The sequence below is a fragment of the Petromyzon marinus genome, unplaced genomic scaffold (genome assembly GCF_048934315.1).
Source record: "Petromyzon marinus isolate PM22_M1 ecotype Great Lakes invasive population unplaced genomic scaffold, UKy_Petmar_22M1.pri1.0 PM_G_Scaffold_17, whole genome shotgun sequence".
Taxonomy (NCBI): Eukaryota; Metazoa; Chordata; class Hyperoartia; order Petromyzontiformes; family Petromyzontidae; genus Petromyzon; species Petromyzon marinus.
The window spans coordinates 3968892-4110012 of record NW_027422728.1 but is presented as its reverse complement, the minus strand read 5'-3'; the positions used below and the strand labels follow the sequence as shown (position 1 = coordinate 4110012).

The following is a 141121-nucleotide window of genomic DNA, read 5'->3' as shown; positions in this document are numbered from 1 at the left end:
GTGCACAGCGTCTCAACAACAGCAGTGGGGTTTGCTTCAACCGATAGGTACGAACATCCAGACGTCAATCAGCAAGGCACATTTCTAGTCCTAGTTAGACAAAATCTACGTCAACACGTAAGACAAAACTACAATTCGTGTTGTAGAGAATGTACCTCCTCCTATACGTGTAACTTTTAAGTGGTATGCCTTGTAACTGATGAATGATCCGAGCGTGACCTATTTCAAAGACAATGAGTTGCTCCAGATGCTTCGTGGAACACAAAAACACCATTTGACCTGTATCACAAGAACAACGGGTCTCACCTGAGTTCTCTGTACAGGTTACTTTCAAACACAAACACACACCTTGTCCTAACATCACTTATTCAATGTTTGACCCTTGCAGATCAAATGTTGCAAGTATGCACAAAATCAGACAAGTATTCATTCTAAATTATTGACAGGCATATTAACAAAATTGGATTACTTCAGTGAAATATCCTGCATCACATTACATCGTATTAACAAGATTTTTTTAAAAAAGCAGTCTGCTTCACAGTGTATGTAAAACATACTATTGTGTCATTCAAAACGAGTAGGCCATTGCATGCTGGCGCCTGAGTGAAAATGTAGCAAATTCTAAACATTACCTACAAACTACACAACTGAGATTACACATCAATCATCGCCCCCTACGGATAGGCTCTTGTCCACATGCAGGCCGGTGCAGGGTCACCACCTTGTGCCACACAGGGGCAGCTGCTACTTGGGGATGCTCATTGAGTGTTTCAGGCGAGGTATGACACAAAACTCCGAGTTGCTGAGGAGATTAAGCAAGCACCATGTAAAAGCAATTATTATGATAACATAGTGAATGCTTGGGAGCTTATTGGCTCTTGCTCCTGGTTAGAGATCTACCCAACCCACGGGCCCACAAAGTGTTCAACTTCACATTCTTGTCATTAAAGGCCTGTGACAAAGGTGCATCTATTGGATAGACATTATATCAAGCTTACACATCTACCGGGTCTCCACTTGACTTTGTATTGTCTAGGAGCAAGTCCACCCACACCTCCACTTCCACAAACTGCTGGGAGTTGCCTCACTCTGACTCACAGTCAGAATTCTCCTCCTGCTTTACGATGTGAAGGTCCCATTTTGGAGTTGAATCTTCATCTTCACATTTTACCTTCACTTCTTCGCTCATCACTTCTTCACATTTCACCTTCACCTCTTCATATTTCACCTTGATACCTTTAAAAGTGTCAAAGCTGAGATTTTCGTCCGGTTCTTGTTTCATGAGGGATGGGCTCATTGCGGCACTTTGACTTTCACAAGCTGATATCAGACTCCGACTCGACTCCTTGTGATGCTTTTGTGTTCTCTGGTGTCTTAGAAGATTTGATGAATCTGCAAACGGCTTCCCGCACAGAGTACACTTGAAGGGTTTCTCTCCTGTGTGTGTTCTCTGGTGTTTCACAAGATCAGATGACTGTGCAAATGCCTTCACGCACACACTGCACTTGAAGGGTTTCTCTCCCGTGTGTGTTCTCTGGTGTTTTACAAGAGCAGATGACTGTGCAAATGCCTTCACGCAGACACTGCACTTGAAGGGTTTCTCTCCCGTGTGTGTTCTCTGGTGTTTTTTAAGAGCAGATGACCATGAAAATGCCTTCCCACAAACACTGCACTTGAAGGGTTTCTCTCCCGTGTGTGTTCTCTGGTGTGTTTTAAGAGCAAATGAACCTGAAAATGCCTTGCCACAAACACTGCACTTGAAGGGTTTCTCTCCTGTGTGTGTTCTCTGGTGTACTTTAAGATTTGATGAATGTGCAAACGCCTTCCCGCACAGAGTGCACCTGAAGGGTTTCTCTCCCGTGTGTGTTCTCTGGTGTGTTACAAGATTATATGAATCTGAAAACGCCTTCCCGCACAGAGTACACTTGAACGGTTTCTCTCCCGTGTGTGTTCTCTGGTGTGTTTTAAGAGCAAATGAATCTGAAAATGTCTTCCCACACACAGTGCATTTGAAGGGTTTCTCTCCTGTGTGTGTTCTCTGGTGTCTTTTAAGATGAGATGAATCTGAAAATGCCTTTCCACACACACTGCACTTGAAGGGTTTCTCTCCTGTGTGTGTTCTCTGGTGTGTTTTAAGAGTAGATGAATCTGAAAATGCCTTTCCACACACAATGCACTTGAAGGGTTTCTCTCCTGTGTGTGTTCTCTGGTATGTTTTAAGAGTAGATGAATCTGAAAATGTCTTCCCACACACTGTGTATTTGAAAGGTTTCTCTCCCGTGTGTGTTCTCTGGTGAATTTTAAGAGCTGATGACTGTGAAAATGCCTTCCCACACACAGTGCACTTGAAGGGTTTACCGTGTGTGTTCTCTGGTGTGTTACAAGATTACATAACTGTGTAAACGCCATCCCGCACATCGTGCACCTGAAGGGTTTCTCTCCTGTGTGTGTTCTCTGGTGGTTCTGAAAAACTGATGGCCATGCAAATGCCTTGTTACACACAGTACATTTGAAGGGTTTCTCTCCTGTGCGAGTTCTCTGGTGCCGTGTCAAATTTCCAGTCCGGTCCGTGCTGTATGCACGCTGGTCGCATTGTTGACTTGTCGTACCGAGCTGCGCTGAGTGCCTTTGCTCCATCAGAACAATTCTGCAGAGGAAGCGTCAGCTGCAAACAGAAAAAAAGAATATCCACACCATCTACACGTCAGGCACAGAGGAATGCACACGTGACTTACACGTCTATACTTATTAATATATTCATGATGTAGTGAAAAAGTTTCCCAAATTAATCAGATTTCATGAACGTGCAAATGCCTTCCAGCACAGAGTGCACCTGAAGGGTTTCTCTCCACGGGCTTATGGCACACAGTGAGAGGGGAAATGTCATGAATATGCCTGGAAGCCCTCGTATCTTCAAGATGAATGTTAACCCAAAACTCTAAGTACACAATTTCGGCTGTCTGACTACAAAAGAAATATTTATGAAAGCTAAATACGGCTGACATAGCAAAGGGTGTTGAAAACAATACTATTTCTGTTATGCAGAAATGCATTAATAAACGTTCAATCGCAACTCAGGTGTGAATCCATGCTATGTCCTTGAATGCTGGGGATGAACAGTTCCGACTTCAGCTGAATGTGTGTGCTGTGTTAACTTCATGTTTCCATTCGTATAAAGAGTTCCAGAGGAAAACTAAAATAAACTATTGTTTTTATATATCCTCGTGTTCAACAGAGTTAATAGACTTTACTGCATACACAAACTTGACACTGTCACACACTGCCATGAGTAAAACAGGTGGTGGTGTGACCAGAACCATGCCTGACCACCTTCATCTGCTCAGCATGAATTCTTCCTCACTCCACCAAGTAATGAATCGAGGATCAATCAACACAGCCGAGGCTATCCGTGTCTCTGTCTCTCTCTCCCCGTGGTGAAGGTGTTCCCCTCCACACATTCAGAGTCAACAGCGGCACGCGCTTAGCGTCTTTGACCGATAGATACATTGACGCACGTATTGTTGGTTCTTTCAGTAAAGTCACGTAGATAGAAAATACAAATAACAGATTAAATTCAATAAGATAAAGACCACTTGTGTTGCGATCGAAACGTCGTGGATTTTTTGCTTCATTTTCATTTTTTTATTTTTCATTTAATTTATTATCTGTTATTTTATTTTCTATCTACGTGACTTTACCGAAAGAACCAAGAATATTAATTCCTGCAGTCACCAAAGTTTTAAGTCAAAACATTCACACACGTTGACAAAGCCTCACCTTGTGTTGTTGTGGGCAGGTCGCTTCTGATAACAAGAGCGGTATAGCAGCTCAAGCGGGCTTGGCCTGGTGAAAAAAATGAAAATAAAACTGCGTGAATATTTACAATAAAACAAAGTTACAAAGTGGCGAGCCGGGTGAAGACAAATTAAACTTAAGCGAGATAATTAAAGTGAATGCAATCAGGCGAGGGCAGGAGGCAAGGCCCCCTCGTTGTAAAGTTCCAACCTGGACATCGATTCCCATGCTCGCTGCTACTCAACTGACATCCCTGAGAGAGAGAGAGGCTCTACCTTGGTAAACAACAACAACAACCACCACCACCACCATGAGAATTTCTCCCCTCGGATTTCAGTGCAAGCGCGGATCGGCAGCCTCCTGTTACCTCGCGAAGTCACGCGAGTAAGCAGGTAACGTGACGTCACTTCCGGGGTAAGAGACACGCCCCTCCCATAAAGAGCAGCTCTGTAATTGAATAAATTATGTTAATGTTACCTGGCCATATGTCGAGGGATGGGGCGTGGCTGCTGAACCCGACGGCTTCTATGAATGCATTATGTTAATGAACCGCAGTCACTGGGCGTAGCTTTGCCCAAATAAGGATTGCCACTAGATTGACATTCAGATATATTATTCAATAACTATAGTAATTTAACGCCACTGCTAGACGAAGCCATTGCCACAGTATGTGTATTATGGTTGTTTGCCCATCTTCGCCACACTACTGGCCAGTGCGGGATTGACGGAGTGAGGCCCAGGACCGGTTCTGATATCACTTGCCACCGATGTTAGCCATGGCCTGGAATGGAACTCGGGTTGACGGGTCTAAACCGCAGTATGTCGACCGCCGTGCCATCAGTCCACCCGCCAATCGTGGAGTACAATTTTAACCCCGTTATTTCAACAAGGTCCATTCTGCATGCATAAATTAAAATATTAAAAAATATATTCAACGGAGTACAGCCTAGGCGTGGCCAAGAGCCTTGGAAGACCAAAGATGGTAGACAGTGGATAGAGGCACCCATACCGGTCGCGTACTCGGCCAGAGGCGAGACAATGTGCTCCCTTATCAATCACCCACCAGCATGGTGAGGTATGGTCAAACAACAACAACAACCACCGTGTGACACTCCTCAACTACAACCCCCGGTACCCAGAAGCTCTGAACCCACCAGCCGTGGCGTTGGTCAGGATGTTGATGGCTCTGCTGGGTGAACGAAAGCTTTGCTGAACCGCGAGCAGAATCGGCAGAAATAAAGTGCGGCGGAGCGGGACTCGGTTCACCTCTCACGCAAGACGGCGTCAAGATCCGTGTTGCTCTGCGGGAAGACAATCCCGTTCACTTGCGTTAAGGCTGCGTGAGGAGGAGTTCAAACAGCCATGAGCGCCTCTGCTCTTGTTTAACCCGGTGAGAACTAAGGCTGCTGCGTGAGGAGTGAAAACCGCTGTTGGCGAGCGTCTCTTTGATGAACCTGCTGAGAACACCAAGCGATCAGGATGAGTCTGCACGGGTGACCTGCGGCAGAAGTCTGCCACTGGAGCGGTGCCCACAACGCGTCATTCCGATTTGAGTAATTTGCCGGCAATTCTCTGATTTGCAGCGTGCGGCGAGCACGCGGCCCTACTCTTGTTTAGAACGACGTCACGGGATCTTTGCCTTCCACTGTGAAGCAGGCGGTGCACATCTATGGTCTATACACCCGCAGTATTAACCAGGGTGGCTGCATGGGGGAGGGGAGGGGCGGGGGTGGTTTAAACGATGGACCTCTGCAACAAAAACAGCAAATGCGTTAGCGCTCGGTCACGCTCGGTAGCGAACGTACCCCTTGCAGAACCAGGAGGCCGCTGGGCTTGAGCAGAACATCAGTATTGCTGAACAGACCCTGGAGGAACACGCAAAGACAAATATTCCCCATGTATTCTACACGGAGTGTTAAGGCAAGCGCTTGCTGGAGAACGGCAATGAAGGTGGGCACGGCGCACGGGGGTGGTGTTGTGGCCAGCGCCGCACACGTGCACACACATGCATGGCACGCGCAGTGCGCACATACACACACGCTTGTGCGTGCATGCACACGCACACATGCATGGCACGCGCAGTGCGCACACACACACGCTTGTGCGTGCACACACGTACGTACACACACATGCACGCAGAGTTTACTTCGTTGAACCAAATGAGAACTCACGAGAGCAGGACACAGTCTGCGTCAAGAAAATTAACAAAAGCTAAAATAAAAAAAACTACAGCTTGGAAACAAATTTAAAAAAATCGGAGAGAAATTTACTCCCACATGAGAAATGGAACAAAAATTGCACGCACATAAATATATAAGTAAAGTCATAAGTTGCAACATCAGATTATCTTCAGACTGATAATTGTAGAATGACGCACAAAGACCCCCCCCCTATAAGGTCTTTAGCAGCCTGTCGGGGCCAAGTGCTGTGAGCCAGCACCTACGGAGGCCAGCACTGTGCACGAGGGAAGAGTTTAGCCAAGACCACGGCCGCCTTTGTCTTCCCAGTGCCGATGCCGACACAAAGGACGGCCAAGGCACCGCGCTCAAGGCCGAGTAGACCCCAGGAGAGGCCTAGGACCACTTCAGGCGTTCCTCACCGATGTTGGCCATAAGCCACAGCCGTGTGTACGTAGGCACGGACACATTCTCCAATAGACACGCAATCAGAGCAGTGAGCAGGGTGGCCATTGCCAAACTAAACACTGGAGCTCCGGGCCACAGGGCAATTAACGTGAAAGGCACGCAAGTGACGAGCTGCTCATTTGGTCAAACCTAGAGTCGCCGTGACCTGGCGATGCTGCGATGTATCGCGACAATATAAGTTCCGTTTTCATGACGGTAGTCATTCGGTGATTATCTTTGCGCGTATATTTTGTTCTAAAACATCGCATTTCCTGACGAAACGTTTATGAAATAACAAACCCAATGGTTAATGAAGCAAGCAAACATTCTATTATCCGTGAAATTAATGCTGTGTAACACGTTTTCATGGGTATATGACGTGGCGATTCTATTATGTAATCAACTTCCGTAGTTAATTTGCCCCTTCTGTTACTGTCCGTGTAACTGTCAGCACGTGTTTGCAGCATTACGGCGGGCACAGGCTGAGCGAACTGTGGCTGAATAACTATTGCGCAATCTCTATTCGCACCGAGACCAAAACAAGTTTTAAAAAGGCGCAAGATAAAAGCGAATCAACGAGTAAAAGTGACGTTGCGAAAAAACCGTCATCGCAAAACGTGTCACGTGGCACTGCCATCTGTCCGCCACATTCAATCCGCAGCTGAATGAAGGCTTCCCTGCGATGTGTCTGCTGCACTCGTCGTGACAAAGAGCTCACAGCGCATTGCGGGCGCAAGGCAGCTTGAGTGTCTTACAGACCTAAATACCTACGTAGTTACTTTAACTTGACGCTTGTTTACCCAGGAGCGTATAACTTGAGCGCGAATACTTTTTCAGGAAAGCCCTGCCAAACTCTTTGGTTCTATTCGGTAAAGTCACGTAGGTAAAAAAATAAAACAACAACAACAAAAAATCACGACGTTTCGGCCACAACACAAGTGGCCTTCATCAGGTGAAGGGACCGTGCTGTCATGAGGAGAGCGTTGTCCTCGTGACAGGACAGGGCTGTCCTCGTGACTTTACCGAAAGAACCAAGAATATAATTCCGTGTTGTTAAAGGCACTGCTCTGCGTGCGGGAGGGAGACGGAGTAACCCAGAGAAAAAAAAACTCGAGCGGACGAGGGGATTTCACTCTTAAGTGGCACGCAGATCGATTCAAGAAGCCAATTTGCTGCACTGCTTTCTCTTGGCCACCTTGCGGTCGGGCAGATTTGGGCATTTAACAAATCTGCGATCCACCAACCGTGCTTCAAAACCACAGGGATGCGCCACAATGCCCGGTTGCTTAACGTGGCCTTAAAGTGCACGTAGCTTGGCACAAGCGTCGTGGTGACATCACCGCCGCGCAGTGGCGAATGGTGGGCGTAGTTGTTGGCTGCTTAATGCCTCAGCACGATTTCAGTTTTTCTTTCCTAACAAACTGTAACAGTGGAATAGGACTGTGGATGTCATTATTGTTTTGAATTCTGCACGTAACAAGCAATTGCTTTTTCACTCATACACACGCCGTGGTGGAGCGGTGGGGCACTGGTTGACGCACTGAATTTTTTACCCGGAGACCTGACTCGGATTCGCTGCCACGGCTAACTGTTCCTCCGCCTTTACCAGCCCTTACTGACCATTGTGGTGAAGTATGGTCAAACACACCCCCAGAACTGTACGTACGTGTGATGAACTTCTTTCGCACCGTACGTAGCCAACCGCACTAATCGAACACGCCATGGGGAGGCTTTCATCCATCAGGGAATTTACAAACGGCTGAAAATTATTATCATGGTTACATACTGCATGTTGTTAGTTCTTGTAAATGATGCAGCCACTGTAAACTCCACATACACCACTGGAGACAACTGAGACTTCAAGGATTACTTCTCATGCGAATTGCTGAACGTGTGAATGGCATCACATCCCAATGCACGGCCTGGCTCTTGAACATATTCTTGAGACTCAAGGAGGTTTTCCTGAATGCATCAACATATTACTGGGGGTGTAAACGATTAATCCATTAACGTGTGTGTGTGAAAATCGATTTTTTCTTTAAATCACATTCTTTGTATGTCAGTTGGTCACGTGACCCCTGCTGCCACTAGAGGCGCGACATTCAGAGGCTTAAAAAAAATGTGTTGAGTGCAATCGCAACCTCGAATCGCAAACAGGGCGAATGTTCATGTTCAAGGTGAATGCCCTGATGATGGCACGATTGTGGTGAGTAAAATCTTCCCCGATCTAAATACGTGCTTCGGATCGAGTAGCAGGAGACCTCGCTGACAAAAAAAACCCCGCAGTTTATTTCTGTTTTGCACTCGATTTATCAAGATTGCAGCTCTTAAGAATGTAAATCTTCGGTTTGACTGCCATGCAACAATCCCATTGCAATGCATAGAAAGTGCGCCCCCTACTGTGTAAGGTAAAAAGGGCACACGAAGGTTTCTTTGGTAAAAGTCCTGTAAAAATATAAATTCTGCAACTATTCTATGACACATGGGGGGTGCACTGCTCTAACATTCTCTTACATGATCACGTGTCTCAAGGCATTGCTGCCAATAGCACACGGGAAGAACGCTAAACTAAACTATTGTTTATTTTACCGGGTGAGTCCCACTGAGCTACGTGGCTCTTTTACAGAAGCAACCTGGCCACACATAACAGCTCGACAAAGTGGCTTCTCAGGTGGGAATTTATAGCGGCCAAATACTCTAAACGCGTGTTTCTAAAGGCGGAGGGGAAAACCGGAGGTCCTGGTGAGAATTTCACACGACCACGGGGAAAACATGCAAATTACAAATATGTAGTGCATCAGGATTGGGATCGAACCCACGACCTCTGACATACCAGGCGAGGGGGTTAACATCTCTCCACCGTGGCAATACTGAGGGAGCAAGACCCAAACTGTGAACAAATAGAAACGTTCTTTGGTTCTATTCGGTAAAGTCATGTAGGTAAAAAAATAAAACAATAAAAAAAATCACGACGTTTCGGCCACAACACAAGTGGCCTTCATCAGGTCCTCTGGACAGTCCGGTCCCTTCACCTGATGAAGGCCGCTTGTGTTGTGGCCGAAACGTCGTGATTTTTTTATCGTTTTATTTTTTTACCCACGTGACTTTACCGAATAGAACCAAAGAGTATGGATCCCTGCAGTCACGAAAGCTTCAAATCTCTTTAAAGAAACGTTGCTTGATTCCATGAGGCTGAACTCGCGTGTGCATTTGGATGCCGTCTCTCAGCGAGTCGGGCAAACACATGTGTGCAGTGCGGCAGGTGCAGTGGGTGAGGCTCGAGCGAGGAGGAGGTGGGGAGGAGTACCGTGGGGAGACCCTCGCATCCATCTCAGCTGACGGTCGTGTCACCCGCTAGGCCGTCCACAGAGGCCTCGACTGCCAGGGTGAGACGCGCACACACACACGCACACGGCGGTAACGTGCGGCGTGTGCGCGTGTGGAATTATCACCGTCAGTTGAGCAACGGTCTTTTCAGTTGTGTTGTAACGCGCAGTTAAACCTAATGTCTAACACGCACACACACGCGCGTCAGATCTGACGAGGCTGGAGCGGACTGGGGAAGGCCGGAATCGACGAACTGCAGGCGTTTAGGGACAGCGGGGAACGTAAGGATAAGGATGAGGCGCTCATTTGGAGGCTAGCTCGTGGAACCTGCATCGACTTCCATCCTCAGGGTACGCATGCCTAATTGAATCCAGTTCAAATACTAAACTATTAATGAATTTTCTTACCACGTAAGGTCCACTGAGTGTGGAAATTTATAGCAGCCAAACACTCTTAAACACGCGGTGACGTTGATCCCAAATGCGGAGGGAAAAACCAGAGGACCCGGAGAAAAATCCACGCAACCACGGGGAGAGAGAGAGAGAGACACCGCAAACTCCAAGCATACAGCAGCAGCAGGCATCGTCAGGGTTGGGGTCCAACCCGCGACCGCTTGTGTACGAGGCGAGGCAGTTAACATCCTAGTGGTCATCATCACCACCACTGAGGCCACCGCGCCTCACCATCACTCTCCTCCTCATGCCGGTTATGCGACCGGACATTTCGTTGACGAGCCCTACCGTCGACGAATGCAAGCGAGGCAAGCGAGCGGCCCCCACATTGAAGCGTCTGCGTGTACGCGTGTACACGCACGGACGCGCTCACCTGCGTGTACACATGTACACGCACGGACGCGCTCACCTGCGTGTCTGTGTGTACGCACAGACGCGCTCACCTGCGCGCGTTCATCTCTGCGTGCGCTCGCGCTCATGAGCGCACGTGCAAGGACGGCGACGTGCACCTGGCCCGGGCACGGAGGAGGGCTCCGTCCACAGGTGCAGGTGCTCCTGCAGCGAGCGGCACCTGCGCAGCGGCTCCGCTCACCAGGTGAGGCATACGCCCCCACAACGCCACGCGCCAGGCTGCGCACGGCCACCATTTGCTGCGTCCGCTGCCATCTCTCACGTTCCAACGCTCTTTCCCTCGTTGCGCATTTCAACTTTTTTTTTGTTATCCGAAATATCCATTGGCTCACGATGTAAGTCACCTACGTGACTTTACCGAATAGAACCAAAGAGTGTGGATCCTTGCGGTCACGAAAGCTTCAAATCTAGAAGAGATGTAAAGCGCTTCAAGATATTTGATCTATTTATCCATTAATTTTAGTTTCGCGGAAAAGTAATCGTCAGTGACATCACGGTGCGCATTTTTGTGCTATCCGACATCGTATTTTATGGTGCGACGTCACAATGGTCATCGTCCTCCGTGCTCATCGTGTGCTATTCTCTACGCCGCGACTGCGCCCTTTGCCACCACATCAGAAACAGTCGAGGCAGAGGGTGCGCGTCACGACTGCTGTGTGTCACATTGCAAGCGAAACACCGATGTCGTTCTGGGTGGTGCCATGGCCCAGCGGTAACACGCTCGCCGCTCGGTGCAGAGGTTCGCGGTTCAAATCCAGCGGGGGCCACCCTGGTTATATTACTGTGGACGTATTATTACTACGCGCCATCGGTTACACCATGTCACGGTCAAATCCCGCGACATCATTCGCAAGAGGAGGCCATTGTGTCCCATTGGCGTCATGGCCCCGCAAATCACTCTGTCGGAATAGACGCAGCGATCATCGCCCCCTACGGCAAGAACTTGGCAAAGGAGGTCTAATGATGTAGATGCTCACCCCGAGCCCTCATTACTTTGATAGCGGCATTGTCTTTGAGCTGTGTGACGTCTTCTGGCGTCATCTGGTCGAGCACCAATTGGGTCGAGGCTCAAAAAGAAAGCCGTCACTTGGTGTGGACCAATCAGTTTCAAGGACAATGCATCATATATTATTATAGTGTGTTTTTGTTTGCATTTTGACTGCAGGTATTGTGGTTAATGCAGTGACATGAATCCTTGTAAAAAGGTTTCAGTTTTGTTGCCAGAAAAAAGGGGAAAAACCCTCTTATTATTACAACTTGGCAGGATCTTCCTATGCAAGTCACACGGCACTCGGTGAACACAAGTGCAGCAGTAGTAGTAACAATAAAATGACGAGCTGAATTTCTACCGGGCCTGAAGCAATCAGACCCACGCCGTGCAGATCCGTTCCTGAGAAGGCCAAGCCCAGCTCAGGTTTCTCCCCCGGGCCACTGGCTCGACCCCTCCCTTCCGCCCCCCTCCTCGCCATCACGGCGGAGAAGTGATCAGAATTGAAGGTTCAATGCATGTTTGGGGTTAGCCGGTGTTACCCCCGCCCCCCCCCCCCCCAAAGCTTTCGTTTTTTTAGCTCTTTCGGTAAAGTCACGTTGAAGGGAAACAATAAAATATATAATATATATAAAACAATAAAAAATTCTCACGATGTTTCGACCATAACACAAACGGTCGTCATCACGTGTGTCGTTTGTGTTATGGTCGAAACGTCGTGAGAATTTTTATTGTTTTATGTATATTTTATTATTTTATTGTTTCCCTTCAACGTGACTTTACCGAAAGAGCTAAGAATATGAATTACTGCAGTACGAAAGCTTTAAATCAAAATTTCGTTTTTTACGTCGCTTTCGAGATTTTTCCGCATTCACTTTTTTGAACGTTGAAAAACGCGGATCCGTGAGTCGACATAACCGACAGACGCCGTTAGCAAACGCGCATCTTTGCCGTGAAGCCACGAGGCTTTCCGAGGGTCGGGCCCCGCTCAGAGTGGCTGGAGCCCCCCGCCGTTGGCGAAGTGGGCCATGCGGCCCACGTGAAATGATGACGCCGAAAATTACTCGGGCAGAGCTCGCGGACTTACGTGGGAATTTGTGATTTGCGACTGTGCGTTCGTGTCTGAACTTGCCTGCATTATCACCAGCTGTGGTCTCAACAGGGGTTTCCCCCCGGGTGTGTAATAAAGTAAACCTGTCAACCTAAAATAACCATTTGTCACGTTAGACGTGGCTTAAAAACGTGCGTTGACGGAGACAAACTTGTACGCACGCACGTTGAACTTCTTTAGCACCGTACGTAGCCAACCGCGCTAACCGGAGGCGCGGTCGGCTAAATCGCCACCCGACGTCCGTGCGGCACAGGGCCCAGTCTACCGCGTGCCGCGGCCTCCCTTCGAGCCGGGAATCTTCCCGAGCGGCTCCTCCGACGGGAGCGTGCGGCTGTGGGAGGGTGGACCACGACGTCCCCCCGTGCCCACCCTGCGGTGCGGCGGTCAGGCTGCGCTGGATGCCGCCTGGTCCCCCCACAGCTCCGCGCTCGCTCGTGGCCGCGCTCGCCGCGGAGGCTTCGCGCGCGCGGGAACTGTCCAGCGGCACGTGCGTCAGGCCGTGTGCACGCCGCAGTGGCCGGGGTGTTAACCACACCTCGCCCGTTATGCAGCTCGCGGTGCGATCCCGAGGCCTGCGTATTTGGAGTTTTGCAGGCCTCTCTCCCCGCGTGGTTGCGTGGATTTTTCCTCCGGCTCCTCCGGTTTTTCCCTCCGCACGTAGGAAACATCGCGTCGGTCAGCTTCACAGTGGAACAGACTTCAGCAGCACGCCGCTATGCCAAGGAGCGTGAAAGGCAGCAGCGGAGAGGCCGGTCGTCGCTGTGCCGGTTTTTTGTCGACGCTAGAAGCTAGCCGCTAGGAGGGCGCTGAAGGCGACGGTCTGTCAGCAGCGGCCACGGCCGGTTCTGGATTCTGGCTCGTTCGGGAGGCAGTTACGGGTTGATGATTGGGGTCAAGTCTAGCGAGCAATGGCACGATCCATCGGCTTGGAGGTGGGCATCAAGCGGGACAGCCATGGCTGACAATTACCTCGATGGATTTAACCCTGTACGGTAATATACTGAACATGCATGGGCATACCAAGTACTTGCACCATATATTGATAGACGTTATGCTGTTTTAAAGCGTGAATTCTTGGGGACTTTTTTATGGGCCATCAGTCATCACGACAATTTCCATCTGCTTATGACAGCGTAACGTGCCGACTTATCCCGAGATCCACAAACAAAAAATATTTTGCGATCCACCCATGAATCACGATCCACGCATTGGCCACCGCTGACCTGCTTGCGCAACAGAATTGTTAACCGGTATAAAGCAGGAGATGTTTTGTGGACCACTCAAAATCCAGGGCCCCGAACGGCAGCCCCGGCTGCCCCTGGCGATTGTTTACGTACAATCCTTTTCACTTCAGTCGTAAAATTAAATATTTTTTGTTAAACAATGGGCAGTGCCACCCGTTCCCAAGTTTGGTGTTTCCCGACTCCAGGGCGGTGCGGAGCGATCCTGAGAGATGCTGACAGATGCTGAGACACGTACCGCGTCGCCCTCTACCCTGTCCGTGCATCAATCCTGAGAGACGCTGGCAGATGCTGAGACACGCACCGCGTCGCCCTCTACCCTGTCTGTGCATCGATCCTGAGAGACGCTGACAGATGCTGAGACACGCACCGCGTCGCCCTCTACCCTGACCGTGCATCGATCCTGAGAGATGCTGACAGATGCTGAGACACGCACCGCGTCGCCCTCTACCCTGTCCGTGCATGTCTCGACATCTTAAGGCGTGAAAATTATTTCTAGCCAAGGGGGGGGGGATGGTTTGGCACACAAAGGACGTAGATTTATTTATCCCACATATGCACAATGTCTTAACAGCTGCAAAAAAACTGTCAATTTGTAATGAACGCCTTTTCAAAGGAGAAGTTTTTCATCAGCAAAGAAATGTCCATAATACAGGTTAACTCTCCAATGAGTGACACTTTTTGACAATACATTCAATGTGTATGTATTATACAGTTTTTCAGTACAAACAATGTTAGAAATAACATTTTTTTTTGGCGTGACATCAAACGTGCAGTGTGCAAATGTGTGACCGTGTGCGTCTATGGATGTCCTTTGTGGTTTCACGTCACGTGGCCTCAACGTGCACATAGCCTGGCACAAGCGCCGTGGTGACGTCAATGCCACTTAGTGGCGAATGGCGGTTGTTGTTGTTGTGTTCTATGTTTGTACGCGTGGCTCTGGTTCTGTGTCTTTTGATGTCCTTGTCTGTGAGTGCAGAAATTGTGGCACTGTCGGATGTCATCGGTACCATAACGACCTCCCACAATGAGCAAACAGCAGCGATGGGGGAAACGTCGTGAACCAACCGCACTGCATCATCATACCTCGTGACGTTATGCCCTGTGGCAGCTTGTCATTACACTTTGGCTGGGGCCTAGACTTTGACTCAAAATTGACAGAAATTATTTACAATGCGTATTTTTATTCTTGGTTCTTTCGATAAAGTCACCACGTAGAAGGGAAACAATAAAATAATAAAAAACAATAAAATGTATCACGACGTTTAGACTGCAACACAAGCAATCATCATCAGGTGTGAAAACCACAGCAAGAAAATTTCAAATTGTTCTTGCTGTGGTTTTCACACCTGATGATGATTGCTTCTTGTGTTGCAGTCGAAACGTCGTGAGAATTGTATTGTTTTATATTTTTATCATTTTATTGTTTCCCTTCTACGTGGTGACTTTACCGAAAGAACCAAGAATATGAATCCCTGCAGTCACGAAAGCTTTAAATCAAAATTTAATGCATATTTTGTTTTTCTGAACAAAAATACGAGCGTGTTGTGTGTTGAATCCTAGGGTCAGAGTCTATGCCACACGTGCAGTCTCAAGTTACCTATTGACAACTTTTACTCAGCCTACCCTGTCAACTCCCATCGTTCACTTTACTGGACTTCACCCAAGCTCGACTGCCAAGGTCTACACAAGTCTCACAATTTATCGATTTAAAGCTTTCGTGACTGCAGGGATTCATCTTCTTGGATTATTTCGGTAAAGTCACCACGTAGAAGGGAAATAATAAAATAATAAAATAATTTTTTATTATGTTTTATTTGTATTACTTATGTTTTATTTGTATTATTGATGTAGTGGAGTAGATAATGCGCATGGGAATTGGCCATGTACAGTACATACAGACAGACAAGGAGAACGGGTCACACGAGGGCGAACAGGTGGTCGAGTCGCAAGTGCCATAACCAAACCCAAGTAATTAAGAGAGTTGTGACACGAGGGCTGTGATTGGTCGAGAGGCTGTTAGCGTTAAGTGGTGGCGTCGGAATGTCTGATGAGGGGGACAGGTGCGGGCTGGCGGGAAACGGCCAGCGAGCCACGTGGCAATTAATTAAGGCTAATGCGAGAGGGGATAAAACGCGAGGTGGTTTGAACAGAGGGGGGTTGCTGTTGGGGAGTTGCGGTTGGAGAGTTGCTGCTGGGAAGTTGTTGCTGGGCAGTTGTTGGCGAGAGGTGAAGAGATACGGAGAAGACAGCTGGAAATGTTCTGGAAGAATAGATAGAGAGCCGGATCCCAAAGACAGTAAATAGCGATAGGGAGAGTCAGCGTTAGCGGAGATAGATAGAGTCACTGTGTGTGGATAGATGGAAGTCACTGCGTGTGAAGAGATAGCAGCGATACTGTGTGTGAGGAGATAGAAGGCGAACCACTGTGTGTGGAAGAGATAGAAGACGAACCACTGTGTGTGGAAGGGAAGACACTGTGTGTGAAGAGATAGGCGAAGAAACACTGTGTGTGGAAGGAGATGCACGGACGATGCTGAAGTAAATCGGAGCGTCCGAGTTGGCAGAGCACGGAGAGAATTACTGTGTGTACGGAACGATGGAATAAAAGTGACGGCGGAAAAAGAGACGGTTGTCGTCCGAGTGAATTCACGGCACTACATTTGGTGTCAGAAAAAGTACGGAACACGCCACAATGTCAGGAAAGCGGCAAAGAAGAGAAATGTGCCAGTGGACTCGAGCGGCGACAGCGACAACAACGATTTGCAGCCCGGCCAGATGGCCGGCAGTACTCTGGACGGTGACAGCGGTTCGGGTGGTGCTGAAGGCCCGGGATCGCCGGAAGATTGGCGAGTCCTCATGACCCAGTGGGAGGCCAGAATGGAGAAGTTGTTGGAAGAATTCCAGAACTTCTTGACGGAGAACCGCATTCAACTACCCGTACCGGGTCCACCGCCGGAGGTTGCCGCTCAGCCGGAGCGGTTGGAAGAATCTGACGACGAAGACGACCCGTCGGAGGGACCGCCACGACGGCTACACATACAACGATTTGAGGCCAAGGTGGGAGATTGGACGGCCCCTGCCGGGGCTGCGAGCACGGTGGCGGTGGTGGTGGACGAGGCGCCGCCGATGGCAGCGGCGGCCGGGGTGTCGACCGGAGACCGACGGCGTCGTCCCGGGGCATATGGAGATGGCGTGCATCGGACATGCTACGAGTGTGGGCGGAGGGGTCATCTCGCCCGCGACTGCTGGAGACGAAGAGGTTGTCCTCCATGGGCGCCGAACTACTACAGCGGGCGGTTCCCCCAAGACCAAGGATCCCGGGTGAGTCGAGATGCATTCAATACAGGGCCGCCCTATCCACATCACTCATCCGCGTCATCTCACCCGTATTCATCGGGTTCGGATAGTACGCATGGCCGGGATACGTGGGGCGCGTTGGTACATCGTGTGTTGGGGGCCGCGCCAGGATCGTTGGATGTGATGGCATGTATTCAAGGTGTTATGGTACGGGTTATTGTGGATACCGGGGCGTCGGCGACTCTCATTTCGTTGCAAACTTTTCGGTCGCTGCCGACGTCGCCTGGCTCGTTAGCGCCAGTGGAAGGGCCATGCGTAGCGGCAATCGGGGGTAGTTTGGGCATTATGGGCTGCGTGGTTGCGACAATTCAAATTGGGGAGGTGATTGTGACGGGAAGTGTTTTGGTTTCAACGGCCTTGGCGGTACCGTGTTTGTTGGGCACAGATTTCTTGCAAAAGATGCCAATTAAGATTTCAGTGGAAAGAGGTTGTTTGGAATTACCGTCGGGGAGATGTATGAAATTTTTGGGGACACCTTCGAAATTTGCGGTGGCGAACGCTGTGGTGCAGGCCGTGGTGAGCCGCACCGTGCGTGTCCCACCTGCATCGCAAATATTGATACCTCTACGGTTAAAGAAGGAATTGCCTTGGGATGAGCTGCAGGAGGGATTGCTGTTAACACCCTCAAATGCTGTATCGAGAATGCCCACCGTGGTAGGGGCTTTGACCATAATACCAACGTATTGCGATCCTTTCATTCAAATTGTAAACACGGGGCACGAAGAGGTTGTTATTCAAGAGGGCACTACATTGGCGCACGCGATGGGTGCGCCGGGTCCAGAAACGAAAACATGCTTACCTAGGGGACAGGATGAAATGTTGTCAAGGGAAGAAGACGATCCGGAATGGTTAAGGGATCTTTACAAACAAAACCCAGAGTTATTGCCTGTGCAGCGGTCGGGTTTGCATGCGTTGCTAGTGGAATTTAAAGATGTGTTCAGTTCAGGGAAATACGACGTGGGTCGAACGACGTTGTTGCAGCATCGTATTGACACGGGGAACGCACCCCCGATCAGGTTAAATTCGCATCGTGTAGGTCCTCTTGAGAAAGAATGTATTCGGCGATCTGTTGATGAAATGCTAGAGCACGATATTATCGCCCCATCGTCCAGCCCCTATTGTCCTCGTTAAAAAACGTGACTGAACCATGCGATTTTGTTTTGACTATCGGAAATTGAATAAAGTTTCGGTGGCGGAAGCGTACCCGCTTCCACGAATTGATGATTCGCTGGACGCCCTGTCCGGCACCAGAATCTTTTCAACCCTCGATTTGTTGTAGGGCTTTTGGCAATTGCCCCTGGATAAAGAGTCAAAACCTAAAACGGCATTTCGGACACCACAAGGATTGTATCAATTTAACGTGCTCCCGATGGGACTCCACTCAGCGCCGGCGACCTTCCAGCGATTAATGGAACTCGTGTTGTCGGGCCTGCAGTGGGAGTCGTGCTTGATATATTTAGATGATGTGATTGTTTTCAGTAGGAATTTCGATGAACATTTGCAACGGCTGCGCGCCGTTTTTGGCAGAGTGCGGCGCGCTGGATTGAAATTTAAACCACAGAAGTGCCAATTGTTGAGAACATCGGTGAAGTATTTGGGGCACGTCGTTAGTGCGTCAGGAGTGGCCACTGATCCGGAAAAGATGAGTTGTGTGCGTACATGGCCAGTGCCGAAAACAGCAGGGGAAGTGCGTAGCTTTGTGGGCTTTGCATCGTATTATCGGCGGTTCGTTAAGGATTTTGCCACGATTGCTCGACCATTGCATACGCTGACCGGGAAAGGTGTGAAGTTTCAATGGGGGATTGCAGAACAAAAATCGTTCGAAGCGTTGCGGGCCGCACTGGCGGACGCACCGCCGTTGGGATACCCGGATTTTACGAAGCGATTTATACTTGACATGGATGCCAGTGATATGGGCATAGGCGCGGTTTTGTCACAAATGGTTGATGGCGTCGAGAGAGTAGTGGCATATGGCAGCCGGGTGTTATCGCCGGTGGAGCAAAAATACTGTGTGACGCGTTGAGAATTGTTAGCGATTGTCCATTTTGTTCGGCAGTACCGACCGTATCTGTATGGCAGGGAATTTTTGATCCGCACTGATCACGCGGCACTACAGTACTCGCTGCGCGTGGATCAGCCATCGGGGCAGATGGCTCGCTGGCTTGAGACCCTCCAGGAGTACTCTTTCACGATCCAACATAGGAAAGGAACGCGCCATGTAAACGCGGATGCTTTGTCGAGGTTGCCGCGACCGGCTGAGACGTGTCGGTGCGCAGAGGGCTCGCTGCGTTGCGGCCTGCCGCTGCAGGAGGTTCCGCAAATGGTCGCTGCAACGGGTTCGGGAGTGCCGGGGATAATCCCTGGAGCAGAAATTGGATTGTTGGGGTTGTCATTGAAACAGTGGAAGCAACTGCAGGTAGAGGATTCCTCGCTGACCAGGATGAGGCTGCGTGCCTCTCGTTCAAGGGGATCGGAGGATCGCCCATTTTTGATGTTGACGGAGGGGTTGCTTGTTCGCTGAAATGTGGAAGCACAAACATTTTGTATTGTTGTCCCAAGGATGTTGTGGGGGAAACTCATTAACGAGATACATGAGAAATTGATGCATTTGGGGGAGAAGAAAACCGCGTTGACAGTGGGGAATGAATTTTACTGGCCGGGAATGTTTAATGATGTGAAACAGTATGTAAAAGCGTGCCAGGAATGTGCGCGGAGGAAAGCGCTGGCACGGCCATATCGTGTCCCATTGCAATCGATTCAAGTTTCGAGAGTGAACGAAATTGTGGCACTAGATATTTTGGGTCCGTTCCCCGTCACCCCCCGAGGGCACAAATATTTTCTCGTCGGGGTGGAATACTTAACTCGTTGGCCGATGGCCTGGCTGCTAGTAGACCAGTCAGCGACATTGATCGCTGAGGCTTTCTTGAAAGGGTACGTCTTGTATAAGGGGGCCCCGGAACAATTGCTTACTGACCAAGGCAGAAATTTTCATCGATATTGATTAAAGACGTGTGTGACTCGCTGGGGACCAAAAAGATCCGGACGTCCCCATACGACCCGCAGACTGATGGGATGGTCGAGCGGCTGCATAGGACACTGACGTCCATGCTTTGTCACCAAGTAAACACCACTCAAGATGTTTGGGACCTGCATGTTGCAGCGACGCTGGCCGCGTATAGATTGGCCCCGCATGCCTCAATGGGGTACTCGCCATTTTTTCTAATGTATGGACGGGAACCAGAAGCGCCGGCTATTGTTAAATTGGGAATTCGGAAGCGAGAGAAATCTACGACGGTGCCTGCTCCAATGCAGGTGGCTTTAGACCGTCTGAGGGAAGCCAGGGAGGCTGCATTGAAAAATACGGCACGACGACAAGCCGCTAACGAACGATTGTACGGCAGGCAGCAGTCACGAGAGCCATGGAGTGTTGGAGATAAAGCCTGGTTGCACTGCCCCATGGTGCCGGTGGGAACGTCCCCGAAATTTCACCGCCCCTGGCAGGGGCCCGTTGATATTGTGGAGGTTTTACGGGATCAGAGTGTGCGAATAAAATTCGGTCGTCGGACACGGTTTGTTCACCCGTCGCGCTTGAAGAAATTTGTGTTACCATATGACGCGTCATCCCCCATCCGAGAGCGGCCTGTATTGGATGTGTCCGACGAACCTGTGGGGAGGTCACAAGTGCGCGTGTCCCAGAGATCTGCCCCCCGTGTGCCTGCAGGATCGCCCTTTTTGGGCAGGGTTACCGACCGGACGCCGATTGAACGGCCGCAAATCCGGACCAATGGCCATCCCTACCATGAACGACGGACAGCCCCGCCAGCGGAGTGTCGCTGGGACAGGGATGGGCGCAGGGTGGAGCCCAGGAGCGCCCCTCGTTGGCGAGACGAGCGAGGCCCTCCCTTACCGCAGGGTGTCGCGTGCAGGGGAGATGGGCCGGCAGCGGGAACCCGTTCCAGGAGGAATACAATACGTTGACTTAGGGGGTTTGGGAATTCTGTATAAAGGTGTTGAGTGCGTGTCGTTGTGTGGTTGTACAAAATGGTTATGTGTTGCGAATGCGTTCTGTATATATGTTGTCATCGTTCCGTCTGCTTCACTCCACTACTCCAATTCGAGTATATCGTAGCCGGGGACGGCTAGGTTCTTTCATCACGGGGGGGGGGGGGGGGGGGTGATGTAGTGGAGTAGATAATGCGCATGGGAATTGGCCATGTACAGTACATACAGACAGACAAGGAGAACGGGTCACACGAGGGCGAACAGGTGGTCGAGTAACAAGTGCCGTAAACAAACCCAAGTAATTAAGGGAGTCGTGGCACGAGGGCTGTGATTGGTCGAGAGGCTGTTAGCGTTAAGTGGTGGCGTCGGAATGTCTGAGGGAGACAGGTGCGGGCTGGCGGGAAACGGCCAGCGAGCCACGTGGCAATTAATTAAGGCTAATGCGAGAGGGGATAAAACGCGATGTGGTTTGAACGGAAGGGGGTGGCTGTTGGTGGTTGCTGTTGGAGAGTTGCTGCTGGGAAGTTGTTGCTGGGCAGTTGTTGGCGAGAGGTGAAGAGATACGGAGAAGAGAGCTGGAAATGTTAGGGAAGAATAGATAGAGAGCCGGACCCCAAAGACAGTAAATAGCGATAGGGAGAGTCAGCGTTAGCGGAGATAGATAGAGTCACTGTGTGTGAATAGATGGAAGTCACTGCGTGTGAAGAGATAGCGGCGATACTGTGTGTGAGGAGATAGAAGACGAACCACTGTGTGTGGAAGAGATAGAAGACGAACCACTGTGTGTGGAAGGGTAGACACTGTGTCAAGAGATAGGCGAAGAAACACTGTGTGTGGAAGGGGATGCACGGACGATGCTGAAGTAAATCAGAGTGTCCGAGTTGGCGGAGCACGGAGAGAATTACTGTGTGTACGGAACGATGGAATAAAAGTGACGGCGGGAAAAGAGACGGTTGTCGTCCGAGTGAATTCACACGGCACTACATATACATCGGTGACATTTCTGAGAAATGGCCCTTTTTTCATGTAAAACTTGTCTATTTTTTTTTCTCTCTCCACGCAATTCATTTCCTAGCAGGGCAGTGTTACGGGCGAATGTTTTGAGATTCCGTGAAGTATATGATCACGTGACTTCAAACTGTTTATTTATTATTATTTTACCAGGTAAAGGCCCACCGAGCTATTTAGCTCTTTCTCAGAGGCGACCTGGTTACAAATGTAGGGGTGCTATGGGGAATAAACACATGGCACGGGAAGGTGTGGTTCACCCACACCTTGGTGGCTACAACAACGTCCGCTAAGGCTCCAGTGGGTATAAAGTGCGGGGAGCCAGGGAGCTCGGGGCAGAGTGTGGGGCCCGAGGCTGAAGCAACCAGTGAAGAAAGAAGGCCAGCTAGGTGAGACCCTGGAACTCCTGTGACCGCTGCCCTTTTCAGGGCCGGCACAGCAAGCCAGTGGTGCGGCCCCAGAGCCCCAGAGTCAGAGTCCTTCTAAGGGCCGGTCTGGTCGGCGGGGTGCCGAGATCTGTGCCTAACCAGGGCCGGATCTGATAGCCTCCCTTAGAGCCCTACCAGGAGGAACTGGGAGCCTAGAGCTTAGGCTAGAGAGCCTGGGGTGTGTTCCTGAGTTATACGGGTGGAGGGGCCGCTACCCCTTCTAGTGTAACCCTTGTTAAGGTTTAAATAAATAGTGCTGCTTCTATTCTGCCGTCTCCGTGTCCTGGAACCCACTACACAAATGACAGCTCAACAAAAGTGGCTTATCACGTGGGCATGTATAGCCGGCAGCAAGCAAAAAAAACTCTAAATGCACGTCGATTCCAAATGCGGAGGGGGAAGACCCCCCCGAGGAACCGGAGAAAAATCTGCTCGGCCACAGGGAATGGAGAGGATGCGCAGACTCCAAATATATACGGGCGTCAGGATCGGGATCGAATCGGTGACCTCCTGCGTACCTGGCGAGGGAGTTGTTGCCGTGGGCAAGACTGTGAGCCTTGACCACGTGTTCACGTCACGTCACAGAGTCTCTCGACTAGAATAGAACCAAAAATTACTCTTTGGTTCTATTCGGTAAAGTCACCACGTAGGTAAAAAAATGAAACAACAAAAATCACGACGTTTCGGCCACAACACAAGCGGCCTTCATCAGGTGAAGGGACGAGACTGTCTGGAGGACAGCGCTGGAGTGAACACAGCTAAGCTCAGACCGCGACCTTTAAGCTGTGTGAGAGGAATCAAGGTGCCTTGACAAAGGAATTAGCATACAAAATTAGCATTGTCAAAAATTATTTGTTGTGGTAATGTAGGACTACTTCACAAATAAGTGACCTGTAAAGAGAAAAAGGATTGTCGAAGTCTACGGTCACAACGTTACCATTTACGATTTAAAATTCACCTTCACGATTCATGAGATGTTACATCGGGAATTTTTCAACATCGTTGTCTTAATCTCATATCAGAAGGCATCCGTTTCGCAACAAATGGATTAGTGTCCATCACATATAAAAAAAAAATCCAATTATTTGGAGTCATAACCAGCATTTTATTTAATGTGAAACACACAAACGTTGTGATTGCCGAGCTCATACGACATGAATCTGCTCGACTTCCATTCGTGTGAACTGCGCAATTTTATTTTCGGGGGACGTGACATGATAGATGACAGTTGTAATTGGGAGCACCCAATAACGATAAAATCCCGCTCCCTCAACGACTTAAATTACAGCACAATTGTGGAGTTCTGACAATGTGCCCCCACGTGCACCACCGTCTAAAGTTACAGATGAATTAATTACCGGCCTGTCTGCTTGCAGGCCAAGGACTGAAATGTAGTGGAAGCCAACGGGTTTTGGCGTGACTGCCTCGCCCAATGGGGGTCATTTAATGGCACGTCAATCAAAACCAAGAGCCACAAGCTGCCGTGCACTTTGTCTCTCGGGATGGATGATCCCGGTGCACACAAAAAACATGGAAATAAACAAAACGAAAGGATCGACGGGGAGACCTGGGAGGGGTCGCGAGGGACACATGAGAGAGAGAGGGGCAAGACGAGCCGGAAGGGTCGAGTCGATGAAGACAGAGGACGAGAGAAGCCGAAGGCGGACCGGCCAAGCTCGCCAGGCTGAGAGTGGCCCTGTGTGGCCCTGCGTAGCTGCCTAGGGTAGGGCCGCTAGGGAGTCGAGTCGATGAAGACAGAGGACGAGAGAAGCCGAAGCCGGACCGGCCAAACTCGCCAGGCTGAGGTTTAGTCCTGTGTGGCCCTGCGTAGCTGCCTAGGATAGGGTCGCTAGGGGGTCGAGTCAATGAAGACAGAGGACGAGAGAAGCCGAAGCCGGACCCGGCCAAGCTCGCCAGGCTGAGAGTGGCCCTGTGTGCCCCTGCGTAGCTGCCTAGGATAGGGTCGCTAGGGGGTCGAGTCGATGAAGACAGAGGACGAGAGAAGCCGAAGCCGGACCGGCCAAGCTCGCCAGGCTGAGAGTGGCCCTGTGTGGCCCTGCGTAGCTGCCTAGGGTAGGGCCGCTAGGGGGTTAAGCGCGGTCCGTACGTCGGCACGCTTGACCCCCCGGGGGCTGCTGAGACACGGCGAGACACGGCAGCTGGGAGGGGTGAAACGGGGAGAGTAGGGAAGGAGAGTAGTGAATAGGATCGGGAAGGAGAGTAGTGAATAGGATCGTGAAGGAGAGTAGTGAATAGGATCGGGAAGGAGGGTAGTGAATAGGATCGTGAAGGAGGGTAGTAATAGGATCGGGAAGGAGAGTAGTAATAGGATCGTGAAGGAGAGTAGTAATAGGATTGGGAAGGAGAGTAGTGAGTAGGATCGTGAAGGAGTGTAGTAATAGGATCGGAAAGGAGTTTAGTAATAGGATCGTGAAGGAGGGTAGTAATAGAATCGGGAAGGAGAGTAGTGAATAGGATCGTGAAGGAGTGTAGTAATAGGATCGGGAAGGAGAGTAGTGAATAGGATCGTGAAGGAGTGTAGTAATAGGATCGGGAAGGAGAGTAGTAATAGGATCGGGAAGGAGAGTAGTGAATAGGATCGTGAAGGAGGGTAGTAATAGGATCGGGAAGGAGTGTAGTAATAGGATCGTGAAGGAGAGTAGTAATATAATCGGGAAGGAGAGTAGTGAATAGGATCGTGAAGGAGTGTAGTAATAGGATCGGGAAGGAGTTTAGTAATAGGATCGTGAAGGAGGGTAGTAATAAGATCATGAAGGAGTGTAGTAATAGGATAAGGACAAGGCGAGTGAGGGAGCGAACGAGCGACGGGCCTAGCAGGCGAGTGTTGTGTAATGAACTGTGATAAAGTGGACAGAAGACAAGAAATCGTCTTTATTTTCCACGCTGCAGGTAAGCACGAAGAGCAGCACGCATCAACTGGTTCAAGGCCAGCGTGCTTTGTCAACAATCTCGGCAAAAGCACCGGCGCTTGTGTCGCCGCAGAGTGTCCCCTATGGGGATGGAAAAATAAAAAAATGAATGCGGTCAAGCAATTGGCTTATTGCACCCCCCCCATCACTTTCGACTCAAGAGCTCACTCAGCATCTGGCTGTGATCGTGCTGCTGCACGCTGAGCGGCTGTCCAAGAGAAGCAAACAGCGGCTTCTTGACACCACCACCACCACCACCGCTACCCCCAGCACCACCACTCTCGGTGTCAGCGTCGGCTGATTGACGTCGTTTGGATGCTCACCGAGGAGCAGCGGCAGCGGCAGCTTGCCGCTCCACATGCTCCAGGTCATGCTCCATCCGCTGGAGCTTGCTGCCACTCCGGATGCTCCAGCCGCTGCTGCCGCTGCTGCTCCCGAAGATCCAGCTGCTCTAGCCGCTGCTGCTCCCGGAGCGCCAGCTGCTGCGGCCGCTGATGCTGCCGGTGCCTCAGCACCAGGTGCAGCTCCAGGTGTGGGTCCAGCTGCTGCTCCTCAAACTCAAACCGCTGCTGCTGCTGCTCCAGCTGATGCTGTTGCTGCAGCAGCTCCAGCTGCTGCTGCAGCTCCAGCTCCAGCTGCTGCTGCTGCGCCAGCTGCTGCTGGTGCCGCAGCTCCAGCGGCTGCTGCTGCTGCCGAAGTTCCAGCGGCTGCTGCTGCTGCAGCTGCTGCTGCTGCAGCTCCAGCTCCTGCTGCTGTTGCTCCAGCGCCTGCTGGTGCCGCAGCTCCAGATGCTGCTGCAGCTCCTGCTGCTGTTGCCGGAGCTCCGCCTGCTCCAGCCACTCATGGTGCTGAAGCCTCATCACCAGGTGCAGCTCCAGCCTCGCGTCCAGCTGCTGGAAAAGCAGCTCCTCCTGCTGATGCCTCAGCTGCTGCTGCTGCTGCAGCTCCAGCTGCTGCTGCTGGAATTCCAGCTGCTGCTGCTGCAGCTCCAGCTGCTGCTGCAGCTGCGGGAGATAACACATGAGCTCTAGGCAATACACTCCCCTATTCATCATCACGCAGCATCATCATCATCAGCAGCATCCATCATCACCCATCATCATGCAGTAACAAGCAGCATCATCAGCAGCAGCATCCATCATCACCCATCATCATGCAGTAACAAGCATCAGCATCATCATCAGCAGCAGCACCATCATCACCCATCATCATGCAGTAACAAGCATCATCATCAGCAGCAGCACCATCATCACCCATCATCATGCAGTAACAAGCAGCATCATCATCAGCTGCAGCAGCACCATCATCACCCATCATCATGCAGTAACAAGCAGCATCATCATCATCAGCAGCATCCATCATCACCCATCATCATGCAGTAACAAGCAGCATCATCATCAGCAGCAGCAGCACCATCGCTGTTTGCCTTTTCCGAAAATGTAACGAAGAATGATTCTGCCCGTTTGGGTGTCATCAGGACGTAGCGCGGGGGCGTGGAGAGGGAGCACACCGCTCACGGCCCGCTGCATCACCCCTCGCCACAGACACAGAGAGATAACACAGAGACAACAACAACAACCGGCGTTCGCCACTAAGTGGCGGTGACGTCACCACGACGCTTGTGCCAGGCCATGTGCACCCTGAGGCCACGTGAAGTGTCAAACGCCCGCTGGCAGGGGGTCATGGGGTAGACCCAGCAGGTGCCACGGGTTGACTGACTGAGATGACTGGCTGATGCACCACCTGTGCCCCCTACTGTGCCAACCTGCTGTGCTTTAGCCACCCGGCGCTCCGCTCGTTGTTGTGAGCGTCGCTCCTCCACCCTCCGTTGTTGTTGGAGGGCGACTGCCTCCAACTGGCCTGCAGCGTCCTTCACGAGCCTCCTCCACAGAGGCCGATCTTGACACCGCTGGTACCGGTCATCGGCAAGTCCACTCAGGTCCAAGTCTTTCTGTACCACATCACTCCATCTTTTCTCTAGCCCGTGCCGCGCCCGTTTAGCCCCCTCAATCCGGCCGAACAAAAGCTGTTTAGGCATGTGGTGGCTGGGCATGCAGGCTACATGACCCAGCCAACGCAGCCTTGCCTGCCTGGAGGAGCTCACCGATGGGACTTTGTCCAGATCTTTCGAGGATTTGTGAGCTGCTCACACAATCCAGCCTGGTTAAACGCAGGATTGATCGTAGGCAGGCCAGCCTAAATGTTTTTAACCGGCGAAGATATTCCATTAGGGGGGTCCATGTTTCGCAAGCGTAGAGATGCGGAGCGACAGACCATGTAGCTTCCACACAGCGTTACGCAACCGATGAAAAGATAATGCCGCTCGACTGATTCGGAGTGAGACCTCTGCTGTTAAACCGGAGCCGGCCATGAGCACACTGCCCAGGTATGGGAAACTCTCCACTCTCTCCACAACTGTCCCATCACCGATTGGGAGTTTTGGGGGTGGAGTGCCCGATGGTACAAAATACCCAGGCAGGTGCTTAGTTTTGGTGGGGCTGATGGTAAGGCCCCACCTCTTAGTGGCACACTCCAGTTTCAGCAGCAGCACCTCCAACGCCTCCTCTGAGTGAACCCCAATTACCAGGTCGTCGGCATACATAACGTGGTTGACCAATAGGGAGCCATCCCTTGACTGCACCCGGGCATCGACCAGCCTCCCATTGTATCTGTACCAGATGGAAATTCCTCTGGTACAGCTACTGAAGGTTTCACGAACTACGTGGTCAAAATAGATGTTAAATCATGTGGGAGCCAGAGGACATCCCTGTCGCACCCCAAGGTGTACAGGGAATGGCTCTGACTCCCGGCCACGTAGTTTTACCCGGGTCCGCTCACCATCATGAAGGTCCTTAATGATCGTGAGCAGAGGGTCAGGTACTCCAAAAGCACGAAGAACAACCCAGAGCCCAGGCCTACTGATGGTATCATAGGCCTTGACCAGGTCAATAAAGCAGAGATGTAGGTCTTGTTGGAATTGCCTACACCACTGCTAACACAGAGACACACAGATACACACAACATAGACACACAGACACAGAGAGAGAGAGACAACACAGAGACACAGAGAGAGAACACAGAGACAGACACAAAGAGAGAGAGACACAGCAACAACACAGAGAGAAACACAGAGAGAGAGAAACACAGCAACAACACAGAGACACAGAGAGAGAGACAGCAACAACACAGAGACACAGAGAGAGGCACACCACAGAGACACAGATAGAGAGAGACACAGCAATAACACAGAGACACAGATAGAGAGAGACACACAGAAACAACACAGAGACACAGAGAGAGACACAGATAGAGAGAGACACACAGCAACAACACAGAGACACAGATAGAAACACACAGCAACAACACAGAGACACAGAGAGAGAGACACAGATAGAGAGACACAGCAACAACACAGAGACACAGAGAGAGGCACACCACAGAGACACAGATAGAGAGAGACACAGCAATAACACAGAGACACAGATAGAGAGAGACACACAGCAACAACACAGAGACACAGAGAGAGACACAGATAGAGAGAGACACACAGCAACAACACAGAGACACAAAGAGAGAGACACAGCAACAACACAGATAGAGAAAGAGACACAGCAACAACACAGAGACACAGAGAGAGACACAGATAGAGAGAGACACACAGCAACAACACAGATAGAGAGAGACACACAGCAACAACACAGAGACACAGAGAGAGACACAAATAGAGAGAGACACACAGCAACAACACAGAGACACAGATAGAGACACACAGCAACAACACAGAGACACAGAGAGAGACACAGCAACACAGATATAGAGAGAGACACAGCAACAACACAGATAGAGACACACAGCAACAACACAGAGACACAGAGAGAGACACAGCAACAACACAGATAGAGAGAGAAACAGCAACAACACAGAGACACAGAGAGAGAGACACAGCAACAACACAGATAGAGAGACACAGCAACAATACAGAGACACAGAGAGAGAGACACAGCAACAACACAGATAGAGAGAGAGACACAGCAACAACACAGAGACACAGAGAGACACAGCAACAACACAGATAGAGAGAGAGACACAGCAACAACACAGAGACACAGAGAGAGAGAGACACAGCAACAACACAGAGACACAGATAGAGACACAGCAACAACACAGAGTCACAGAGAGAGAGAGAGAGAGACACAGCACAGAGACACAGAGAGAGAGACACAGCAACGACACAGATAGAGAGAGACACAGCAACAACACAGAGACACAGAGAGAGAGACAACACAGAGACGCACTTTGGCTGCTGAAGTCAAAACTGCGGAAATGAAGGACGCGCGGTACGGGAGGTGGATGGGGGAGAGAGTCAGGGTAGGGGGAGAGAGAGAGAGTGTGACGAGGTGTGAACACACACAGTGTGACGAGGTGTGAACACACACACATTGTAACGAGGTGTGAACACACACAGTGTGACGAGGTGTAACACACACACAGTGTGACGAGGTGTGAACACACATTGTAACGAGGTGTGATCACACACACAGTGTGACGAGGTGTGGACACACACAGCGTGACGGGGTGTGAACACACACAGTGTGACGAGGTGTGAACACACACACAGTGTGACGAGGTGTGAACACACACAGTGTGACGAGGTGTGAACACACACAGTGTGACGAAGTGTAACACACACACAGTGTGACGAGGTGTGAACACACACAGTGTGACGAGGTGTAACACACACACAGTGTGACGAGGTGTGAACACACACAGTGTGACGAAGTGTAACACACACAGTGTGACGAGGTGTGAACACACACAGTGTGACGAGGTGTAACACACACACAGTGTGACGAGGTGTGAACACACATTGTAACGAGGTGTGATCACACAGTGTGTGACGAGGTGTGAACACACACACAGTGTGACGAGGTGTGAACACACACACATTGTAACGAGGTGTGAACACACACAGTGTGACGAGGTGTAACACACACACAGTGTGACGAGGTGTGAACACACATTGTAACGAGGTGTGATCACACAGTGTGTGACGAGGTGTGAACACACAGTGTGACGAGGTGTGAACACACACACAGTGTGACGAGGTGTGAACAAACACACAGCGTGACGAGGTGTGAACGAGGTGTGAACACACACACATTGTAACGAGGTGTGAACACACACACAGCGTGACGAGGTGTGAACGAGGTGTGAACACACACACAGTGTGACGAGGTGTGAACGAGGTGTGAACACACACACAGCGTGACGAGGTGTGAACGAGGTGTGAACACGGAGTGATTGGGAACCCAGCAATAATGATCATTTCATTCACGCACGACTTGACCGTGGTAAAATCCTCTATACAAAAATAATAATTAAGGGGACGTCCATAAATGACGTCACGCGACTTTGGGTCATTCGGTAAAGTCACGGATAAAGGTTTCAAAGGAAATAAAATTAACTACGACGTTTCGATCCCAACACCAAGAAAATGAATTCCTGCAGTCATTAAAGTTTTAAGTCTTAAAATTGTATTTCATACACTTGGCCAAAATAATGAGGTGGAGGGTATCGCGTGATTTCAAGAGGAGATTTTATATACACACCACCACACCTGGCTAAAGCAATTAACCACTCAATTAATTAAGGTGCTAAGTGGAGGCACGTGGCTGGGCTAAACCATTTAAATACTCACGCGCCACCCGCTAAAGCAATTAACCACTCAGTTAATTAAGGTACTAAGTGGAGGCACGTGGCTGGGCTAAGACATTTAAATACTGACACGTGACACACCAGCTAGGTATTTTGAACACAGCACGTGGCTGGGCTAAGACATTTAAATACTGACACGTGACACACCCGCTAGGTACTTTGAACACAGCACGTGGCTGGGCTAAGACATTCAAATACTGACACGTGACACCCGCTAGGCACTTTGAACACAGCACGTGGCTGGGCTAAGACATTTAAATACTGACACGTGACACACTCGCTAGGCACTTTGAACACAGCACGTGGCTGGGCTAAGACATTTAAATACTGACACGTTACACCCCCACACGCACAGCAGCGGTGGTGGTGGTGACGGTGGTGGTGGTGGAATCTGCTCCTCCGCTTCTCAGTTGACGAAATTTTTTTTTATCTGCCGTTGTAGCGATGGAGAATGTAAAATCTCCGCTGGAAGTGAGTAGATAACACCCCCCTCTCTCTCGTTCAGCGCTCCCCCATCTCTCCCCATCATCACACTGTGTGTGTGTTCACACCTCGTCACGCTGTGTGCATTCACACCTCGTCACACTGTGCGTGTGTGTTCACACCTCGTCACAATGTGTGTGTGTTCACACCTCGTCACACTGTGTGTGTGTTCACACCTCGTCACACACTGTGTGTGTGTTCACACCTCGTCACACTGTGTGTGTTCACACCTCGTCACGCTGTGTGTGTGTTCACACCTCGTCACACTGTGTGTGTTGACACCTCGTTACACTGTGTGTGTGTTCACACCTCGTCACACACTGTGTGTGTGTTCACACCTCGTCATGCTGTGTGTTACACCTCGTCACACTGTGTGTGTTCACACCTCGTCACGCTGTGTGTGTTCACACCTCGTCACGCTGTGTGTGTGTTCACACCTCGTCACACTGTGTTTTCACACCTCGTCACGCTGTGCGTGTGTTCACACCTCGTCACACTGTGTGTGTGTTCACACCTCGTCACACTGTGTGTTCACACACCTCGTCACACTGTGTGTGTCACACCTCGTCACACTGTGTGTTCACACCTCGTCACGCTATCCTTGTTCACACCTCGTCACACTGTGTGTGTTCACACCTCGTCACACTGTGTGTGTGTTCACACCTCGTCATGCTGTGTGTGTGTTCACACCTCGTCACGCTGTGCTTGTTCACACCTCGTCACACTGTGTGTGTGTTCACACCTCGTCACGCTGTGTGTTCACACCTCGTCATGCTGTGTGTGTGTGTTCACACCTCATCACGCTATCCTTTTCACACCTCGTCACGCTGTGTGTGTTCACACCTCGTCACGCTGTGTGTGTTCACACCTCGTCATGCTGTGTGTTACACCTCGTCACGCTGTGTGTGTTCACACCTCGTCACGCTGTGTGTGTGACGAGGTGTTCTGGCTGTGGTGGTGAGGCAGGGCGGGGCCAGGCACACACAAACACAAAGACAAAGATTCCCCACTGTGTAGCCTGTAACAGACTGTAGGGGCAAGTGCTGTTAGCGAGTATCAGCAGCAATGAAGGCTGCCGGCACTGTGGCACACGAGGGGGTGGGTGGTCAGCACCACGCCCGGCCGCCTTTGTTTCCCTCCTGGCGATGATTACTACACACCGCACCGGGTACTCATTTGAGGTGAGGTGGGTGGTGGTTGTAGTGGTGGCAGTGGTGGCAGTGGTGGCCGTGGTGGTGGCGGCCGTGGTGGTGGCAGTGGTGGTGGTGGCAGTGGTGGTGGTGGCGGCGGTGGTGGCAGTGGTGGTGCGTGTTCACACACTAGGGGGCAGTGGGGGTGGTGTCTGTCTTAGTCCACTAGGGAGCAGTGGGGTGGTGTCTGTCTTAGTCCACTAGGGGACAGTGGGGGTGGTGTCTGACTTAGTCCACTAGGGAGCAGTGGGGTGGTGTCTGACTTAGTTAGTCCACTAGGGGGCAGTGGGGGTGGTGTCTGACTTAGTTAGTCCACTAGGGGGCAGTGGGGGTGGTGTCTGACTTAGTCCACTAGGGTGTTTTCACACCTCGTCACGCTGTGCGTGTGTGGGAAAAAATTAATGAGTGGGTGAGTGAGTGGGTGAGCGGGTGAGTAAGCGGGTGAGTGAGTGGGTGGGTGGGTGAGTGGGTGAGTGAGTGTGTGGTTGAGTGGATGGTTGGGTGAGTGAGTGGGTGAGTGGTTGGGTAAGTGAGTGGGTGAGTGGATGGGTGAGCGGGTGAGTGAGCAGGTGAGTGAGCGGGTGAGTGGGTGAGTGAGTGGTTGGGTGAGTGAGTGGATGGGTGAGTGAGCGGGTGAGTGAGCGGGTGAGTTAGTGAGTGTAGGAATAGGTTTTACCCTTTTAACTGGCACAAACACTGACACCTTTATTCAAGGCATCATGTTTGCAATAACCACAACACAAGCAGTCAAAATGCAAAACTCTGATAATAATATGCACTGTCCTTGAATTTGATTGGTCCACACCCGAGACAGCTGTATGTCCAGTGTGTCCGGCCTTCCACCCCGCTGGCCGGCGCGCCGTTGAATTTGGCCGCTCGTCGCTCGTCGACTCGATGGGCGACGAGGTCACGGAGAGGGAGGAGGAGAGACAGAGAAGGGCGGGCGGGCGGCGAAGAGAAAGGAAGATAGCGCGTGAGTCTGTGACGCGGGTCGCTCCACGCGCAGCGAGCGCACGCGGAGACACAGAGAGACACGGAGAGACACGCGGAGACACGGAGAGACACGGAGAGACACGGAGAGACAGGGAGAGACGCGGAGAGACACGGAGAGACGTGGAGAGACAAGGACACGGAGAGACACGGAGAGATACGCAGAGAGACACGCGGAGACACAGAGAGACACGGAGAGACACGGAGAGACACGGAGAGACACAGAGAGACACGGAAAGACACGGGACGGCCTTGAGGGTTTTATTGGTGATTCTTGGTCCTTTCGATGAAGTAACGGTAGATAGAAAATAAAAATAACGCGGCAAAAATTAGATAGTAAACATGTTAAATAATCACTGGGAAAATAACAAAAGCCAAAAAAGCCCACGACGTTTCGATGGCAACACGAGCGGCCTTCATCAGGCGGAGAGAATAGTTGTTGTTAGTGTGAGAGCTGTACAGGGGCGGTGAGGAACGGCAGACGCCGGATTAACCCACTCACCGGCACGGCGACGGCCTCACCACTGGCACACACACAGAGAGAACAGCTCACCAATGACACAGAGAGAACAGCTCACCACTGGCACACAGAGAAAACAGCTCACCACTAGCACACAGAGAACAGCTCACCACTGGCACACAGAGAGAGAACAGCTCACAACTAGCACACACAGAGAACAGCTCACCACTGGCACAGCGATAGAACAGCTCACTACTGGTACACAGAGAGAACAGCTCACCACTGGCACACACAGAGAGAACAGCTCACCACTGGCACACACAGAGAGAACAGCTCACCACTGACACACAGAGAGAACAGCTCACCACTGACACACAGAGAGAACAGCTCACTACTGGCACACACAGAGAGAGAGAACAGCTCACCACTGGCACAGAGAGAACAGCTCACCACTGGCACACACAAAGAGAACAGCTCACCACTGGCACAGAGAGAACAGCTCACCACTGGCACACAGAGAGAACAGCTCACCACTGGCACAGAGAGAGAACAGCTCACCACTGCCACACAGAGAGAACAGCTCACCACTGGCACACAGAGAGAGAGCAGCTCACCACTGGCACACAGAGAGAACAGCTCACCACTGGCACACAGAAAGAATAGCTCACCACGAGTCCACAAAGTTGCTCACCACTGCCAACCCAGCCAAAAGTGGACAGATTCCACACATCTAGTCCTGGTGCTACCACACACAAAGACCCCCAGTGTAGCGAGCAGCACCTACGAAGGCCGGCACAGAACAAGAGGGGGTGGGTGGCCGGCACCACGCCCGGCTGCCTTTGTCTCCCTCGAGGCCGATGTATACACACTACACCAGATTACTCATGTAAGGCTAAGTCGACCTAGGGGGTTGCCCGGGACCGGATGACAACAAATCGTCGCCGGTGCCGGTGGCCGTGAGCGGGAAGTGAACTGTGGGTCGCCGGGTTCGCAGTGCAGCGTGGCGCTAACTGCTGCGCCACCGCTCCGCACCTCCGGTTAGCGCACGGCCGGCTACGTACAAGGAACGAAACTGGTGGACTGCTCCACAAGTCTGGCTGTCGACCTGATGAAGCCGGTTGTAATTACTGGCGAAACGTCACGGCACTCGGATTGTAAATGTTGTGGCTTGGCTCTGCCCCCCCCCCCAGTAGGGATGTGGAATCTCCACCACCGACTCTGCACCCCACACACCACTTGTTTTGAGCGTTGACACGGAATACATTTTTTTGCAAATTTCCGCGTAAAAATTTAATGACGTCAACTAAAACAACGAAACGAATAGACGACTGTGCACAATCAAACACGCGCACAACCGGTGACGAATTTGCCACGTTCTGTTGACGTTGACAACCCTTGCTCGTTGGCTGCGTCCGGTGGTTGGCGGGTCTTTCACGACGCGTTTAAATATTCACGCCGTCTAACCCCCAAAACACCTCCGTTGCGGATGATATCGGTCGTGAAAGCCTCCTAAAGGAACCCGTTGACTTTGACCCACCGCCGTGACCCACCGTGTTCTGGGTTCAACGCGAAAGGAAAAAGCGTCACTGTGTGTGACGCCCAGAGGCTTCGCCCGAGGCAAGGCCGGTGAACTTCCAGACCACAAGAGGCAACTCACCCCCCCAGCCTCCCCCCTTCTCTATTCAATGCGGGTCCCTCCCACCCCCTCAGCTCGACACGAAACTCCACAGCAACACGGCAAGTTGCAGAACGTGCACCGTCACCACCGTCACGGTGTAGAACGTGACACTGTCACCGTGTACACCGTCACCACCGTCACGGTGTACAACGTGCACCGTCACCGTGTAGAACGTGCACCGTCACCACCGTCACGGTGTACAACGTGCACCGTCACCGTGTAGAACGTGCACCGTCACCACCGTCACCGTGTACAACGTGCACCGTCACGGTGTAGAGCGTGACACCGTCACGGTGTAGAACGTGCACCGTCACGGTGTAGAACGTGCACCGTCACCACCGTCACAGTGTAGAGCGTGCACCATCACCACCGTCACGGTGTACAACGTGCACCGTCACCGTGTACAACGTGCACCGTCGCTACGCGCCTGTTATACCGCGGAATGCGGCGCCGTTGCCGGGAGCGTGCCGACCACCGCCGCCCGCTTGCGATGCCGCGCCGAATGAGCGAATCGACGGGGCTCAACGTTGGACTCGCGAACCAAATTTTGGGCTCGCCAACAAAGCGACTTCGGGAACGGCCCCTCTGGAACCCAAACTCGCTTGCGAGCGGACGGAGTCACCCGCGACAAGCCAATTGCAGCCTCGCGAAGGCCGGAAACCCCCTCGCCGTGCCCCGCCCACCCCAACAGGCCACGCCCCCCTCGTCTGCCGCACGGCGGTTTGGCTCGCGATAAGCCGCGGGGTTAAATTGTGCAAATTTTTTATTTATTTTTTAAAGCAAAAATCGACAGATTTTAAGATTCGATTCTCTAATCCGGAACCCCCCCGACACTGAACAAACCTTTCGCCCAACTCGCTCGCCCGCCCGCCCTGCCGATTCCACCATCGACCGATCACGCGTCGGGGTGGAGGGGGAGGCGGGCGAGAGAGGCGCGCGGCACGTTCGCCGCTGGGAGCTACGCGCTGACAAAATTGAAATCGTGATCGCACGTCTAACCGGAACCGCCACCACCCCCACCGCTACTCACTCTCCCTCTCTCTCTCTCTGGATTACCGTTCGGCGATTCGCGGCGGCGACGACGTTCACCGCCTGACGCGTCGTTCCGCCTTCGTTTGAAACGTCGCTTTCGTTTACCGGGTCCGCGACGCGACGCCAACGGAGGGCTCCCGACGCCGCCGATTCAATCGGGCGTCGGGGGTCTCTCGCTCGCCGTCCCACAAGCCCCCCCCCACCCCCGCCCCCCCCCCTCCGAGAACCGGGAGCGAGCCGAGAGGTCGCCGCCGCGCGACGGAACGGCGACGCTCTCACGGGCCGCTCTCCCCCCCCCTCGCGCCGGAGGAGGCCCCGGCCCCCGCGCGGCCCTCCGCTCGCCCGTGGGGCGACCCGCCCGGGGCCCGGCGGAGCGCCGGCAGGCCGTCGGGGGGCGCCGGTGCCGGGAGGCCGACGGAGGCGCCGGTGCCGGGCGGGTCGCGGGTCGCGGGCGTGGGCGGGCGGCACATCGACACGGGGGGGCAGTCGTCAATCCTGCGGTGGGAGGTGAGTGAGGTGAGGGAGGTGAGGGAGGTGAGGGAGGTGAGGGAGGGAGGTGAGGGAGGTGAGGGAGGTGAGGGAGGTGAGGGAGGGAGGTGAGGGAGGTGAGGTGAGGGAGGGAGGTGAGGGAGGTGAGGGAGGTGAGGTGAGGTGAGGGAGGTGAGGGAGGGAGGTGAGGGAGGTGAGAGAGGGAGGTGAGGGAGGTGAGGTGAGGGAGGTGAGGGAGGTGAGGGAGGGAGGTGAGGTGAGGGAGGGGAGGTGAGGGAGGTGAGGTGAGGGAGGGGAGGTGAGGGAGGTGAGGGAGGGAGGTGAGGGAGGTGAGGTGAGGTGAGGGAGGTGAGGGAGGTGAGGGAGGTGAGGGAGGGAGGTGAGGGAGGTGAGGGAGGTGAGGGAGGTGAGAGAGGGAGGTGAGGGAGGTGAGGGAGGTGAGTGAGGTGAGGTGAGGGAGGGAGGTGAGGGAGGGAGGTGAGGGAGGTGAGGGAGGTGAGGGAGGTGAGGTGAGGGAAGTGAGGGAGGTGAGGGAGGTGAGGGAGGAAGGTGAGGTGAGGGAGGTGAGAGAGGGAGGTGAGGGAGGTGAGGGAGGTGAGGGAGGTGAGGGAGGGAGGTGAGGGAGGTGAGGGAGGGAGGTGAGGGAGGTGAGGGAGGTGAGGGAGGTGAGGTGAGGGAGGGGAGGTGAGGGAGGTGAGGGAGGTGAGGTGAGGGAGGGGAGGTGAGGGAGGTGAGGGAGGAGAGGGAGGTGAGGGAGGTGAGGGAGGGAGGTGAGGGAGGTGAGGTGAGGTGAGGGAGGGGAGGTGAGGGAGGTGAGGGAGGTGAGGGAGGGAGGTGAGGTGAGGGAGGTGAGGGAGGGAGGTGAGGGAGGTGAGGGAGGGAGGTGAGGGAGGTGAGGGAGGTGAGGTGAGGGAGGTGAGTGAGGTGAGGGAGAGAGGGAGGTGAGGTGAGGTGAGGGAGGTAAGGTGAGGGAGGTGAGGGAGGTGAGGGAGGGAGGTGAGGGAGGTGAGGGAGGTGAGGGAGGTGAGGTGAGGGAGGTGAGGGAGGTGAGGGAGGGAGGTGAGGTGAGGGAGGTGAGAAAGGGAGGTGAGGGAGGTGAGGGAGGGAGGTGAGGGAGGTGAGGGAGGGAGGTGAGGTGAGGGAGGTGAGAAAGGGAGGTGAGGGAGGTGAGGGAGGTGAGGGAGGGAGGTGAGGTGAGGGAGGTGAGGTGCGGGAGGTGAGGGAGGTGAGGGAGGGAGGTGAGGTGAGGGAGGTGAGAAAGGGAGGTGAGGGAGGTGAGGGAGGTGAGGGAGGGAGGTGAGGGAGGTGAGGGAGGGAGGTGAGGTGAGGGAGGTGAGAAAGGGAGGTGAGGGAGGTGAGGGAGGTGAGGGAGGGAGGTGAGGTGAGGGAGGTGAGGTGCGGGAGGTGAGTGAGGTGAGGGAGGTGAGGGAGAGAGGGAGGTGAGGTGAGGTGAGGGAGGTAAGGTGAGGGAGGTGAGGGAGGTGAGGGAGGGAGGTGAGGGAGGTGAGGTGAGGTGAGGGAGGTGAGGGAGGTGAGGGAGGTGAGGGAGGGAGGGAGGTGAGGGAGGTGAAGGAGGTGAGGTGAGAGAGGGAGGTGAGGGAGGTGAGGGAGAGAGGTGAGGGAGGTGAGGGAGGGAGGTGAGGGAGGTGAGGGAGGTGAGGGAGATGAGGGAGGGAGGTGAGGGAGGTGAGGTGAGGTGAGGGAGGTGAGGGAGGTGAGGGAGGTGAGGGAGGGAGGGAGGTGAGGGAGGTGAGAGAGGTGAGGGAGGTGAGGGAGGTGAGAGAGGAGAGGTGAGGTGAGGGAGGTGAGGGAGGTGAAGGAGGTGAGGTGAGAGAGGGAGGTGAGGGAGGTGAGGGAGAGAGGGAGGGAGTTAGCATATAATTTAGCATTGAAATGGCTGAGTGATTAGCTTGTGACTGGTCACAGAAATAGCTATGTTAAAAGTTAAAGCATACACATCCGCAGAGGCACCCCTTGACAAAGGAATTAGCATAGAATTTAGCATTGAAATAGCTAAGTTAAAGCATACACATCCGCAGAGGCACCCCTTGACAAAGGAATTAGCATAGAATTTAGCATTGAAATAGCTGAGTGATTAGCTTGTAACTGGTCACAGAAATAGCTATGTTAAAGTCAGAGCATACACATTCACCGAGGCACTTAGTACAAATCAAACAGGAGAATTTAGCATTGAAATAACTAGGCGAATTTCGCATTGAAATAACTGAGTGATTAGCTAGTGACTGGTCACAGAAATGGCTATGTTGAAGTCAATGCCTACACATCTGAGCTATTCAAAGTACTATATAGTGAACCAATAAAAAACAAATATAAATTACCTTAATGTTATCAATAAACTCTATATTCTCCAATCAGCTAAGCTACCAACAATAAGTCGTTATATATCACAATGCTATATGGCGAAAAAATGGGTGGATTCTTACCCTCAACTTTAGCAACACGGATAGCTACGGGCCCCGTTCAGACGGACGAGTTCATCCATGGTCGGAACAGAGGAGGGGGAGAGAGACAGCTGCGAGGCGCTATTATACTCTATGTTGTAAACAATACCATTAACCGTGGTGTGAGAGGTATTAAGAGTCAAGGCTGGCGAAAGAGCTGCGGTCTGAAGGTCATCGTAAAATACAATTAATTAAGAACAGAAATGGTTTAAAACATCTTTCCAATGGTTACTAAGCCAGAATCCATCCTCTCGGTTGAAATTGTCTCTGTGCTTGTATATGTGAATGGCCTCATGAACGAATCTCTCATGGTAGCCGGTTGGTTTGCAAAGAACCTCCGCCTTGGAGAAGTCAATGTCATGTGAGCCCACTGAATTATAACAGTGATCTTCCACGGCAGAGGAGTTCGTTCTATCGTGTTTCAAGTCTGCTTTATGTTCGCGGATGCGGTCCGAGATATGTCGTTTGGTTTCTCCAATGTAGCTACTACCACAGAGGCACTTCAGTTTGTAAACGCCCGGGTACTGTATGTCTGGAACAGCATCTTTCACAGATGGAATTAAATCACGGATTTTATGTTCTGTGTTGAATCGGACCTGGATCTTGTGTTTATTCAGGATTTTGGAGCTCTTTTTAGTGACCCCTGCAATGTAGGGTAAGGTGATGGTTTTGAGTGGCTCCACAAGAGGATCCTACTTCATGACTGGAGTGATGGCTTTGCGGATTGTGTAGTCGGAGTAACCATTAGCCCTGAGAGCCTGGTGTACGTGCTTGAGTTCACTGGTAATGTGTTCCTGGTCGGCAATGCATTGGGCTCTATGGTATAGAGTCTTGATGAGGGAGTTCTTCTGGGATGGATGGTGGTGGGAATCCGGTTTCAAGTAAGCATCTGTATGGGTAGCTTTCCTGTAGACAGAGTGGCTCATTGAACCATCATGTCTTATTTTAATTAAGACATCCAAAAAGGGTAGTTTGCCATCTTTTTCGACCTCCATGGTAAATCTGATGGCTGGGTGTATGGAATTGATGTGGTCACGGAATTGGTCTAGAGCAGGCTGGCCATGTGGCCAGATGACAAAGGTGTCATCAACGTACCTCTTCCATAAGGTCGTGCGTAGAGTGGCAGTCTGGATGGCGTCAGTTTCAAATTTTTCCATGAATACGTTGGCTACAACCGGAGATAGGGGGGAGCCCATTGGGGTGCCCTCAGTTTGTTTGTTGAAAGCTCCATTCCAGGTGAAGTATGTGTTGGTTAAGCAATGTCTCACCAGGGGGGGTACATCAGTTTGCAGTCCTTGATGAACCAGGTCTTCAATGATAGCGATGGTGTCAGGTACCGGGACTTTGGTGAACAAGGACACCACATCAAAACTGACAAGCAGGTCGTCTGGGGACAGGGAAATGCCTTTGATTGTCGATACCAGGTGAGTAGAATTTAGTACCGCAGAGGTGGTTTTTCCAGTGAAAGGTCGCAGTATATCAGCAAGAAAACGTGCCAGTTTGTAGGTGGGGGAGTTGATAGTAGAGACGATGGGACGAAGGGGTGTATCTTCTTTGTGTATCTTTGGAAGGCCATATAATCTTGGTGGTCTGGCAGCAGAGGGTTTCAACGAGAACTGTTTGATCTCATCAATTAATGCTGTTGAATCAGAGATGATTTTGTTCGTTTTGGTGACCAGGCTGTTGGTGGGATCTCTTTTTATTTTTGTATAGCTGCCATCGTTGAGTAGTTCTTGAATTTTGTTGTTATATTCTGTTTTGTCCATGATGACAGTGGCATTGCCCTTGTCGGCTGAGAGGACGACAATATCATCCCTCTTTTTTAATTGAGATAATTCAAAACGTTCGTCTTTGCTGATATACTGCGACCTTTCACTGGTAAAACCACCTCTGCGGTACTAAACTCTACTCACCTGGTATCGACAATCAAAGGCATTTCCCTGTCCCCAGACGACCTGCTTGTCAGTTTTGATGTGGTGTCCTTGTTCACCAAAGTCCCGGTACCTGACACCATCGCTATCATTGAAGACCTGGTTCATCAAGGACTGCATAATGATGTACCCCCCCTGGTGAGACATTGCTTAACCAACACATACTTCACCTGGAATGGAACTTTCTACAAACAAACTGAGGGCACGCTAATGGGCTCCCCCCTATCTCCGGTTGTAGCCAACGAATTCATGGAAAAATTTGAAACTGACGCCATCCAGACTGCCACTCTACGCCCGACCTTATGGAAGAGGTACGTTGATGACACCTTTGTCATCTGGCCACATGGCCAGCCTGCTCGAGACCAATTCCGCGACCACATCAATTCCATACACCCAGCCATCAGATTTACCATGGAAGTCGAAAAAGATGGCAAACTACCCTTTTTGGATGTCTTAATTAAAAGGAGACATGATGGTTCAATGAGCCACTCTGTCTACAGGAAAGCTACCCATACAGATGCTTACTTGAAACCGGATTCCCACCACCATCCATCCCAGAAGAACTCCCTCATCAAGACTCTATACCATAGAGCCCAATGCATTTCCGACCAGGAACACATTACCAGTGAACTCAAGCACGTACACAAGGCTCTCAGGGCTAATGGTTACTCCGACTACACAATCCGCAAAGCCATCACTCCAGTCATGAAGAAGGATCCTCTTGTGGAGCCACTCAAAACCATCACCTTACCCTACATTGCAGGGGTCACTAAAAAGATCTCCAAAATCCTGAATAAACACAAGATCCAGGTCCGATTCAACACAGTACATAAAATCCGTGATTTAGTTCCATCTGTAAAAGATGCTGTTCCAGACATACAGTACCCGGGCGTTTACAAACTAAAGTGGCTCTGTGGTAGTAGCTACATTGGAGAAACCAAACGACATATCTCGGACCGCATCCGCGAACATAAAGCAGACTTGAAACACGGTAGAACGAACTCCTCTGCCGTGGCAGATCACTGTTATAATTCAGTGGGCTCACATGACATTGACTTCTCCAAGACGGAGGTTCTTTGCAAACCAACCGGCTACCATGAGAGATTCGTTCATGAGGCCATTCACATATACAAGCACAGAGACAATTTAAACCGAGAAGATGGATTCTGGCTTAGTAACCATTGGAAAGATGTTTAAAACCATTTCTGTTCTTAATTAATTGTATTTTACGATGACCTTCAGACCGCAGCTCTTTCGTCAGCCTTGACTCTTAATACCTCTCACACCACGGTTAATGGTATGGTTTACAACATGGAGTATAATAGCGCCTCGCAGCTGTCTCTCTCCCCCTCCTCTGTTCCGACCATGGATGAACTCGTCCGTCTGAACGGGACCCGTAGCTATCCGTGTTGCTAAAGTTGAGGGTAAGAATCCACCCATTTTTTCGCCATATAGCATTGTGATATATAACGACTTATTGTTGGTAGCTTAGCTGATTGGAGAATATAGAGTTTATTGATAACATTAAGGTAATTTATATTTTAGTTTTTTATTGGTTCACTATATAGTACTGTGAATAGCTCAGATGTGTAGGCCTTGACTTCAACATAGCCATTTCTGTGACCAGTCACTAGCTAATCACTCAGTTATTTCAATGCTAAATTCGCCTAGTTATTTCAATGCTAAATTCTCCTGTTTGATTTGTACTAAGTGCCTCGGTGAATGTGTATGCTCTGACTTTAACATAGCTATTTCTGTGACCAGTTACAAGCTAATCACTCAGCTATTTCAATGCTAAATTCTATGCTAATTCCTTTGTCAAGGGGTGCCTCTGCGGATGTGTATGCTTTAACTTTTAACATAGCCATTTCTGTGACCAGTCACAAGCTAATCACTCAGCCATTTCAATGCTAAATTATATGCTAATTCTTTTGTCAAGGCGCTTTGTTTCCTCTCACACAGCTTAAAGGTCGTGATCTGAACGTGGCTTTTTCACTCCAGCGCTGTCCTACCAGACAGTCTCGTCCCTTCACCTGATGAAGGCCGCTTGTGTTGTGGCCGAAACGTCGTGAGAATATTATTGCGTTATATCATTTGATCAATTTATTATTTTATTCTCATTCTACGTGACTTTACCGAAAGAACCAAAGAAGATGAATCATTGCAGTTACGAAAGCTTTAAATCGAAATTTAGAGGGAGGGAGGTGAGGGAGGTGAGGGAGGTGAGGGAGAGAGGGAGGGAGGTGAGGGAGGGGATCAGACAAACGTCCATCTGTTAAAGTCACGACTGCTCAGAATCTCAGAATCAAGAATGTGTATTCAGGCTGTAGGAGGAAAGGAATCCGATGAGCTCTGAAGCTCTCTTTCACCGAGGTGCAGTGAGGGCAGGGGCTCAGCGAGTTGATGCTCACACACACACGGACGCTTCCACTTGCTGGAGTTTGTCCTCCGACTGTCACCGTCCGAGAATCTCAGGCAGATTCGGACCAACGCTGCTGCTGCAGCTGTGCGAGTGGGCGAGTGAGTCAGTGGGCGAGTGAGTCAGTGGGCGAGTGTGGTCAGTGGGCGAGTGAGTCAGTGGGCGAGTGGGTCAGTGGGTGAGTGAGTCAGTGGGTCAGTGGGCGAGTGGGTCAGTGGGCGAGTGGGTGAGTGGGTCAGTGGGCGAGTGGGCGAGTGGGTCAGTGGGCGAGTGGGTCAGTGGGTCAGTGGGCGAGTGGGTCAGTGGGCGAGTGGGTGAGTGGGTCAGTGGGCGAGTGGGTCAGTGGGCGAGTGGGCGAGTGAGTCAGTGGGCGAGTGAGTCAGTGGGCTAGTGGGTCAGTGGGCGAGTGGGCGAGTGGGTCAGTGGGCGAGTGGGTCAGTGGGCGAGTGGGTCAGAGGCCGAGTGGGCGAATGGGTCAGTGGGCGAGTGGGTGAGTGGGTCAGTGGGCGAGTGGGTCAGTGGGCGAGTGGGTCAGTGGGTGAGTGGGTCAGAGGCCGAGTTGGCGAATGGGTCAGTGGGCGAGTGGGTGAGTGGGTCAGTGGGCGAGTGGGTCAGTGGGCGAGTGGGTCAGTGGGCGAGTGGGTCAGTGGGCGAGTGAGTCAGTGGGCAAGTGGGTCAGTGGGCGAGTGGGCGAGTGGGTCAGTGGGCGAGTGGGCGAGTGTGTCAGTGGGCGACTGAGTCAGTGGGCAAGTGGGCGAGTGGGCGAGTGATTCAGTGGGCGAGTAGGCGAGTGGGCGAGTGGGTCAGTGGGCGAGTGAGTCAGTGGGTCAGTGGGCGAGTGGGTCAGTGGGCGAGTGAGTCAGTGGGTGAGTGAGTCAGTGGGCGAGTGGGTCAGTGGCCGAGCGAGCAGGTAAGCGAGCGGGTAAAGCAAGTGAGCGGGCGGCCCGGGCTAGCGGGCGGGCGAGCGAGCGAGCGGGTGGGCCCTCACCGGATGTCGTTGTGGCGGTAGTCTCGGTCCCACGCCGCCTTGCGCTTGAGCAGCGGGTACAGGACGAGGAAGCCGATGGCGGCGACGACGACGAGGAGGAGGAGCACGCCCATCACGGCGCCCGTCACGACGCCGGCGTTAGCGCTCGCTGCACACGACACGATCACCCACACACGCGTAACCTTCACAGACTGTAGGGGAAAGTGCTGTCTGTAACAGACTGTAGGGGCAAGTGCTGTCTCTAACAGACTGTAGGGGCAAGTGCTGTCTGTAACAGATTGTAGGGGCGAGTGCTGCCTGTAACAGACTGTAGGGGCAAGTGCTGTCTGTAACAGACTGTAGGGGAAAGTGCTGGCTGTAACAGACTGTAGGGGCAAGTGCTGTCTGTAACAGACTGTAGGGGAAAGTGCTGTCTGTAACAAACTGTCAGGGCGAGTGCTGTCTGTAACAGACTGTAGGGGAAAGTGCTGTCTGTAACAGACTGTAGGGGCAAGTGCTGTTAGCGAGCAGCAGCAGCTATGAAAGCCGGAACGGTACACGAGGGGGTGGGTGGCCAGCACCACGCCCGGCCGCCTTTGTCTCCCCAGTGGCGATGTTTACACACCGCACCAGGTACTCATTTGAGGCCGTGTCGACCGAGCGGAGGCCCAGGGACCGGTTCAGATAATGGTCACCGGCGGTGTTGGCCGTGAGCGGGAATCGAACCCCGGGTCGCCGGGTTCGTAGCACAGCCACACGCACACACACACGTACACACAACAACCGCCATTCGCCACTAAGTGGCGGTGACGTCACCACGACGCTTGTGCCAGGCTATGTGTACCCTGAGGCCACGTGAAGTGTCGAACGCCCGCTGGCAGGTCACGGGGCAGACCCAGGTGCCACGGGTCGACTGACTGAGATGACTGCCTGATGCACCACCTGTGCCCCTACTGTGCCAACCTGCTGTGCTTTAGCCACCCGGCGCTCCGCTCGTTGTTCTGAGCGTCGCTCCTCCGCCCTCCGTTGTTGTTGGAGGGCGACTGCCTCCAACTGCCCAGTAGCATCCTTCACGAGCCTCCTCCACAGAGGCCGATCTTGACACCGCTGGTACCAGTCATCGGCAAGTCCACTCAGCTCCACGTCCTCCTGTACCACATCACTCCATCTCTTCTCTAGCCCGTGCCGCGCCCGCTGAGCCCCCTCAATCCGGCCAAACAAAAGCTGTTTCGGCATGCGGTGGCTGGGCATGCGGGCTACATGACCCAGCCATCGCAGCCTTGCCTGCCGGAGGAGCTCACCGATGGGACCCTGCCCAGATCTTCGAAGGATTTGTGAGCTCCTCACACAATCCAGTCTGGTTAAACCCAGGATGGATCGTAGGCAGGCCAGCCTAAATGTTTCTAACCGGCGAAGATGTTCCATTAGGGGGGTCCACGTTTCGCAAGCGTAGAGAAGGGAGGGAATGACCGTGGCCGAGAAGACCTGAAGCTTAGTGCGGAGCGACAGACCAGGTAGCTTCCACACAACGTTACGCAACCGATGAAAAGATATTGCCGCTCGACTGATTCGGAGTGAGACCTCTGCTGTTAAACTGGAGCCAGTCATAAGCACACTGCCCAGGTATGGGAAACTCTCCACTCTCTACACAACTGCCCCATCACCGATTGGGAGTTGTGGGGGTGGAGTGTCCGATGGTACAAAATACCCAGGCAGGTGCTTAGTTTTGGTGGGGCTGATGGTAAGGCCCCACCTCTTAGCTCCAGTCTCAGCAGCATATTCAACTCTTCCTCTGACTGAGCAGCTATTACCAAATCATCAGCATACATAACGTGGTTGAGCAATAGGGAGCCATCCCTTGACCGCACCCGGGCATCGATTAGCCTCCCATTATATCTGTACCATATGGAGATTCCCCCGGTACAGCTATTGAAGGCTTCACGAACTACGTGGTCAAAATAGATGTTAAATAATGTGGGAGCCAGAGGACATCCCTGTCGCACCCCAAGGTGTACAGGGAATGGCTCTGACTCCCGGCCACATAGTTTTACCCGGGCCCGCTCACCATCATGAAGGTCCTTAATGATCGTGAGCAGAGGGTCAGGTACTCCAAAAGCACGAAGAATGACCCAGAGCCCAGGCCTACTGATGGTATCATAGGCCTTGACCAGGTCAATAAAGCAGAGATGTAGGTCTTGTTAGAATTCCCTACACCTCTGCTGTAGCAGACGGACAGAAAATATGGCATCTGTGCAGGACCGCCCTTTCCTGAAACCGCATTGGGGCTCCGCAAGCCTCTCCTCAGCGTGCCTGGCAAGGCGATGCTGAATAATCCTTGCCAGGACCTTTCCCGGCACACTGAGGAGTGAGATGCCCCTGTAGTTGTTACAGTCTGTGCGGTCCCCCTTCTTAAAAAGGGGGACCACCAGGGCATCCTTCCAATCCTGCGGAACCCGTCCAGTGGTCCAGACTGTTGTTATGATGTCATATAGGGCAGTCTGTGCACAAACGTCACCCTCCCTCAGCATTTCGCTTGGGAGATCATCTCTGCCCGCTGCCTTTCCTGGTCTCAGACTCCGGATCGCCTTCAATACTTCCTCAGCAGATGGCACCTCAGCCAGCCACTCACAGGGGGTGACTTCTTCCAATATTTGAGGCACCGTAGCCTCAGCAGGGTCATCCTCACTTTGTGCCACGATGTTTTCCTGGCTGAGGGATTTTCCCTCCCCCAGGACCTCACAGAAATGCTCAGCAAATCTGCGAACCTGTTCCTGGGGGTCGGAGATTGGATCACCGTTTTTTCCCCTAATGATGGTAATAGGTGTGGCGCTGCAGGTTACTTTTTTGATGGAGTTAAATAGAGATTTGTGATCACGGGCCACTGAGGCAGACTCCATCTCCTCAGCAACCCGCGACCACCACCCATCCTTGCAGCGCCTCACGGCTCTCCGAACCTCCGAGCGAAGGCTGCGGTAAGCCTCCTCATTCTCTGACGTGGGATTCTGTAACCGATGACAGTGGGCCTGTCGCTTTTTCTCAACCATCCTGAACACCTCCTCTGTTAGGCAGGGTCTCTGGGGAGGTCTGGACCGCGTACCCAAAGCAGCCATTGCAGCTGCATGAGTCACAGTCCTAAACCTCGCCCATTTACCCTCGACATCAGGAGGAGTCGGGGACGATGCTAATCCCAGCCGCAAGCGATGATGAAATTCTCGCTTGCAACTTTCATCAGATAACTGAGACCAGGCCACTTTATGTTGGAATGGGGTCCTGGGTGTACACCCACCACCGGAGTGGAAGAATGGCAGGCGCATCTTACAGATGACTAGTCGATGGTCAGAGGGCAGTTCAGCTCCACAGTAGGTCCTGGTGTCAAGGACATGGGCTTGCATTCGCTGGTCCGTCACTATGTAGTCCAGCAGATGTTCTTGCTTGGACCCGGCATGCATCCATGATGTTGTGTGGATGCGCCGATGCCGGAACAGCGTGTTGGTAATTACAAGCCCATGGGCTGCACAAAAATCTAGCAGCCTCCTACCATTGTTATTGAGCTGATCTGGCCCATGCCCTCCAATCACTCCAGACCAGGTGCCAGTATCATGACCAACTCGGGCATTGAAGTTACCCAACATGATGACTATCCCGAGGGGCCACTTTAGCCAGCACCTGTGACAGGAGGTCATAGAGGCATCTGACTCATCGGCTTTGCCTGCATCCCTCCACGGATGTTCATCTTCGGTGGGGGCATAAGTAACCACGACCACCATTCCTCGCCTCCGGTTGATGGGAAGGCGAGCCCAAAGTAGCCTGGGGCTTACAGCTTCCCACACCTCACCGCCACGCTCCCACGCCCCCTTCATTCTTTTATTCAAAAGAAGACCCACATCCTGTTGTTTGGCAGTCTGCTGCCCCGAGTAGAGGACTGTCCACCCCTCATGGTGGCAGGAGCCAGAGCCGGTCCACCGGACCTCCTGAATGCCGCATAGATCCAGGCGGTACCGGTCCAGCTCCCGACAGAGGAGTGGCAGCCTCTCCTCTGCAGTGAGCGTTCGAACATTCCACGTGGCCACCCGTAGTGGCTTTTCGTTGTTTCTGGAGTAGCCCCGAGGGTACGTATTCAATCTCCTGGCTCCGCCAATTGGGGTTTGGCCAGGAGACGTCATAGACGCCTGGCCCCCCGGGGCCTCCGGCACAAGCTTATTAGTTACATATTTCAGTTTAATTCGTGGTTTCGTGGTAATTAATTGAAGGTGGAGGGGTTACCAGCCCCTCGCACCTGTCCAGAGCCCCTGTTTAGCCCCTGTGGTGGACACATATGCCATGAGGGGAGGAGCCAATCAAAATTGGATCTCCCCCCACAGCACTGTCCACGACAGAGTTGCCCGTCCGGCACCGCGAGGAAGTAGGGGGTTGTTTTGCCGGACCACGTACACACACACGCACACACACACACACACGCACACACACGCGTGGCGCCCGCGTGCGTAGCGAGAGGCAGACTCACGGCTCACGAGCGAGAGGGTCACGACGCACGACCGCCAGCCCACGCGGTTGCTGGCGTTGCACCGATAGGTCCCCGCGTGGCTCTCGCTCGCGTTGCTGATGCGCAGCGTTCCTCCTGCGTGCCGCACCAAGCGGGGAGAATCAACAAGCGGAGAGCTCACTCCTGTGGGTCTGTGTGTGGTGAGTCTGTGGGTCTGTGTGTGGTGAGTCTGTGGGTCTCTGTGTGGTGAGTCTGTGGGTCTCTGTGTGGTGAGTCTGTGGGTCTCTGTGTGGTGAGTCTGTGGGTCTCTGTGTGGTGAGTCTATGGGTCTCTGTGTGTGGTGAGTCTATGGGTCTCTGTGTGGTAAGTCTATGGGTCTCTGTGTGGTGAGTCTGTGGGTCTCTGTGTGGTGAGTCTGTGGGCCTCTGTGTGGTGAGTCTATGGGTCTCTGTGTGGTGAGTCTGTGGGTCTCTGTGTGTGGTGAGTCTATGGGTCTCTGTGTGGTGAGTCTGTGGGTCTCTGTGTGGTGAGTCTGTGGGTCTCTGTGTGGTGAGTCTGTGGGTCTCTGTGTGGTGAGTCTATGGGTCTCTGTGTGTGGTGAGTCTATGGGTCTCTGTGTGGTGAGTCTGTGGGTCTCTGTGTGGTGAGTCTGTGGGTCTCTGTGTGGTGAGTCTGTGGGTCTCTGTGTGTGGTGAGTCTGTGGGTCTGTGTGTGGTGAGTCTGTGGGTCTCTGTGTGATGAGTCTGTGGGTCTCTGTGTGTGGTGAGTCTGTGGGTCTCTGTGTGGTGAGTCTGTGGGTCTCTGTGTGGTGAGTCTGTGGGTCTCTGTGTGGTGAGTCTGTGGGTCTCTGTGTGTGGTGAGTCTGTGGGTCTCTGTGTGGTGAGTCTGTGGGCCTCTGTGTGGTGAGTCTGTGGGTCTCTGTGTGTGGTGAGTTTGTGAGTCTCTGTGTGGTGAGTCTATGAGTCTCTGTGTGGTGAGTCTGTGGGTCTCTGTGTGGTGAGTCTATGGGTCTCTGTGTGGTGAGTCTGTGGGTGTCTGTGTGGTGAGTCTGTGGGTCTCTGTGTGTGGTGAGTCTGTGGGTCTCTGTGTGTGATGAGTCTATGGGTCTCTGTGTGGTGAGTCTATGGGTCTCTGTGTGGTGAGTCTGTGGGTCTCTGTGTGTGGTGAGTTTGTGAGTCTATGTGTGGTGAGTCTGTGGGTCTCTGTGTGGTGAGTCTATGAGTCTCTGTGTGGTGAGTCTGTGGGTCTCTGTGTGGTGAGTCTATGGGTCTCTGTGTGGTGAGTCTGTGGGTGTCTGTGTGGTGAGTCTGTGGGTCTCTGTGTGTGGTGAGTCTGTGGGTCTCTGTGTGTGATGAGTCTATGGGTCTCTGTGTGGTGAGTCTATGGGTCTCTGTGTGGTGAGTCTGTGGGTCTCTGTGTGTGGTGAGTCTGTGGGTCTCTGTGTGGTGAGTCTATGGGTCTCTGTGTGTTGAGTCTGTGGGTCTCTGTGTGTGGTGAGTCTGTGGGTCTCTGTGTGAGTGAGTCTGTGGGTCTCTGTGTGTGGTGAGTCTGTGGGTCTCTGTGTGGTGAGTCTATGGGTCTCTGTGTGGTGAGTCTGTGGGTCTCTGTGTGTGGTGAGTCTATGGGTCTCTGTGTGGTGAGTCTGTGGGTCTCTGTGTGGTGAGTCTATGGGTCTCTGTGTGTGGTGAGTCTGTGGGTCTCTGTGTGGTGAGTCTGTGGGTCTCTGTGTGGTGAGTCTGTGGGTCTCTGTGTGGTGAGTCTGTGGGTCTCTGTGTGTGGTGAGTCTGTGGGTCTGTGTGTGGTGAGTCTGTGGGTCTCTGTGTGATGAGTCTGTGGGTCTCTGTGTGTGGTGAGTCTGTGGGTCTCTGTGTGGTGAGTCTGTGGGTCTCTGTGTGGTGAGTCTGTGGGTCTCTGTGTGGTGAGTCTGTGGGTCTCTGTGTGTGGTGAGTCTGTGGGTCTCTGTGTGGTGAGTCTGTGGGCCTCTGTGTGGTGAGTCTGTGGGTCTCTGTGTGTGGTGAGTTTGTGAGTCTCTGTGTGGTGAGTCTATGAGTCTCTGTGTGGTGAGTCTGTGGGTCTCTGTGTGGTGAGTCTATGGGTCTCTGTGTGGTGAGTCTGTGGGTGTCTGTGTGGTGAGTCTGTGGGTCTCTGTGTGTGGTGAGTCTGTGGGTCTCTGTGTGTGATGAGTCTATGGGTCTCTGTGTGGTGAGTCTATGGGTCTCTGTGTGGTGAGTCTGTGGGTCTCTGTGTGTGGTGAGTTTGTGAGTCTATGTGTGGTGAGTCTGTGGGTCTCTGTGTGGTGAGTCTATGAGTCTCTGTGTGGTGAGTCTGTGGGTCTCTGTGTGGTGAGTCTATGGGTCTCTGTGTGGTGAGTCTGTGGGTGTCTGTGTGGTGAGTCTGTGGGTCTCTGTGTGTGGTGAGTCTGTGGGTCTCTGTGTGTGATGAGTCTATGGGTCTCTGTGTGGTGAGTCTATGGGTCTCTGTGTGGTGAGTCTGTGGGTCTCTGTGTGTGGTGAGTCTGTGGGTCTCTGTGTGGTGAGTCTATGGGTCTCTGTGTGTTGAGTCTGTGGGTCTCTGTGTGTGGTGAGTCTGTGGGTCTCTGTGTGAGTGAGTCTGTGGGTCTCTGTGTGTGGTGAGTCTGTGGGTCTCTGTGTGGTGAGTCTGTGGGTCTCTTTGTGAGACTATGGGTCTCTGTGTGTGGTGAGTCTGTGGGGCTCTTTGTGGTGAGTCTGTGGGTCTCTGTGTGGTGAGTCTATGGGTCTCTGTGTGTGGTGAGTCTATGGGTCTCTGTGTGGTGAGTCTGTGGGTCTCTGTGTGGTGAGTCTGTGGGTCTCTGGGTGGTGAGTCTGTGGGTCTCTGTGTGTGGTGAGTCTGTGGGTCTGTGTGTGGTGAGTCTGTGGGTCGCTGTGTGTGGTGAGTCTATGGGTCTCTGTGTGGTGAGTCTGTGGGTCTCTGTGTGGTGATTCTGTGGGTCTCTGTGTGTGGTGAGTCTGTGGGTCTCTGTGTAGTGAGTCTGTGGGTCTCTGTGTGGTGAGTCTGTGGGTCTCTGTGTGGTGAGTCTGTGGGTCTCTGTGTGGTGAGTCTGTGGGTCTCTGTGTGGTGAGTCTGTGGGTCTCTGTGTGGTGAGTCTGTGGGTCTCTGTGTGTGGTGAGTTTGTGAGTCTCTGTGTGGTGAGTCTGTGGGTCTCTGTGTGGTGAGTCTATGAGTCTCTGTGTGGTGAGTCTGTGGGTGTCTGTGTGGTGAGTCTGTGGGTCTCTGTGTGTGGTGAGTATGTTGGTCTCTGTGTGTGATGAGTCTATGGGTCTCTGTGTGGTGAGTCTATGGGTCTCTGTGTGGTGAGTCTGTGGGTCTCTGTGTGTGATGAGTCTGTGGGTCTCTGTGTGGTGAGTCTATGGGTCTCTGTGTGGTGAGTCTGTGGGTCTCTGTGTGTGGTGAGTCTGTGGGTCTCTGTGGGAGTGAGTCTGTGGGTCTCTGTGTGTGGTGAGTCTGTGGGTCTCTGTGTGGTGAGTCTGTGGGTCTCTTTGTGAGTCTATGGGTCTCTGTGTGTGGTGAGTCTGTGGGTCTCTGTGTGGTGAGTCTGTGGGTCTCTGTGTGATGATTCTATGGGTCTCTGTGTGGTGAGTCTGTGGGTCTCTGTGTGGTGAGTCTATGGGTCTCTGTGTGGTGAGTCTACGGGTCTCTGTGTGTGATGAGTCTGTGGGTCTCTGTGTGGTGAGTCTGTGGGTCTCTGTGTGGTGAGTCTATGGGTCTCTGTGTGGTGAGTCTATGGGTCTCTGTGTGGTGAGTCTATGGGTCTCTGTGTGGTGAGTCTATGGGTCTCTGTGTGTGGTGAGTTTATGGGTCTCTGTGTGTGGTGAGTCTATGGGTCTCTGTGTGTGGTGAGTCTGTGGGTCTCTGTGTGGTGAGTCTGTGGGTCTCTGTGTGGTGAGTCTGTGGGTCTCTGTGTGGTGAGTCTATGGGTCTCTGTGTGGTGAGTCTGTGGGTGTCTGTGTGGTGAGTCTGTGGGTCTCTGTGTGTGGTGAGTCTGTGGGTCTCTGTGTGTGATGAGTCTATGGGTCTCTGTGTGGTGAGTCTATGGGTCTCTGTGTGGTGAGTCTGTGGGTCTCTGTGTGTGGTGAGTTTGTGAGTCTATGTGTGGTGAGTCTGTGGGTCTCTGTGTGGTGAGTCTATGAGTCTCTGTGTGGTGAGTCTGTGGGTCTCTGTGTGGTGAGTCTATGGGTCTCTGTGTGGTGAGTCTGTGGGTGTCTGTGTGGTGAGTCTGTGGGTCTCTGTGTGTGGTGAGTCTGTGGGTCTCTGTGTGTGATGAGTCTATGGGTCTCTGTGTGGTGAGTCTATGGGTCTCTGTGTGGTGAGTCTGTGGGTCTCTGTGTGTGGTGAGTCTGTGGGTCTCTGTGTGGTGAGTCTATGGGTCTCTGTGTGTTGAGTCTGTGGGTCTCTGTGTGTGGTGAGTCTGTGGGTCTCTGTGTGAGTGAGTCTGTGGGTCTCTGTGTGTGGTGAGTCTGTGGGTCTCTGTGTAGTGAGTCTGTGGGTCTCTTTGTGAGTCTATGGGTCTCTGTGTGTGGTGAGTCTGTGGGTCTCTGTGTGGTGAGTCTGTGGGTCTCTGTGTGGTGAGTCTATGGGTCTCTGTGTGTGGTGAGTCTATGGGTCTCTGTGTGGTGAGTCTGTGGGTCTCTGTGTGGTGAGTCTGTGGGTCTCTGGGTGGTGAGTCTGTGGGTCTCTGTGTGTGGTGAGTCTGTGGGTCTGTGTGTGGTGAGTCTGTGGGTCGCTGTGTGTGGTGAGTCTATGGGTCTCTGTGTGGTGAGTCTGTGGGTCTCTGTGTGGTGATTCTGTGGGTCTCTGTGTGGTGAGTCTGTGGGTCTCTGTGTGATGAGTCTGTGGGTCTCTGTGTGTGGTGAGTCTGTGGGTCTCTGTGTAGTGAGTCTGTGGGTCTCTGTGTGGTGAGTCTGTGGGTCTCTGTGTGGTGAGTCTGTGGGTCTCTGTGTGGTGAGTCTGTGGGTCTCTGTGTGGTGAGTCTGTGGGTCTCTGTGTGGTGAGTCTGTGGGTCTCTGTGTGTAGTGAGTTTGTGAGTCTCTGTGTGGTGAGTCTGTGGGTCTCTGTGTGGTGAGTCTATGAGTCTCTGTGTGGTGAGTCTGTGGGTGTCTGTGTGGTGAGTCTGTGGGTCTCTGTGTGTGGTGAGTATGTTGGTCTCTGTGTGTGATGAGTCTATGGGTCTCTGTGTGGTGAGTCTATGGGTCTCTGTGTGGTGAGTCTGTGGGTCTCTGTGTGTGATGAGTCTGTGGGTCTCTGTGTGGTGAGTCTATGGGTCTCTGTGTGGTGAGTCTGTGGGTCTCTGTGTGTGGTGAGTCTGTGGGTCTCTGTGGGAGTGAGTCTGTGGGTCTCTGTGTGTGGTGAGTCTGTGGGTCTCTGTGTGGTGAGTCTGTGGGTCTCTTTGTGAGTCTATGGGTCTCTGTGTGTGGTGAGTCTGTGGGTCTCTGTGTGGTGAGTCTGTGGGTCTCTGTGTGATGATTCTATGGGTCTCTGTGTGGTGAGTCTGTGGGTCTCTGTGTGGTGAGTCTATGGGTCTCTGTGTGGTGAGTCTACGGGTCTCTGTGTGTGATGAGTCTGTGGGTCTCTGTGTGGTGAGTCTGTGGGTCTCTGTGTGGTGAGTCTATGGGTCTCTGTGTGGTGAGTCTATGGGTCTCTGTGTGGTGAGTCTATGGGTCTCTATGTGTGGTGAGTCTATGGGTCTCTGTGTGTGGTGAGTTTATGGGTCTCTGTGTGTGGTGAGTCTATGGGTCTCTGTGTGTGGTGAGTCTGTGGGTCTCTGTGTGGTGAGTCTGTGGGTCTCTGTGTGGTGAGTCTGTGGGTCTCTGTATGGTGAGTCTATGGGTCTCTATGTGTGGTGAGTCTATGGGTCTCTGTGTGGTGAGTCTATGGGTCTCTGTGTGGTGAGTCTGTGGGTCTCTGTGTGTGGTGAGTCTGTGGGTCTCTGTGTGGTGAGTCTATGGGTCTCTGTGTGGTGAGTCTATGGGTCTCTGTGTGGTGAGTCTATGGGTCTCTGTGTGGTGAGTCTATAAGTATCTGTGTGTGCTGAGTCTATGAGTCTCTGTGTGGTGATGAGTCTATGAGTCTCTGTGTGCTGATTCTATGAGTCTCTGTGTGTGGTGAGTCTATGGGTCTCTGTGTGTGGTAAGTCTATGGGTCTCTGTGTGTGGTGAGACTATGGGTCTCTGTGTGTGGTGAGTCTATGGGTCTCTGTGTGTCGTGAGTCTATGCGTCTCTGTGTGTGGTGAGTCTATGGGTCTCTGTGTGTGGTGAGTCTATGGGTCTCTGTGTGTGGTGAGTCTATGGGTCTCTGTGTGTGGTGAGTCTATGGGTCTCTGTGTGTGGTGAGTCTATGAGTCTCTGTGTGTGGTGAGTCTGTGGGTCTCTGTGTGTGGTGAGTCTATGGGTCTCTGTGTGTGGTGAGTCTATGGGTCTCTGTGTGTGGTGAGTCTATGGGTCTCTGTGTGTGGTAAGTCTATGGGTATCTGTGTGTGGTGAGACTATGGGTCTCTGTGTGTGGTGAGTCTATGGGTCTCTGTGTGTGGTGAGTCTATGGGTCTCTGTGTGTGGTGAGTCTATGGGTCTCTGTGTGTGGTGAGTCTATGAGTCTCTGTGTGTGGTGAGTCTATGGGTCTCTGTGTGTGGTGAGTCTATGGGTCTCTGTGTGTGGTGAGTCTATGGGTCTCTGTGTGTGGTGAGTCTATGGGTCTCTGTGTGTGGTGAGTCTATGGGTCTCTGTGTGTGGTGAGACTATGGGTCTCTGTGTGTGGTGAGTCTATGGGTCTCTGTGTGTGGTGAGTCTATGGGTCTCTGTGTGTGGTGAGTCTATGGGTCTCTGTGTGTGGTGAGTCTGTGGGTCTGTGTGTGGTGAGTCTGTGGGTCGCTGTGTGTGGTGAGTCTATGGGTCTCTGTGTGGTGAGTCTGTGGGTCTCTGTGTGGTGATTCTGTGGGTCTCTGTGTGGTGAGTCTGTGGGTCTCTGTGTGATGAGTCTGTGGGTCTCTGTGTGTGGTGAGTCTGTGGGTCTCTGTGTAGTGAGTCTGTGGGTCTCTGTGTGGTGAGTATGTGGGTCTCTGTGTGGTGAGTCTGTGGGTCTCTGTGTGTGGTGAGTCTGTGGGTCTCTGTGTGGTGAGTCTGTGGGTCTCTGTGTGGTGAGTCTGTGGGTCTCTGTGTGTGGTGAGTTTGTGAGTCTCTGTGTGGTGAGTCTGTGGGTCTCTGTGTGGTGAGTCTATGAGTCTCTGTGTGGTGAGTCTGTGGGTGTCTGTGTGGTGAGTCTGTGGGTCTCTGTGTGTGGTGAGTATGTTGGTCTCTGTGTGTGATGAGTTTATGGGTCTCTGTGTGGTGAGTCTATGGGTCTCTGTGTGGTGAGTCTGTGGGTCTCTGTGTGTGATGAGTCTGTGGGTCTCTGTGTGGTGAGTCTATGGGTCTCTGTGTGGTGAGTCTGTGGGTCTCTGTGTGTGGTGAGTCTGTGGGTCTCTGTGGGAGTGAGTCTGTGGGCCTCTGTGTGTGGTGAGTCTGTGGGTCTCTGTGTGGTGAGTCTGTGGGTCTCTTTGTGAGTCTATGGGTCTCTGTGTGTGGTGAGTCTGTGGATCTCTGTGTGGTGAGTCTGTGGGTCTCTGTGTGATGATTCTATGGGTCTCGGTGTGGTGAGTCTGTGGGTCTCCGTGTGGTGAGTCTATGGGTCTCTGTGTGGTGAGTCTACGGGTCTCTGTGTGTGGTGAGTCTGTGGGTCTCTGTGTGGTGAGTCTGTGGGTCTCTGTGTGGTGAGTCTATGGGTCTCTGTGTGGTGAGTCTATGGGTCTCTGTGTGGTGAGTCTATGGGTCTCTGTGTGGTGAGTCTATGGGTCTCTGTGTGTGGTGAGTTTATGGGTCTCTGTGTGTGGTGAGTCTATGGGTCTCTGTGTGTGGTGAGTCTGTGGGTCTCTGTGTGGTGAGTCTGTGGGTCTCTGTGTGGTGAGTCTGTGGGTCTCTGTATGGTGAGTCTATGGGTCTCTATGTGTGGTGAGTCTATGGGTCTCTGTGTGATGAGTCTATGGGTCTCTGTGTGTGGTGAGTCTGTGGGTCTATGTGTGGTGAGTCTATGGGTCTCTGTGTGGTGAGTCTGTGGGTCTCTGTGTGGTGAGTCTATGGGTCTCTGTGTGATGAGTCTATGGGTCTCTGTGTGTGGTGAGTCTGTGGGTCTCTGTGTGGTGAGTCTATGGGTCTCTGTGTGGTGAGTCTGTGGGTCTCTGTGTGGTGAGTCTATGGGTCTCTGTGTGGTGAGTCTATGGGTCTCTATGTGTGGTGAGTCTATGGGTCTCTGTGTGATGAGTCTATGGGTCTCTGTGTGTGGTGAGTCTGTGGGTCTCTGTGTGGTGAGTCTATGGGTCTCTGTGTGGTGAGTCTGTGGGTCTCTGTGTGGTGATTCTATGGGTCTCTGTGTGGTGAGTCTGTGGGTCTCTGTGTGTGGTGAGTCTGTGGGTCTCTGTGTGGTGAGTCTATGGGTCTCTGTGTGGTGAGTCTGTGGGTCTCTGTGTGGTGAGTCTATGGGTCTCTGTGTGGTGAGTCTATGGGTCTCTGTGTGGTGAGTCTATAAGTATTTGTGTGTGCTGAGTCTATGAGTCTCTGTGTGGTGATGAGTCTATGAGTCTCTGTGTGCTGATTCTATGAGTCTCTGTGTGTGGTGAGTCTATGGGTCTCTGTGTGTGGTAAGTCTATGGGTCTCTGTGTGTGGTGAGACTATGGGTCTCTGTGTGTGGTGAGTCTATGGGTCTCTGTGTGTCGTGAGTCTATGCGTCTCTGTGTGTGGTGAGTCTATGGGTCTCTGTGTGTGGTGAGTCTATGGGTCTCTGTGTGTGGTGAGTCTATGGGTCTCTGTGTGTGGTGAGTCTATGGGTCTCTGTGTGTGGTGAGTCTATGAGTCTCTGTGTGTGGTGAGTCTGTGGGTCTCTAGTGTGGTGAGTCTATGGGTCTCTGTGTGTGGTGAGTCTATGGGTCTCTGTGTGTGGTAAGTCTATGGGTATCTGTGTGTGGTGAGACTATGGGTCTCTGTGTGTGGTGAGTCTATGGGTCTCTGTGTGTGGTGAGTCTATGGGTCTCTGTGTGTGGTGAGTCTATGGGTCTCTGTGTGTGGTGAGTCTATGAGTCTCTGTGTGTGGTGAGTCTATGGGTCTCTGTGTGTGGTGAGTCTATGGGTCTCTGTGTGTGGTGAGTCTATGGGTCTCTGTGTGTGGTGAGTCTATGGGTCTCTGTGTGTGGTGAGTCTATGGGTCTCTGTGTGTGGTGAGACTATGGGTCTCTGTGTGTGGTGAGTCTATGGGTCTCTGTGTGTGGTGAGTCTATGGGTCTCTGTGTGTGGTGAGTCTATGGGTCTCTGTGTGTGGTGAGTCTATGGGTCTCTGTGTGTGGTGAGACTATGGGTCTCTGTGTGTGGTGAGTCTATGGGTCTCTGTGTGTGGTGAGTCTATGGGTCTCTGTGTGTGGTGAGTCTATGGGTCTCTGTGTGTGGTGAGTCTATGGGTCTCTGTGTGTGGTGAGTCTATGGGTCTCTGTGTGTGGTGAGTCTATGGGTCTCTGTGTGTGGTGAGTCTATGAGTCTCTGTGTGTGGTGAGTCTGTGGGTCTCTGTGTGTGGTGAGTCTATGGGTCTCTGTGTGTGGTGAGTCTATGGGTCTCTGTGTGTGGTGAGTCTATGGGTCTCTGTGTGGTGAGTCTGTGGGTCTCTGTGTGGTGAGTCTATGAGTCTCTGTGTGGTGAGTCTGTGGGTCTCTGTGTGGTGAGTCTATGGGTCTCTGTGTGGTGAGTCTGTGGGTGTCTGTGTGGTGAGTCTGTGGGTCTCTGTGTGTGGTGAGTCTGTGGGTCTCTGTGTGTGATGAGTCTATGGGTCTCTGTGTGGTGAGTCTATGGGTCTCTGTGTGGTGAGTCTGTGGGTCTCTGTGTGTGGTGAGTCTGTGGGTCTCTGTGTGGTGAGTCTATGGGTCTCTGTGTGTTGAGTCTGTGGGTCTCTGTGTGTGGTGAGTCTGTGGGTCTCTGTGTGAGTGAGTCTGTGGGTCTCTGTGTGTGGTGAGTCTGTGGGTCTCTGTGTGGTGAGTCTATGGGTCTCTGTGTGGTGAGTCTGTGGGTCTCTGTGTGTGGTGAGTCTGTGGGTCTCTGTGTGGTGAGTCTGTGGGTCTCTGTGTGGTGAGTCTGTGGGTCTCTGTGTGTGGTGAGTTTGTGAGTCTCTGTGTGGTGAGTCTGTGGGTCTCTGTGTGGTGAGTCTATGAGTCTCTGTGTGGTGAGTCTGTGGGTGTCTGTGTGGTGAGTCTGTGGGTCTCTGTGTGTGGTGAGTATGTTGGTCTCTGTGTGTGATGAGTTTATGGGTCTCTGTGTGGTGAGTCTATGGGTCTCTGTGTGGTGAGTCTGTGGGTCTCTGTGTGTGATGAGTCTGTGGGTCTCTGTGTGGTGAGTCTATGGGTCTCTGTGTGGTGAGTCTGTGGGTCTCTGTGTGTGGTGAGTCTGTGGGTCTCTGTGGGAGTGAGTCTGTGGGCCTCTGTGTGTGGTGAGTCTGTGGGTCTCTGTGTGGTGAGTCTGTGGGTCTCTTTGTGAGTCTATGGGTCTCTGTGTGTGGTGAGTCTGTGGATCTCTGTGTGGTGAGTCTGTGGGTCTCTGTGTGATGATTCTATGGGTCTCGGTGTGGTGAGTCTGTGGGTCTCCGTGTGGTGAGTCTATGGGTCTCTGTGTGGTGAGTCTACGGGTCTCTGTGTGTGGTGAGTCTGTGGGTCTCTGTGTGGTGAGTCTGTGGGTCTCTGTGTGGTGAGTCTATGGGTCTCTGTGTGGTGAGTCTATGGGTCTCTGTGTGGTGAGTCTATGGGTCTCTGTGTGGTGAGTCTATGGGTCTCTGTGTGTGGTGAGTTTATGGGTCTCTGTGTGTGGTGAGTCTATGGGTCTCTGTGTGTGGTGAGTCTGTGGGTCTCTGTGTGGTGAGTCTGTGGGTCTCTGTGTGGTGAGTCTGTGGGTCTCTGTATGGTGAGTCTATGGGTCTCTATGTGTGGTGAGTCTATGGGTCTCTGTGTGATGAGTCTATGGGTCTCTGTGTGTGGTGAGTCTGTGGGTCTCTGTGTGGTGAGTCTATGGGTCTCTGTGTGGTGAGTCTGTGGGTCTCTGTGTGGTGAGTCTATGGGTCTCTGTGTGGTGAGTCTGTGGGTCTCTGTATGGTGAGTCTATGGGTCTCTATGTGTGGTGAGTCTATGGGTCTCTGTGTGATGAGTCTATGGGTCTCTGTGTGTGGTGAGTCTGTGGGACTCTGTGTGGTGAGTCTATGGGTCTCTGTGTGTGGTGAGTCTATGGGTCTCTGTGTGTGGTGAGACTATGGGTCTCTGTGTGTGGTGAGTCTATGAGTCTCTGTGTGTGGTGAGTCTGTGGGTCTCTGTGTGTGGTGAGTCTATGGGTCTCTGTGTGTGGTGAGTCTATGGGTCTCTGTGTGTGGTGAGTCTATGGGTCTCTGTGTGTGGTAAGTCTATGGGTATCTGTGTGTGGTGAGACTATGGGTCTCTGTGTGTGGTGAGTCTATGGGTCTCTGTGTGTGGTGAGTCTATGGGTCTCTGTGTATGGTGAGTCTATGGGTCTCTGTGTGTGGTGAGTCTATGAGTATCTGTGTGTGGTGAGTCTATGGGTCTCTGTGTGTGGTGAGTCTATGGGTCTCTGTGTGTGGTGAGTCTATGGGTCTCTGTATGTGGTGAGTCTATGGGTCTCTGTGTGTGGTGAGTCTATGGGTCTCTGTGTGTGGTGAGACTATGGGTCTCTGTGTGTGGTGAGTCTATGGGTCTCTGTGTGTGGTGAGTCTATGGGTCTCTGTGTGTGGTGAGTCTATGGGTCTCTGTGTGTGGTGAGTCTGTGGGTCTGTGTGTGGTGAGTCTGTGGGTCGCTGTGTGTGGTGAGTCTATGGGTCTCTGTGTGGTGAGTCTGTGGGTCTCTGTGTGGTGATTCTGTGGGTCTCTGTGTGGTGAGTCTGTGGGTCTCTGTGTGATGAGTCTGTGGGTCTCTGTGTGTGGTGAGTCTGTGGGTCTCTGTGTAGTGAGTCTGTGGGTCTCTGTGTGGTGAGTATGTGGGTCTCTGTGTGGTGAGTCTGTGGGTCTCTGTGTGTGGTGAGTCTGTGGGTCTCTGTGTGGTGAGTCTGTGGGTCTCTGTGTGGTGAGTCTGTGGGTCTCTGTGTGTGGTGAGTTTGTGAGTCTCTGTGTGGTGAGTCTGTGGGTCTCTGTGTGGTGAGTCTATGAGTCTCTGTGTGGTGAGTCTGTGGGTGTCTGTGTGGTGAGTCTGTGGGTCTCTGTGTGTGGTGAGTATGTTGGTCTCTGTGTGTGATGAGTTTATGGGTCTCTGTGTGGTGAGTCTATGGGTCTCTGTGTGGTGAGTCTGTGGGTCTCTGTGTGTGATGAGTCTGTGGGTCTCTGTGTGGTGAGTCTATGGGTCTCTGTGTGGTGAGTCTGTGGGTCTCTGTGTGTGGTGAGTCTGTGGGTCTCTGTGGGAGTGAGTCTGTGGGCCTCTGTGTGTGGTGAGTCTGTGGGTCTCTGTGTGGTGAGTCTGTGGGTCTGTTTGTGAGTCTATGGGTCTCTGTGTGTGGTGAGTCTGTGGATCTCTGTGTGGTGAGTCTGTGGGTCTCTGTGTGATGATTCTATGGGTCTCGGTGTGGTGAGTCTGTGGGTCTCCGTGTGGTGAGTCTATGGGTCTCTGTGTGGTGAGTCTACGGGTCTCTGTGTGTGGTGAGTCTGTGGGTCTCTGTGTGGTGAGTCTGTGGGTCTCTGTGTGGTGAGTCTATGGGTCTCTGTGTGGTGAGTCTATGGGTCTCTGTGTGGTGAGTCTATGGGTCTCTGTGTGGTGAGTCTATGGGTCTCTGTGTGTGGTGAGTTTATGGGTCTCTGTGTGTGGTGAGTCTATGGGTCTCTGTGTGTGGTGAGTCTGTGGGTCTCTGTGTGGTGAGTCTGTGGGTCTCTGTGTGGTGAGTCTGTGGGTCTCTGTATGGTGAGTCTATGGGTCTCTATGTGTGGTGAGTCTATGGGTCTCTGTGTGATGAGTCTATGGGTCTCTGTGTGTGGTGAGTCTGTGGGTCTCTGTGTGGTGAGTCTATGGGTCTCTGTGTGGTGAGTCTGTGGGTCTCTGTGTGGTGAGTCTATGGGTCTCTGTGTGGTGAGTCTGTGGGTCTCTGTATGGTGAGTCTATGGGTCTCTATGTGTGGTGAGTCTATGGGTCTCTGTGTGATGAGTCTATGGGTCTCTGTGTGTGGTGAGTCTGTGGGTCTCTGTGTGGTGAGTCTATGGGTCTCTGTGTGGTGAGTCTGTGGGTCTCTGTGTGGTGAGTCTATGGGTCTCTGTGTGGTGAGTCTGTGGGTCTCTGTGTGTGGTGAGTCTGTGGGTCTCTGTGTGGTGAGTCTATGGGTCTCTGTGTGGTGAGTCTGTGGGTCTCTGTGTGGTGAGTCTATGGGTCTCTGTGTGGTGAGTCTATGGGTCTCTGTGTGGTGAGTCTATAAGTATTTGTGTGTGCTGAGTCTATGAGTCTCTGTGTGGTGATGAGTCTATGAGTCTCTGTGTGCTGATTCTATGAGTCTCTGTGTGTGGTGAGTCTATGGGTCTCTGTGTGTGGTAAGTCTATGGGTCTCTGTGTGTGGTGAGACTATGGGTCTCTGTGTGTGGTGAGTCTATGGGTCTCTGTGTGTCGTGAGTCTATGCGTCTCTGTGTGTGGTGAGTCTATGGGTCTCTGTGTGTGGTGAGTCTATGGGTCTCTGTGTGTGGTGAGTCTATGGGTCTCTGTGTGTGGTGAGTCTATGGGTCTCTGTGTGTGGTGAGTCTATGAGTCTCTGTGTGTGGTGAGTCTGTGGGTCTCTAGTGTGGTGAGTCTATGGGTCTCTGTGTGTGGTGAGTCTATGGGTCTCTGTGTGTGGTAAGTCTATGGGTATCTGTGTGTGGTGAGACTATGGGTCTCTGTGTGTGGTGAGTCTATGGGTCTCTGTGTGTGGTGAGTCTATGGGTCTCTGTGTGTGGTGAGTCTATGGGTCTCTGTGTGTGGTGAGTCTATGAGTCTCTGTGTGTGGTGAGTCTATGGGTCTCTGTGTGTGGTGAGTCTATGGGTCTCTGTGTGTGGTGAGTCTATGGGTCTCTGTGTGTGGTGAGTCTATGGGTCTCTGTGTGTGGTGAGTCTATGGGTCTCTGTGTGTGGTGAGACTATGGGTCTCTGTGTGTGGTGAGTCTATGGGTCTCTGTGTGTGGTGAGTCTATGGGTCTCTGTGTGTGGTGAGTCTATGGGTCTCTGTGTGTGGTGAGTCTATGGGTCTCTGTGTGTGGTGAGACTATGGGTCTCTGTGTGTGGTGAGTCTATGGGTCTCTGTGTGTGGTGAGTCTATGGGTCTCTGTGTGTGGTGAGTCTATGGGTCTCTGTGTGTGGTGAGTCTATGGGTCTCTGTGTGTGGTGAGTCTATGGGTCTCTGTGTGTGGTGAGTCTATGGGTCTCTGTGTGTGGTGAGTCTATGAGTCTCTGTGTGTGGTGAGTCTGTGGGTCTCTGTGTGTGGTGAGTCTATGGGTCTCTGTGTGTGGTGAGTCTATGGGTCTCTGTGTGTGGTGAGTCTATGGGTCTCTGTGTGGTGAGTCTGTGGGTCTCTGTGTGGTGAGTCTATGAGTCTCTGTGTGGTGAGTCTGTGGGTCTCTGTGTGGTGAGTCTATGGGTCTCTGTGTGGTGAGTCTGTGGGTGTCTGTGTGGTGAGTCTGTGGGTCTCTGTGTGTGGTGAGTCTGTGGGTCTCTGTGTGTGATGAGTCTATGGGTCTCTGTGTGGTGAGTCTATGGGTCTCTGTGTGGTGAGTCTGTGGGTCTCTGTGTGTGGTGAGTCTGTGGGTCTCTGTGTGGTGAGTCTATGGGTCTCTGTGTGTTGAGTCTGTGGGTCTCTGTGTGTGGTGAGTCTGTGGGTCTCTGTGTGAGTGAGTCTGTGGGTCTCTGTGTGTGGTGAGTCTGTGGGTCTCTGTGTGGTGAGTCTATGGGTCTCTGTGTGGTGAGTCTGTGGGTCTCTGTGTGTGGTGAGTCTGTGGGTCTCTGTGTGGTGAGTCTGTGGGTCTCTGTGTGGTGAGTCTGTGGGTCTCTGTGTGTGGTGAGTTTGTGAGTCTCTGTGTGGTGAGTCTGTGGGTCTCTGTGTGGTGAGTCTATGAGTCTCTGTGTGGTGAGTCTGTGGGTGTCTGTGTGGTGAGTCTGTGGGTCTCTGTGTGTGGTGAGTATGTTGGTCTCTGTGTGTGATGAGTTTATGGGTCTCTGTGTGGTGAGTCTATGGGTCTCTGTGTGGTGAGTCTGTGGGTCTCTGTGTGTGATGAGTCTGTGGGTCTCTGTGTGGTGAGTCTATGGGTCTCTGTGTGGTGAGTCTGTGGGTCTCTGTGTGTGGTGAGTCTGTGGGTCTCTGTGGGAGTGAGTCTGTGGGCCTCTGTGTGTGGTGAGTCTGTGGGTCTCTGTGTGGTGAGTCTGTGGGTCTCTTTGTGAGTCTATGGGTCTCTGTGTGTGGTGAGTCTGTGGATCTCTGTGTGGTGAGTCTGTGGGTCTCTGTGTGATGATTCTATGGGTCTCGGTGTGGTGAGTCTGTGGGTCTCCGTGTGGTGAGTCTATGGGTCTCTGTGTGGTGAGTCTACGGGTCTCTGTGTGTGGTGAGTCTGTGGGTCTCTGTGTGGTGAGTCTGTGGGTCTCTGTGTGGTGAGTCTATGGGTCTCTGTGTGGTGAGTCTATGGGTCTCTGTGTGGTGAGTCTATGGGTCTCTGTGTGGTGAGTCTATGGGTCTCTGTGTGTGGTGAGTTTATGGGTCTCTGTGTGTGGTGAGTCTATGGGTCTCTGTGTGTGGTGAGTCTGTGGGTCTCTGTGTGGTGAGTCTGTGGGTCTCTGTGTGGTGAGTCTGTGGGTCTCTGTATGGTGAGTCTATGGGTCTCTATGTGTGGTGAGTCTATGGGTCTCTGTGTGATGAGTCTATGGGTCTCTGTGTGTGGTGAGTCTGTGGGTCTCTGTGTGGTGAGTCTATGGGTCTCTGTGTGGTGAGTCTGTGGGTCTCTGTGTGGTGAGTCTATGGGTCTCTGTGTGGTGAGTCTGTGGGTCTCTGTATGGTGAGTCTATGGGTCTCTATGTGTGGTGAGTCTATGGGTCTCTGTGTGATGAGTCTATGGGTCTCTGTGTGTGGTGAGTCTGTGGGTCTCTGTGTGGTGAGTCTATGGGTCTCTGTGTGGTGAGTCTGTGGGTCTCTGTGTGGTGAGTCTATGGGTCTCTGTGTGGTGAGTCTGTGGGTCTCTGTGTGTGGTGAGTCTGTGGGTCTCTGTGTGGTGAGTCTATGGGTCTCTGTGTGGTGAGTCTGTGGGATCTCTGTGTGGTGAGTCTATGGGTCTCTGTGTGGTGAGTCTATGGGTCTCTGTGTGGTGAGTCTATAAGTATTTGTGTGTGCTGAGTCTATGAGTCTCTGTGTGGTGATGAGTCTATGAGTCTCTGTGTGCTGATTCTATGAGTCTCTGTGTGTGGTGAGTCTATGGGTCTCTGTGTGTGGTAAGTCTATGGGTCTCTGTGTGTGGTGAGACTATGGGTCTCTGTGTGTGGTGAGTCTATGGGTCTCTGTGTGTCGTGAGTCTATGCGTCTCTGTGTGTGGTGAGTCTATGGGTCTCTGTGTGTGGTGAGTCTATGGGTCTCTGTGTGTGGTGAGTCTATGGGTCTCTGTGTGTGGTGAGTCTATGGGTCTCTGTGTGTGGTGAGTCTATGAGTCTCTGTGTGTGGTGAGTCTGTGGGTCTCTAGTGTGGTGAGTCTATGGGTCTCTGTGTGTGGTGAGTCTATGGGTCTCTGTGTGTGGTAAGTCTATGGGTATCTGTGTGTGGTGAGACTATGGGTCTCTGTGTGTGGTGAGTCTATGGGTCTCTGTGTGTGGTGAGTCTATGGGTCTCTGTGTGTGGTGAGTCTATGGGTCTCTGTGTGTGGTGAGTCTATGAGTCTCTGTGTGTGGTGAGTCTATGGGTCTCTGTGTGTGGTGAGTCTATGGGTCTCTGTGTGTGGTGAGTCTATGGGTCTCTGTGTGTGGTGAGTCTATGGGTCTCTGTGTGTGGTGAGTCTATGGGTCTCTGTGTGTGGTGAGACTATGGGTCTCTGTGTGTGGTGAGTCTATGGGTCTCTGTGTGTGGTGAGTCTATGGGTCTCTGTGTGTGGTGAGTCTATGGGTCTCTGTGTGTGGTGAGTCTATGGGTCTCTGTGTGTGGTGAGACTATGGGTCTCTGTGTGTGGTGAGTCTATGGGTCTCTGTGTGTGGTGAGTCTATGGGTCTCTGTGTGTGGTGAGTCTATGGGTCTCTGTGTGTGGTGAGTCTATGGGTCTCTGTGTGTGGTGAGTCTATGGGTCTCTGTGTGTGGTGAGTCTATGGGTCTCTGTGTGTGGTGAGTCTATGAGTCTCTGTGTGTGGTGAGTCTGTGGGTCTCTGTGTGTGGTGAGTCTATGGGTCTCTGTGTGTGGTGAGTCTATGGGTCTCTGTGTGTGGTGAGTCTATGGGTCTCTGTGTGGTGAGTCTGTGGGTCTCTGTGTGGTGAGTCTATGAGTCTCTGTGTGGTGAGTCTGTGGGTCTCTGTGTGGTGAGTCTATGGGTCTCTGTGTGGTGAGTCTGTGGGTGTCTGTGTGGTGAGTCTGTGGGTCTCTGTGTGTGGTGAGTCTGTGGGTCTCTGTGTGTGATGAGTCTATGGGTCTCTGTGTGGTGAGTCTATGGGTCTCTGTGTGGTGAGTCTGTGGGTCTCTGTGTGTGGTGAGTCTGTGGGTCTCTGTGTGGTGAGTCTATGGGTCTCTGTGTGTTGAGTCTGTGGGTCTCTGTGTGTGGTGAGTCTGTGGGTCTCTGTGTGAGTGAGTCTGTGGGTCTCTGTGTGTGGTGAGTCTGTGGGTCTCTGTGTGGTGAGTCTATGGGTCTCTGTGTGGTGAGTCTGTGGGTCTCTGTGTGTGGTGAGTCTATGGGTCTCTGTGTGGTGAGTCTGTGGGTCTCTGTGTGGTGAGTCTATGGGTCTCTGTGTGTGGTGAGTCTGTGGGTCTCTGTGTGGTGAGTCTGTGGGTCTCTGTGTGGTGAGTCTGTGGGTCTCTGTGTGGTGAGTCTGTGGGTCTCTGTGTGTGGTGAGTCTGTGGGTCTGTGTGTGGTGAGTCTGTGGGTCTCTGTGTGATGAGTCTGTGGGTCTCTGTGTGTGGTGAGTCTGTGGGTCTCTGTGTGGTGAGTCTGTGGGTCTCTGTGTGGTGAGTCTGTGGGTCTCTGTGTGGTGAGTCTGTGGGTCTCTGTGTGTGGTGAGTCTGTGGGTCTCTGTGTGGTGAGTCTGTGGGCCTCTGTGTGGTGAGTCTGTGGGTCTCTGTGTGTGGTGAGTTTGTGAGTCTCTGTGTGGTGAGTCTATGAGTCTCTGTGTGGTGAGTCTGTGGGTCTCTGTGTGGTGAGTCTATGGGTCTCTGTGTGGTGAGTCTGTGGGTGTCTGTGTGGTGAGTCTGTGGGTCTCTGTGTGTGGTGAGTCTGTGGGTCTCTGTGTGTGATGAGTCTATGGGTCTCTGTGTGGTGAGTCTATGGGTCTCTGTGTGGTGAGTCTGTGGGTCTCTGTGTGTGGTGAGTTTGTGAGTCTATGTGTGGTGAGTCTGTGGGTCTCTGTGTGGTGAGTCTATGAGTCTCTGTGTGGTGAGTCTGTGGGTCTCTGTGTGTGATGAGTCTATGGGTCTCTGTGTGGTGAGTCTATGGGTCTCTGTGTGGTGAGTCTGTGGGTCTCTGTGTGTGGTGAGTCTGTGGGTCTCTGTGTGGTGAGTCTATGGGTCTCTGTGTGTTGAGTCTGTGGGTCTCTGTGTGTGGTGAGTCTGTGGGTCTCTGTGTGAGTGAGTCTGTGGGTCTCTGTGTGTGGTGAGTCTGTGGGTCTCTGTGTGGTGAGTCTGTGGGTCTCTTTGTGAGACTATGGGTCTCTGTGTGTGGTGAGTCTGTGGGTCTCTTTGTGGTGAGTCTGTGGGTCTCTGTGTGGTGAGTCTATGGGTCTCTGTGTGTGGTGAGTCTATGGGTCTCTGTGTGGTGAGTCTGTGGGTCTCTGTGTGGTGAGTCTGTGGGTCTCTGGGTGGTGAGTCTGTGGGTCTCTGTGTGTGGTGAGTCTGTGGGTCTGTGTGTGGTGAGTCTGTGGGTCGCTGTGTGTGGTGAGTCTATGGGTCTCTGTGTGGTGAGTCTGTGGGTCTCTGTGTGGTGATTCTGTGGGTCTCTGTGTGGTGAGTCTGTGGGTCTCTGTGTGATGAGTCTGTGGGTCTCTGTGTGTGGTGAGTCTGTGGGTCTCTGTGTAGTGAGTCTGTGGGTCTCTGTGTGGTGAGTCTGTGGGTCTCTGTGTGGTGAGTCTGTGGGTCTCTGTGTGGTGAGTCTGTGGGTCTCTGTGTGGTGAGTCTGTGGGTCTCTGTGTGGTGAGTCTGTGGGTCTCTGTGTGTGGTGAGTTTGTGAGTCTCTGTGTGGTGAGTCTGTGGGTCTCTGTGTGGTGAGTCTATGAGTCTCTGTGTGGTGAGTCTGTGGGTCTCTGTGTGGTGAGTCTATGGGTCTCTGTGTGGTGAGTCTGTGGGTGTCTGTGTGGTGAGTCTGTGGGTCTCTGTGTGTGGTGAGTCTGTGGGTCTCTGTGTGTGATGAGTCTATGGGTCTCTGTGTGGTGAGTCTATGGGTCTCTGTGTGGTGAGTCTGTGGGTCTCTGTGTGTGGTGAGTCTGTGGGTCTCTGTGTGGTGAGTCTATGGGTCTCTGTGTGTTGAGTCTGTGGGTCTCTGTGTGTGGTGAGTCTGTGGGTCTCTGTGTGAGTGAGTCTGTGGGTCTCTGTGTGTGGTGAGTCTGTGGGTCTCTGTGTGGTGAGTCTATGGGTCTCTGTGTGGTGAGTCTGTGGGTCTCTGTGTGTGGTGAGTCTATGGGTCTCTGTGTGGTGAGTCTGTGGGTCTCTGTGTGGTGAGTCTATGGGTCTCTGTGTGTGGTGAGTCTGTGGGTCTCTGTGTGGTGAGTCTGTGGGTCTCTGTGTGGTGAGTCTGTGGGTCTCTGTGTGGTGAGTCTGTGGGTCTATGTGTGTGGTGAGTCTGTGGGTCTGTGTGTGGTGAGTCTGTGGGTCTCTGTGTGATGAGTCTGTGGGTCTCTGTGTGTGGTGAGTCTGTGGGTCTCTGTGTGGTGAGTCTGTGGGTCTCTGTGTGGTGAGTCTGTGTGTCTCTGTGTGGTGAGTCTGTGGGTCTCTGTGTGTGGTGAGTCTGTGGGTCTCTGTGTGGTGAGTCTGTGGGCCTCTGTGTGGTGAGTCTGTGGGTCTCTGTGTGTGGTGAGTTTGTGAGTCTCTGTGTGGTGAGTCTATGAGTCTCTGTGTGGTGAGTCTGTGGGTCTCTGTGTGGTGAGTCTATGGGTCTCTGTGTGGTGAGTCTGTGGGTGTCTGTGTGGTGAGTCTGTGGGTCTCTGTGTGTGGTGAGTCTGTGGGTCTCTGTGTGTGATGAGTCTATGGGTCTCTGTGTGGTGAGTCTATGGGTCTCTGTGTGGTGAGTCTGTGGGTCTCTGTGTGTGGTGAGTTTGTGAGTCTATGTGTGGTGAGTCTGTGGGTCTCTGTGTGGTGAGTCTATGAGTCTCTGTGTGGTGAGTCTGTGGGTCTCTGTGTGGTGAGTCTATGGGTCTCTGTGTGGTGAGTCTGTGGGTGTCTGTGTGGTGAGTCTGTGGGTCTCTGTGTGTGGTGAGTCTGTGGGTCTCTGTGTGTGATGAGTCTATGGGTCTCTGTGTGGTGAGTCTATGGGTCTCTGTGTGGTGAGTCTGTGGGTCTCTGTGTGTGGTGAGTCTGTGGGTCTCTGTGTGGTGAGTCTATGGGTCTCTGTGTGTTGAGTCTGTGGGTCTCTGTGTGTGGTGAGTCTGTGGGTCTCTGTGTGAGTGAGTCTGTGGGTCTCTGTGTGTGGTGAGTCTGTGGGTCTCTGTGTGGTGAGTCTGTGGGTCTCTTTGTGAGACTATGGGTCTCTGTGTGTGGTGAGTCTGTGGGTCTCTTTGTGGTGAGTCTGTGGGTCTCTGTGTGGTGAGTCTATGGGTCTCTGTGTGTGGTGAGTCTATGGGTCTCTGTGTGGTGAGTCTGTGGGTCTCTGTGTGGTGAGTCTGTGGGTCTCTGGGTGGTGAGTCTGTGGGTCTCTGTGTGTGGTGAGTCTGTGGGTCTGTGTGTGGTGAGTCTGTGGGTCGCTGTGTGTGGTGAGTCTATGGGTCTCTGTGTGGTGAGTCTGTGGGTCTCTGTGTGGTGATTCTGTGGGTCTCTGTGTGGTGAGTCTGTGGGTCTCTGTGTGATGAGTCTGTGGGTCTCTGTGTGTGGTGAGTCTGTGGGTCTCTGTGTAGTGAGTCTGTGGGTCTCTGTGTGGTGAGTCTGTGGGTCTCTGTGTGGTGAGTCTGTGGGTCTCTGTGTGGTGAGTCTGTGGGTCTCTGTGTGGTGAGTCTGTGGGTCTCTGTGTGGTGAGTCTGTGGGTCTCTGTGTGTGGTGAGTTTGTGAGTCTCTGTGTGGTGAGTCTGTGGGTCTCTGTGTGGTGAGTCTATGAGTCTCTGTGTGGTGAGTCTGTGGGTGTCTGTGTGGTGAGTCTGTGGGTCTCTGTGTGTGGTGAGTATGTTGGTCTCTGTGTGTGATGAGTCTATGGGTCTCTGTGTGGTGAGTCTATGGGTCTCTGTGTGGTGAGTCTGTGGGTCTCCGTGTGTGATGAGTCTGTGGGTCTCTGTGTGGTGAGTCTATGGGTCTCTGTGTGGTGAGTCTGTGGGTCTCTGTGTGTGGTGAGTCTGTGGGTCTCTGTGGGAGTGAGTCTGTGGGTCTCTGTGTGTGGTGAGTCTGTGGGTCTCTGTGTGGTGAGTCTGTGGGTCTCTTTGTGAGTCTATGGGTCTCTGTGTGTGGTGAGTCTGTGGGTCTCTGTGTGGTGAGTCTGTGGGTCTCTGTGTGATGATTCTATGGGTCTCTGTGTGGTGAGTCTGTGGGTCTCTGTGTGGTGAGTCTATGGGTCTCTGTGTGGTGAGTCTACGGGTCTCTGTGTGTGATGAGTCTGTGGGTCTCTGTGTGGTGAGTCTGTGGGTCTCTGTGTGGTGAGTCTATGGGTCTCTGTGTGGTGAGTCTATGGGTCTCTGTGTGGTGAGTCTATGGGTCTCTGTGTGGTGAGTCTATGGGTCTCTGTGTGTGGTGAGTTTATGGGTCTCTGTGTGTGGTGAGTCTATGGGTCTCTGTGTGTGGTGAGTCTGTGGGTCTCTGTGTGGTGAGTCTGTGGGTCTCTGTGTGGTGAGTCTGTGGGTCTCTGTGTGGTGAGTCTATGGGTCTCTGTGTGGTGAGTCTGTGGGTGTCTGTGTGGTGAGTCTGTGGGTCTCTGTGTGTGGTGAGTCTGTGGGTCTCTGTGTGTGATGAGTCTATGGGTCTCTGTGTGGTGAGTCTATGGGTCTCTGTGTGGTGAGTCTGTGGGTCTCTGTGTGTGGTGAGTTTGTGAGTCTATGTGTGGTGAGTCTGTGGGTCTCTGTGTGGTGAGTCTATGAGTCTCTGTGTGGTGAGTCTGTGGGTCTCTGTGTGGTGAGTCTATGGGTCTCTGTGTGGTGAGTCTGTGGGTGTCTGTGTGGTGAGTCTGTGGGTCTCTGTGTGTGGTGAGTCTGTGGGTCTCTGTGTGTGATGAGTCTATGGGTCTCTGTGTGGTGAGTCTATGGGTCTCTGTGTGGTGAGTCTGTGGGTCTCTGTGTGTGGTGAGTCTGTGGGTCTCTGTGTGGTGAGTCTATGGGTCTCTGTGTGTTGAGTCTGTGGGTCTCTGTGTGTGGTGAGTCTGTGGGTCTCTGTGTGAGTGAGTCTGTGGGTCTCTGTGTGTGGTGAGTCTGTGGGTCTCTGTGTAGTGAGTCTGTGGGTCTCTTTGTGAGTCTATGGGTCTCTGTGTGTGGTGAGTCTGTGGGTCTCTGTGTGGTGAGTCTGTGGGTCTCTGTGTGGTGAGTCTATGGGTCTCTGTGTGTGGTGAGTCTATGGGTCTCTGTGTGGTGAGTCTGTGGGTCTCTGTGTGGTGAGTCTGTGGGTCTCTGGGTGGTGAGTCTGTGGGTCTCTGTGTGTGGTGAGTCTGTGGGTCTGTGTGTGGTGAGTCTGTGGGTCGCTGTGTGTGGTGAGTCTATGGGTCTCTGTGTGGTGAGTCTGTGGGTCTCTGTGTGGTGATTCTGTGGGTCTCTGTGTGGTGAGTCTGTGGGTCTCTGTGTGATGAGTCTGTGGGTCTCTGTGTGTGGTGAGTCTGTGGGTCTCTGTGTAGTGAGTCTGTGGGTCTCTGTGTGGTGAGTCTGTGGGTCTCTGTGTGGTGAGTCTGTGGGTCTCTGTGTGGTGAGTCTGTGGGTCTCTGTGTGGTGAGTCTGTGGGTCTCTGTGTGGTGAGTCTGTGGGTCTCTGTGTGTGGTGAGTTTGTGAGTCTCTGTGTGGTGAGTCTGTGGGTCTCTGTGTGGTGAGTCTATGAGTCTCTGTGTGGTGAGTCTGTGGGTGTCTGTGTGGTGAGTCTGTGGGTCTCTGTGTGTGGTGAGTATGTTGGTCTCTGTGTGTGATGAGTCTATGGGTCTCTGTGTGGTGAGTCTATGGGTCTCTGTGTGGTGAGTCTGTGGGTCTCTGTGTGTGCTGAGTCTGTGGGTCTCTGTGTGGTGAGTCTATGGGTCTCTGTGTGGTGAGTCTGTGGGTCTCTGTGTGTGGTGAGTCTGTGGGTCTCTGTGGGAGTGAGTCTGTGGGTCTCTGTGTGTGGTGAGTCTGTGGGTCTCTGTGTGGTGAGTCTGTGGGTCTCTTTGTGAGTCTATGGGTCTCTGTGTGTGGTGAGTCTGTGGGTCTCTGTGTGGTGAGTCTGTGGGTCTCTGTGTGATGATTCTATGGGTCTCTGTGTGGTGAGTCTGTGGGTCTCTGTGTGGTGAGTCTATGGGTCTCTGTGTGGTGAGTCTACGGGTCTCTGTGTGTGATGAGTCTGTGGGTCTCTGTGTGGTGAGTCTGTGGGTCTCTGTGTGGTGAGTCTATGGGTCTCTGTGTGGTGAGTCTATGGGTCTCTGTGTGGTGAGTCTACGGGTCTCTGTGTGTGATGAGTCTGTGGGTCTCTGTGTGGTGAGTCTGTGGGTCTCTGTGTGGTGAGTCTGTGGGTCTCTGTGTGTGGTGAGTTTGTGAGTCTCTGTGTGGTGAGTCTGTGGGTCTCTGTGTGGTGAGTCTATGAGTCTCTGTGTGGTGAGTCTGTGGGTCTCTGTGTGGTGAGTCTATGGGTCTCTGTGTGGTGAGTCTGTGGGTGTCTGTGTGGTGAGTCTGTGGGTCTCTGTGTGTGGTGAGTCTGTGGGTCTCTGTGTGTGATGAGTCTATGGGTCTCTGTGTGGTGAGTCTATGGGTCTCTGTGTGGTGAGTCTGTGGGTCTCTGTGTGTGGTGAGTCTGTGGGTCTCTGTGTGGTGAGTCTATGGGTCTCTGTGTGTTGAGTCTGTGGGTCTCTGTGTGTGGTGAGTCTGTGGGTCTCTGTGTGAGTGAGTCTGTGGGTCTCTGTGTGTGGTGAGTCTGTGGGTCTCTGTGTGGTGAGTCTATGGGTCTCTGTGTGGTGAGTCTGTGGGTCTCTGTGTGTGGTGAGTCTATGGGTCTCTGTGTGGTGAGTCTGTGGGTCTCTGTGTGGTGAGTCTATGGGTCTCTGTGTGTGGTGAGTCTGTGGGTCTCTGTGTGGTGAGTCTGTGGGTCTCTGTGTGGTGAGTCTGTGGGTCTCTGTGTGGTGAGTCTGTGGGTCTATGTGTGTGGTGAGTCTGTGGGTCTGTGTGTGGTGAGTCTGTGGGTCTCTGTGTGATGAGTCTGTGGGTCTCTGTGTGTGGTGAGTCTGTGGGTCTCTGTGTGGTGAGTCTGTGGGTCTCTGTGTGGTGAGTCTGTGTGTCTCTGTGTGGTGAGTCTGTGGGTCTCTGTGTGTGGTGAGTCTGTGGGTCTCTGTGTGGTGAGTCTGTGGGCCTCTGTGTGGTGAGTCTGTGGGTCTCTGTGTGTGGTGAGTTTGTGAGTCTCTGTGTGGTGAGTCTATGAGTCTCTGTGTGGTGAGTCTGTGGGTCTCTGTGTGGTGAGTCTATGGGTCTCTGTGTGGTGAGTCTGTGGGTGTCTGTGTGGTGAGTCTGTGGGTCTCTGTGTGTGGTGAGTCTGTGGGTCTCTGTGTGTGATGAGTCTATGGGTCTCTGTGTGGTGAGTCTATGGGTCTCTGTGTGGTGAGTCTGTGGGTCTCTGTGTGTGGTGAGTTTGTGAGTCTATGTGTGGTGAGTCTGTGGGTCTCTGTGTGGTGAGTCTATGAGTCTCTGTGTGGTGAGTCTGTGGGTCTCTGTGTGGTGAGTCTATGGGTCTCTGTGTGGTGAGTCTGTGGGTGTCTGTGTGGTGAGTCTGTGGGTCTCTGTGTGTGGTGAGTCTGTGGGTCTCTGTGTGTGATGAGTCTATGGGTCTCTGTGTGGTGAGTCTATGGGTCTCTGTGTGGTGAGTCTGTGGGTCTCTGTGTGTGGTGAGTCTGTGGGTCTCTGTGTGGTGAGTCTATGGGTCTCTGTGTGTTGAGTCTGTGGGTCTCTGTGTGTGGTGAGTCTGTGGGTCTCTGTGTGAGTGAGTCTGTGGGTCTCTGTGTGTGGTGAGTCTGTGGGTCTCTGTGTGGTGAGTCTGTGGGTCTCTTTGTGAGACTATGGGTCTCTGTGTGTGGTGAGTCTGTGGGTCTCTTTGTGGTGAGTCTGTGGGTCTCTGTGTGGTGAGTCTATGGGTCTCTGTGTGTGGTGAGTCTATGGGTCTCTGTGTGGTGAGTCTGTGGGTCTCTGTGTGGTGAGTCTGTGGGTCTCTGGGTGGTGAGTCTGTGGGTCTCTGTGTGTGGTGAGTCTGTGGGTCTGTGTGTGGTGAGTCTGTGGGTCGCTGTGTGTGGTGAGTCTATGGGTCTCTGTGTGGTGAGTCTGTGGGTCTCTGTGTGGTGATTCTGTGGGTCTCTGTGTGGTGAGTCTGTGGGTCTCTGTGTGATGAGTCTGTGGGTCTCTGTGTGTGGTGAGTCTGTGGGTCTCTGTGTAGTGAGTCTGTGGGTCTCTGTGTGGTGAGTCTGTGGGTCTCTGTGTGGTGAGTCTGTGGGTCTCTGTGTGGTGAGTCTGTGGGTCTCTGTGTGGTGAGTCTGTGGGTCTCTGTGTGGTGAGTCTGTGGGTCTCTGTGTGTGGTGAGTTTGTGAGTCTCTGTGTGGTGAGTCTGTGGGTCTCTGTGTGGTGAGTCTATGAGTCTCTGTGTGGTGAGTCTGTGGGTGTCTGTGTGGTGAGTCTGTGGGTCTCTGTGTGTGGTGAGTATGTTGGTCTCTGTGTGTGATGAGTCTATGGGTCTCTGTGTGGTGAGTCTATGGGTCTCTGTGTGGTGAGTCTGTGGGTCTCCGTGTGTGATGAGTCTGTGGGTCTCTGTGTGGTGAGTCTATGGGTCTCTGTGTGGTGAGTCTGTGGGTCTCTGTGTGTGGTGAGTCTGTGGGTCTCTGTGGGAGTGAGTCTGTGGGTCTCTGTGTGTGGTGAGTCTGTGGGTCTCTGTGTGGTGAGTCTGTGGGTCTCTTTGTGAGTCTATGGGTCTCTGTGTGTGGTGAGTCTGTGGGTCTCTGTGTGGTGAGTCTGTGGGTCTCTGTGTGATGATTCTATGGGTCTCTGTGTGGTGAGTCTGTGGGTCTCTGTGTGGTGAGTCTATGGGTCTCTGTGTGGTGAGTCTACGGGTCTCTGTGTGTGATGAGTCTGTGGGTCTCTGTGTGGTGAGTCTGTGGGTCTCTGTGTGGTGAGTCTATGGGTCTCTGTGTGGTGAGTCTATGGGTCTCTGTGTGGTGAGTCTATGGGTCTCTGTGTGGTGAGTCTATGGGTCTCTGTGTGTGGTGAGTTTATGGGTCTCTGTGTGTGGTGAGTCTATGGGTCTCTGTGTGTGGTGAGTCTGTGGGTCTCTGTGTGGTGAGTCTGTGGGTCTCTGTGTGGTGAGTCTGTGGGTCTCTGTGTGGTGAGTCTATGGGTCTCTGTGTGGTGAGTCTGTGGGTGTCTGTGTGGTGAGTCTGTGGGTCTCTGTGTGTGGTGAGTCTGTGGGTCTCTGTGTGTGATGAGTCTATGGGTCTCTGTGTGGTGAGTCTATGGGTCTCTGTGTGGTGAGTCTGTGGGTCTCTGTGTGTGGTGAGTTTGTGAGTCTATGTGTGGTGAGTCTGTGGGTCTCTGTGTGGTGAGTCTATGAGTCTCTGTGTGGTGAGTCTGTGGGTCTCTGTGTGGTGAGTCTATGGGTCTCTGTGTGGTGAGTCTGTGGGTGTCTGTGTGGTGAGTCTGTGGGTCTCTGTGTGTGGTGAGTCTGTGGGTCTCTGTGTGTGATGAGTCTATGGGTCTCTGTGTGGTGAGTCTATGGGTCTCTGTGTGGTGAGTCTGTGGGTCTCTGTGTGTGGTGAGTCTGTGGGTCTCTGTGTGGTGAGTCTATGGGTCTCTGTGTGTTGAGTCTGTGGGTCTCTGTGTGTGGTGAGTCTGTGGGTCTCTGTGTGAGTGAGTCTGTGGGTCTCTGTGTGTGGTGAGTCTGTGGGTCTCTGTGTAGTGAGTCTGTGGGTCTCTTTGTGAGTCTATGGGTCTCTGTGTGTGGTGAGTCTGTGGGTCTCTGTGTGGTGAGTCTGTGGGTCTCTGTGTGGTGAGTCTATGGGTCTCTGTGTGTGGTGAGTCTATGGGTCTCTGTGTGGTGAGTCTGTGGGTCTCTGTGTGGTGAGTCTGTGGGTCTCTGGGTGGTGAGTCTGTGGGTCTCTGTGTGTGGTGAGTCTGTGGGTCTGTGTGTGGTGAGTCTGTGGGTCGCTGTGTGTGGTGAGTCTATGGGTCTCTGTGTGGTGAGTCTGTGGGTCTCTGTGTGGTGATTCTGTGGGTCTCTGTGTGGTGAGTCTGTGGGTCTCTGTGTGATGAGTCTGTGGGTCTCTGTGTGTGGTGAGTCTGTGGGTCTCTGTGTAGTGAGTCTGTGGGTCTCTGTGTGGTGAGTCTGTGGGTCTCTGTGTGGTGAGTCTGTGGGTCTCTGTGTGGTGAGTCTGTGGGTCTCTGTGTGGTGAGTCTGTGGGTCTCTGTGTGGTGAGTCTGTGGGTCTCTGTGTGTGGTGAGTTTGTGAGTCTCTGTGTGGTGAGTCTGTGGGTCTCTGTGTGGTGAGTCTATGAGTCTCTGTGTGGTGAGTCTGTGGGTGTCTGTGTGGTGAGTCTGTGGGTCTCTGTGTGTGGTGAGTATGTTGGTCTCTGTGTGTGATGAGTCTATGGGTCTCTGTGTGGTGAGTCTATGGGTCTCTGTGTGGTGAGTCTGTGGGTCTCTGTGTGTGCTGAGTCTGTGGGTCTCTGTGTGGTGAGTCTATGGGTCTCTGTGTGGTGAGTCTGTGGGTCTCTGTGTGTGGTGAGTCTGTGGGTCTCTGTGGGAGTGAGTCTGTGGGTCTCTGTGTGTGGTGAGTCTGTGGGTCTCTGTGTGGTGAGTCTGTGGGTCTCTTTGTGAGTCTATGGGTCTCTGTGTGTGGTGAGTCTGTGGGTCTCTGTGTGGTGAGTCTGTGGGTCTCTGTGTGATGATTCTATGGGTCTCTGTGTGGTGAGTCTGTGGGTCTCTGTGTGGTGAGTCTATGGGTCTCTGTGTGGTGAGTCTACGGGTCTCTGTGTGTGATGAGTCTGTGGGTCTCTGTGTGGTGAGTCTGTGGGTCTCTGTGTGGTGAGTCTATGGGTCTCTGTGTGGTGAGTCTATGGGTCTCTGTGTGGTGAGTCTATGGGTCTCTGTGTGGTGAGTCTATGGGTCTCTGTGTGTGGTGAGTTTATGGGTCTCTGTGTGTGGTGAGTCTATGGGTCTCTGTGTGTGGTGAGTCTGTGGGTCTCTGTGTGGTGAGTCTGTGGGTCTCTGTGTGGTGAGTCTGTGGGTCTCTGTATGGTGAGTCTATGGGTCTCTATGTGTGGTGAGTCTATGGGTCTCTGTGTGGTGAGTCTATGGGTCTCTGTGTGGTGAGTCTGTGGGTCTCTGTGTGTGGTGAGTCTGTGGGTCTCTGTGTGGTGAGTCTATGGGTCTCTGTGTGGTGAGTCTATGGGTCTCTGTGTGGTGAGTCTATGGGTCTCTGTGTGGTGAGTCTATAAGTATCTGTGTGTGCTGAGTCTATGAGTCTCTGTGTGGTGATGAGTCTATGAGTCTCTGTGTGCTGATTCTATGAGTCTCTGTGTGTGGTGAGTCTATGGGTCTCTGTGTGTGGTAAGTCTATGGGTCTCTGTGTGTGGTGAGACTATGGGTCTCTGTGTGTGGTGAGTCTATGGGTCTCTGTGTGTCGTGAGTCTATGCGTCTCTGTGTGTGGTGAGTCTATGGGTCTCTGTGTGTGGTGAGTCTATGGGTCTCTGTGTGTGGTGAGTCTATGGGTCTCTGTGTGTGGTGAGTCTATGGGTCTCTGTGTGTGATGAGTCTGTGGGTCTCTGTGTGGTGAGTCTATGGGTCTCTGTGTGGTGAGTCTGTGGGTCTCTGTGTGTGGTGAGTCTGTGGGTCTCTGTGGGAGTGAGTCTGTGGGTCTCTGTGTGTGGTGAGTCTGTGGGTCTCTGTGTGGTGAGTCTGTGGGTCTCTTTGTGAGTCTATGGGTCTCTGTGTGTGGTGAGTCTGTGGGTCTCTGTGTGGTGAGTCTGTGGGTCTCTGTGTGATGATTCTATGGGTCTCTGTGTGGTGAGTCTGTGGGTCTCTGTGTGGTGAGTCTATGGGTCTCTGTGTGGTGAGTCTACGGGTCTCTGTGTGTGATGAGTCTGTGGGTCTCTGTGTGGTGAGTCTGTGGGTCTCTGTGTGGTGAGTCTATGGGTCTCTGTGTGGTGAGTCTATGGGTCTCTGTGTGGTGAGTCTATGGGTCTCTGTGTGGTGAGTCTATGGGTCTCTGTGTGTGGTGAGTTTATGGGTCTCTGTGTGTGGTGAGTCTATGGGTCTCTGTGTGTGGTGAGTCTGTGGGTCTCTGTGTGGTGAGTCTGTGGGTCTCTGTGTGGTGAGTCTGTGGGTCTCTGTATGGTGAGTCTATGGGTCTCTATGTGTGGTGAGTCTATGGGTCTCTGTGTGGTGAGTCTATGGGTCTCTGTGTGGTGAGTCTGTGGGTCTCTGTGTGTGGTGAGTCTGTGGGTCTCTGTGTGGTGAGTCTATGGGTCTCTGTGTGGTGAGTCTATGGGTCTCTGTGTGGTGAGTCTATGGGTCTCTGTGTGGTGAGTCTATAAGTATCTGTGTGTGCTGAGTCTATGAGTCTCTGTGTGGTGATGAGTCTATGAGTCTCTGTGTGCTGATTCTATGAGTCTCTGTGTGTGGTGAGTCTATGGGTCTCTGTGTGTGGTAAGTCTATGGGTCTCTGTGTGTGGTGAGACTATGGGTCTCTGTGTGTGGTGAGTCTATGGGTCTCTGTGTGTCGTGAGTCTATGCGTCTCTGTGTGTGGTGAGTCTATGGGTCTCTGTGTGTGGTGAGTCTATGGGTCTCTGTGTGTGGTGAGTCTATGGGTCTCTGTGTGTGGTGAGTCTATGGGTCTCTGTGTGTGGTGAGTCTATGAGTCTCTGTGTGTGGTGAGTCTGTGGGTCTCTGTGTGTGGTGAGTCTATGGGTCTCTGTGTGTGGTGAGTCTATGGGTCTCTGTGTGTGGTGAGTCTATGGGTCTCTGTGTGTGGTAAGTCTATGGGTATCTGTGTGTGGTGAGACTATGGGTCTCTGTGTGTGGTGAGTCTATGGGTCTCTGTGTGTGGTGAGTCTATGGGTCTCTGTGTGTGGTGAGTCTATGGGTCTCTGTGTGTGGTGAGTCTATGAGTCTCTGTGTGTGGTGAGTCTATGGGTCTCTGTGTGTGGTGAGTCTATGGGTCTCTGTGTGTGGTGAGTCTATGGGTCTCTGTGTGTGGTGAGTCTATGGGTCTCTGTGTGTGGTGAGTCTATGGGTCTCTGTGTGTGGTGAGACTATGGGTCTCTGTGTGTGGTGAGTCTATGGGTCTCTGTGTGTGGTGAGTCTATGGGTCTCTGTGTGTGGTGAGTCTATGGGTCTCTGTGTGTGGTGAGTCTGTGGGTCTGTGTGTGGTGAGTCTGTGGGTCGCTGTGTGTGGTGAGTCTATGGGTCTCTGTGTGGTGAGTCTGTGGGTCTCTGTGTGGTGATTCTGTGGGTCTCTGTGTGGTGAGTCTGTGGGTCTCTGTGTGATGAGTCTGTGGGTCTCTGTGTGTGGTGAGTCTGTGGGTCTCTGTGTAGTGAGTCTGTGGGTCTCTGTGTGGTGAGTATGTGGGTCTCTGTGTGGTGAGTCTGTGGGTCTCTGTGTGTGGTGAGTCTGTGGGTCTCTGTGTGGTGAGTCTGTGGGTCTCTGTGTGGTGAGTCTGTGGGTCTCTGTGTGTGGTGAGTTTGTGAGTCTCTGTGTGGTGAGTCTGTGGGTCTCTGTGTGGTGAGTCTATGAGTCTCTGTGTGGTGAGTCTGTGGGTGTCTGTGTGGTGAGTCTGTGGGTCTCTGTGTGTGGTGAGTATGTTGGTCTCTGTGTGTGATGAGTTTATGGGTCTCTGTGTGGTGAGTCTATGGGTCTCTGTGTGGTGAGTCTGTGGGTCTCTGTGTGTGATGAGTCTGTGGGTCTCTGTGTGGTGAGTCTATGGGTCTCTGTGTGGTGAGTCTGTGGGTCTCTGTGTGTGGTGAGTCTGTGGGTCTCTGTGGGAGTGAGTCTGTGGGCCTCTGTGTGTGGTGAGTCTGTGGGTCTCTGTGTGGTGAGGCTGTGGGTCTCTTTGTGAGTCTATGGGTCTCTGTGTGTGGTGAGTCTGTGGATCTCTGTGTGGTGAGTCTGTGGGTCTCTGTGTGATGATTCTATGGGTCTCGGTGTGGTGAGTCTGTGGGTCTCTGTGTGGTGAGTCTATGGGTCTCTGTGTGGTGAGTCTACGGGTCTCTGTGTGTGGTGAGTCTGTGGGTCTCTGTGTGGTGAGTCTGTGGGTCTCTGTGTGGTGAGTCTATGGGTATCTGTGTGGTGAGTCTATGGGTCTCTGTGTGGTGAGTCTATGGGTCTCTGTGTGGTGAGTCTATGGGTCTCTGTGTGTGGTGAGTTTATGGGTCTCTGTGTGTGGTGAGTCTATGGGTCTCTGTGTGTGGTGAGTCTGTGGGTCTCTGTGTGGTGAGTCTGTGGGTCTCTGTGTGGTGAGTCTGTGGGTCTCTGTATGGTGAGTCTATGGGTCTCTATGTGTGGTGAGTCTATGGGTCTCTGTGTGATGAGTCTATGGGTCTCTGTGTGTGGTGAGTCTGTGGGTCTCTGTGTGGTGAGTCTATGGGTCTCTGTGTGGTGAGTCTGTGGGTCTCTGTGTGGTGAGTCTATGGGTCTCTGTGTGGTGAGTCTGTGGGTCTCTGTATGGTGAGTCTATGGGTCTCTATGTGTGGTGAGTCTATGGGTCTCTGTGTGGTGAGTCTGTGGGTCTCTGTGTGTGGTGAGTCTGTGGGTCTCTGTGTGGTGAGTCTATGGGTCTCTGTGTGGTGAGTCTGTGGGTCTCTGTGTGGTGAGTCTATGGGTCTCTGTGTGGTGAGTCTATGGGTCTCTGTGTGGTGAGTCTATGGGTCTCTGTGTGGTGAGTCTATAAGTATTTGTGTGTGCTGAGTCTATGAGTCTCTGTGTGGTGATGAGTCTATGAGTCTCTGTGTGCTGATTCTATGAGTCTCTGTGTGTGGTGAGTCTATGGGTCTCTGTGTGTGGTAAGTCTATGGGTCTCTGTGTGTGGTGAGACTATGGGTCTCTGTGTGTGGTGAGTCTATGGGTCTCTGTGTGTCGTGAGTCTATGCGTCTCTGTGTGTGGTGAGTCTATGGGTCTCTGTGTGTGGTGAGTCTATGGGTCTCTGTGTGTGGTGAGTCTATGGGTCTCTGTGTGTGGTGAGTCTATGGGTCTCTGTGTGTGGTGAGTCTATGAGTCTCTGTGTGTGGTGAGTCTGTGGGTCTCTAGTGTGGTGAGTCTATGGGTCTCTGTGTGTGGTGAGTCTATGGGTCTCTGTGTGTGGTAAGTCTATGGGTATCTGTGTGTGGTGAGACTATGGGTCTCTGTGTGTGGTGAGTCTGTGGGTCTCTGTGTGTGGTGAGTCTATGGGTCTCTGTGTGTGGTGAGTCTATGGGTCTCTGTGTGTGGTGAGTCTATGAGTCTAAATGTGTGGTGAGTCTATGGGTCTCTGTGTGTGGTGAGTCTATGGGTCTCTGTGTGTGGTGAGTCTATGGGTCTCTGTGTGTGGTGAGTCTGTGGGTCTCTGTGTGATGATTCTATGGGTCTCTGTGTGGTGAGTCTGTGGGTCTCTGTGTGGTGAGTCTATGGGTCTCTGTGTGGTGAGTCTATGGGTCTCTGTGTGTGGTGAGTCTGTGGTTCTCTGTGTGGTGAGTCTGTGGGTCTCTGTGTGGTGAGTCTATGGGTCTCTGTGTGTGGTGAGTTTATGGGTCTCTGTGTGTGGTGAGTCTATGGGTCTCTGTGTGTGGTGAGTCTATGGGTCTCTGTGTGTGGTGAGTCTATGGGTCTCTGTGTGTGGTGAGTCTATGGGTCTCTGTGTGTGGTGAGTCTATGGGTCTCTGTGTGTGGTGAGTCTATGAGTCTCTGTGTGTGGTGAGTCTGTGGGTCTCTGTGTGTGGTGAGTCTATGGGTCTCTGTGTGTGGTGAGTCTATGGGTCTCTGTGTGTGGTGAGTCTATGGGTCTCTGTGTGGTGAGTCTGTGGGACTCTCTGTGTGGTGAGTCTGTGGGTCTCTTTGTGAGTCTATGGGTCTCTGTGTGTGGAGAGTCTGTGGGTCTCTGTGTGGTGAGTCTGTGGGTCTCTGTGTGGTGAGTCTATGGGTCTCTGTGTGGTGAGTCTGTGGGTCTCTGTGTGGTGAGTCTGTGGGTTTCTGTGTGGTGAGTCTGTGGGTCTCTGTGTGTGGTGAGTCTGTGGGTCTGTGTGTGGTGAGTCTGTGGGTCTGTGTGTGGTGAGTCTGTGGGTCTCTGTGTGTGGTGAGTCTATGGGTCTCTGTGTGGTGAGTCTGTGGGTCTCTGTGTGGTGAGTCTGTGGGTCTCTGTGTGGTGAGTCTGTGGGTCTGTGTGTGGTGAGTCTGTGGGTCTCTGTGTGTGGTGAGTCTGTTGGTCTCTGTGTGTGATGAGTCTATGGGTCTCTGTGTGGTGAGTCTATGGGTCTCTGTGTGGTGAGTCTGTGGGTCTCTGTGTGTGGTGAGTCTGTGGGTCTCTGTGTGGTGAGTCTATGGGTCTCTGTGTGGTGAGTCTGTGGGTCTCTGTGTGTGGTGAGTCTGTGGGTCTCTGTGTGAGTGAGTCTGTGGGTCTCTGTGTGTGGTGAGTCTGTGGGTCTCTGTGTGGTGAGTCTGTGGGTCTCTTTGTGAGTCTATGGGTCTCTGTGTGTGGTGAGTCTGTGGGTCTCTGTGTGGTGAGTCTGTGGGTCTCTGTGTGATGATTCTATGGGTCTCTGTGTGGTGAGTCTGTGGGTCTCTGTGTGGTGAGTCTATGGGTCTCTGTGTGGTGAGTCTATGGGTCTCTGTGTGTGGTGAGTCTGTGGTTCTCTGTGTGGTGAGTCTGTGGGTCTCTGTGTGGTGAGTCTATGGGTCTCTGTGTGTGGTGAGTTTATGGGTCTCTGTGTGTGGTGAGTCTATGGGTCTCTGTGTGTGGTGAGTCTGTGGGTCTCTGTGTGGTGAGTCTGTGGGTCTCTGTGTGGTGAGTCTGTGGGTCTCTGTATGGTGAGTCTATGGGTCTCTATGTGTGGTGAGTCTATGGGTCTCTGTGTGATGAGTCTATGGGTCTCTGTGTGGTGAGTCTATGGGTCTCTGTGTGGTGAGTCTGTGGGTCTCTGTGTGTGGTGAGTCTGTGGGTCTCTGTGTGGTGAGTCTATGGGTCTCTGTGTGGTGAGTCTGTGGGTCTCTGTGTGGTGAGTCTATGGGTCTCTGTGTGGTGAGTCTATGGGTCTCTGTGTGGTGAGTCTATGGGTCTCTGTGTGGTGAGTCTATAAGTATCTGTGTGTGCTGAGTCTATGAGTCTCTGTGTGGTGATGAGTCTATGAGTCTCTGTGTGCTGATTCTATGAGTCTCTGTGTGTGGTGAGTCTATGGGTCTCTGTGTGTGGTAAGTCTATGGGTCTCTGTGTGTGGTGAGACTATGGGTCTCTGTGTGTGGTGAGTCTATGGGTCTCTGTGTGTCGTGAGTCTATGCGTCTCTGTGTGTGGTGAGTCTATGGGTCTCTGTGTGTGGTGAGTCTATGGGTCTCTGTGTGTGGTGAGTCTATGGGTCTCTGTGTGTGGTGAGTCTATGGGTCTCTGTGTGTGGTGAGTCTATGAGTCTCTGTGTGTGGTGAGTCTGTGGGTCTCTGTGTGTGGTGAGTCTATGGGTCTCTGTGTGTGGTGAGTCTATGGGTCTCTGTGTGTGGTGAGTCTATGGGTCTCTGTGTGTGGTAAGTCTATGGGTATCTGTGTGTGGTGAGACTATGGCTCTCTGTGTGTGGTGAGTCTATGGGTCTCTGTGTGTGGTGAGTCTATGGGTCTCTGTGTGTGGTGAGTCTATGGGTCTCTGTGTGTGGTGAGTCTATGAGTCTCTGTGTGTGGTGAGTCTATGGGTCTCTGTGTGTGGTGAGTCTATGGGTCTCTGTGTGTGGTGAGTCTATGGGTCTCTGTGTGTGGTGAGACTATGGGTCTCTGTGTGTGGTGAGTCTATGGGTCTCTGTGTGTGGTGAGTCTATGGGTCTCTGTGTGTGGTGAGTCTATGGGTCTGTGTGTGTGGTGAGTCTATGGGTCTCTGTGTGTGGTGAGACTATGGGTCTCTGTGTGTGGTGAGTCTATGGGTCTCTGTGTGTGGTGAGTCTATGGGTCTCTGTGTGTGGTGAGTCTATGGGTCTCTGTGTGTGGTGAGTCTATGGGTCTCTGTGTGTGGTGAGTCTATGGGTCTCTGTGTGTGGTGAGTCTATGGGTCTCTGTGTGTGGTGAGTCTATGAGTCTCTGTGTGTGGTGAGTCTGTGGGTCTCTGTGTGTGGTGAGTCTATGGGTCTCTGTGTGTGGTGAGTCTATGGGTCTCTGTGTGTGGTGAGTCTATGGGTCTCTGTGTGGTGAGTCTGTGGGACTCTCTGTGTGGTGAGTCTGTGGGTCTCTTTGTGAGTCTATGGGTCTCTGTGTGTGGAGAGTCTGTGGGTCTCTGTGTGGTGAGTCTGTGGGTCTCTGTGTGTGGTGAGTCTATGGGTCTCTGTGTGGTGAGTCTGTGGGTCTCTGTGTGGTGATTCTGTGGGTCTCTGTGTGGTGAGTCTGTGGGTCTCTGTGTGATGAGTCTGTGGGTCTCTGTGTGTGGTGAGTCTGTGGGTCTCTGTGTAGTGAGTCTGTGGGTCTCTGAGTGGTGAGTATGTGGGTCTCTGTGTGGTGAGTCTGTGGGTCTCTGTGTGTGGTGAGTCTGTGGGTCTCTGTGTGGTGAGTCTGTGGGTCTCTGTGTGGTGAGTCTGTGGGTCTCTGTGTGTGGTGAGTTTGTGAGTCTCTGTGTGGTGAGTCTGTGGGTCTCTGTGTGGTGAGTCTATGAGTCTCTGTGTGGTGAGTCTGTGGGTGTCTGTGTGGTGAGTCTGTGGGTCTCTGTGTGTGGTGAGTATGTTGGTCTCTGTGTGTGATGAGTTTATGGGTCTCTGTGTGGTGAGTCTATGGGTCTCTGTGTGGTGAGTCTGTGGGTCTCTGTGTGTGATGAGTCTGTGGGTCTCTGTGTGGTGAGTCTATGGGTCTCTGTGTGGTGAGTCTGTGGGTCTCTGTGTGTGGTGAGTCTGTGGGTCTCTGTGGGAGTGAGTCTGTGGGCCTCTGTGTGTGGTGAGTCTGTGGGTCTCTGTGTGGTGAGTCTGTGGGTCTCTTTGTGAGTCTATGGGTCTCTGTGTGTGGTGAGTCTGTGGATCTCTGTGTGGTGAGTCTGTGGGTCTCTGTGTGATGATTCTATGGGTCTCGGTGTGGTGAGTCTGTGGGTCTCTGTGTGGTGAGTCTATGGGTCTCTGTGTGGTGAGTCTACGGGTCTCTGTGTGTGGTGAGTCTGTGGGTCTCTGTGTGGTGAGTCTATGGGTCTCTGTGTGGTGAGTCTATGGGTCTCTGTGTGTGGTGAGTTTATGGGTCTCTGTGTGTGGTGAGTCTATGGGTCTCTGTGTGTGGTGAGTCTGTGGGTCTCTGTGTGGTGAGTCTGTGGGTCTCTGTGTGGTGAGTCTGTGGGTCTCTGTATGGTGAGTCTATGGGTCTCTATGTGTGGTGAGTCTATGGGTCTCTGTGTGATGAGTCTATGGGTCTCTGTGTGTGGTGAGTCTGTGGGTCTCTGTGTGGTGAGTCTATGGGTCTCTGTGTGGTGAGTCTGTGGGTCTCTGTGTGGTGAGTCTATGGGTCTCTGTGTGGTGAGTCTTTGGGTCTCTGTATGGTGAGTCTATGGGTCTCTATGTGTGGTGAGTCTATGGGTCTCTGTGTGGTGAGTCTGTGGGTCTCTGTGTGTGGTGAGTCTGTGGGTCTCTGTGTGGTGAGTCTATGGGTCTCTGTGTGGTGAGTCTGTGGGTCTCTGTGTGGTGAGTCTATGGGTCTCTGTGTGGTGAGTCTATGGGTCTCTGTGTGGTGAGTCTATGGGTCTCTGTGTGGTGAGTCTATAAGTATTTGTGTGTGCTGAGTCTATGAGTCTCTGTGTGGTGATGAGTCTATGAGTCTCTGTGTGCTGATTCTATGAGTCTCTGTGTGTGGTGAGTCTATGGGTCTCTGTGTGTGGTAAGTCTATGGGTCTCTGTGTGTGGTGAGACTATGGGTCTCTGTGTGTGGTGAGTCTATGGGTCTCTGTGTGTCGTGAGTCTATGCGTCTCTGTGTGTGGTGAGTCTATGGGTCTCTGTGTGTGGTGAGTCTATGGGTCTCTGTGTGTGGTGAGTCTATGGGTCTCTGTGTGTGGTGAGTCTATGGGTCTCTGTGTGTGGTGAGTCTATGAGTCTCTGTGTGTGGTGAGTCTGTGGGTCTCTAGTGTGGTGAGTCTATGGGTCTCTGTGTGTGGTGAGTCTATGGGTCTCTGTGTGTGGTAAGTCTATGGGTATCTGTGTGTGGTGAGACTATGGGTCTCTGTGTGTGGTGAGTCTATGGGTCTCTGTGTGTGGTGAGTCTATGGGTCTCTGTGTGTGGTGAGTCTATGGGTCTCTGTGTGTGGTGAGTCTATGAGTCTCTGTGTGTGGTGAGTCTATGGGTCTCTGTGTGTGGTGAGTCTATGGGTCTCTGTGTGTGGTGAGTCTATGGGTCTCTGTGTGTGGTGAGTCTATGGGTCTCTGTGTGTGGTGAGTCTATGGGTCTCTGTGTGTGGTGAGACTATGGGTCTCTGTGTGTGGTGAGTCTATGGGTCTCTGTGTGTGGTGAGTCTATGGGTCTCTGTGTGTGGTGAGTCTATGGGTCTCTGTGTGTGGTGAGTCTATGGGTCTCTGTGTGTGGTGAGACTATGGGTCTCTGTGTGTGGTGAGTCTATGGGTCTCTGTGTGTGGTGAGTCTATGGGTCTCTGTGTGTGGTGAGTCTATGGGTCTCTGTGTGTGGTGAGTCTATGGGTCTCTGTGTGTGGTGAGTCTATGGGTCTCTGTGTGTGGTGAGTCTATGGGTCTCTGTGTGTGGTGAGTCTATGAGTCTCTGTGTGTGGTGAGTCTGTGGGTCTCTGTGTGTGGTGAGTCTATGGGTCTCTGTGTGTGGTGAGTCTATGGGTCTCTGTGTGTGGTGAGTCTATGGGTCTCTGTGTGGTGAGTCTGTGGGACTCTCTGTGTGGTGAGTCTGTGGGTCTCTTTGTGAGTCTATGGGTCTCTGTGTGTGGAGAGTCTGTGGGTCTCTGTGTGGTGAGTCTGTGGGTCTCTGTGTGGTGAGTCTATGGGTCTCTGTGTGGTGAGTCTGTGGGTCTCTGTGTGGTGAGTCTGTGGGTTTCTGTGTGGTGAGTCTGTGGGTCTCTGTGTGTGGTGAGTCTGTGGGTCTGTGTGTGGTGAGTCTGTGGGTCTGTGTGTGGTGAGTCTGTGGGTCTCTGTGTGTGGTGAGTCTATGGGTCTCTGTGTGGTGAGTCTGTGGGTCTCTGTGTGGTGAGTCTGTGGGTCTCTGTGTGGTGAGTCTGTGGGTCTGTGTGTGGTGAGTCTGTGGGTCTCTGTGTGTGGTGAGTCTGTTGGTCTCTGTGTGTGATGAGTCTATGGGTCTCTGTGTGGTGAGTCTATGGGTCTCTGTGTGGTGAGTCTGTGGGTCTCTGTGTGTGGTGAGTCTGTGGGTCTCTGTGTGGTGAGTCTATGGGTCTCTGTGTGGTGAGTCTGTGGGTCTCTGTGTGTGGTGAGTCTGTGGGTCTCTGTGTGAGTGAGTCTGTGGGTCTCTGTGTGTGGTGAGTCTGTGGGTCTCTGTGTGGTGAGTCTGTGGGTCTCTTTGTGAGTCTATGGGTCTCTGTGTGTGGTGAGTCTGTGGGTCTCTGTGTGGTGAGTCTGTGGGTCTCTGTGTGATGATTCTATGGGTCTCTGTGTGGTGAGTCTGTGGGTCTCTGTGTGGTGAGTCTATGGGTCTCTGTGTGGTGAGTCTATGGGTCTCTGTGTGTGGTGAGTCTGTGGTTCTCTGTGTGGTGAGTCTGTGGGTCTCTGTGTGGTGAGTCTATGGGTCTCTGTGTGTGGTGAGTTTATGGGTCTCTGTGTGTGGTGAGTCTATGGGTCTCTGTGTGTGGTGAGTCTGTGGGTCTCTGTGTGGTGAGTCTGTGGGTCTCTGTGTGGTGAGTCTGTGGGTCTCTGTATGGTGAGTCTATGGGTCTCTATGTGTGGTGAGTCTATGGGTCTCTGTGTGATGAGTCTATGGGTCTCTGTGTGGTGAGTCTATGGGTCTCTGTGTGGTGAGTCTGTGGGTCTCTGTGTGTGGTGAGTCTGTGGGTCTCTGTGTGGTGAGTCTATGGGTCTCTGTGTGGTGAGTCTGTGGGTCTCTGTGTGGTGAGTCTATGGGTCTCTGTGTGGTGAGTCTATGGGTCTCTGTGTGGTGAGTCTATGGGTCTCTGTGTGGTGAGTCTATAAGTATCTGTGTGTGCTGAGTCTATGAGTCTCTGTGTGGTGATGAGTCTATGAGTCTCTGTGTGCTGATTCTATGAGTCTCTGTGTGTGGTGAGTCTATGGGTCTCTGTGTGTGGTAAGTCTATGGGTCTCTGTGTGTGGTGAGACTATGGGTCTCTGTGTGTGGTGAGTCTATGGGTCTCTGTGTGTCGTGAGTCTATGCGTCTCTGTGTGTGGTGAGTCTATGGGTCTCTGTGTGTGGTGAGTCTATGGGTCTCTGTGTGTGGTGAGTCTATGGGTCTCTGTGTGTGGTGAGTCTATGGGTCTCTGTGTGTGGTGAGTCTATGAGTCTCTGTGTGTGGTGAGTCTGTGGGTCTCTGTGTGTGGTGAGTCTATGGGTCTCTGTGTGTGGTGAGTCTATGGGTCTCTGTGTGTGGTGAGTCTATGGGTCTCTGTGTGTGGTAAGTCTATGGGTATCTGTGTGTGGTGAGACTATGGGTCTCTGTGTGTGGTGAGTCTATGGGTCTCTGTGTGTGGTGAGTCTATGGGTCTCTGTGTGTGGTGAGTCTATGGGTCTCTGTGTGTGGTGAGTCTATGAGTCTCTGTGTGTGGTGAGTCTATGGGTCTCTGTGTGTGGTGAGTCTATGGGTCTCTGTGTGTGGTGAGTCTATGGGTCTCTGTGTGTGGTGAGTCTATGGGTCTCTGTGTGTGGTGAGTCTATGAGTCTCTGTGTGTGGTGAGTCTGTGGGTCTCTGTGTGTGGTGAGTCTATGGGTCTCTGTGTGTGGTGAGTCTATGGGTCTCTGTGTGTGGTGAGTCTATGGGTCTCTGTGTGGTGAGTCTGTGGGACTCTCTGTGTGGTGAGTCTGTGGGTCTCTTTGTGAGTCTATGGGTCTCTGTGTGTGGAGAGTCTGTGGGTCTCTGTGTGGTGAGTCTGTGGGTCTCTGTGTGGTGAGTCTATGGGTCTCTGTGTGGTGAGTCTGTGGGTCTCTGTGTGGTGAGTCTGTGGGTTTCTGTGTGGTGAGTCTGTGGGTCTCTGTGTGTGGTGAGTCTGTGGGTCTGTGTGTGGTGAGTCTGTGGGTCTGTGTGTGGTGAGTCTGTGGGTCTCTGTGTGTGGTGAGTCTATGGGTCTCTGTGTGGTGAGTCTGTGGGTCTCTGTGTGGTGAGTCTGTGGGTCTCTGTGTGGTGAGTCTGTGGGTCTGTGTGTGGTGAGTCTGTGGGTCTCTGTGTGTGGTGAGTCTGTTGGTCTCTGTGTGTGATGAGTCTAAGGGTCTCTGTGTGGTGAGTCTATGGGTCTCTGTGTGGTGAGTCTGTGGGTCTCTGTGTGTGGTGAGTCTGTGGGTCTCTGTGTGGTGAGTCTATGGGTCTCTGTGTGGTGAGTCTGTGGGTCTCTGTGTGTGGTGAGTCTGTGGGTCTCTGTGTGAGTGAGTCTGTGGGTCTCTGTGTGTGGTGAGTCTGTGGGTCTCTGTGTGGTGAGTCTGTGGGTCTCTTTGTGAGTCTATGGGTCTCTGTGTGTGGTGAGTCTGTGGGTCTCTGTGTGGTGAGTCTGTGGGTCTCTGTGTGATGATTCTATGGGTCTCTGTGTGGTGAGTCTGTGGGTCTCTGTGTGGTGAGTCTATGGGTCTCTGTGTGGTGAGTCTATGGGTCTCTGTGTGTGGTGAGTCTGTGGTTCTCTGTGTGGTGAGTCTGTGGGTCTCTGTGTGGTGAGTCTATGGGTCTCTGTGTGTGGTGAGTTTATGGGTCTCTGTGTGTGGTGAGTCTATGGGTCTCTGTGTGTGGTGAGTCTGTGGGTCTCTGTGTGGTGAGTCTGTGGGTCTCTGTGTGGTGAGTCTGTGGGTCTCTGTATGGTGAGTCTATGGGTCTCTATGTGTGGTGAGTCTATGGGTCTCTGTGTGATGAGTCTATGGGTCTCTGTGTGGTGAGTCTATGGGTCTCTGTGTGGTGAGTCTGTGGGTCTCTGTGTGTGGTGAGTCTGTGGGTCTCTGTGTGGTGAGTCTATGGGTCTCTGTGTGGTGAGTCTGTGGGTCTCTGTGTGGTGAGTCTATGGGTCTCTGTGTGGTGAGTCTATGGGTCTCTGTGTGGTGAGTCTATGGGTCTCTGTGTGGTGAGTCTATAAGTATCTGTGTGTGCTGAGTCTATGAGTCTCTGTGTGGTGATGAGTCTATGAGTCTCTGTGTGCTGATTCTATGAGTCTCTGTGTGTGGTGAGTCTATGGGTCTCTGTGTGTGGTAAGTCTATGGGTCTCTGTGTGTGGTGAGACTATGGGTCTCTGTGTGTGGTGAGTCTATGGGTCTCTGTGTGTCGTGAGTCTATGCGTCTCTGTGTGTGGTGAGTCTATGGGTCTCTGTGTGTGGTGAGTCTATGGGTCTCTGTGTGTGGTGAGTCTATGGGTCTCTGTGTGTGGTGAGTCTATGGGTCTCTGTGTGTGGTGAGTCTATGAGTCTCTGTGTGTGGTGAGTCTGTGGGTCTCTGTGTGTGGTGAGTCTATGGGTCTCTGTGTGTGGTGAGTCTATGGGTCTCTGTGTGTGGTGAGTCTATGGGTCTCTGTGTGTGGTAAGTCTATGGGTATCTGTGTGTGGTGAGACTATGGGTCTCTGTGTGTGGTGAGTCTATGGGTCTCTGTGTGTGGTGAGTCTATGGGTCTCTGTGTGTGGTGAGTCTATGGGTCTCTGTGTGTGGTGAGTCTATGAGTCTCTGTGTGTGGTGAGTCTATGGGTCTCTGTGTGTGGTGAGTCTATGGGTCTCTGTGTGTGGTGAGTCTATGGGTCTCTGTGTGTGGTGAGTCTATGGGTCTCTGTGTGTGGTGAGTCTATGGGTCTCTGTGTGTGGTGAGACTATGGGTCTCTGTGTGTGGTGAGTCTATGGGTCTCTGTGTGTGGTGAGTCTATGGGTCTCTGTGTGTGGTGAGTCTATGGGTCTCTGTGTGTGGTGAGTCTATGGGTCTCTGTGTGTGGTGAGACTATGGGTCTCTGTGTGTGGTGAGTCTATGGGTCTCTGTGTGTGGTGAGTCTATGGGTCTCTGTGTGTGGTGAGTCTATGGGTCTCTGTGTGTGGTGAGTCTATGGGTCTCTGTGTGTGGTGAGTCTATGGGTCTCTGTGTGTGGTGAGTCTATGGGTCTCTGTGTGTGGTGAGTCTATGAGTCTCTGTGTGTGGTGAGTCTGTGGGTCTCTGTGTGTGGTGAGTCTATGGGTCTCTGTGTGTGGTGAGTCTATGGGTCTCTGTGTGTGGTGAGTCTATGGGTCTCTGTGTGGTGAGTCTGTGGGACTCTCTGTGTGGTGAGTCTGTGGGTCTCTTTGTGAGTCTATGGGTCTCTGTGTGTGGAGAGTCTGTGGGTCTCTGTGTGGTGAGTCTGTGGGTCTCTGTGTGGTGAGTCTATGGGTCTCTGTGTGGTGAGTCTGTGGGTCTCTGTGTGGTGAGTCTGTGGGTTTCTGTGTGGTGAGTCTGTGGGTCTCTGTGTGTGGTGAGTCTGTGGGTCTGTGTGTGGTGAGTCTGTGGGTCTGTGTGTGGTGAGTCTGTGGGTCTCTGTGTGTGGTGAGTCTATGGGTCTCTGTGTGGTGAGTCTGTGGGTCTCTGTGTGGTGAGTCTGTGGGTCTCTGTGTGGTGAGTCTGTGGGTCTCTGTGTGGTGAGTCTGTGGGTCTCTGTGTGTGGTGAGTCTGTTGGTCTCTGTGTGTGATGAGTCTATGGGTCTCTGTGTGGTGAGTCTATGGGTCTCTGTGTGGTGAGTCTGTGGGTCTCTGTGTGTGGTGAGTCTGTGGGTCTCTGTGTGGTGAGTCTATGGGTCTCTGTGTGGTGAGTCTGTGGGTCTCTGTGTGTGGTGAGTCTGTGGGTCTCTGTGTGAGTGAGTCTGTGGGTCTCTGTGTGTGGTGAGTCTGTGGGTCTCTGTGTGGTGAGTCTGTGGGTCTCTTTGTGAGTCTATGGGTCTCTGTGTGGTGAGTCTGTGGGTCTCTGTGTGGTGAGTCTGTGGGTCTCTGTGTGGTGAGTCTGTGGGTCTCTGTGTGGTGAGTCTGTGGGTCTCTGTGTGTGGTGAGTCTGTTGGTCTCTGTGTGTGATGAGTCTATGGGTCTCTGTGTGGTGAGTCTATGGGTCTCTGTGTGGTGAGTCTGTGGGTCTCTGTGTGTGGTGAGTCTGTGGGTCTCTGTGTGGTGAGTCTATGGGTCTCTGTGTGGTGAGTCTGTGGGTCTGTGTGTGTGGTGAGTCTGTGGGTCTCTGTGTGAGTGAGTCTGTGGGTCTCTGTGTGTGGTGAGTCTGTGGGTCTCTGTGTGGTGAGTCTGTGGGTCTCTTTGTGAGTCTATGGGTCTCTGTGTGTGGTGAGTCTGTGGGTCTCTGTGTGGTGAGTCTGTGGGTCTCTGTGTGATGATTCTATGGGTCTCTGTGTGGTGAGTCTGTGGGTCTCTGTGTGGTGAGTCTATGGGTCTCTGTGTGGTGAGTCTATGGGTCTCTGGGTGTGGTGAGTCTGTGGGTCTCTGTGTGGTGAGTCTGTGGGTCTCTGTGTGGTGAGTCTATGGGTCTCTGTGTGGTGAGTCTATGGGTCTCTGTGTGGTGAGTCTATGGGTCTCTGTGTGGTGAGTCTATGGGTCTCTGTGTGTGGTGAGTTTATGGGTCTCTGTGTGTGGTGAGTCTATGGGTCTCTGTGTGTGGTGAGTCTGTGGGTCTCTGTGTGGTGGGTCTCTGTGTGGTGAGTCTGTGGGTCTCTGTGTGGTGAGTCTATGGGTCTCTGTGTGTGGTGAGTCTATGGGTCTCTGTGTGATGAGTCTATGGGTCTCTGTGTGGTGAGTCTATGGGTCTCTGTGTGGTGAGTCTGTGGGTCTGTGTGTGTGGTGAGTCTGTGGGTCTCTGTGTGGTGATTCTATGGGTCTCAGAGACCCACAGACTCTGTGTGTGGTGAGTCTATGGGTCTCTGTGTGATGAGTCTATGGGTCTCTGTGTGGTGAGTCTATGGGTCTCTGTGTGGTGAGTATGTGGGTCTCTGTGTGTGGTGAGTCTGTGGGTCTCTGTGTGGTGAGTCTATGGGTCTCTGTGTGGTGAGTCTGTGGGTCTCTGTGTGGTGAGTCTATGGGGCTCTGTGTGGTGAGTCTATGGGTCTCTGTGTGGTGAGTCTATGGGTCTCTGTGTGGTGAGTCTATGAGTATCTGTGTGTGCTGAGTCTATGAGTCTCTGTGTGGTGATGAGTCTATGAGTCTCTGTGTGCTGATTCTATGAGTCTCTGTGTGTGGTGAGTCTATGGGTCTCTGTGTGTGGTGAGTCTATGGGTCTCTGTGTGTGGTGAGACTATGGGTCTCTGTGTGTGGTGAGTCTATGGGTCTCTGTGTGTGGTGAGTCTATGGGTCTCTGTGTGTGGTGAGTCTATGGGTCTCTGTGTGTGGTGAGTCTATGGGTCTCTGTGTGTGGTGAGTCTATGAGTCTCTGTGTGTGGTGAGTCTGTGGGTCTCTGTGTGTGGTGAGTCTATGGGTCTCTGTGTGGGGTGAGTCTATGGGTCTCTGTGTGGTGAGTCTGTGGGACTCTCTGTGTGGTGAGTCTATGGGTCTCTGTGTGGTGAGTCTATGGGTCTCTATGTGTGTTGAGTCTGTGGGTCTCATCATCATCATCATAGTCATCATCGTCATCATCGTCGTCATCGTCGTCATCGTCGTCATCGTCCTCGTCACGTTCCTCGCGCCGTCTGAGGTGCCACCCACCCAGCACGGACGGTGAGGGACCCTCCTCCCCGCCGGCCTTGCTCCACCGATATCTGATGGGCGACGTCCCCTCCGTGGACAGGCACTGCAGCGACAGCTCCTCGCCCTGCTGCAGCGAACCGTTCACCACGCAGCTGGGCTGGGACGGCTTCACTGTGCCAGGTGGGACAGTGGGGGGTGGGGGTGGGGCAGCAGGAGAAAGGGCTCACAACAGGCCCAAGTCCTCTCTGTTGCGCTCCGTTTGGCGCCTGTGGCCACGTGACGAAACAAGATCAACGTGCGCACGTAACACTCGTAGACACCCACGGGCACCCAGACACCCACGGGCACCCACAGAGAGCCGCAGACACAGAGACACCCACAGAGACCCACAGAGACACTCACAGAGACCCAGAGAGACTCACAGAGACCCACAGACACCCACAGAGACCCACAGACACAGAGACACTCACAGAGACCCACAGAGACACCCACAGAGACCCACAGAGACCCACAGAGACTCACAGAGACCCACAGAGACCCGCAGACACAGAGACACTCACAGAGACTCACAAAGACCCACAGACACAGAGACACAGAGACACTCACAGAGACTCACAGAGACCCACAGACACCCAGACCCACAGAAACCCACAGACACAGAGACACCCACAGAGACCCACAGACACCCAGACCCACAGAGACCCACAGAGACCCGCAGACACAGAGACACCCACAGAGACCCAGAGAGACTCACAGAGACCCAGAGACCCGCAGACACAGAGACCCACAGAGACCCACAGAGACCCACAGACACCCAGACCCACAGAGACCCACAGAGACCCACAGACACCCAGACCCACAGAGACCCACAGAGACCCACAGACGCCCAGACCCACAGAGACCCGCAGACACAAATACTCACAGAGACCCACAGAGACCCGCAGACACAGAGACACCCACAGAGACTCACAGAGACCCACAGAGACGTGCAGACACAGAGACACCCATAGAGACCCACAGAGACCCACAGACACCCAGACCCACAGAGACCCACAGAGACCCACAGACACCCAGACCCACAGAGACCCGCAGACACAGAGACACTCACAGAGACCCAGAGACCCACAGACACAGAGACCCACAGAGACCCACAGAGACCCACAGAGACCCGCAGACACAGAGACACTCACAGAGACTCACAGAGACCCACAGACACAGAGACACTCACAGAGACTCACAGAGACCCACAGACACCCATAAAGACCCAGAGACCCACAGACACAGAGACACCCACAGAGACCTGCAGAGACCCACAGACACCCAGACTCACAGAGACCCACAGACACAGAGACACCCACAGAGACCCACAGACACCCAGACCAACAGAGACCCACAGAGACCCGCAGACACAGAGACCCACAGAGACTCACAGAGACCCAGAGACCCGCAGACACAGAGACCCACAGAGACCCACAGAGACCCACAGACACCCAGACCCACAGAGACCCACAGACACCCAGAGACCCACAGAGACCCACAGACGCCCAGACCCACAGAGACCCGCAGACACAGAGACCCACAGAGACCCACAGAGACCCACAGACAACCAGACCCACAGAGACCCACAGAGACCCACAGACACCCAGAGACCCACAGAGACCCACAGACGCCCAGACCCACAGAGACCCGCAGACACAGAGACTCACAGAGACCCACAGAGACCCGCAGACACAGAGACACTCACAGAGACCCAGAGACCCACAGACACAGAGACCCAGAGAGACCCACAGAGACTCACAGAGACCCGCAGACACAGAGACACTCACAGAGACCCACAGAGACCCACAGAGACCCACAGAGACCTGCAGACACAGAGACACCCACAGAGACCCAGAGACCCGCAGACACACAGACACCCACAGAGACCCAGAGACCCGCAGACACAGAGACACCCACAGAGACCTGCAGAGACCCACAGACACCCAGACCCACAGAGACCCACAGACACAGAGACACCCACAGAGACCCACAGACACCCAGACCCACAGAGACCCACAGAGACCCGCAGACACAGAGACACCCACAGAGACCCACAGAGACTCACAGAGACCCAGACACCCGCAGACACAGAGACCCACAGAGACCCACAGAGACCCACAGACACCCAGACCCACAGAAACCCACAGAGACCCACAGACACCCAGACCCACAGAGACCCACAGAGACCCACAGACGCCCAGACCCACAGAGACCCGCAGACACAGAGACTCACAGAGACCCACAGAGACCCGCAGACACAGAGACACCCACAGAGACTCACAGAGACCCACAGAGACGTGCAGACACAGAGACACCCATAGAGACGCACAGAGACCCACAGACACCCAGACCCACAGAGACCCACAGAGACCCACAGACACCCAGACCCACAGAGACCCGCAGACACAGAGACACTCACAGAGACCCAGAGACCCACAGACACAGAGATCCACAGAGACCCACAGAGACCCGCAGACACAGAGACACTCACAGAGACTCACAGAGATCCACAGACACAGAGACACTCACAGAGACTCACAGAGACCCACAGACACCCACAAAGACCCAGAGACCCGCAGACACAGAGACACCTGCAGAGACCCACAGACACCCAGACCCACAGAGACCCACAGACACAGAGACACCCACAGAGACCCACAGACACCCAGACCAACAGAGACCCACAGAGACCCGCAGACACAGAGACCCACAGAGACTCACAGAGACCCAGAGACCCGCAGACATAGAGACCCACAGAGACCCACAGAGACCCACAGACACCCAGACCCACAGAGACCCACAGAGACCCACAGACACCCAGAGACCCACAGAGACCCACAGACGCCCAGACCCACAGAGACCCGCAGACACAGAGACTCACAGAGACCCACAGAGACCCGCAGACACAGAGACACCCACAGAGACCCACAGAGACCCGCAGAGACCCACAGAGACTCACAGAGAACCACACAGACGTGTAGACACAGAGACACCCATAGAGACCCACAGAGACCCACAGACACCCAGACCCACAGAGACCCACAGACACCCAGACCCACAGAGACCCGCAGACACAGAGACACTCACAGAGACCCAGAGACCCACAGACACAGAGACCCAGAGAGACCCACAGAGACTCACAGAGACCCGCAGACACAGAGACACTCACAGAGACCCACAGAGACCCACAGAGACCCACAGACACCCGCAGACACAGAGACACCCACAGAGACCCACAGAGACCCACAGACACAGAGAAACCCACAGAGACCCACAGAGACCCACAGAGACCCATAGAGACTCGCAGACACAGAGACACCCACAAAGACCCACAGAGACCCACAGAGACCCACAGAGACTCACAGAGACCCACAGAGACCCGCAGACACAGAGACACTCACAGAGACCCACAGACACAGAGACACCCACAGAGACCCACAGAGACCCACAGAGACCCACAGAGACCCACAGAGACTCACAGAGACACTCACAGAGACCCACAGAGACCCACAGAGACCCACAGACACAGAGACCCACAGAGACCCACAGAGACCCACAGAGACCCGCAGACACAGAGACCCACAGAGACCCACAGAGACCCGCAGACACAGAGACCCACAGAGACCCACAGAGACCCACAGACACAGAGACACTCACAGAGACCCACAGAGACTCACAGAGACCCACAGAGACCCGCAGACACAGAGACCCACAGAGACCCACAGACACAGAGACCCACAGACACAGAGACCCACAGCACGGTTGGCTACTTTACGGCGCGAAACAAGTTCAACGTGCACACGTACACTCGTAGACACCCACAGACACCCAGACCCACAGAGACCCACACGTACACGCACGCACGCACACGTGTGTGTGCGTGCGTGCACGTACGTGCGTGTACGTGCGTGTACGTATGTCTACATGTGTGCGTGTACGTGCGTACGTGCGTGCAAGTGCGTGTACGTGCGTGTACGTGCGTGTGTGTACGTGCATGTGTGTACGTGTGTGTACGTGTGTGTACGTGCGTGCATGTGCGTGCGTGCGTGTACATGCGTGTACGTGCATGTGTGTGCGTGCGTGCACGTGCGTGTACGTGCGTGTGCGCGCGTGTACGTGTGTGTGTGTACGTGCGTGTGTGTACGTGTGTGTACGGGTGCGAGGGGCTGGTAACCCCTCCACCTTCAATTAATTACCACTAAACCACGAGTTAAACTGAAATATGTAACTAATAAGCTTGTGCCGGAGGCCCCGGGGGGCCAGGCGTCTATGACGTCTCCTGGCCAAACCCCAATTGGCGGAGCCAGGAGATTGAATATCTACCCTCGGGGCTCCTCCAGAAACAACGAAAAGCCACTACGGGTGGCCACGTGGAATGTTCGAACGCTCACTGCGGAGGAGAGGCTGCCACTCCTCTGTCGGGAGCTGGAACGGTACCGCCTGGATCTGTGTGGCATTCAGGAGGTCCGGTGGACCGGCTCTGGCTCCTGCCACCATGAGGGGTGGACCGTCCTCTACTCGGGGCAGCAGACTGCCAAACAACAGGGTGTGGCTCTTCTTTTGAACAAAAGAATGAGGGGGCGTGGGAGCGTAGCGGTGAGGTGTGAGAAGCTGTAAGTCCCAGGCTACTTTGGGCTCGCCTTCCCATCAACCGGAGGCGAGGAATGGTGGTCGTTGTTACTTATGCCCCCACCAAAGATGAACATCCGTGGAGGGATGCAGGCAAAGCCGATGAGTCAGATGCCTTCTATGACCTCCTGTCACAGGTGCTGGCTAAAGTGGCCCCTCGGGATAGAGTTATCATGTTGGGTGACTTCCATGCCCGAGTTGGTCATGATACTGGCACCTGGTCTGGAGTGATTGGAGGGCATGGGCCAGATCAGCTCAATAACAACGGTAGGAGGCTGCTAGATGTTTGTGCAGCCCATGGGCTTGTAATTACCAACACGCTGTTCCGGCATCGGCGCATCCACACAACATCATGGATGCATGCCGGGTCCAAGCAAGAACATCTGCTGGACTACATAGTGACGGACCAGCGGATGCGAGCCCATGTCCTTGACACCAGGACCTACCGTGGAGCTGATCTGCCCTCTGACCATCGACTAGTCATCTGTAAGATGTGCCTGCCATTCTTCCACTCCGGTGGTGGGTGTATACCCAGGACCCCATTCCAACCTAAAGTGGCCTGGTCTCAGTTATCTGATGAAAGTTGCAAGCGAGAATTTCATCATCGCTTGCGGCTGGGATTGGCATCGTCCTCCACTCCTCCTGATGTCGAGGGTAAATGGGCGAGGTTTAGGACTGTGACTCATGCAGCTGCAATGGCTGCTTTGGGTACGCGGTCCAGACCTCCCCATAGACCCTGGCTGACAGAGGAGGTGTTCAGGATGGTTGAGAAAAAGCGACAGGCCCACTGTCATCGGCTACAGAATCCCACGTCAGAGAATGTGGAGGCTTACCGCAGCCTTCGCTCGGAGGTTCGGAGAGCCGTGAGGCGCTGCAAGGATGGGTGGTAGTCGCGGGTTGCTGAGGAGATTGAGTCTGCCTCAGTGGCCCGTGATCACAAATCTCTATTTAACTCCATCAAAAAAGTAATTTGCAGCGCCACACCTATTACCATCATTAGGGGAAAAAACGGTGACCCAATCTCCGACCCCCAGAAACAGGTTTGCAGGTTTTCTGAGCATTTCTGTGAGGTCCTGGGGGAGGGAAAATCCCTCAGCCAGGAAAACATCGTGGCACAAAGTGAGGATGACCCTGCTGAGGCTGCGGTGCATCAAATATTGGAAGAAGTCACCCCCTGTGAGTGGCTGGCTGAGGTGCCATCTGTTGAGGAAGTACTGAAGGCGATCCGGAGTCTGAGACCAGAAAAGGCAGCGGGCAGAGATGAGGGAGGGCGGCGTTTGTGCACAGACTGCCCTATATGACATCATAACAACAGTCTGGACCACTGGATGGGTTCCGCAGGATTGGAAGGATGCCCTGGTGGTCCCCCTTTTTAAGAAGGGGGACCGCACAGACTGTAACAACTACAGGGGCATCTCACTCCTCAGTGTGCCGGGAAAGGTCCTGGCAAGGATTATTCAACATCGCCTTGCCAGGCATGCTGAGGAGAGGCTTGCGGAGCCCCAATGCGGTTTCAGGAAAGGGCGGTCCTGCACAGATGCCATATTTTCTGTCCGTCTGCTACAGCAGAGGTGTAGGGAATTCCAACAAGACCTACATCTCTGCTTTATTGACCTGGTCAAGGCCTATGATACCATCAGTAGGCCTGGGCTCTGGGTTGTTCTTCGTGCTTTTGGAGTACCTGACCCTCTGCTCACGATCATTAAGGACCTTCATGATGGTGAGCGGGCCCGGGTAAAACTACGTGGCCGGGAGTCAGAGCCATTCCCTGTTAACCTTGGGGTGTGACAGGGATGTCCTCTGGCTCCCACATTATTTAACATCTACTTTGACCACGTAGTTCGTGAAGCCTTCAATAGCTGTACCGGGGGAATCTCCATATGGTACAGATATAATGGGAGGCTGATCGACGCCCGGGTGCGGTCAAGGGATGGCTCCCTATTGCTCAACCATGTTATGTATGCTGATGATTTGGTAATAACTGCTCATTCAGAGGAGGAGTTGGAAACGCTGCTGCTGAGACTGGAGCGTGCCACTAAGAGGTGGGGCCTTACCATCAGCCCCACCAAAACTAAGCACCTGCCTGGGTATTTTGTACCATCGGACACTCCGCCCCCAAAACTCCCAATCGGTGATGGGGCAGTTGTGGAGAGAGTGGAGAGTTTCCCATACCTGGGCAGTGTGCTTATGACTGGCTCCAGTTTAACAGCAGAGGTCTCACTCCGAATCAGTCGAGCGGCAATATCTTTTCATCGGTTGCGTAACGCTGTGTGGAAGCTACCTGGTCTGTCGCTCCGCACTAAGCTTCAGGTCTTCTCGGCCACGGTCATTCCCTCCCTTCTCTACGCTTGCGAAACGTGGACCCCCCTAATGGAACATCTTCGCCGGTTAGAAACATTTATGCTGGCCTGCCTACGATCCATCCTGGGTTTAACCAGAATGGATTGTGTGAGGAGCTCACAAATCCTTGAAAGATCTGGGCAAGGTCCCATCGGTGAGCTCCTCCGGCGGGGAAGGCTGCGATGGCTGGGTCATGTAGCCCGCATGCACAGCCACCGCATGCCGAAACAGCTTTTGTTTGGCCGGATTGAGGGGGCTACGCGGGCACGGCACGGGCTAGAGAAGAGATGGAGTGATGTGGTACAGGAGGACGTGGAGCTGAGTGGACTTGCCGATGACTGGTACCAGCGGTGTCAAGATCGGCCTCTGTGGAGGAGGCTCGTGAAGGACGCTACTGGGCAGTTGGAGGCAGTCACCCTCCAACAACAACGGAGGGCGGAGGAGCGACGCTCACAACAACGAGCGGAGCGCCGGGTGGCTAAAGCACAGCAGGTTGCCACAGTCAGTCGACCCGTGCGTGGCACCTGGGTCTGCCCCGTGACCTCCTGCCAGCGGGCGTTCGACACTTCACGTGGCCTCAGGGTGCACATAGCCTGGCACAAGCGTCGTGGTGACGTCACCGCCACTTAGTGGCGAATGGCGGTTGTTGTTGTTGTACGTGCGTGCGTGCGTGCATGTACGTGCGTGTGTGTGCGTGCGTGTGTGTACGTGCGTGCGTGTACGTGTGTGTACGTGTGTGTGCATGCGTGCATGTGCGCGTGCGTGCATGTGTGTACGTGCATGTGCGTGTACGTGTGTACGTGCGTGCGTGCGTGTGCGTGCGTGTGTGTACGTGCGTGTGCGTGCGTGTACGTGTGTACGTGCGTGTGCGTGCGTGTGCGTGCATGTGTGTACGTGCGTGTGCGTGCGTATACGTGTGTACGTGCATGCGTGTGTGTACGTGTGTGTGCGTGCGTGTACGTGTGTGTACGTGCGTACCTGCGTGTGCGTACGTGCGTGTGCGCGTGCGTGCGTTCGTTACCCAGCACGGTGAGCCTGATGGTCTCTAGCTTGATGAAAGTGCCGAACTTCACCTTGCACGTGTAGACGCCGGCGTCGCTCGCCCGCAGCCCGGCGATCTGCAGCGACGCGTCCATCCGCGTCGCGTTGCGGGCGAATCGCACGCGGGACGCGAAGTCCGGGTAGATGTGCCCCTCGCCCCCGGCGAACGTGGCAACCTGAGGGCAGGGGGGTGGGGGACGGACAAAAAGGGCTCCGCCATCGCCACCGCCGCCGCCGTGAGGCTATCCGCACGTACCTACACGGAGACAATTTCAACCGAGGAGATGGATTCTGGGCTTAGCAATCGTCGGAAGGATTTGACTAACCATTTGGGGTCTTGATTGTTCACGCTTACGGTTACCAAGAGAGATTCGTTCATGAGGCTATCCGCACGTACCTACACGGAGACAATTTCAACCGAGGAGATGGATTCTGGGCTTAGCAATCGTTGGAAGGATTTGACAAACCATTTGGGGTCTTAATTGATTGTTCACGCTTACAGTTACCAAGAGAGATTCGTTCATGAGGCTATCCGCACGTACAAACACGGAGACAATTTCAACCGAGGAGATGGATTCTGGGCTTAGCAATCATTGGAAGGATTTGATCAACCATTTGGGGTCTTAATTGCTTGTTCACCCTTACGGTTACCAAGAGAGATTCGTTCATGAGGCTATCCGCACGTACAAACACGGAGACAATTTCAACCGAGGAGATGGATTCTGGGCTTAGCAATCGTTGGAAGGATTTGATAAACCATTTGGGGTCTTAATTGATTGTTCACGCTTACGGTTACCAAGAGAGATTCGTTCATGAGGCTATCCGCATATACAAACACGGAGACAATTTCAACCGAGAAGATGGATTCTGGGCTTAGCAATCGTTGGAAGGATTTGATAAACCATTTCGGGTCTTAATTGATTGTTCACGCTTACGGTTACCAAGAGAGTTTCGTTCATGAGGCTATCCGCACGTACAAACACGGAGACAATTTCAACCGAGGAGATGGATTCTGGGCTTAGCAATCGTTGGAAGAATTTGATAAACCATTTGGGGTCTTAATTGATTGTTCACGATTACGGTTACCAAGAGAGATTCGTTCATGAGGCTATCCGCATATACAAACACGGAGACAATTTCAACCGAGGAGATGGATTCTGGGCTTAGCAATCGTTGGAAGGATTTGCTAAACCATTTCGGGTCTTGATTGATTGTTCACGCTTACGGTGACTTTCAGACCGCATCCATTATTTTCGTCTCCCCCCTCCTCTTTTCCGAACATAGATGGACTCGTCCATCTGAACAAACTTCCAAATCGCTCTCCGTGGTGCTGACGTTAAAAAAAACCCGCCATTTTTATTCAAATTGTTCTTGCTGTGGTTTTCACACCTGACGATGATTGCTTCTTGTGTTGCAGTCGAAACGTCGTGAGAATTTTATTGTTTTATATTTTTATTATTTTATTGTTTCCCTTCTACGTGGCGGTGACTTTACCGAAAGAACCAAGAATAAGACCCTAATAGTTCAGTGGGCTTTACCAGGTTTAAATTTACATTTATTTTTATACTGTTCAATTGATTTGTTTTCCTATACGTTGCACTCCTGACACGTGTTCTTGTAGCCGTTTGTTGTTGGAACGTTCTGACCCACCCCATCTGTGAACAAAGAGCTTTACAGCTCATCGGATTCCTCCTGCAGTGTATATACATATTCCGATTCTGTTTCGATTTAAAGCTTTCGTGACTGCAGGGATTCACATTCTTGGTTCTTTCGGTAAAGTCACCGCCACGTAGACTGGAAATAAAATAATGAAGTCAAGTAATAATGCAATTCTCACGACGTTTCGGCCACAACACAAGTGGCCTTCTTCAGGTGAAGAAACAGGGCTATCAAGAAGACGGAGCTTGAATGAACGCTGTTAAGCAAGGACCACGTCTTTTGAAGCTGTGTGGGCGGAATTTTGATTTAAAGCTTTCGTGACTGCAGTGATTCATATTGTTAGCTCTTTCGGTAAAGTCACGTTGAAGGGAAACAATAAAATAATAAAATATATATAAAACAATAAAAAATTATTGTTTTATATATTTTATTATTTTAATATATTTTATTATTTTATTGTTGCCCTTCAACGTGACTTTACCGAAAGAGCTAAGAATATGTGTGGGCAGAGTTGAATTAGCATGTTACCATCCCACCTCCCTCTCCGGAGGTGAGGCTGGTAACATGCTAATTCAACTTCGCCCACACAGCTTCAAAAGACGCGGTCCTTGCCTGACAGCGTTCATTCAAGTTCCGTCTTCTTGATAGCCCTGTTTCTTCACCTGAAGAAGGCCCACTTGTGTTGTGGCCGAAACGTCGTGAGAATCGCATTATTATTATTTTATTTCATTATTTTATTTCCAGTCTATGTGGCGGTGACTTTACCGAAAGAACCAAGAAGGTGAATTCTGATTCTGTACGAGCCTGTGAGGGCGGCTTCTGTGTAGGAGCCTGTGGGGGCGGCTTCTGTGTAGGAGCCTGTGGGGGCGGCTTCTGTGTAGGAGCCTGTGGGGGCGGCTTCTGTGTAGGAGCCTGCTGGTGCCTGTGTAGGAGCCTGTGGGGGCGGCTTCTGTGTAGGATCCTACGGGCGCCTGTGTAGGAGCCTGCTGGTGTCTGTGTAGGAGCCTGCTGGTGCCTGTGTAGGAGCCTGCTGGTGTGTGTGTAGGAGCCTGCTGGTGTCTGTGTAGGAGCCTGCTGGTGTCTGTGTAGGATCCTGCTGGTGTGTGTGTAGGAGCCTGTTGGTGCCTGTGTAGGAGCCTGCTGGTGTCTGTGTAGGAGCCTGCTGGTGTGTGTGTAGGAGCCTGCTGGTGCCTGTGTAGGAGCCTGCTGGTGTGTGTGTAGGAGCCTGCTGGTGCCTGTGTAGGAGCCTGCTGGTGCCTGTGTAGGAGCCTGTTGGTGCCTGTGTAGGAGCCTGCTGGTGTCTGTGTAGGAGCCTGCTGGTGTGTGTGTGTAGGAGCCTGCTGGTGCCTGTGTAGGAGCCTGCTGGTGCCTGTGTAGGAGCCTGTTGGTGCCTGTGTAGGAGCCTGTTGGTGTCTGTGTAGGAGCCTGCTGGTGCGTGTGTAGGAACCTGTTGGTGCCTGTGTAGGAGCCTGCTGGTGTCTGTGTAGGAGCCTGCTGGTGTCTGTGTAGGAGCCTGCTGGTGTCTGTGTAGGAGCCTACTGGTGTCTGTGTAGGAGCCTGCTGGTGCCTGTGTAGGAGCCTGCTGGTGCCTGTGTAGGAGCCTGCTGGTGCCTGTGTAGGAGCCTGCGGACTTCTACATAGGAGCTACGGGCGTCTCTGAGTAGGAGCCCAAGGGAGTCTCTGAGTAGGAGCTACAGGCGTCTCTGCGTGTCCGATGGGCGTCTCTGAGTAGGAGCTACGGGCGTCTCTGAGTAGGAGCTACGGGCGTCTCTGAATAGGAGCCCAAGGGAGTCTCTGCGTAGGAGCTACGGGCGTCTCTGAGTAGGAGCTACAGGCGTCTTTGAGTAGGAGCTACAGGCATCTCTGAGTACGAGCTACAGGCGTCTCTGAGTAGGAGCTAAGGGCGTCTCTGAGTAGGAGCTACGGGCGTCTCTGAGTAGGAGCTACGGGCGTCTCTGAGTAGGAGCTACAGGCGTCTCTGAGTAGGAGCTACAGGCGTCTCTGAGTAGGAGCTATGGGCGTCTCTGTGTAGGAGCTACAGGCGTCTCTGAGTAGGAGCTACGGGCGTCTCTGAGTAGGAGCTACGGGCGTCTCTGAGTAGGAGCTACGGGCGTCTCTGAGCAGGAGCTACAGGCGTCTCTGAGTAGGAGCTACGGGCGTCTCTGAGTAGGAGCTACAGGCGTCTCTGAGTAGGAGCTACGGGCGTCTCTGAGTAGGAGCTACGGGCGTCTCTGAGTAGAAGCTACAGGCATCTCTGAGTAGCGATGTGCGTCTCTGTATCCCTCTCTCTTTCTCACGTAGATGTTCGTAGTGGGCATCTGCAGGAACCACTCCACGTCCAGGACCTCGGTGTCCGTGGGGTTGCCCGTCCAGGTGCAGCCCAGCACCACCGTCTCCCCCTGCACTTTCTCCATCCACGAGACGGCTGCAAAGAGGGGGGAAAGGGGGTGGTGGTGGTGACACGGTTGTGAAGTAATATCTTCAAGTAGACTCACACAGAGACCCGTAGACTCACACAGAGACCTGTAGACTCATACGGAGACCCATAGACTCACAGAGACCCATAGACTTTACACAGATACCCGTAGACTCACACATATACCCATAGACTCACACAGAGACCCATAGACTCACACAAATACCCGTAGACTCACACAGACACCCGTAGACTCACACAGACACCCGTAGACTTACACAGAGACCTGTAGACTCACACGGAGACCCATAGACTCACAGAGACCCATAGACTTTACACAGATACCCGTAGACTCACACATATACCCATAGACTCACACAGACACCCGTAGACTCACACAGATACCCGTAGACTCACACAGAGACCCGTAGACTCACACAGAGACCCGTAGACTCACACATAGACCCATAGACTCACACAGAGACCCGTAGACTCACACAGAGACCCGTAGACTCACACAGAGACCCGTAGACTCACACAGAGACCCGTAGACTCACACAGATACCCGTAGACTCACACAGAGACCCGTAGACTCACACAGAGACCCGTAGACTCACACAGATGCCCGTAGACTCACACAGAGACCCATAGACTCACACGGAGACCCAAAGACTCACAGAGAGCCATAGACTTTACACAGATACCCGTAGATTCATACAGAGAACCGTAGACTCACACAGAGACCCGTAGACTCAAACAGAGACACGTAGACTCACACAGATACCCGTAGACTCACACAGATGCCCGTAGACTCCCACAGAGACCCATAGACTCACACAGAGACCCGTAGACTCACACAGATACCCGCAGACTCACACAGAGACCCATACCCAGAGAATTACACGGGGACCGATAAGATTTTATCGTGGCCTCTTGCGTTTTCACCCGCTTGAAACAAAATCAGCTAAGGTGACCCACTCCTGGGCGGAGGGGTACGTCTATATGCACGCTGAACTTCTTTCGCACAACCGTAACGTAGCCAACCGTGCGAATCGGAAGTGCGGGGGAAGGACAAAAAAACTAAACGTTAAAAGCAGATTGTTGTTGTGGTGGTGGTGGCTAGACTCTCGTTGCGAAAGCTCCCTCCTCGCGGTGGCCATGAACAACACAGAGCTGCCTCTGAGCTGCCTGCTTCTTCAAGTGACTCTCTGTGGTTCACTGGGAACGGAACCCGCGGAAGTGGACATCACAGAGCTGCCTCTGAGCTGCCTGCTTCTTCAAGTGACTCTCTGTGGTTCACTGGGAACGGAACCCGCGGAAGTGGACATCACACATTGAAGTATCACCTATGAAGTGTCACCTATGAAGTGTCACCTATGAAGTGTCACCTATGAAGTGTCACCTATGAAGCGTCACCTATGAAGTGTCACCTATGAGTATCACCTATGAAGCGTCACCTATGAAGTGTCACCTATGAAGTGTCACCTATGAAATGTCACCTATGAAGCGTCACCTATGAAGTGTCACCTATGAGTGTCACCTATGAAGTGTCACCTATGAAGTGTCACCTATGAAGTGTCACCTATGAAGTGTCACCTATGAGTATCACCTATGAAGCGTCACCTATGAGTGTCACCTATGAAGTGTCACCTATCAAGTGTCACCTATGAAGTATCACCTATGAAGTGTCACCTATGAAGTGTCACCTATGAAGTATCACCTATGAAGTATCACCTATGAAGTGTCACCTATGAAGTGTCACCTATGAAGTATCACCTATGAAGTATCACCTATGAAGTGTCACCTATGAAGTGTCACCTATGAAGTATCACCTATGAAGTATCACCTATGAAGTGTCAACTATGAAGTATCACCTATGAAGTATCACCTATGAAGTATCACCTATGAAGTGTCACCTATGAAGTATCACCTATGAAGTGTCACCTATGAAGTATCACCTATGAAGTGTCACCTATGAAGTATCACCTATGAAGTGTCACCTATGAAGTATCACCTATGAAGTATCACCTGTGGTATCACCTGTGGTATCACCTATGAAGTGTCACCTATGAAGTGTCACCTATGAAGTGTCACCTATGAAGCGTCACCTATGAGTGTCACCTATGAAGTGTCACCTATGAAGTGTCACCTATGAAGTATCACCTATGAAGTATCACCTATGAAGTGTCACCTATGAAGTGTCACCTATGAAGTATCACCTATGAAGTATCAACTATGAAGTGTCACCTATGAAGTGTCACCTATGAAGTATAACCTATGAAGTGTCACCTATGAAGTGTCACCTATAAAGTGTCACCTATGACATGTCACCTATGAAGTGTCACCTATGAGTATCACCTATGAAGTGTCACCTATGAAGTATAACCTATGAAGTGTCACCTATGAAGTGTCAGCTATGAAGTATAACCTATGAAGTGTCACCTATGAGGTGTCACCTATGAAGTGTCACCTATGACGTGTCACCTATGACGTGTCACCTATGAGTATCACCTATGAAGTGTCACCTATGAAGTATAACCTATGAAGTGTCACCTATGAAGTGTCACCTATGAAGTGTCACCTATGAAGTGTCACCTATGAAGTGTCACCTATGACGTGTCACCTATGACGTGTCACCTATGAGTATCACCTATGAAGTGTCACCTATGAAGTGTCACCTATGAAGTGTCACCTATGAAGTATCACCTATGATGTATCACCTATGAAGTGTCACCTATGAAGTATCACCTATGAAGTATCACCTATGAAGTGTCACCTATGAAGTATCACCTATGAAGTATCACCTATGAAGTGTCACCTATGAAGTGTCACCTATGACGTGTCACCTATGAAGTGTCACCTATGAGTATCACCTATGAAGTGTCACCTATGAAGTATAACCTATGAAGTGTCACCTATGAAGTGTCACCTATGAAGTATAACCTATGAAGTGTCACCTATGAAGTGTCACCTATGAAGTGTCACCTATGACGTGTCACCTATGACGTGTCACCTATGAGTATCACCTATGAAGTGTCACCTATGAAGTATAACCTATGAAGTGTCACCTATGAAGTGTCACCTATGAAGTGTCACCTATGAAGTGTCACCTATGACGTGTCACCTATGAGTATCACCTATGAAGTGTCACCTATGAAGTGTCACCTATGAAGTGTCACCTATGAAGTGTCACCTATGAAGTATCACCTATGATGTATCACCTATGAATTGTCACCTATGAAGTGTCACCTATGAAGTATCACCTATGAAGTATCACCTATGAAGTGTCACCTATGAAGTATCACCTATGAAGTATCACCTATGAAGTGTCACCTATGAAGTGTCACCTATGAAGTATCACCTATGAAGTATCACCTATGAAGTGTCAACTATGAAGTGTCACCTATGAAGTATCACCTATGAAGTATCACCTATGAAGTATCACCTATGAAGTGTCACCTATGAAGTATCACCTATGAAGTGTCACCTATGAAGTATCACCTATGAAGTGTCACCTATGAAGTATCACCTATGAAGTGTCACCTATGAAGTATCACCTATGAAGTATCACCTGTGGTATCACCTATGAAGTGTCACCTATGAAGTGTCACCTATGAAGTGTCACCTATGAAGTGTCACCTATGAAGTGTCACCTATGAAGCGTCACCTATGAGTGTCACCTATGAAGTGTCACCTATGAAGTGTCACCTATAAAGTGTCACCTATGACGTGTCACCTATGAAGTGTCACCTATGAGTATCACCTATGAAGTGTCACCTATGAAGTATAACCTATGAAGTGTCACCTATGAAGTGTCACCTATGAAGTGTCACCTATGAAGTGTCACCTATGAAGTGTCACCTATGACGTGTCACCTATGAGTATCACCTATGAAGTGTCACCTATGAAGTGTCACCTATGAAGTGTCACCTATGAAGTGTCACCTATGAAGTATCACCTATGAAGTGTCACCTATGAAGTATCACCTATGAAGTATCACCTATGAAGTGTCACCTATGAAGTGTCACCTATGACGTGTCACCTATGAAGTGTCACCTATGAGTATCACCTATGAAGTGTCACCTATGAAGTATAACCTATGAAGTGTCACCTATGAAGTGTCACCTATGAAGTATAACCTATGAAGTGTCACCTATGAAGTGTCACCTATGAAGTGTCACCTATGACGTGTCACCTATGACGTGTCACCTATGAAGTGTCACCTATGAAGTGTCACCTATGAAGTGTCACCTATGAAGTGTCACCTATGACGTGTCACCTATGATGTGTCACCTATGAGTATCACCTATGAAGTGTCACCTATGAAGTGTCACCTATGAAGTGTCACCTATGAAGTATCACCTATGATGTATCACCTATGAAGTGTCACCTATGAAGTGTCACCTATGAAGTATCACCTATGAAGTGTCACCTATGAAGTGTCACCTATGAAGTATCACCTATGAAGTATCACCTATGAAGTGTCACCTATGAAGTGTCACCTATGAAGTATCACCTATGAAGTATCACCTATGAAGTGGCAACTATGAAGTATCACCTATGAAGTATCACCTATGAAGTATCACCTATGAAGTGTCACCTATGAAGTATCACCTATGAAGTGTCACCTATGAAGTATCACCTATGAAGTGTCACCTATGAAGTATCACCTATGAAGTGTCACCTATGAAGTATCACCTATGAAGTATCACCTGTGGTATCACCTATGAAGTGTCACCTATGAAGTGTCACCTATGAAGTGTCACCTATGAAGCGTCACCTATGAAGTGTCACCTATGAAGTGTCACCTATAAAGTGTCACCTATGACGTGTCACCTATGAAGTGTCACCTATGAGTATCACCTATGAAGTGTCACCTATGAAGTATAACCTATGAAGTGTCACCTATGAAGTGTCACCTATGAAGTATAACCTATGAAGTGTCACCTATGAAGAGTCACCTATGACGTGTCACCTATGACGTGTCACCTATGAAGTGTCACCTATGAAGTGTCACCTATGAAGTGTCACCTATGATGAAGGTCTGACACGCGAGGGAGACTGTGTCCAGGAAAGACAAAGCTCCCCCGTGTAGCCTTCAACAGGCTGTAGGGGCAAGTGCTGCTAGCGAGTCAGCAGCAGCAGCAGCTGCTACAACATGTGACACAGCACCACGCCCGGCCGCCTTTGTCTCCCTCCCACCCCCCCCCAGTGGCGACGTTCAACCCAGTCGCTAACCACTGCGCCACCGCTCCCCGTTACCGCACCAGCCTCGTGTGCCAGGCTAGGTTCACTTTGAGACATCGAACACCCCCTCACAGATCCGCACCGCCCGCACCGCCCCCGCCCACCACCGTTATCAACGCCGCTCGTGCCAGGCTAGGTGCACTTGGGAAAACAGAACAAACTTACCCAAACAAACACACACACAAAGCCTCGCCAATAAGACGGCACGACCAGCGAGACAGCCGCCGACTCACCGCTCATAGCGATCGCAGTCACTTGCAGCAGCAGCAGCGGCAGCAGCAGCGGCAGCAGCAGCGCAGAGCGAGACACCGCCATAGCCGCCATCTTGTCTTCTCCTCGGCTCTCTCGCGCCCTGACGTCACGCATCACGTGGGCGAGGGGCGGAGCTCCGGTGGATTCACCCCCCCCCACACGCAACCCCCACCCACGAAACTACCCCCACCCACGCCCACGCCCCTCACCCCATTCACCCAACCCACTCTCTCTCCCACCCCTACGCTCTCAACACGTCACGTGGGTGAGGGGCGGAGCTCCGGTGGATTCACCCCCCACCCCCTCCTCACGCAACCCCCACCCACGAAACTACCCCCACCCACCCACCCACGGCCACGCCCCTCACCCCATTCACCCAACCCCCTCTCTCTCTCCCCCACTCCGCTCTCAACACGTCACGTGGGCGAGGGGTGGAGCTCCGGTAGACTCCCCCGCCCCAACCACGCCCCTCTTTACAAGGACCCTCCCCCTTCCCTAAGACCTCGGCAAGGTTAAAGGTCAAAAGCAACGAGCCGACTTTTGCCCGATCTTTGACCCTTACCGTCATTCACCATCATCACCGTCATCATTACCATCATCACCATCATCGTCATCATCATCACCATCACCGTCAACATCATCATTACCATCATCACCGTTATCATCATCACCATCACCGTCATCATCACCGTCACCATCATCACCATCATCACCACCGTCATCGTCACTGTCACCGTCACCATCATCACCGTCATCATTACCATCATCACCATCACCGTCAACATCATCATTACCATCATCACCATCACCGTCAACATCATCATTACCATCATCACCGTCATCATCATTACCATCATCACCATCACCACCATCACCGTCATCATCACCGTCGTCACCATCATCACCGTCATCATCACCATCACCATCAACCTCATCACCATCATCATCACCGTCATCACCGTCATCACCATCACCGTCATCATCACCATCACTGTCATCACCACCGTCACCATCATCATCACCGTAATCATCATCATCACCATCATCATCACCGTCATCATCACCATCATCATCACCGTCATCATCACCATCATCATTACCATCACCATCATCACCGTCACCATCATCACCATCATCACCGTCGTCACCGTCATCATCACCATCACCGTCATCGTCACCGGTGGACCAAGCAACTCTCCTCACGTGACCCCTCAACAACAATGGACTACACCCACGGGCGGAGTTTTGGGGTGGGGTGGGGGGCAATGCCCCCCCTAACCTGCACACCTTCATCAATGTATGTTCAGTAGTTTACAAGTTAGGGGCGGGGGGGGTGGAAGTTTTATTAAATGGACCCGCGATTCCGAACGCGAGGGACAAAGCAAACTGGAACCCAACTGTGCTTCCATTCCGCTGCATCTTGCATAGAGAGCGATGCAAAATAATCCACCGCATTCTCCTGTTCAAACTCGACAAGTACTTATTAAATTATTACACAAACCCCCTGCCACTAACTACCACACCCCCACCCCCCCCCCCCCTCGGTAAATATGAAAATCAAACGCTGCCTATGAATACGACGCAAATCCTGATGCAGGTTTGTGTCTCTAGATCATCGGGCGTTCTTCATCACCTCCAGGGGGAATGCGAGATGCCCTCTCTGGGCGTGCGAGACGACACGGCCAGACGTTTCTTTAGAAGGCAAATCGGAAACACAAATCAGGCGTGGGCACGTTGGCGTTGCAGCTCTTTCTTACGTCTCAACGAGAGCATCGTGGGGGTGGGGAGTGTTTGAGGAAGGGAGGGGGAGCGGTTGTCGTGCATGGAGCGACCGGTGACGGTGCTTTAGTAGCAATGTGGAATTTCCACAGACCAATTCAGGACCTCATATTCTTGGTTCTTTCGGTAAAGTCACCGCATAGAAGGGAAACAATAAAATTATAAAAATTAAATCACGACGTTTCGACAGCAACACAAGCAATCATCATCAGGTGTGAAAACCACAGCAAGAACCATTTGAAAAAAAAAACGCCACTTTTTTCAAATTTTCTTGCCGTGGTTTTTCACACCTGATGATGATTGCTTCTTGTGTTGCAGTCGAAACGTGGTGATTTAATTGTATTGTTTTATATTTTTATTATTTTATTGTTTCCCTTCTACGTGCTGGTGACTTTACCGAAAGAACCAAGAATATGAATCCCTGCAGTCACGAAAGCTTTAAATAAAAAATTAAATTCAGGAGCGTGAACAGGGAAGAGGCGGTGACGGAGCTCAGCGCTCGCTTGAGGCTCAGTCTCTGAAACGAGACGCTACGTCGAGTTACTGCAGACACACGGTCGGTATGAAAAACATCACCAACGTTTATTCAACTCGCCATAGTACAGCACGCTACGCACGCTCACACGGCAGCGGTCACACGGCAGCGGGGGAAATGAACAACCTTCTCTGGTTCTTTCGGTAAAGTCACCACCACGTAGAATGAAAATAAAATAATAAAATAACACGATGAAATTCTCGCGACGTTTCGGCCACAACGCAAGCGGCCTTCTTCAGGTGAAAGGAACAAACCTGTCGGGACGACGGAGCCTCTTCTCTGTTCAGAGCTACATTGAAGCTCTGTCGTCCCGGCAGGTTTGTTCCTTTCACCTGAAGAAGGCCGCTTGCGTTGTGGCCGAAACGTCGTGATAATTTTATTGTGTTATTTTATTATTTTATTCTCATTCTACGTGGTGGTGACTTTACCGAAAGAACCAAAGAAGATGAATCCTTGCAGTCACGAAAGCTTCAAGTCGAAATTTAAAATGAACAACGGTTCACAGCAACGCAACGCGTCCTCACGCAAGCACCCTCCTGAAGCGCGCGTCCCGAGACTCGGGCGAGGCTTTCTCGGGAAATCGACGACGCATCATCATCATCAGAAGAACGGTTAGCGCGCCGTCCTCTGAACCCGCTGACCCGACCTTCATTGCCGGCCGCGGTTAACTTAAATGGCAAGCGATGTCCGGATCGGTCCCCTTCAGCAACCCGCGCCGACCGGCACGGTGAAGTATGGCCTCGCAACCCCCCCATTACATATTCTTAGCTCTTTCGGTAAAGTCACCACTGGCACAAAAACTGACACCTTTATTCAAGGCATCATGTTTGCAATAACCACAACACAAGCAGTCAAAATGCAAACAAACAAAAAAGACAACTCTGATAATGATATTGGCACTGTCCTTGAATTTGATTGGTCCACACCCGAGACAGCTTTTCTTAGAGCCCTTTAGTCTCCACTGGTGTTGGACCTTTTGGCATCTTCTGGTCCAACACCAATGGAGACTAGGCTCTAAGAAAAGCCGTCTCGGGTGTGGACCAATCAAATTCAAGGACAGTGCCAATATTATTATTATCAGAGTTGTCTTTTTTGTTTGCATTTTGACTGCTTGTGTTGTGGTTATTGCAAACACGATGCCTTGAATAAAGGTGTCAGTTTTTGTGCCAGTTAAAAGGGTAAAACCTATTCCTATATCTTGTTACTGGCAAAGGAGGTCTCATAATGAGAATGATTTTGCGAGGCCGTTGGCGATGGAGGTTAAGCCCATCGGCTCGCCGTCAACTCGCCGCGCGCTCGCGCCGAAAGGCGAGCCGTGTCCGCGAAGAACCAACGCCGGCTGAAGCCGCGATCGGACCGCGGGAGTGGAACCCGTGGTCCTCGGTGGTCCCCCAGTCCCCGACGGAGCTCAGCCACTCGTGGACGCCCGCCCGAGGTACACGCAACAACCTCCTTCCCGACGTGCGACACGCGACTCCGTCACGATCGCGCCGCAGAAACCCCACCGTGGATTTCGTGGTGGTTTCCATGCCGTTCCCGCCCACCCCCCCCCCCCAAACATTTTTATATCATTAGAACGTAAAACAACGTAAACAACGCATTATAATAATAATCTAATTATACGATGTGCATGGGCATCGTTGGGTATTCAAGAAAAGAACGAGGTTTTTGTAACGGATGCACCGGGGCTTCCCAAACTTGTCTCCGTTGTCTTGTGGCACTGGGCGGAGTCGGGATGCCCTCCGGATGTCTGCACTTTGACGCCGTTTGCAAAACCTTAAAGGGAAAAGAACCCCGCCACAAAGAACAAGGAATGAAGATCCGAAGGCCGGCGGTCCCTCCCCACCCACCGGCGGTCCCTCCCCACCACCCATCGGCAGTCCCTCCCCACCCTCCGCCGGTCCCTCCCCACCACCCATCGGCAGTCCCTCCCCACCCTCCGCCGGTCTCTCCCCACCCACCGGCGGTCTCTCCCCACCACCCACCGGCGGTCTCTCCCCACCCACCGGTGGTCCCTCCCCACCCACCGGCGGTCTCTCCCCACCACCCACCGGCGGTCTCTCCCCACCACCCACCGGCGGTCTCTCCCCACCACCCACCGGCGGTCCCTCCCCACCACCCATCGGCGGTCTCTCCCCGCCCACCGGCGGTCTCTCCCCACCACCCACCGGCGGTCTCTCCCCACCACCCACCGGCGGTCTCTCCCCACCACCCACCGGCGGTCTCTCCCCACCACCCACCGGCGGTCCCTCCCCACCACCCATCGGCGGTCCCTCCCCACCCACCGGCGGTCCCTCCCCACCCATCGGCGGTCCCTCCCCACCCACCGGCAGTCCCTCCCCACCCACCGGCGGTCCCTCCCCACCCACCGGCGGTCCCTCCCCACCCACCGGCGGTCTCTCCCCACCCACCGGCGGTCCCTCCCCACCCACCGGCGGTCTCTCCCCACCCTTTCTCATCGTCTTCATCGGCCAAACCTCCACTTCCTCCCCCTCTCCTGCCGGGAAAACAACAACAACATGATAATTGTTTTTTTTTACCCTTTTATCTGACAACAAAACTGACACCTTTTTTAACAAGGAGTCATGTTTACATTGACCACAATACCTGCGGTCGGAACGCAAACACAAAACAACAACTCTGATAATGTATGTGGCACTGTACTTGAAATTGATTGGTCCACACCCGAGACAGCTTTCTTTAGAGCCTCGTGCATACATTATCAGAGTTGTTGTTTTTTGGTTGCTTTCCGACCACAGGTATTGTGGTCAATGTAAACATGACTCCTTGTAAAAAAGGTGTCAGTTTTGTTGCCAGATAAAAGGCTAAAAAAACAATTATCATATTTTGTTACTGGCAAATGAGGTTTCCAATGGAACAACAACAACAATTACCATCGTCATCGTTGCCTGTAGATGGTTGTTGCCTTCAATGCCGTTGCAAAGTACCTTCGTCTTAGAGAAATCAATGTCGTGTGAGCCCACCGCATTAAAACAATGATCAGCACACGGCCGAGGTATTGGTCCTACCGTGTTTCAGATCTGACTTATGGTCACGAGAACGGTCCGAGACACGTCGCTTAGTTTCCCCAATGTAACGACAGCTTAGTTTGTAGACGCTGGGGTATTGCATGTCAGGGATCACATCCTTCACAGATGCGATCAGATCACGAATTTTACGTGCTGTGTTAATTCGAACCTGCATTTTGTGTTTGCTCATTGTTTTTTAATTATTTTTGGTGACCTCTTGCTATGGCAAGGTGATGTTTTTGAATTGGGTCCTCAGACGGTTATTTCCCAACGGTTGGGGTGATAGCTTTACGGATTGTGTAGTCTGAATATCCATTCATCTTGAGAGCTTGGTGTACGTGTTCAAGTTCACTGGCTCGGTGATGACGGTCGGAAATATATCCAGCTCCATAGTGTAGAGCTTTGATGAGGGAATTCTTCTGGGAAGGATGGTGGTGGGAGTCAGGTTTTAGATAAGCATCCGTATGGGTGGCTTTCCTGTAGACAGAGTGTCCCATTGAGCCATCTGGTCTCCTTTCGATTAAAACATCCAAGAAGGGTAGCTTGCCATCCTTTTCCACTTCCATTGTGAATTTGATGTCTGGGTGTATGGAGAGTTGATGCGGTTGAGGAATCTGTTCAGAGCTGGTCGGCCATGTGGCCAGATGACGAATTTGTCATCCACGTACCGCAAGGATGGACGTAGGGTGGATGCCTGGACGGCATCCGTCTCAAAGTTGTCCATGCAAAACATTGGCTAGGATTGGAGATAAGGGAGAACCCATTGGGGTACCTTCAACTTGTTTGCAGAATGTTCCATTCCAGGTGAAGTAAGTGTTGGTGAGGCAGTGTGTCACCAGGGCCGGTACATCAGCATTCAGCCCTTGTTGGACCAAATCTCCAATGCTTGCAATTGTGTCAGGCACAGGAACTTTGATAAACAAAGAGACTACATCAAAACTATCGCGGCGGTGGTGTTGGGAATGGTGATGGTGGAGCTGCTGGTGGTGGTGGTGGTGTTGGGAATGGTGATGGTGGAGCTGCTGGTGGTGGTGGTGGTGGGGGTGGTGGTGTTGGGAATGGTGATAGTGGAGCTGCTGGTGGTGGTGGCGGTGGCTACCTGCACTCGGCAGAGACGGCGTGACTCATCAGCAGGCACTCGGGAACCAGGATTGGGACGCTCCGTCGCTCCCTCGCTGGAGGAAAGAGAACGAGAAGATCACGCGCAGGGTGGGAAGATAAACTCAACAACGCACGGAACTCCGTTGACGCTTCCCGAAATACAACAGCAGCAGCAGCAAGCAGCATCGTCAGGTCTGTTGATGTTTCTGGTTGTTGTTGTCGTAGTTACCGGTGAAATGTCACCAGGTACTCGAATTGTAAAACGTTGTAGTGGATTTACTCTCCAACACACAACCAGTTAGTACTGAACTAGTATACTACACTATAGACTACACGATACACTACACTATATACTACACTATAGACTACACTATACACCACACTGTATACTACACTATAGACTACACTATAAACTAAACTATAGACTACACTATACACTACACTGTATACTACACTACACTATAAACTACACTATAATTGTAAATGTTGTAGTGGGTTTACTCTCCAACACACAACCAGTTAGTGTTGAACTAGTATACTACATTATACACTACACTATACATTGAACTGTATACTACACTACACTATAAACTACACTATAATTGTAAATGTTGTAGTGGATTTACTCTCCAACACACAACCAGTTAGTAATGAATTAGTATACTACACTATAGACTACGCCATACACTACACTGTACAGTACACTATAGACTACGCTATACACTACACTGTACAGTACACTATAGACTACACTATACACTGTATACTACACTACACTATAATTTGATTTGAAGCTTTCGTAACTGCAGGGATAACTCTTTGGTTTTTTCGATAAAGTCACGTATAAATAAGAAATAATGAAATAACATAATAGCGTACGACGTTTCGGTTGCAACACAAGCAACCATCATCAGGTACAGAAGAGCTAAATTTACAAGACAGGGGAGACACATAACCTCAGATGTATATACAAACACCCAAGTAGGGGGAACTGACACAGATACAACAGGGGACACAGAGAGAGAAGCATACCAGACAAACAGGGTTTAGCAAAATTTTTGGAAACCATATAAAGCAACACAGACAAATGTTGTGTGCTGCAGCGCCCTGCTTTGCTCCGTGCATGCCTCGTGCTGATTTTGTCCCATTGTCACTCAGCCTTGCCTTCTCTGCCTGTTTGGGGCGGCTTTGCTGTGTCCTTGTCTCTGTGCTGGCTCGCTCCACTTGGTTGTCTGTGTGTGTCTGTATTTTGAGTCCGGCAAAACAACCCCCTACCTCCTCGCGGTGCGGGACGGGCAACTCTGTCGTGGACAGTGCTGTGGGGGGAGATCCAATTTTGATTGGCTCCTCCCCTCATGGCATATGTGTCCACCACAGGGGCTAAACGGGGGCTCTGGACGGGTGCGAGGGGCTGGTAACCCCTCCACCTTCAATTAATTACCACGAAACCACGAATTAAACTGAAATATGTAACTAATAAGCTTGTGCCGGAGGCCCCGGGGGGCCAGGCGTCTATGACGTCTCCTGGCCAAACCCCAATTGGCGGAGCCAGGAGATTGAATACCTACCCTCGGGGCTACTCCAGAAACAACGAAAAGCCACTACGGGTGGCCACATGGAATGTTCGAACGCTCACTGCAGAGGAGAGGCTGCCACTCCTCTGTCGGGAGCTGGACCGGTACCGCCTGGATCTATGCGGCATTCAGGAGGTCCGGTGGACCGGCTCTGGCTCCTGCCACCATGAGGGGTGGACAGTCCTCTACTCGGGGCAGCAGACTGCCAAACAACAGGGTGTGGGTCTTCTTTTGAACAAAAGAATGAAGGGGGCGTGGGAGCGTGGCGGTGAGGTGTGGGAAGCTGTAAGCCCCAGGCTACTTTGGGCTCGCCTTCCCATCAACCGGAGGCGAGGAATGGTGGTCGTGGTTACTTATGCCCCCACCGAAGATGAACATCCGTGGAGGGATGCAGGCAAAGCCGATGAGTCAGATGCCTTCTATGACCTCCTGTCACAGGTGCTGGCTAAAGTGGCCCCTCGGGATAGAGTCATCATGTTGGGTGACTTCAATGGCCGAGTTGGTCATGATACTGGCACCTGGTCTGGAGTGATTGGAGGGCATGGGCCAGATCAGCTCAATAACAACGGTAGGAGGCTGCTAGATTTTTGTGCAGCCCATGGGCTTGTAATTACCAACATGCTGTTCGGGCATCGGCGCATCCATACAACATCATGGATGCATGCCGGGTCCAAGCAAGAACATCTGCTGGACTACATAGTGACGGACCAGCGAATGCGAGCCCATGTCCTTGACACCAGGACCTACCGTGGAGCTGATCTGCCCTCTGACCATCGACTAGTCATCTGTAAGATGTGCCTGCCATTCTTCCACTCCGGTGGTGGGTGTACACCCAGGACCCCATTCCAACATAAAGTGGCCTGGTCTCAGTTATCTGATGAAAGTTGCAAGCGAGAATTTCATCATCGCTTGCGGCTGGGATTGGCATCGTCCCCGACTCCTCCTGATGTCGAGGGTAAATGGGCGAGGTTTAGGACTGACTCATGCAGCTGCAATGGCTGCTTTGGGTACGCGGTCCAGACCTCCCCAGAGACCCTGGCTGACAGAGGAGGTGTTCAGGATGGTTGAGAAAAAGCGACAGGCCCACTGTCATCGGCTACAGAATCCCACGTCAGAGAATGAGGAGGCTTACCGCAGCCTTCGCTCGGAGGTTCGGAGAGCCGTGAGGCGCTGCAAGGATGGGTGGTGGTCGCGGGTTGCTGAGGAGATGGAGTCTGCCTCAGTGGCCCGTGATCACAAATCTCTATTTAACTCCATCAAAAAAGTAACCTGCAGCGCCACACCTATTACCATCATTAGGGGAAAAAACGGTGATCCAATCTCCGACCCCCAGGAACAGGTTCGCAGATTTGCTGAGCATTTCTGTGAGGTCCTGGGGGAGGGAAAATCCCTCAGCCAGGAAAACATCGTGGCACAAAGTGAGGATGACCCTGCTGAGGCTGCAGTGCCAGAAGAAGAAGAAGAGGGGGCTAAGCGGGCGCGGCACGGGCTAGAGAAGAGATGGAGTGATGTGGTACAGGAGGACGTGGAGCTGAGTGGACTTGCCGATGACTGGTACCAGCGGTGTCAAGATCGGCCTCTGTGGAGGAGGCTCGTGAAGGATGCTACTGGGCAGTTGGAGGCAGTCGCCCTCCAACAACAACGGAGGGCGGAGGAGCGACGCTTAGAACAACGAGCGGAGCGCCGGGTGGCTAAAGCACAGCAGGTTGGCACAGTAGGGGGCACAGGTGGTGCATCAGCCAGTCATCTCAGTCAGTCGACCCGTGGCACCTGGGTCTGCCCAGTGACCTCCTGCCAGCGGGCGTTCGACACTTCACGTGGCCTCACGGTGCACATAGCCTGGCACAAGCGTCGTGGTGACGTCACCGCCACTTAGTGGCGAATGGCGGTTGTTGTTGTATTTTGAGTTTCATACTTTACTTGCAATTTAGCAATCTTTTGAAATAGCGTGATCAACCGGACTATGCGTTAATTGTGTTTTGACCGACCGACTGTGTTGCTTTACATGGTTTCCAAAAATTTTGCTAAACCCTGTTTGTCTGGTATGCTTCTCTCTCTGTGTCCCCTGTTGTATCTGTGTTAGTTCCCCCTACTTGGGTGTCTGTGTATACATCTGAGGTTATGTGTCTCCCGTCTCGTAAATTTAGCTCTTCTGTACCTGATGATGGCTGCTTGTGTTGCAACCGAAACGTCGTACGCTATTATGTTATTTCATTATTTCTTATTTATACGTGACTTTACCGAAAAAACCAAAGAGTACACTATAATTGTAAATGTTGTAGTGGATTTACTCTCCAACACACAACCAGTTAGTGTTGAACTAGTATACTACTTTATACACTACACTATAAACTGTATACTACGCTACACTATAAACTACACTATAATTGTAAATGTTGCAGTGGGTTTACGCTCCAACACACAACGAGTTAGTGTTGAACAAGTATACTACACTATAACTACACTATACTACACTATAACTACACTATAAACTACACTATAATTGTAAATGTTGTAGTGGGTTCACGCTCCAACACACAAACGGTATGTGATGAACTCGTATACTACACTATAGACTACACTATACACTACACTGTATACTACACTATAGACTACACTGCATACTACACTGTACACTACACTATACACTACACTGTACAGTACACTATAGACTACACGATAAACGAGTAACTACTTAGCACGTTTTGTTTATGTGACACAAACCTTACTAATTGGCTGTGTCAGGTGATGGCGGGTTTAACGACAGAGCATTTATATTTACACGATCTCACCCAAACAAACTCTACTATGGACAGGATCAAAATCTCGTGTTTAGAAAGACAGAGAGAGACGCAGACTTCAAATGTACAGCAGACATCAGGGTCAGACCCATGACCTCCTGCATACCGGGCGAGGTAGTTAACATCTCATAGCCACCGTGATGATGAGAGACACCACAAATTCAAAATACAGAACAGGTGGCGGGCTTCAGCGCACCTTGCAGACGAACGCGGCGACGACGGCAGCAGCCCCGGCCACCAAGCCCAGCGCTGTCAACGTCGCCACCGCCACCGCCTCCACCACCGCCGCCACCAGCCACGTCCCCTTCGTGGGCGAGGGGAGCGGCGCGGTCGCTGTGGGGTCGGAGGCGGCGTCGCCACCGCGCCGCCGCGGGGCTGACAGAGAACCGGGGCGGCGACGGAGAAGGGGCTCGGTGAGACCGGCTCAACGCGGCGCCACCGGCTCAACGCGGCTTCGCGTTTTGTTCGTTCGCTGTTGTTGCTGCACCCGACCTGAGAGCCGCGCGGCTCGCAGGGCCGCGCCCGATAAAATGAAATGAAAAAAAAAACTTGAAACTTCGCCTGCGGCAAGGCAGGCAGGAGGATCAATCGCTAAAACGTGGCACTGCCTGGACACGGCTCACCGGGGGGAGGGGGGGGGCATCTTCACCGTTATCACTCTAACCCCGCACGCTCTCTTCTAAGGGCGTCGACAACAACAACAACACGGCGCTTGTCGCCAGGCTCGGTGCACTTGAAGACTGGCGGTAGGTCACGGGGACAGACCCAGCAGCAGGCGCCGTGGGGTCGACCGATGCGCACCAGACGTGCGACGTTATCACGCAGGACGCTCAAGGGTATCAAAGGCGTAGCCTCGACAGACGGTTAGGTCAAGTGCCGCTAGCGAGCAGCGGCAATGGAAGCTGGCACGCCACACCAGGGTGGGTGTCCAGCACCACGCCTGCCCGGCTCGCCTTTGTCTCCCCAGCGGCGGTGTTTACAAACCGCACCGGGGAACTCGTTTCAGGCCGACGCCGGATCAAATCACCGTCACCGGCGTTGGCCGCGAACGGGAATCGAACTCGGGCCGCCAAATTCGTAGCAGCAGCAGCGTAGCGCTAACCGCCAACGCAGCTGCTCCCCGCTCGGGCCGTCGCACGGGATGACACCGGCTTCATCCTTCGGGCCCGTGTGAATCGTGCTACACGAGAATTCTCCCCTCGCGCGCACGCCACCGGTACACTGCAGGCAGGCCTCCCTCAGTGCTCGAGGTGCGGCCCCCTGGGAAAAGTGAGCGCTAAAGGAATCCTCGTTAAAGGGGGGCGGTGGGGGGAGTCATTATGCTAGCGTGTATAGATGCTAAACGCGATATCAGAATTTACAAATATAATTTATATTTCGATTTAAAGCTTTCGTGACTGCAAGGATTCATCTTCTTTGGTTCTTTCGGTAAAGTCACCACGTAGAATGAGAATAAAATATTATTGTGTTATTTTATTTTATCAATTTATTATTTTATTCTCAATCCGCGTGACTTTACCAAAAGAACCAAAGAAGATAATTTATATTATTATAATAATTGATCACAGGGACTCCCTACTTACGAATGTCCTACTAGGAACTTTCAGAGATACGAACAAACCGGGTACCCGTGCGTCAGGTCGCCTAATTTGGACCGAGAGTCCCAAGCTCAACAGACGGCGGCAGTGGCGTCTGCAACATCTTCAGGACGTGACGAACGGAAAGGGGTAAAAAAAGCAGCCTCTTCTTTTCGTCATCATCGTGAGACCGCCAAAAATGTTCCCGTAGATATATAAAACCAACCCACACTCTTTGGTTCTATTCGGTAAAGTCACGTAGGTAAAAATAAAATAACAAAAAATCACGACGTTTCGACCGCAACACGAGCGATCATCATCAGGTGTGAAAACCACAGGAAAAGACATTTGGAAAAAAAAGTGTCTAATGGCGGGAGTTTAGGCATTGTGAGCCAGATTGAGGCGTCGATATGGATTGGTGATGTAGAAAGGATTGTCCCGGCGTTGGTTTCAAGTTCACTGGCGATGCCTTGTTTATTGGGGACGGATTATTTTAAGAGGATGCCCTTTTGGATTTTAATTGACCGGGGTTGGGTGGGGTTACCGTTGAGGTTTTTGGAGTCCCCTTCAAATCTAGAATAAAACCAACCCACACCCACCCACCCATCTTTTGCCAAGTGGCCTTTTGTGATCGGACGGTCCCCCCCAAACGCCGCTCGCTCCGTTCACCTGCGACCGTCACGTTCAGCGTCGCCTCCCGTGCCACCGCAACGTCCTCCGCGTTGCACCGCCCGCAGACCACCATGCACCCAATCACGGGGCCGAGGCCCGCGGAGACGCGCCGGAGCCTCACGGAGCAGTCGCCCTTCGCCACGTCGCCCACGAGCGCGGCCACCCCGACGCCGACGACGTCGACGCCCGAGTTGTAGATCTGCGGACGAGAAAAAAGGAAAGGCCGCGATCCGGTGTTGCCGCCCGCCCGCCCGCCCGCCGTCTCCGGCCCGTCTCTCCCGAGCGTCCCACAGCGGCTCCCGGCGACTCGCGCAGCGTTCCCAGACTCCGGTGCGGAGGAGGCGGCGAAGTTTCGCGATGCACGACTTTTTTATTTTGTTTGATTCCTGCAGCGTACGAATTCGGCCGCGATTTGATTGATGCCCGATTGGCTGTGGCCCCGCCGTCATCCGCTTAAGTGGGCGGAGCCTTCTGCTGGGCAGGGGCAGTAAAGTGTTATCATTCGGCATGCGCGTCTCGTCAGTGACATGTAAATATTCTTTGGGTCTTCCGGTAAAAGTCACGCAGATAGGTTCAAATAAAATGAACCTATCTACGTGACTTTGCCGAAAGAAGGGAAATAATAAAATAATAAAACATAATAACATTATTAGGTTTTATTTTTATAATTTTATTGTTTCCCTTCTACGTGGTGACTTTACCGAAAGAACCAAGAAGATGAATCCCTGCAGTCACGAAAACTTGAAATCGAAATTTTAGCGAAAGACCCAAAGAATATGAACTCGTGAAGTCACGAAAGCCTTAAGTCTAGTAATGTATAACTTATATTAGTGGTTTCTGGCATAGAGATCCACAGAAACTGGTTAAAGTTGTGGATTATCCGTGACTTTGAATTATCCACGGCCGTCTTCCCGATCTGTAAGTGCGGATAATCAAAGAGTCCACTTTATTTGTTTGGAACATCGCACGCTCTTTCCTTGTGCACGTGGGGCTTTATCCCTTGGGTGTGCCAGTTTCATTCAATAGGAAGCCGTTCAATTACGAAATTAGGCAAACTTCTTAAAACGAGATCCTTATTTAAAACAACAAAAAAGTGGCACTCGACGAGACGTTAGCTGGGTCGTTGAGTGACACCGTCACTCCTCCGGAGCAAAACAAACACGCGCAAATAACGCGCCGCCGGTTAAACAAAAACCGCGGCGTGTCAATGCCAGCGGCGACACGGACGGGGGAGTCAGGTCGTTCAAAGTTAGAGCCGGGATGAGGTCCGCCCATCACCTGGATGACGTCGCCAATGGGCGTGTTCTTCGAGTAGAACGCGGGCAACACGGACCACTTGACGATGACGTGATTCGGGTCGGTCGGCGGCGGTGAGAAAGAGCAGTTGATGGTCAAGCTCACCCCCTCCGTCACGTCCAGCCTCTCCGGCAGGGAGAGCCGGAGCTTTGCTGCGACAGTTACATCTGCACGGGAAGAGAGGAGAAAGAGAGTTTAACACGTAGTAGGCTTTCGCGACCAATATTATTCACAATAAAGGTTGTTTTTGGGTTAGATCGCGTTATTTATAAATGTGTCGTAACCCTCCACCACCCGACACGGCCAATCAGCAAAAAAAAAGTGTCACGTTGACAAAAGACAAATAGTTCACTACTTTAGCCCCACACCGGTGGTGTTGAAGAGTGAATCCACAACATTTACAGTTTGAGTATTATTAAATAATACATATTACAATTCCTTATAGGGGAAACACATGCTAATTAACGGATTACTAACGTAGCATATAATCACTAACACACATTACAACTAATTACTAATCTACAACTCATTACTAATCATAACCAATGGCTGATTACCAATCGATTATATAATTACAATTCCCCCCCTGCCTCTCATCACTGCACCTGATATGAGTTAAATGATGACGTCACCCTGCTGCTCTATTTAAGACCGGGAGCAAGCGAGGGCTTTACCATTCTGGCAAATTGCCCGATGATGCTGGATGTATTTACCAGCGAAACGTCGTACTCAAACTGTAAATGTGGATTCACTCTTTAACACACCGGTGGGCTAAAGTAGTGAATTATTTGTCTTTTGTCAACGTGACACTTTTTTTTGCTGATTGGCCGTGTCGGGTGGTGGAGGGTTACGACACATTTATAAATAACGCGATCTAACCCAAAAACCTTTATTATGAATAATATTGGTCGCGAAAGCCTACGTGTTAAACTAATCAAAGAGGAGTTGTGTTAAGATGTTCCAACACCAAATAGACACCTTTTTCAGGGAACCAAGTCTGAAAATGACCACATACGGTACGTGTGGTGACCATGCAAACAACCTCTGATAATATATGCAGTGCTTTAATAATAATAATGTAACTATATTCTTGGTTCTTTCGGTAAAGTCAAGTAGAAGGGAAACAATAAAATAATAAATACATTGCTTGCCGTGGTTTTTCACACCTGATGATGATTGCTTGTGTTGCAGTCTAAACATCGTGATAATTTTATTGTTTTATATATATTATTATTTTATTGTTTCCCTTCTACGTGGTGACTTTACCGAAAGAAGCAAGAATATGAATCCCTGCAGTCACGAAAGCTTTAAATAAAAAAAGTAACGTGACTATAATGTTATATGCATTGTCTTTGAGAAACCGATTGGTCTACACCAGAGACAGCCTTGTTCTTAATGGCCTAGCCTCACCATTGTCAGACCAGGGAACGCCAACAACAGTACAAAGACAATGCGCTATTTCTAGATTTGAAGATTTCGTGACTGCAAGGATTCATACTCTTTGGTTTTTTCGGGAAAGTCACGTGGGTAAAAAAAAATCAATAAAATAAATGAAAACAACTAAATTAAATCATTTAATTTAGTTGTTTAATTCAGCTGTTATCATTTAGATTCTAGATTTTTTTTTTACCTACGTGACTTTACCGAAAAAACCAAAGAGTACAATGCACTATATATATATTTTTTATCAGACCATGTCTGTTTGCATGTTCACCACAAGTACGTGTAGCTGATGCAGTAATTGATTCCTTGACAAAGTTATCTATTTGGTATTTGAACATAATAACATGTTTTCTTGGTCATTTCGGTAAAGTCACATAGAAGGGAATTTTATTGTTTTATATTGTTATTATTTTATTGTTTCCCTTCTACATGGTGACTTTACCGAAAGAACCAAGAATATGAATCCCTGCAGTCCCGAAAGCTTTAAATCAAAATATAATAACATCTGTTTTCTTGGTCAAAAGGGTCAAATCTATTCTTATATTTAATACTTTGATACTGGTGAAAAGGTATCCCATGATAGAGCTGCTCACCCCGAGCTATGAATGCTCCGATACGTGTGGCATTCTCCTGTAGCTCGCCATTGCTCAAGCGCAGGCCCTGGGCTGTTTATTTGTTCAATGCACAGAACACTGGCGATTCCAGCCACCCTATTAGACTCTCCAAATGATGAACTCTGCTGATAACAGCGATGTCGGAAACCTGCTGCCACAACTACGGATTATACGATGGCGGTGCTGACGCGTCTACGGATGACGACGACGATGACGACGCTAGACAAGACGATGCCGAACAACGGCGTCAATGACGATTACCGTCACGGTGACGCTTGCTGGATGCTGCCGCTGCGGTTTCTTGTTCGTGTTATTGTTTCGTTGCGGTTGCAACCCGATTCAAGAGCCGCATGGCTCACAGGGCTCTAACCAATAAGCGAACTGGACTGGTCGGTGTTCACGGTGGTTGTTACCTCGGACCGCGACGGAGGCCAGAAGGAGCACCGCTAGACACCGCGGCAACATGGCGTGGCCGGCGCGTTCTTGCTGCCGCTGGTGTAGCTGGTACACCACCACCGTCCCCTTCTCCTCCCGCCGTGAACCCTATGTATGTTGCGTATTAAAACACAATGCATTTCACACCATTAGATTATTGATTAAGACAATGCACACACCACTACAATGACATTATACAATACAAATAAGTTAACATCTCTAACCTGCAATAAGTCGATCAGACACCATCCTTCCACCGCGCTTCATATTTTAGACCTTAATAATTCACAGTATTTTATAGCATTGAAATGGACGTTCACATTCAGCTCTGAGGCGGCGACCATTGGTTCTTGTACCTCGTCAACAACACCAGCGTTATCGACTGTTACATCACAGCAACATCGCACTCTCCTCACCAAAACGCATTTACAGTGGACGACCGCTTTGGAATACGTTGAATTTGGTCCACGTCGTGTATTTGACGAGAGAAAAAATGTCTTGGGATACGTCTTGCTTGGGGTACGACGCGCTTGCTGCAACTTGTATGGGTCGGGATGAGTCACCGCGTAGAGTAGAGCCCGTTCACGACTTAAACAAAGCGCCGCTCCTCAGTCTGCCTGTCCAGTAGATCTCGTTCAGTGCGCAACCCTTTTGCTACAACTCTCCGTGAATTTCCACGTGGTGTTTTTTGTCATTTTAACGTTAATTTTTTTTGTCAATTAATTCAAGAAGGTTAGTGAGGAAAGCCAAGCTGCGAAGAAAATGGCGAGGATCACTGTCGACGTGAAATAAGAGATCGTAGAAAAAAGTATGACAGCGGCGTGCGCGTCACTGATCTTGCGGTGGCATCGCGTATATGCCGAGAGCAACAATTTAGACGATGGTGAAGAAAACATAACGAAGCCATCGAATCAGCTAACGTTGCAAAAGGGGGTGAAATTTATATCAAACACAAAGATCACGGACATCAGAGCAAGTAGAAACATTGTCTTCTTTGGTTCTTTTGGTAAAGTCACGTAGAATGAGAATAAAATAACAAATTGATAAAATAAAATAAAATAACACAATAATATTCTCACGACGTTTCGGCCACAACACAAGCGGCCTTCATCAGGTGAAGGGACGAGACTGTCTGGTAGGACAGCGCTGGAGTGAAAGAGCCACGTTCAGATCACGGCCTTTAAGCTGTGTGAGAGGAACAAAGCGCCTTGACAAAGGAATTAGCATATAATTTAGCATTGAAATGGCTGAATGATTAGCTTGTGACTGGTCACAGAAATAGTTATGTTAAAAGTTAAAGCATACACATCCGCAGAGGCACCCCTTGACAATGGAATTAGCATAGAATTTAGCATTGAAATAGCTAAGTTAAAGCATACACATCCGCAGAGGCACCCCTTGACAATGGAATTAGCATAGAATTTAGCATTGAAATAGCTGAGTGATTAGCTTGTAACTGCTCACAGAAATAGCTACGTTAAAGTCAGACCATACACATTCACCGAGGCACTTAGTACAAATCAAACAGGAAAATTTAGCATTGAAATAACTAGGCGAATTTAGCATTGAAATAACTGAGTGATTAGCTAGTGACTGGTCACAGAAATGACTATGTTGAAGTCAAGGCCTACACATCTGAGCTATTCACAGTACTATATAGTGAACCAATAAACAACTAAAATATAAATTACCTTAATGTTATCAATAAACTCTATATTCTCCAATCAGCTAAGCTACCAACAATAAGTCGTTATATATCACAATGCTATATGGCGAAAAAATGGGTGGATTCTTACCCTCAACTTTAGCACCACGGATAGCTACGGGCCCCGTTCAGACGGACGAGTTCCTCCATGGTCGGAACAGAGGAGGGGGAGAGAGACAGCTGCGAGGCCCTAGTATACTCCATGTTGTAAAACCATACCATTAACCGTGGTGTGAGAGGTATTAAGAGGCAATGCTGGCGAAAGAGCTGCGGTCTGAAGGTCATCGTAAAAATACAATTAATTAAGAACAGAAATGATTTAAAACATCTTTCCAGTGGTTACTAAGCCAGAATACATCTTCTCGGTTGAAATTGTCTCTGTGCTTGTATATGTGAATGGCCTCATGAACGAATCTCTCATGGTAGCCGGTTGGTTTGCAAAGAACCTCCGTCTTGGAGAAGTCAATGTCATGTGAGCCCACTGAATTATAACAGTGATCTGCCACGGCAGAGGAGTTCGTCCTACCGTGTTTCAAGTCTGCTTTATGTTCGCGGATGCGGTCCGAGATATGTCTTTTGGTTTCTCCAATGTAGCTACTACCACAGAGGCACTTTAGTTTGTAAACGCCCGGGTACTGTATGTCTGGAACAGCATCTTTTACAGATGGAACTAAATCACGGATTTTATGTACTGTGTTGAATCGGACCTGGATCTTGTGTTTATTCAGGATTTTGGAGATCTTTTTTAGTGACCCCTGCAATGTAGGGCAAGGTGATGGTTTTGAGTGGCTCCACAAGAGGATCCTTCTTCATGACTGGAGTGATGGCTTTGCGGATTGTGTAGCCGGAGTAGCCATTAGCCCTGAGAGCCTGGTGTACGTGCTTGAGTTCACTGATAATGTGTTCCTGGTCGGAAATGCATTGGGCTCTATGGCATAGAGTCTTGATGAGGGAGTTCTTCTGGGATGGATGGTGGTGGGAATCCGGTTTCAAGTAAGCATCTGTATGGGTAGCTTTCCTGTAGACAGAGTGGCTCATTGAACCATCATGTCTCCTTTTAATTAAGACATCCAAAAAGGGTAGTTTGCCATCTTTTTCGACCTCCATGGTAAATCTGATGGCTGGGTGTATGGAATTGATGTGGTCGCGGAATTGGTCTAGAGCAGGCTGGCCATGTGGCCAGATGACAAAGGTGTCATCAACGTACCTCTTCCATAAGGTCGGGCGTAGAGTGGCAGTCTGGATGGCGTCAGTTTCAAATTTTTCCATGAATACGTTGGCTACAACCGGAGATAGGAGGGAGCCCATTGGGGTGCCCTCAGTTTGTTTGTAGAAAGTTCCATTCCAGGTGAAGTATGTGTTGGTTAAGCAATGTCTCACCAGGGGGGGTACATCAGTATGCAGTCCTTGATGAACCAGGTCTTCAATGATAGCGATGGTGTCAGGTACCGGGACTTTGGTGAACAAGGACACCACATCAAAACTGACAAGCAGGTCGTTTGGGGACAGGGAAATGCCTTTGATTGTCGATACCAGGTGAGTAGAATTTAGTACCGCAGAGGTGGTTTTTCCAGTGAAAGGTCGCAGTATATCAGCAAGAAAACGTGCCAGTTTGTAGGTGGGGGAGTTGATAGTAGAGACGATGGGACGAAGGGGTGTATCTTCTTTGTGTATCTTTGGAAGGCCATATAATCTTGGTGGTCTGGCAGCAGAGGGTTTCAACGAGAACTGTTTGATCTCATCAATAAATGCTGTTGAATCAGAGATGATTTTGTTCGTTTTGGTGACCAGGCTGTTGGTGGTATCTCTTTTTATTTTTGTATAGCTGCCATCGTCGAGTAGTTCTTGAATTTTGTTGTTATATTCTGTTTTGTCCATGATGACAGTGGCATTGCCTTTGTCAGCTGAGAGGACGACAATATCATCCCTCTTTTTTAATTGAGATAATTCAAAACGTTCGTCTTTGCTGATGTTGCTGGGTGGCAACTTAGCGTTTTTGAGGGTTGCAGCGATTTCAGATCTTGCTACGCTGCAGAGATGTGACTCAAGCCCTTGAGTGCAACGTCGACATGGGCAATGATATCATTAACCGGTAAGTCTCTCGGTGTGACAGCAAACTTTAGACCTTTAGCTAAAACGGATTTCAGACCATCTGAAATTATTATTGTGTTATTTTATTTTATCAATTTATTATTTTATTCTCATTCTACGTGACTTTACCGAAAGAACCAAAGAAGATGAATCATTGCAGTCACGAAAGCTTTAAATCGAAATTTAACCGCCTCTACGGGGAGGGATTCCACACATCCTTAAGATCATTCAAAAGACTCCGGGATAAGAAGGCTCAACTAATCGAGTCTCTCACCTTTCTGAAGAGATGCCGCGACTCTAAGGTAATACCAACCGCATTTACACTAACCTCTGCTGTTGCAACTTCTCTCAATGCAAAACGAATTCTAGCTAGAACTAGCTTCGCTCTTATCTCGGAAAAAATCAGACTTACACGCACCGAACTCGATCAGTTAGACAAGACACTCTACAAATCACACTTAAAATTGACAGCAACAATGTCTACATCGGATTGGGAACATGTAGACAATATGACTACCTCTTCGGCTGCCACTATGTCGAACAAATGTAGGGACAATTTGATTTCCAAATTCAATCACCTCTCCAGCAAAAAATCGGATCCACACACCGAAAAGATAGACGTCAACAAAGTCGTAATTAATCGCAGTAACAGTTCCATTTCTGATGGTCTGAAATCCGTTTTAGCTAAAGGTCTAAACTTTGCTGTCACACCGAGACACTTACCGGTTAATGATATCATTGCCCATGTCGACGTTGCACTCAAGGGCTTGAGTCACATCTCTGCAGACGTAGCAAGATCTGAAATCGCTGCAACCCTCAAAAACGCTAAGTTGCCACCCAGCAACATCAGCAAAGACGAACGTTTTGAATTATCTCAATTAAAAAAGAGGGATGATATTGTCGTCCTCTCAGCCGACAAAGGCAATGCCACTGTCATCATGGACAAAACAGAATATAACAACAAAATTCAAGAACTACTCGACGATGGCAGCTATACAAAAATAAAAAGAGATCTCACCAACAGCCTGGTCACCAAAACGAACAAAATCATCTCTGATTCAACAGCATTAATTGATGAGATCAAACAGTTCTCATTGAAACCCTCTGCTGCCAGACCACCAAGATTATATGGCCTTCCAAAGATACACAAAGAAGATACACCCCTTCGTCCCATCGTCTCTACTATCAACTCCCCCACCTACAAACTGGCACGCTTTCTTGATGATATACTGCGACCTTTCACTGGAAAAACCACCTCTGCGGTACTAAATTCTACTCACCTGGTATCGACAATCAAAGGCATTTCCCTGTCCCCAAACGACCTGCTTGTCAGTTTTGATGTGGTGTCCTTGTTCACCAAAGTCCCGGTACCTGACACCATCGCTATCATTGAAGACCTGGTTCATCAAGGACTGCATACTAATGTACCCCCCCTGGTGAGACATTGCTTAACCAACACATACTTCACCTGGAATGGAACTTTCTACAAACAAACTGAGGGCACCCCAATGGGCTCCCCCCTATCTCCGGTTGTAGCCAACGTATTCATGGGAAAATTTGAAACTGACGCCATCCAGACTGCCACTCTACGCCCGACCTTATGGAAGAGGTACGTTGATGACACCTTTGTCATCTGGCCACATGGCCAGCCTGCTCTAGACCAATTCCGCGACCACATCAATTCCATACACCCAGCCATCAGATTTACCATGGAGGTCGAAAAAGATGGCAAACTACCCTTTTTGGATGTCTTAATTAAAAGGAGACATGATGGTTCAATGAGCCACTCTGTCTACAGGAAAGCTACCCATACAGATGCTTACTTGAAACCGGATTCCCACCACCATCCATCCCAGAAGAACTCCCTCATCAAGACTCTATACCATAGAGCCCAATGCATTTCCGACCAGGAACACATTACCAGTGAACTCAAGCAGGTACACCAGGCTCTCAGGGCTAATGGCTACTCCGACTACACAATCCACAAAGCCATCACTCCAGTCATGAAGAAGGATCCTCTTGTGGAGCCACTCAAAACTATTACCTTACCCTACATTGCAGGGGTCACTAAAAAAGATCTCCAAAATCCTGAATAAACACAAGATCCAGGTCCGATTCAACACAGTACATAAAATCCGTGATTTAGTTCCATCTGTAAAAGATGCTGTTCCAGACATACAGTACCCGGGCGTTTACAAACTAAAGTGCCTCTGTGGTAGTAGCTACATTGGAGAAACCAAAAGACATATCTCGGACCGCATCCGCGAACATAAAGCAGACTTGAAACACGGTAGGACGAACTCCTCTGCCGTGGCAGATCACTGTTATAATTCAGTGGGCTCACATGACATTGACTTCTCCAAGACGGAGGTTCTTTGCAAACCAACCGGCTACCATGAGAGATTCGTTCATGAGGCCATTCACATATACAAGCACAGAGACAATTTCAACCGAGAAGATGGATTCTGGCTTAGTAACCACTGGAAAGATGTTTTAAATCATTTCTGTTCTTAATTAATTGTATTTTTACGATGACCTTCAGACCGCAGCTCTTTCGCCAGCATTGCCTCTTAATACCTCTCACACCACGGTTAATGGTATGGTTTTACAACATGGAGTATACTAGGGCCTCGCAGCTGTCTCTCTCCCCCTCCTCTGTTCCGACCATGGACGAACTCGTCCGTCTGAACGGGGCCCGTAGCTATCCGTGGTGCTAAAGTTGAGGCTTAAAGGCCGTGATCTGAACGTGGCTCTTTCACTCCAGCGCTGTCCTACCAGACAGTCTCGTCCCTTCACCTGATGAAGGCCGCTTGTGTTGTGGCCGAAACGTCGTGAGAATATTATTGTGTTATTTTATTTTATCAATTTATTATTTTATTCTTATTCTACGTGACTTTACCGAAAGAACCAAAGAAGATGAATCATTGCAGTCACGAAAGCTTTAAATCGAAATATTTGTCTTTGTTGTGTGTATGAGATGCATGTGTGTGTGTGTATATGGGAAGCGGTAGTGCAGCGGTGAGCGTGCTGCACTACGAACCTGGCGACCTGAGTGATTCCCACTCACGGCCAACACCAGCGACGATGATCTGAACCAGTCCTGGGCTTCCCCTGGGTCGACTCAGTTTAAAACCTAGTAGGCTTTTGCGACCAATATCATCCATAATAAAGGGACCTTTTTTTGGGTTAGATTGCGTAAATATAAATGTGTCGTTAAACCCGCCACCACCTGACACAGCCAATTAGTAAGGTTTGTCACGTAAACAAAACGTGCCAATTAGTTACTGCTTCAGCACACTGGTTGTGTATTGGATAGTAAACCCAGAACATTTACCATTAGAGTATGACGTTTCACTGATTATTACAACCAGCTTCATCAGGCGATTTGCCATAATTGTGAAGAAGTATTCCTGTTTCCGTCTTTGAAGTCAACTCAGCCTTAAATGAGTACTTGGTGCAGGGTGTGAACATCGCCACTTGGGAGACAAATGCGGCCGGGCGTGGTGTTTGGCCACCCACCCCATCGTGTGCTGGGCCGGCCTTCATAGGTGTTGGCTCCCAGCGATTGCCCCGAGTCTGTTAAGGCTATACGGGGGTCTTTGTCTTTGTGTGTATGAGATGCATGCGAGTGTGTGTGTATGAGATGTGTGTGTGTATGAGATGTGTGTGTGTGTATGAGATGTGTGTGTATATGAGATGCATGTGTATATGAGATGCGTGTGTGTGTATGAGATGCATGTGTGTGTATGAGATGCGTGGGTGTGTATGAGATGTGTGTGTGTATGAGATGTGTGTGTGTGTATGAGATGCGTGTGTGTATGAGATGCGTGTGTGTGTGTATGAGATGTGTGTGTGTGTATGAGATGCACTGCTGTATAATAATGTACTACTCACTACTGAGTACACAGACAGTCCCCACTGTGTTCACAGCTACCACCCCAATGCACGCATAAACTCAACTCAGTCATTAAAAATGTTAAGTTATGTTTAGCAAACAATAGTCATTGCAACGTTATACTTAAATCTAATAACAAGTTTAAGGCACTGCTGTATAATAATGTACTTGTCACTACTAACCACACAGTACCCACTGTGTTCACAGCTACCACCCCAACGCACACATAAACACACTCACACAGTGCGCTAACCACTGCACCGCCGCTCCCCACACACACACAGTGCGCTAACCACTGCACCACCGCTCCCCACACACACACAGTGCGCTAACCACTGCACCACCGCTCCCCACGTCCACCACAACCTGGCACCCGATGATGTATCGATCGGCTCGGCTTACCGTGGCTGCTGCGCCAAGTCACCTGCAGAGAAAATCGATTCAAATTTCGATTAACTATTCTCGCGCCGATTCCTAACGGGATAACATTCGGAATCGATTATAATAGAATTACGGATGTATGAGTCGATTTCAATTTGGACAACATGGGAACCGATTTATTTGTGGCTTAGGCTAATAAAATCGATTTGCATTGGGATAACATGGGAATCAACAGTGGTCTAAAATGAACCTTCATTAATCGATTCCTACTGTGTAGACGTGGGAATCGACCACGTTAGACGATCACGTGTGTGGGCGTGGTCTCTCAACGTCAATCAACCAGGTAGGGCGTGACTGGTGGAGAGTTTGGGATCTGATTGATTGATTGCTTCTGTGGACAGGTGTCTTTTATACAGGTAACGAGCTGAGATTAGGAGCACTCCCTCTAAGAGTGTGCTCCTAATCTCAGCTCGTTACCTGTATAAAAGACACCTGGGAGCCAGAAATCTTTCTGATTGAGAGGGAGTCAAATACTTATTTCCCTCATTAAAATGCAAATCAATTTATAGCATTTTTGACATGCATTTTTCTGGATTTTGTTGTTGTTATTCTATCTCTCACTGTTCAAATAAACCTACCATTAAAATTATATTTCTTAAAATTATATTTCTTAAAATTATATTTCTTTGTCAGTGGGCAAACGTACAAAATCAGCAGGGGATCAAATACTTTTTTTCCCTCACTGTAAACCCCAATGATCCGATCGAAATGAGGGATTTTGATCGGATCATTGGGGGGCCACGTGTCACCACCACCCCCCCCCCCCAAACAGTCATGAGCAGCACCTCCCCACACGCCCTGCCACCGAGAAAAATGTTTCACGTACGAGAGTGAAACTGATATTTTCATTCTCAGCTGGAATTTAGCCAAATGCAATACGCTTGAGAAACCTGGTTTAAAATCACAAGCAAGTTGCCTGAATTTCAAACCCATGGTCTCAGCGGTACAGCTCGGTGCTCTTGACAGGCTGAGCCAACCGGTCACTTCATCGCAAGCAACCGGAAGCATCAAGGTTGTCAATGCCGTGTGCGTCGTCCTAATGGGGAGCGGCAGTGTGGTGGCTTGCAATGCTGTGTTGCGAACCCAGTGAACAGAGTTCAATTCCTCCCCACTCACGACCAATAATGGTGCCGAATATTTAAACCGCTTTCCATGGGTCGGTATGGCTTTAAATGAGTACCTGGTGCAGTGTGATCGTGGTGGTGGTTGTGATGGTGGTGATGATCATGGTTGTGATGGTGGTGGTGATGGTGTCTCTATGGGTCTCTGTGAGTCCCTGAGCCTCTATGGGTGTCTACGAGTCTCAGTCACTCTGGGTCTATATGGGTCTCTATGAGTCTCTACGGGTCTGTACGGGTCTCTGTGTGTCCCTGTGGGTCTCTATGAGTCTCTGTGTCTGTTGGTCTCTGTGTATCTCAGTGTGTCTCTGTGGGTGTCTCTGGGTCTCTGTGTGTCTCTGTCGGTCTCTCTGAGTCTCTGTGGGTCTCTGTGTGTCTCTGTCAGTCTCTATGTTTCCCTGTGGGTCTCTGTGGGTCTCTGGTGGCCGGGCCTGCTGTTGGCCACCCACTGCTCGTGTGCTGTGCCAGCCTTCATAGACGCTGTTACTCGCCAACAGCAATTGCCTCAACAGTCTGTTATTCAAGTTTCATTTCAAGTTTTCATGTATTAGGTATAGCCCTGTGACATGGGAATCAATAGTGGTCACCCACCTAAGTTCATTATAAATGTGGGAGCATTATACGCATTAGTTCGCTATCACGACATACAGTACCCTGGTGTCTACAAACTAAGTTGCCTCTGTGGTAGTAGTTACATTGGAGAAACCAAACGCCATGTCTCGGACCGCATTCGTGAACACAAAGCAGACCTTAAACACGGTAGGACCAACACCTCGGCCATGGCAGATCACTGTTATAATTCAGTAGGCTCACATGACATTGACTTCTCCAAGACAGAGGTTCTTTGCAATCCATCTGGCTACCATGAGAGATTTGTTCATGAGGCTATCCACATATACAAACACAGAGACACTTTCAACTGAGAAAATGGACTCTGGCTTAGCAATCATTGGAAGGATTTGATAAACCATTTCAGGTCTTAATTGATTGTTCACGCTTACGGTGGCTTTCAGACAGCATAAATTAATTTTTCGTCTCCCCCCTCCTCTTTTCAGAACATAGATGGACTCTTGATTTAAAGCTTTCATGACTGCAGTAATTCATATTCTTAGTTCTTTCGGTAAAGTCACGTTGAAGGGAAACAATAAAACAATAAAATATATATATAACACAATATATATTTTATTTTTCTTAGTTTTTTCGGTAAAGTCACGTTGAAGAGAAACAACAAAATAACAAAATATATATAAAACAATAAAAAATCTCACGACGTTTCGACCATAACTCAAACGGTCATCATAATTTATAAATAAATGTGCCGTTTAAAAATAAATTTATGCAAACCAACACACCTGATGATGACCGTTTGAGTTATGGTCGAAACGTCGTGAGAATTTTTTATTGTTTTATATATATTTTGTTATTTTGTTGTTTCTCTTCAACGTGACTTTACCGAAAAAACTAAGAATATGAATTACTGCAGTCACGAAAGCTTTAGATCAAAATATATTTTATTGTTTCCCTTCAACGTGACTTTACCGAAAGAGCTAAGAATATGAATTACTGCAGTAAGGAAAGCTTTAAATCAAAACATCAACAGGCTGATGTGCCACATCTCCTCCTTCAAGAAGTCGCACAGCCCTGCGATGTTGTGTCCACACAACCCAAACTACGGAGTGCCTGGTGGTAAACCGCTGTGCTGTAGCCTGCGCCCCTCCAGTGGAGGAGGAACAGTAAAACCTCGCTGATGCTCTCCTGAAGCACTCCTGTGCGCAACAATCATTGAGACTAGTTGCACGTGCATCGATTGTAAAACCCCGTTCCGTTTCAGGAAGTGGGGACAGTTGGTGCCGTGTGCTCGTTTCACGTCGGGGTGCCACTAAAGGCGCAGGTCCCACTCCTGAGTGATC

General features: G+C 51.5%; 2 protein-coding genes across 4 annotated transcripts; both read right to left on the bottom strand.

The window, feature by feature from the left end:
• Positions 1–37463: 37463 nt before the first annotated feature.
• On the bottom strand, positions 37464–113197 carry LOC142911164 (coxsackievirus and adenovirus receptor homolog). Of its 2 annotated transcripts, XM_076060272.1 has the most exons (8): positions 113087–113197; positions 107488–107615; positions 103512–103707; positions 95501–95653; positions 49998–50111; positions 45515–45662; positions 44244–44283; positions 37631–37720 (listed from the first exon to the last, which is right to left on the bottom strand). In XM_076060272.1, exons 1-8 carry the CDS (start codon positions 113175–113177, stop codon positions 37715–37717), a joined length of 876 nt encoding a protein of 291 aa, XP_075916387.1. In that variant the 5' UTR covers positions 113178–113197; the 3' UTR covers positions 37631–37714. The 2 variants fall into 2 exon arrangements, with proteins under 2 accessions (XP_075916386.1, XP_075916387.1); XM_076060271.1 differs by lacking the exon at positions 44244–44283 and having other exon boundaries at positions 37464–37720.
• A 3775-nt stretch (positions 113198–116972) lies between these two features.
• On the bottom strand, positions 116973–138125 carry LOC142911163 (uncharacterized). 2 transcript variants are annotated; one of them, XM_076060269.1, is made up of 7 exons: positions 138055–138125; positions 129940–130069; positions 127452–127636; positions 126171–126372; positions 119548–119623; positions 117852–117916; positions 116973–117195 (listed from the first exon to the last, which is right to left on the bottom strand). In XM_076060269.1, the coding sequence occupies exons 2-7, from the start codon at positions 129989–129991 to the stop codon at positions 117068–117070; spliced, it is 708 nt and encodes a 235-aa protein (XP_075916384.1). In that variant the 5' UTR covers positions 129992–130069; positions 138055–138125; the 3' UTR covers positions 116973–117067. The 2 variants fall into 2 exon arrangements, with proteins under 2 accessions (XP_075916384.1, XP_075916385.1); XM_076060270.1 differs by lacking the exon at positions 116973–117195 and adding an exon at positions 124121–124299.
• Between the last annotated feature and the right edge of the window lie 2996 nt (positions 138126–141121).

Excerpts from the sequence above, each read along its gene's own strand:
- LOC142911163 (XM_076060269.1), bottom strand. The coding sequence starts at position 129,991 with ATGTTGCCGCGGTGTCTAGCGGTGCTCCTTCTGGCCTCCGTCGCGGTC. Across the intron at positions 126,373-127,451 it reads CCATTGGCGACGTCATCCAG|ATCTACAACTCGGGCGTCGA; the intron begins GTGATGGGCGGA and ends TCTCGTCCGCAG. Across the intron at positions 117,917-119,547 it reads GCCGTCTCTGCCGAGTGCAG|GAGAGGGGGAGGAAGTGGAG; the intron begins GTAGCCACCGCC and ends TTTTCCCGGCAG.
- LOC142911164 (XM_076060271.1), bottom strand. The coding sequence starts at position 113,177 with ATGGCGGCTATGGCGGTGTCTCGCTCTGCGCTGCTGCTGCCGCTGCTG. Across the intron at positions 45,663-49,997 it reads GACCCTCTCGCTCGTGAGCC|CGAGCGCTAACGCCGGCGTC; the intron begins GTGAGTCTGCCT and ends TGTCGTGTGCAG. Across the intron at positions 37,721-45,514 it reads TACCGCCACAACGACATCCG|GATTGACGACTGCCCCCCCG; the intron begins GTGAGGGCCCAC and ends CTCCCACCGCAG.